The sequence below is a fragment of the Xyrauchen texanus genome, chromosome 38 (assembly GCF_025860055.1).
Source record: "Xyrauchen texanus isolate HMW12.3.18 chromosome 38, RBS_HiC_50CHRs, whole genome shotgun sequence".
In the NCBI taxonomy this organism is placed as follows: domain Eukaryota; kingdom Metazoa; phylum Chordata; class Actinopteri; order Cypriniformes; family Catostomidae; genus Xyrauchen; species Xyrauchen texanus.
The window spans coordinates 26,251,168-26,373,223 of NC_068313.1; the positions used below are offsets into that span (position 1 = coordinate 26,251,168).

Genomic DNA, 122,056 nt, shown 5'->3' on the forward strand with positions numbered 1-122,056 from the left:
GAGGAACGTTCCAGCAAGGTTAAGGTGGCTGCATCCACCAAAGAGGACTCCTGGACCTTGTTCAAGCCTCCTCCTGTCTTTCCTGTGGACAATAGTAGCGCTAAGATTGTGCCTAAGATCAGTTATGCAAGCAAAGTGAAGGAGAACCTCAATAAGACCCAAGCTGGCGGGGAGTCTCTCAATCCAGATCCCCAGTTGTCTGTGAGACCTCCACAGGTCCCGATGTCTGCAGTGAAAACCATCACCTCAGCTAGCTTTACAAATGGTCCCCTGATGGGGGATGGGAATGGCTGTCCCCTGCCTGGACTCCATTTCAGCTCAACAGCAAGCACTGGTCCTCTTCTGGTGCCCCCAGCTGTTGCTACTGATAATGTAGCATCTCCCGCTGGCAGTGGCACTACAGCAATTGGAAGTTCCACCAACTCTTTGGCTGAGCCTAGGAAGTCCAGTCTGTTTGTTTACCCCGTTAACCCCTCCAATATGCAACTTTCACTCCCAAGTGGTCGCCAAGCCGATCCTCCTGCTGCTTCGACAAATCAGAAGTCTCTGGGGGACATTTTTCAGAATCAGTGGGGCTTGTCCTTTATCAATGAGCCGAATGCTGGACCAGAGGGAGTGGCTTGTCGCTCAAACGGAAAGGACATGCCGGTGGAAATTATCTTTCAGGGAGGCTGTCCTGACACAGTGGCCACTCAAACTTCCTGTACTTCTCAGAGAGTGGAACAGCCACCCTTCCCCAAGGCTCACAAGCCAGACAAACGGACTAATGCTCAGAATCTGAGTAAAGGTGTGAATAGCGGTGCCCCTATGGCAAGTGGATCCGTACCCGAGACTTCTTTCCTCAGCCTGGTTGCCCAGAGAGATGAGGCGGAGGTTCATGGTGCAATAGTGTTTTGTTCTTCCTTTAAGGACATTTGTGCCGAGCTGCCTCCCACCTCCCCATCTGCACCTAAGGTGGCTTTGGCCAAGGACCAGGGCCATACTAAGGGCTTTGACAGGAGGTCTAGTTGGGGGTCGTTTGATCTAAAAGCTGCTGTAATTTATCACACTAAAGGTAACTCTTGTTTCAAATGACCTTTTCATTGATTTTATGCATATTCACTAGTATTCAAGTGATCAGTTAAGGCTTCATTTTTGTATGTGCCATTCGTACCAAACATGGTTGAGCACTTAGCCTTTCAAAGTGTAATCTTTTAACCGTGTGCTCTGCTCCGACAAATGCATTTGATGCATGCGCACTTTGACTGCTTTGTGATTCACTTAGCACAGTAAATGACAAGCACATGCATGATGACACAAGAACATGGACTGCACTAAAAACTAGGCTGCATGTGGAGAGTCACGCTGTGCGTGAGATGTACCGGCATGCGGAACACCATAGTATACTTTGGCCTTTAGTGTGCTGTAGATAAATATTTTACTCTAGATCTTAAGAGTGGGTTTAATTTCCTTTTATTCTTTGCAAATTAGCAATTGAAGAATGTTACCCTTGCATGCAAGAAATCATATCGTAGGAATTTATATAAAGAAGTTAAAAATGGCAGTATTTGAAGCTTTTTATTTTTGAGTTGAAACAAATCAGTCTTTTGGCTGTACTACTTTCAAGTCAAACAGAAACAGCAGAGACAGAAAGGTACTGACAAATCATTGCTTTATTTTGATATTTGAACTTTCCCTGAACTTCCCTTTTGCTCTTTTTACAGAAATGGAATATATTTTGAATTTGCAAAAACAAGGTAAGCTTCCATTTAACTCTGTTGTGCAAGTGTTATTGAAATCTTAACTTCCTTGCTTGTTGTTTTTAGAGTTTGCTTTTTACCAAGCAGCTTTTTTTTTTTTTTTAAATCACACCTGCATTCACCTTTCCTTTTTAGATCCAAATCGAGTTGTCCTCTACAGCGAGTCATGGGACGGACCTGCTCAGTGAGGCTGTGTCTAGAAACTATATCTCAGCTGAACTCTGCTGCAAAAGATGTGCTTGAGGAACATGGCTGCTGCCTTTGAACATCCTGATTCAGAACTAATCCAATCTTAAGATGGTTAGAAAGGACCTTGTTACCAGTCAGCAGTCAAGGCTACATGCAAAGGACAAGAATACGCTTACAAAAACGGGTTAGCTGGTTTTAGAATATTAGAATGGACGTGCCGGAGCTTTTGAACTTAACTAATGCGGACTAGTGGATATGTTGCTGAAGACAATTCAAATGAATTTGGGGACATGTAACTCATGTCAAACACTCATGATAGCCCTGTCATGACATTTGTTTGGGCAGGAACTTCTCCTTTAAGTACTTGTGGACCTAAAGAGAGCTGTCTTCATCTCCAACCTCCTGGGAAAGATGATGTGTCATACTCAAAATGGTCTTGTGTGCATACACATTGAAATAATTTTGGCACAGAACAGAAGGCATAAACCTCGAGTGTTGCTCTCCAGTGAAATGACATACTGTGGCCAGAGGAACTACATTGCTTTTTTGTCATTCAAGGGATTAAAGCTCCATATACGTCTGGGGGGGGGGGGGGTTCAAGGCTTTGGTATTAATAATTGTTTTTAATTTAATTTCGGGACAAGATTGGGTCAGTCTTGTTAGTGACGCATCTTTTTTGTTTTTTCTTTTCATTTTTATTGAAATACTTCAAAACTCCCAGGGCAGGTTAAGAGGTACACTTCGATTAGGAAACCGTACGCCCTGTAGTATGCATGTGCAGTATGCTGCTCTGTGCATCCTCTTTTGGAAGAATTCAAAGTGCTATCATTCAGTAGTCTTATCGTCGTCTCTTCACGCCTCTGTCACCTGACAGCCGTTCCAGTCTCATTGTGTGAGAGTGTGTAAACAGGACAGAGAGTGTGATTTAAAATCTTTTATCTTGAGTATTTTATGTTTTTAATTTTAAATAGTAATAAGAACCCAGAGAACTAATCGCTAAGGTGTGCCACAAGTTACAGTTGCTTTAGCTACAACGCTAGTAGGTACATCGCAGATATTTTAGTTTCGAGAGGGATTCTGCTCTTCCTTCAGTTTAGCTTGATAAAGGTGCTCTTCTAGTTAGGGTTTTATTTTTGCCCAGAAAGGCAGTAGTAACTACTGGGCTGTGGAGGGGATTCCTTTTGGACTAACCACAATTAAGTAGAACCCAGAGAGCAGTTGCTGGTGAAAGATCCAGCCTTTATTTTTTACTCCAGAGACCAGAAGTCCTAGCATCTATGCTTAGCTTTTTACTGGGCACCACAATCATCCAGTCACACTTAATGGAGTTTGGTTTATGGATTGATTTATTTTCTTGTATTTTTTTATTTTTTTCTCTTGTGCTTTTTTTTTTTACTACCTGGTTTCCAGCATATTGGTTAAACGCTTGCTAAATCACATGTGAGCCTCATCAATAGAACCGTTGTTGACCGGAATTCTGCCATCTTGTATATGTTCTCTATCTAATGTCAGAAAATGCATTCTAACCTTAAAGGGATAGTTCACACAAAAATGAGAATTCTCATGATTTACTGACTCTCCTTGCATCTCAGATGTGTGTGACTTTCTTCTGTAGATTTTAAGGAATATTTCAGCTCTGTATGTCCTCACAATGGAAGTGAGGTGGTGGTGCCACATTTTTAAAGCTCCAAAATCCACATAAAGGGAGCATTAAAGCGATCCATACGTCTCCAGTGGTTAAATCATTGTGCTCAGACACAATCTGATAGGTGTGGTTTAGTCATTTTTATCATATTCTCAGCCCTTATGTAGATTTTGGAGCTTAAAAGTTTTGGCACCCATTTAATTGCATTGTATGAAACTCCATAGCTGAGATATTCTACTAAAAATCTTAATTTGTGTTCAGCAGAAGAAATTAAAATCATACATATCTGGGATGGCATTAGATGATATGAGAATTTTCATTTTTGGGTGAACTATTCCTTTATGTCTATCCTGTTTTGTCATTTCACAAATAATTGATTTCTACATAAAAATCAGTAGCACTTTATGTTTGTTCTTGAATTGTATTTCCTTAAACATTGGCATATCAGTACATATTTAACAATTAATCATAGGCTACTAACTTTAACCTCTACCTAAGGACTGCCAGTCCAAAAGAAAATAAATATACAAAACAAAAAAGTGGAGAAAAAAAAAAAGTAAAAACAAAGAAAATAAAAAGACACTCAGGTAGAATTAGGGCAGTGTTCTAACAAAAATGCACCAACAGTGTTATTGCCAAAAATGTAAAGAACATCCCATGTTTGTACCAGCTGTTTGTTTTTAACCTTTGAGGGAGCTGAATCAAGTTTTGACTGAATGCCAAGCTTGCATAACTTTACAGGCATCATTTGGTATCAATGTTTTCTGTACATAACCATGAGACACTGCCAAGTGAAAAGATGTATGCACCCGTGGGAAAACAAACCACACTACGTATCTGTATGTCATTCCCTTGCAAGGTGTGTGTTTTTTTTTTTTTTTTTTTTTTTTTTTGGTTCAGGTTTCAAAAAGTGCATGCAAAGGTTTCCAGTGTGGTCAAAATTTGCTTCTAATGATGAAACCTGGGAGGTGGTGTTATAGTTTGGTGCGTCGGTTCAAAAGATACTTCAAAAGCTTCAGTGTCATCGGTCTGATGTAAAAGGAAAAGTTTACCCAAAAGTGAAACTTGTCACCGTTTACTCTTTTCTATAGAACACACAGATGCATGTTAAAATTATGTCAGTCTCTGTCTCCATCACTTTCATTGCAGCTTTTTTTTTTTTTTTTTCATACAGTGAAAGTGAATGGTGACAGACTAACATGCTGCCTTTCATTTCATGTTCCACAGTGTAAAAAAGTCATACGTGTTTGGAACAATGATGACAGTTTTCATATTTGGGTGAACTTTCCCTTTAAAACTTTGCTGAAACACAAGTATGTAAGGTTTTAACATTTTGCTTCATCTTCTCTAATTCCGTTTGGATTCCACTTAAAGTAGTTTTGTGCAATGTAGAGAAATCTGCAATGATAATTTGCTTATTTCTTGGCTTTTTAGATGCACATCTCTTTGTGGCTTCTCTTGAGTTTTTATTTTAGTTATCTTAATTGTCTTTTAAACAGTTCATATAGAGCGTGGATATAATTTAATTAAAACATTTTATCCAAGGGATTTGCTTAAGGCGTTACTGATGTAGGTATAATTTATAACAATCTGTTATTACATTAATTTAATTATGAAATACCTCTGTGAAAATGATGCAATGTTCCGGTATCCCTATTTCCTTATCTCTCAGTCATGACCCATTGTACACCCTGTCAACAGAACTGTACCAGGGCTTTGTTCAACACTAAACTCCATGGGTCAGATGCACATATAGAGGTTCTATGCACAGAATGCTAATAGAACTAAGTTTATATTTTGGGGGGTTGCACACTAGCTTAATTTTCCTCAATTCAAATAAGCACTTACTACCCCACAAATTATATAATTGCAATATAAATTATTTACATCAATCTTAAAATATATCATTCAGCTCCCCTTGTCTAGTATATAAAGCAATGAGAGCACGTACAGGTGAGAGAACAGTATAGATTAAATTATATGTTTTATTGTGGAACCTGTACCAAGAAAATGCATTGTTGGTATATTCAAATTTCATGTGTTTTATTGACGTGTGAATGAGGTTTCTTGTCCTGTCCTGACAATTTAATACTGTTTTTGCGTGTGGATGCATATGTGTTGTGTGCATGTGTATCTGTCTTCATCCATACGCTCGATTATATGCAAAGTTAATATTGCGAACTTTTCAAGTTCAGGGTGCCTGTGTTAAGTGATATATTAAACGGAATCACATCAGAACATAAATAACTTGCTTTTCCTTTACCCTTCCACACCCCCCAATCTTCCCCAACAATCTTCAGTTGTGCCATGTTTTGACTGTTAAAAGTTTGAATTAATATTTCATTTTTATGTTGCTCTCTCTGAATTTCCAACAGTGGACATGAAGAGGGGGTTACATGCTGTCTCAAGAATCTTTGTCACTGCTAATAAACTTGTTCAAAAATATCCGGTTTACTTTGTGTTTTTGTTTTGCCAACCTCTATTAATCTTTAAATGCATGGGTGTTTCACCAAACACCTCGTTCATGTATATCTATCACAAATGGATCTACAAAATGCCCAGATATTGTCACATTTTCAAGACAAGTTGAAAATAAAAGAATAGAATACTGCATAGTCACATATATTTATTTTTCATACATCAAAGAGATTATGCAACGGATATATGGCAGAATTCATTACTTCCACACTGAAATTTCAAGAGATGGAGCTGGCTACACATAACATAAGCTACACACATGTATTTTCTCAGGCACTTTTTGAGTCTAAATAGACCCACAACATTCATAATTTCAGTAGTAAACCCACATTACAATATCCAAATCCTACTGTTCATTTGCTTAAATTGCTCAGCGCCACCTTGAGTAAGAAATAGGATGTATTATATGTATGTGTGCACACAAATGGAATACTGATAACTCGCACAGATAATGAATGTGATGCACACTATCTGAGCACTAGGTCCTGAGCACCATCCGCCTCAAGGTTCGACGTGTTGTGCTTTCTGAGACGCTGTTCTGCTCACTACAATTGTACAAAGTGGTTATCTGAGTTACCGTAGCCTTTTTGTCAGCTCAAACCAGTCTGGCCATTCTCCGCTGATCTCTCTCATCAACAAGGCCTTTCCGTCTTCAGAACTGCTGCTCCTTGTTTTATTGTTTTTGGCACCATTCTGAGCAGACTGTTGCGTGTGAAAATTCCAGTAGAATTTTCCCCATTCTGATGGTTGATGTGAACATTAATTGAAGCTCCTGACCCGTAGCTGAATGATTTTATGAATTGCACACCTGCCACACGATTGGCTGATAAGACAATGTTCCTAATGAAGTGCTCATTTGTATAAATATAACAAAATATAAAATAGTAAAATATTTGAATAAATATCATATGTCTTGTAATGAACAAAGAAATATACATCCTGTGATAGTAAACTTGAAACTTAAAATTGCAAGCAATTTGCAGAAGAATAACAGTTTGCAAGAATATTGTCTTCCATTTGAATGCTGCATATGATCTCAGACCATCTCAGGATGCAACAACATATCGACTTCAGGTGAATTGTCATTTAAGTCATAATAACCTCAGAAAAGGTTCTTGAACAAGAAGTTTCTCTTCTCTGCTTGTCTATTTTTCAGCCACCATTTATACAGTATATAGTGATACAATCAAAGTGGCTTTTAAAAAATGTAAGTGGCTGGTAAAATTAGGCATTCCACTGTGGCTGGTGGGCAAAAAAATGATGTTAATTTCATACCCTGTCCTAAGCACTTTCGTCTGCCATTATATTGAAATCAACGAATGGGAAATTCTTTAACATTTCTTCATTTGTGTTTCATGGAAAAGAAAGCCGTTTTGGTATTGAATGGCATGAGGATGAATAAATGATGACATCATTGTAATTTTGGGAGTGAGCTATTCCTTTAAGTTGAATTTTAGATTGGGTCTAAAACCGACTTCCTGGCTGGAGCCTACCCCCTTATGCACATAGTAAGGCTTCCTCTAGCTGGCGAATCATGTTTTACCTGTAGATGGCACCATAGACTCAGAACTTAAACTCAATGGATTTCAAACCTTCTCGTTTCAAACGTCTTTGCCAAACGTGCATATAACCACAGTTATATTGCTGTTTCTACACAACTCATGTCATTTAACACCTTGATGGATCATTCGAGGTCATTTTCTTGGTCCGAGTAGATTTTCTTGGTCCGTATAGATTGTCATATACCAGAATAATATCTGTTATGGGCACAGTCATTTTCAGCACCTATCTAGATTCTAACTCTCTCATTCTTATGTCTGGATGCTCAGATAGTCATAAGAAACAGGGTAGGTGAATTAACACAGGCAGCACTATAAGACAAATTAAAGATTTGACTCTTTTGACATAAATAGCCTCTTTATTCAGGGCGTAATAGCTGGGCAGGGGAATTTTAACCTGGATTCTAGCTCCTTCATTCTTCTGGCTGGATGCTCAAATAGTCATAAAAATATGTTTGGTGGATTGATTAATGCAACACTATACAGTATGTCCCATAAAGTATTTGTTTGTACTGAAATAGACAATCATTATTCAGGGGTTTTATAACTGGGCAGAGTCATTTTTACCCACCTGGCTGGATTGTACCTCCATCAGTCCTCTAGCTGGTGCTCAGATAGTCTTCAAAATGGATTTGGTGGATTTACACAAGCAACACTATTTCCTATAGAGCATTTGACTAATTTGACATAAAATACTTCAATATTCAGGGGGTAGTAACTGGGCAGTCATTTTAACCTACCTGCCTGGATTCTACCAGACTCATTCTACTATCTGGGTGCTCAAACAGCCTTCAAAATGGATTTGATGGATTTACACAAACAATGCTGGATGTCCCATAACACATTTGATTCTATTGACAAAGACAGTCTTATTATTCAGGGGGGTAAAAATGGGGCGGGATCATTTTTACCCACCTGCCTGGATTCTACCTCCCTCATTCTTCTGGCTGGAGGCTCAGATAGTCATAAAAATGGGAGGGCTCCAAAACAAGTCAAGAAAATGAAGAGAAGCTTGTTATTAAAACAGGTGCGACATCTCTGGTGTACGTTCACAAGCCGGTGACATGCATGATCTTACACCGATTATAAACCGACAACGTGTACGGTCATGTACTGCAAACAAATTAAATCGCCGTGCCTTTTTCGAAGCAGGCTAAGGTTTAAGCTAAAACCGATCGACAAAGGCCTATGGTACGTTTTTTGTCCATTACTCTGATGTTGCTTGAAGCGTGGATGTTTTTGCGTTGTCTGATTTTTGGAAAAGATGATTCTTGGTACCTGTCACGAACACCGACGAGGGCGTCTCTCTCCCTGGTCCCCGGAGATCGCACTCGCCCGAATACTAACTGCCCTGATTGTTCCCAGCTGTTTCTCATTACCTCTGTCTATTTTTACCATGCCTGTGAACTCCTTCCTCGCGAAGTCTTGTTAGCCCCGGCCACATTTCTGAGCGTGTTTACTTCTACTTTTGATTATTCAGTGTACCTACCTAGCCTGTTTACCCTGACCTTCGTAGTTAGCCGCCAGCCTAGTTTTTCTCTGCCTGTTTACTTACCTCGATTTCTCGCCGCCTGCCCTGACCCTCCGCCTGTTCCAGTTACGAGTCTGCCTGTCCTTCTTGTATTGTTTGATCTGCTGAATAAACGCATATGGATCCCAACCAGCCTGAGTCTGCATCATAGAAGACTTCGCCGCTTATCAATCCAGCGATAATTGCCCGCATGTCAGAGGAACTCTCAACCCAAGCGAACCAATTGGCCGCCCAACAACACCAGCTCGGGCGGCTCACAGCGGCTATAGAGGAGATCGTACGCACCTTCCAGGCGGCGCGCCAACCCCCACCGGTATCCGCTCCCGCAGCCGCTGCACCGCCCACAGTCGACGCGCCTCCGCCCAGCCCAGCGTCCGCCAGCCCGCGCCTGGCGCTCCCGGAGAAATTCGACGGCATGCCCTCAAAATGCAGGGGCTTCATTATGCAGTGCAACAACCGGCGCTGTACCCAACCGATGAAAGTATCGGTTGGGTACCTGGTACCTGGTACCAGGTACCCAACCTGGTACCAGGTTCTTACTGACCACCGCAACCTCGAGTACCTCCGCTCAGCCAAGCGCCTGAACCCCAGGCAAGCCCGATGGGCCCTATTCTTCACCCGGTTCGAGTTCACCATTACCTACCTCCCTGGGTCCAAGAACACCAAGGCTGACTCACTCTCCCGACAGTACGAAGTCGAACCACTGAAACCTATGGCTGAGCCCATCGTGCCCCCCACGCTCATCCTAGCCCCCGTCCAGTGGGACATCATGGCCGACATCACCCAGGCCAATGCCACCGCTCCGCCACCTCCCGAGTGTCCACCGGACCGGACATTCGTGCCCCTTTGCCTCCGTGAAAGAATACTCCACTGGGTACATGACGCTCCGCACTCCGGTCACCCTGGCATCACGGCCACCACGCGCCTTCTGAGTAACCGCTTTTGGTGGGGGACACTTCACACGGACACCGCTGACTTCATCAAGAGGTGTCGCCCGTGCAACTTGGCAAAGGTCCTGAAACAGCCACCGGCCGGACTTCTTCTACCCCTACCGACACCCCGGCGCCCCTGGTCCCACATAGCGGTGGACTTTGTTACCGACTTACCCAACTCCCGAGGTAACACAACCATACTCACGGTCGTGGACCGTTTCTCTAAGGCATGTCGCCTCATCCCTCTGCCCAAGCTGCCCACCGCCCTGGAAACCGCCGAGCACCTCTTTCAGTATGTGTTCCGTCTCTACGGACTACCGGAAGACATCGTCTCGGATCGGGGGTCCCAGTTCACCTCCAGGGTTTGGAAGGCCTTCTTCCGCCTCCTTAACGTGAACCTCAGTCTCTCGTCAGGGTACCATCCCCAATCCAATGGCCAGGCAGAGCGCCTTAACCAGGAAATCACCAGGTTTCTGCGCACCTACTGTCATCAAAACCAAGCGGACTGGAGCCGGTTCCTCCCATGGGCGGAGTACGCCCAGAATTCCCTGCTCAAGCCCTCCACCAACCTGACCCCCTTCCAATGCGTCCTGGGGTATCAGCCCCCACTCTTCCCCTGGTCCGGCGAGCCCACGGAGGTTCCCGCGGTCAACGACTGGGCCCAACGCAGCGAGGCAGTATGGGACCAGGCCCACGTTCACCTACAACGGGCCATGAACCGCTCCAAAGTCCAGGCAGACCGTCACCGTCGACCCGGCCCCGACTACGCTCCGGGCCAGTGGGTTTGGCTATCCACCCGGGACCTCCGCCTCCGCCTTCCCTGCAAAAAACTAAGCCCAAGGTACGTAGGACCTTTTAAAATCCTCAGAAAGATAAATCCAGTCACCGTTCGTTTACAACTCCCCACTGATATCCGTATCTCTCCTACCTTCCATGTCTCCCTACTTAAACCGGCCGACCCCCCGAGGGCCTACGAGGAGGAAACCCACGGTCCCCCTCCCTTGATCATAGGCGGTGAGGAGGCGTTCCAGGTGCGAGGGCTGCTTAACTCCAGGCGGCGCCGAGGGCGTATCCAGTACATGGTAGACTGGGAGGGGTACGGCCCGGAGGAAAGATCTTGGGTGGACGCGGAAGACATCCTCGACCCCAACCTCGTCACCGAGTTCCACCAAGTCAACCCAGGGAGACCGGCCCCCCGACCCCGGGGAAGACCTCGGCGCAGGTTGCGTCCTCACGTCAGGAGCCGCTCGCAGGGGGGGGGGCTCTGTCACGAACACCGACAAGGGCGTCCCCGGAGATTGCACCGACAAGGGCGTCCTCCCTGGTCCCCGGAGATTGCACTCGCCCGAATACTAACTGCCCTGATTGTTCCCAGCTGTTTCTCATTACCTCTGTCTATTTTTACCATGCCTGTGAACTCCTTCCTCGCGAAGTCTTGTTAGCCCCGGCCACATTTCTGAGCGTGTTTACTTCTACTTTTGATTATTCAGTGTACCTACCTAGCCTGTTTACCCCGACCTTCGTAGTTAGCCGCCAGCCTAGTTTATCTCTGCCTGTTTACTTACCTCGATTTCTCGCCGCCTGCCCTGACCCTCCGCCTGTTCCAGTTACGAGTCTGCCTGTCCTTCTTGTATTGTTTGATCTGCTGAATAAACGCATATGGATCCCAACCAGCCTGAGTCTGCATCACAGTACCAGAGTAATCATGTGCATGTAAACGCACTCATTGGAAGTTATTTGGTTATTAACTTATCTACTTATGTTTAAGTCTTAAGTTTTAAGTTTAAATTATCTTAGCTATCAACTTAGAAACCTGTCATAATTTAAATTAGAGCCTCACCTTAAATGTATTTGGTGTACATCAAACTGAGAGGAATGCTCCCCCACAGTTTGGTTGAGAATTGTGCCACTAGATGTCACCGTTGTCTAAACTGGGTAGACTACTGGTTAGTAGCAGAAGTCAACCAATCAAGGGTCAAAAGCAAGGACGGATTACCGACAGGGCCAATGGGGCCAGTGTCCAGGGGCCCTTGACATCCAGAGAGCCATTTACTGCCCGGGGGTGCCCTGGACTTTAAGGCTGCGTGATCTAGTTTGGTGATCTCCCCTGCTTGAAAACTGTTTTGGGCAAGAACAACGAATAATAACATAATTTTGTATGTATTACCACTGTGGTAATAGACTTAAACATCCTTAAATGTATTGAAAGGTAGGATGAAAGAAAATGTCAGTTTGAGAGTTAATGTGTTGTTATAATTGTATAAGACTTTTGTAGCAGGATCAACATTAGAAATGGATTCAAGATGCTAATAAATGGTGAAGACATTTCATCAAGTAGATTATACATTCTCGGAGTGATAGACCTACTGATATGGTCATCCTCCATGTGTGGGTTTTTTCCGCACTTAAGTATGCATAGTCATCTAATATGCAGAACATTTAGATGCCTGTGTAGAGGAGAATACAGTGTGATCGTGATTCTACTGCCTATAGGGAAAATTGACAATGAAACACATTAATGATGAATGGATGAATCCCCCCGGGTCCAAACGGATCCCAGAATCTACAGTGAAGATCTGCAGGAGATAAATGTGGAACAGCACATAATGCTTTACAATCTATATTTGGTTTTAATAATACCACTGAATTTCAAATTTCACACAAACCTACTTACATCAAATCCACTTTCCATTTTTGGCCTGTGGTTGACACATCTAATAAAAGCAATTCATGCATTCTCCAAAGTGATAGAATTGTCACAAACGGCAGTCATTTCAGTCCCATATGCCACATCCCCCCTCAGAAATGTGCCCAATACAGAAATGTAAAAATAGACTGCAGAAAGATTCCTTGAGCTTGAAATAGAACTGACTCTCAAAGCATGAGGTCAGTGTCACTAAATCTCTTTAGGCTCTATTCTATACTTCTGTGACTAAACCCATGCAGATACTACACTCTTTCTTTCTAACACAGCCTACAGATCAACAATGCCTCAGTCTCTCATCAGTGTAACATTCATAGTCTTAGTCACTGTGTACACAGTACCAGCACAGCACCAACAGCTGTGTGACAGTCTGAACTGAAAAGAGGCCTGAAGGATTTCGTGACTGTAGCTGCATTTTTTATTTTTTCATTATACAACCTGATTTTGCAATTAAAAGTTTCAACCAGAGTATTGGACTCATTAAATCCAGTTGTGAATAATTGACAAACACATAATTTTGAAAATCAATTACATGCTACCGTGACATTTCTCATGTGGTTTTTTTAATTTCTTAGAGACATGTATGAATTATGTTCTTTCCTTCTCCTTTGTAATCTGTACTATATGTTATGTTTGAATGACTTACATTGTATTTGCATGTAGCTTGGGACAAAGTATACTAGAGAGAATATGTACTATCAGTCCTGGACAGTGTCGGAAATCTTTTTAATTGATCTTTTTTTATATTTGCCCCCAAGAATTGATTTGAGCAGCATTTTGCACCTTTATAAAAGCATTTGTTTCCAACCATATAAAAACACACAGTTTTCCACCCTTTTATGTCAAATACTTCAACCGAATCAATTAAATTAAATGAAATCTCAATCTGGACAATTGTGGCTGCTACCTGTACCTACTCTAAATCAAATTCAAATCAAAAACATATTTTTTTAATGTTATAACATCTAAATTACCTGGTTTGACCCATGTAAAAAATATTATTTAACATTAACCTGAATTAATCTGAATATATTGTGATACACCAACAAAACTAATTTGATCAGGAACTAACTTCTTAAGGTAGCAATTGCAGGTTTTTTAGGCTTAAATAGAACATTATGAAATACATTAAATGTTAAATAATCAAACAGGGGAATTCACTACAGGAGCATTTTTGCCACTTTTATCAAAACACTGGTTCATTTCTGATCCTGGCTCTGGAATAATTTTATGCATTGGCTAACCATGCAATTCATAAATACTTTTTCCCCATATGTGAATATTTGATCATATCAGCTGAGCGATGGTGTTGGACCATCATGAACTAGTCAAGCACATATCTGGGACCCATCGTTGTGATGCATCACCACTGCTTTTGATGCATCACCACTGCTTTTGATGTGCATTTCCAATGGGCTGCTCTCCGTTTTTATGTGCTTTCTATTCCATGCTCTGGACCATCTGTTTTCTGCTCTACTTACATACTATGGTCAGCCTGGAGTTACTCAGTAAAGCATTCCTGCTGCTTCCCCTCCAAAGTGCCCCAAGCAGTACTCACTGTCAATGCCAGGGCCTAATTAGGACACTGATTCTCTGTGCAGTTCCATAGGCCTGGGTCATCCTTAACAATTCAGCAAATCCTTGTAGCAAGAGAATAACGCTATGTCATTGTCCGCCATTAGATTTATGAGCTGCAAGCATAGAATAGAATATTATGGTGACCAATGCGATGGCCTTTTCTTTGTCCTTTCTTTAATTCTTTAGAATGTGATTTGAATCTATTTTTGGGTCCGAGTTTCTGGTCAAACTGAATGAGCAATGAAAAATAAATGTTATTGAATTATTGATGCTGCTCTGATGTATGGTGCAGCAAATTATGGCCCATATTGATAACATCAGCACCCACTGCTTTGTGCTCTTGTTGTACATCTCAACCAGTATGTCAGACCTTGTAAAGTTTCTGCTTTTACAAGGTGGAGGATGGACAATCTATTCAGAGTACAATAGAAAACAACTTCATTCTGCCTGATGTGGTTTTTTGCAACGAACTTGTGCTCACACACACACACACACACACACACACACACACACACACACACACACACACACACACACACACACACACACACACACATGTTGTGTTTCCATGTTTTATGGGGACTTTCCATAGACATAATGTTTTTTATACTGTACAAACTTTATATTCTATCCCCTAAACCAAACCCTACCCCTAAACCTAACCCTCACAGAAAACTTTCTGCATTTTTACATTTTCAAAAAACATAATTTAGTATGATTTATAAGCTGTTTTCTTCATGGGGACCGACAAAATGTCCACACAAGGTCAAAAATTTCGGGTTTTACTATCCTTATGGGGACATTTGGTCCCCACAAAGTGATAAATACACGCTCACACACACACACACACACACACACACACACACACACACACACACACACACACACACACACACACACAGATGCATACAATTAAGTGTAATTGAAGACAATTTCTTGGCATATGCAACATCAAATGGATATGCTATGCATACAGAATGTCCAAAATGGGTTACATTACCTCTGATTCTTTTGATCAAAACCCCTGGACACATAGGCTTTTGTTTTGTAATCCACTTCTATTTTTTTATAAACCTCAATTGAAACAAAATTATACATTTTCTCAGTGAGCACACAAACATCCTTCCCCAAAGGTTTGTGTAAGATTTCATCATCTGGAAAGCATCACATTATAAATATAAATATTGTGTGCAAACATCTAATAAACATATCTGAAAAAGTTTCACATACATTATAAATCATAAATTAAACTTCAAATGTTTTGAGCAAGTAATGCTGATCTGCAAATTCCATCTTTCAGATGAAAGCACACTTATTAAATAGACATCTGGGCTATGAAATTGTGCTACTTCTGTATATACAGTACTACAACTTTTAAATTGCTTCTGAAGATATGGATTACTTTTATTTATATGTGATTTTTGGAGCTACAAAGGTCTGATCACCATTCACTTCCACTGTATTGACCCACAGAGCTGAAGATCTTTGTTTGTGTTCTGCTGAAGAAAGAAAGTCATATATGTATGGGATGGTGTGAGGGTGAGTAAATGATGAGAGAAGATTCGTTTTGGGGTTCCTTGATTTTCTGTCAGTGTACAGTATCTTTCATTATGTTTAAAAATGAACATGAAATACCAAAATAAATAAATACATAAAATAGCCTACTTAATTTGCAATGTGGTGACATAATTAACATGATTAAAAAAATCAGATAATTTCAGACCCGTGGATATACTGTAAAGATTTGTCTGCCAACCTCAACATGTGGTTCATGTGGTAACATCTGAATGATCTGGCTATATTCAAGTCAAATATCGATTAATATGTCTGAATCAACTTCATTCATTAGGTACTGTATTTGTGAACAGATGGTGTTGGTACAGAGAGTCTTTATTTTTATGTGTAAAATATGATTGTGGCAGGGCGGAGGGCAGGGCCTGGTCGTGATCACACCCGGTCCCGTATTAGGCTAATCAAGCCTCTGAGGTTTAAAGGTCGACTGCAGAGTATCGTCGGTCATGTGTGTTTATGTTGTCTTTTAAGTTTTTCATTAAAATATTATTTATATTGAAAAGCCGGTTCTCGCCTCTTCCTTTCCATTGAATACGTTACACTGGTGCCGAATCCCGGGAAGGAGGAGGGATACGCCTTAGTAGAGTTCTCCCCACTACCGTCCACCCCAACGGAGCAGCCGCGGCCATCTGCCGGGGGACGAGGAGCCCAGCCGCCGACCGCGAGGGGAGAAGGGGCTCCTAGCCGACTGCCTGGAGCGGTCAGGGCCGCTGCCAGGGGCGGAGGAATCGCCTACCGGCCGCTGAAACGCAGCGGGGTTTAAGACCGCCAACCGCGAGCGGGGAGGGGCTCACTGCCGACCGCCTGGAGCGAGAGAACCGCTGCCAGGGGCGGGGGAGACCCCTTCTGTTCCCCGAGAACGCGGCGGGGTGTTCCGTCCGCCAGGGGCTGGAGGACTGCCTCGGATCCGCCCGGAGAGGCACGGCTGTCGTCCGATAGAGGGTGGAGGAGTGGCCGAGGAACAAGCTGCGGTGTATCCGAGAACCGGCTTTTCAATCTAAATAATAGTTTAATGAAAAACTTAAAAGACAACATAAACACACACGACGGACATGTCCGCTAATGATTTCTCTCTCCCGCACGATACTCTGCAGTTGACCTTTAAACCTCAGAGGCTTGATTAGCCTAATACGGGACCGGGTGTGTATGATCATAACCCGGCCCCGCCCTCCACCCTGCCACAATGATGTTGTGGCCAAGCATGTACAGAATCTCTGGAAGTTTTTATCTTCCATATGAAAAGCTTCAGAAAAGATGAAATGCTGATAAAGACAATAAGACAAGATGGCAGAATCTGGGACATCATTGATAAACTCTCAGTTAAGTCTTACATTAATAAGATCAAGAGGACCCATTAAATATGAACAACCAAGTCCTAGCCAAAATGCAAAGGGCTCTAACAACATACTAATTGGTCCAATACTAATTGTTGTTGCAGTGATTTGTTGGTTTACATATAAGACATGCAAGTTTTCTGGACATGAATAGCCATGCTCTGTACGTACAGTATATGCATATTTATCATAGTAATCTGACCTGAAGAGATGCAAAGACACTGTAGATGATATTGCAATTATTAAATTAGATAATATGTCTATATGTATGAAAATGGGACAGCCCCCTCCCAGCAAAATTGAAATGGACGTATCCTTACCTAGGCGCAGATCAATGCGAAGGAGAGGGTGCATCCACATCTGTAACTGTTGTCACCTTGTACTTTTTACTGGCAGCAATTTTTGTCAGTGTGCACTTTATCATAAAATGCAGAGCAGTCCAGTCCAAAATAAAGTCGAGATTTATCCGCTGTCCATGCTGCGTTCATTATTGAGAACACACGCTCCACAGATGTCCCAGGCAGGCATAAAACAAACTCCACGACCTTGGCTAAGACTCCAATGTTGATGACCTTGCTCTCTAGCTTACGAAAAACATCTGTCCATCTCTCAGACACGGCCGTCTTGTTCATGTTCCACTCAGTGATGTGACGAGTGACAATGTTTTTCACGCAAGCCTTCTCATCTAAGAGTGTGGTTTCGTCAATCAAACTGAGATTCTGAAGTGGAAGTGTTCGAGGCTGCTCGGAATGTCTTTTCACTCTGGGATGTCTCTAAGTAGGGCCCACTCAATTTTTTCGGTATTCTCCAATGAATTCTGAACTTTGCGTCACAATAACTCTCTAACACTTGGTGAGGAACACTTACACTTACATGCTTTTTGTATAAACATGTAGGTGCGGCCTCCATGGGCAGTGGAAAAGCGAGCTCCACAAATCTCACATCTCACTTTATCATTTTGAAGATCCTCATTAAATGTACATGCACGCTTCCTTGACATTTTTCCAGCCACAGTTTCATCTGTGTGCTCTGTCAAACTGACTCTTCAATCAGTTCTAGTCTACTAATATTGATAGGGGATTGTGATTAGATAGTTGAATCCAATCATGTACTTCAAATAACATGGTGTGATTTTATTGGTTTTACAAGCCGTATCCTTGGCTACCTTTGATAAGAATACTCACGTGACTGAACGCATAGGAATAGAGACATTTTAGGAGAGGGGAAATATGGGACAAAACTTTTTTTTTTTTTTTAAATAAGTTGGGACACTAGAAAAAGGGCTTAAATACAGGACTGTGCTGAGAAAAACAGGAAGTCTGGAAGTTCACCCTTCATATTCATGCAGATTCAATGTGGAACGTGTCCCACACAACCAGAAGAACTAATCTTAAAGGAGGACACCAGTTTATTTTAGACCTGGGCAGAAGTTAATTAGACATGTACAGAAGTCACTCTTTCTGGATGTTTCTGCAATGGATCATCACTTTGGTTTAGTCTAGGATGTTAATGCACTAGATGTTTAATTCAAGGAAATTACAGAACTTATGTAAAAGTAGATCTGATTGATTTGTGGTTCTAAAAAAAAGTATGAAACACTTGTTGACTTTTCTGTTTTTTAAGGCCATAAAATGAAAGTAGATTATTGAAGATCTATAACCACTATTTGATGTAATCAAATAGTTTTGGATTAATTAACCACAAATTTGCATTCAAGTGGACCCAGAGCAAAGTTAACTCGTAAACAGAGCTTTAAGTTACATCACAAACAAACATCCCCTGCATGCTTCAGCATGCTGTCGCTGATGTGAGAGCCTGCTAAGATCAAGCATTTATTCTTCAGCAAACACATATGTGTTGGGGTCAAAGGTGTGGAATGGTCAGCTGTGGACTCTTACCAGTATGATTTATTTTTCCAGTCTCATAAGCAACACCACTATAAAATAGAAAGGAAAAATGCATATGAAGCTTTAAATTATTCACTCCATATCAAATTCTGTCATAACCCAATGTTTAATATTTGATATTAAATAATTTTCTCATTTGGATGTAGCTTCAAAAAGCACATAAAGGCAGCATAAAAGCAATCCATATGACTCCAGTTATTAAATCTATATCTTCAAAAGCTATATAATAGGCGTAGGTGAGAAACAGATCAATAATGCAGTCATTTTTTTCTATAAGTTATTATCCTCCCTGCCCAGTAGGTGGCGATTATGCATGAAGAATGCAAATGGCCAAAAACAGAAGAAGAATGTTAAAGTGAATATTAATAGTAAAAAAAAAGGAATACAAAATTATCTGTTTCTCATTATCACCTATCATATCTCTTCTAAATACATGGATTTAACCACTGGTTCTTATGGATTACTTTTATGCTGCCTTTATGTGCTTTTGGAGCTTCAAAATTTTTATACCAATTCACTTGCATTGTGAGAACCAACAAAGCTGAGATATTCTTCTAAAACTATTTTTTTGTGTTCAGTAGAAGAAAGAAATTCATACACATCTGGGATGGCCAGAGGGTGAGTAATGATGAGATAACTTTCATTTTTGGGTGAAGTATTCCTTTAAATATACCAAAAGTATCACTTAAAAAGATAGCAATGGATTTCTGTGATCCCGACTGAATGATTGTGAACAAATCATTAATTATTTATTATTTACTCTTTCCATTGTTCATTAGACAATTAATTTAAACCTTATCTTTTAAATTGTAATGTTCTGTAACAACAAATAATAAATGTGTATGTTGTATAATAGCCTATATTTCTAAAACATCTCGTTGTATAATATTAATTTGACTGCATTTGTTGTCACTGTACTTTTTTCTGCTGTTTAAAAGAATTAATGGACAGCGAATCATGGCTCTTCTTTCAGACAAGGGACTCACTTCAATGTCAGGTGCTAATTGGATGGCATGTCTCGCGTAATAGCTTTGGGTAAGTGGGCTCCCTCGCTCGCCATTTCGGCTCAAGGTCCCCATAGACTTTCACAGTCTTGTACAGTATCTCATAGCCGTAATGGCGCTTGGTTTCACTTGCAACAAGGGCTTGTTTATTATGGTGGGACGTCCGTCCCTTTCTCTTACCCGCTGATTGGCTACGCTACTTCAGAATCAGAACATGATTGGTTCAAGTATATTTCAGTCATTCGAAGCATACACGGGTACCCAAGACGGCAGGGTTGCGCGTGTGCCTTTCCAGGTCCTGGCAGCACCATCCAGCTGGGGGTGAGGACGCTGGCTGCTGTTTTTATGACTGCAAGGAACACTGGATGTTTTTATTTTGATTTCTTCTTCACTGGATTTTATATGCACACGCTATTAAAAGCGCGAAGACTGCACGCGGTTGAACGCGCGCAACAAGATCGATGGGGAAAACAAGTTGATCGCCTTCGTGAGAATGTTTTCCTCGTTCCAGGAAAAGGGATTGCTCAATTGATCATTGTGATGGGTGTTTCGAGAATAGAGGGGCTACGGGGATTTTGACATTTGGAGAAGATCTGGAGATAACCATCTACCGCTTGGGCTTTTCGAGCGCAACATATAGCTGCAACAATTGCACAGAGCGCCATACTGTAAATACAAGCGCTTCTCGGATCGATACAGTGTAGCAATCTCCTGCGCGAGTTTTTTTTTTTTGTTTGTTTTTTTTTTTTTTTTTTGTGCTAATTTTGAATTCACATTTAAGAGTCATTTGAAACTGAAACAAGTAAGCTAGAATCAAGCTACGGTGGCCTTACGGAGATCCACGTAACTTCTGCAAACTGCATGCAGATGGAAACAGGGCTGGGAATCAGCCCAAAATGGCAAATATGAAGAAATCTAAAAGATGAATGTTGCATTTCCCACGTAACTTGTACTATTCGCTGATTTCCCTTTGCCATACAAGCCCCTGGTTTCGAGTAAAGCAAGGTGATCCCTGATACCTAGCTCAACATGGGGGAGATTTAAGGCCGAGTAGAATTTATTTATTATGGGGGGAGCGGGCTTTCTTTTCGGTCGCTTAAACATTTTGTTTTAACCCCTCTCTACTTTTTACTTTTGTTTTGTTTACTTCTCCACGAGAGGCTACTTGTATGCGTGCGATTTGTATTTATTTGCTAGTCTTAAAAAAAAAGAAAGATCCGATCGGAAGTAGGTCAGATCAAAGAAAAAGATCAAGCCAGAGAGTTTTCTGAATTATCTTTCCCATGCTAGTATGACACATTTTCACACTCATTGTGCTATATGCCGGACATTTCTGCTCTGATTTACACGTCGTTTGGCTACATGACAGCCAAATGAGAGTTTGACCACCACTGCCGCTTATCTTGACAGCCTTGTTGGTGTCCCATTTTCGCTACCCGTCCCTCTTTGTTTTGTTTTTGTTTTCCAACCTCTCATTTTCGGGTTGTTGAGTGAGTGAATGGCTTTGTGCGGAACGACGGCTTCCAGTGCCGCGAAAATGATGGCCGCGTACAACGGCGGAGGCACCACGGCAGTGGCAGCGCATCACCCGCACCACCACCATCAGCTAGCCCATCTCCCGCCACCCGCCCACCTCCACCACCATCACCACCCGGGCCAGCATCATCTCCAGCACCCCGGCTCGGCCGCCGCCGTGCACCCCGTACAGCAGCACGCTTCCACGGCCGCGGCCGCTGCTGCTGCCGCCGCGGCGGCGGTGATGTTAAACCCGAGCCAGCAGCAGCCGTACTTCCCCTCGCCCGCTCCTGGACAAGCTCCGGGGCCGGCGGCAGCCGCGGCTCCGGCACAAGTTCAAGCGGCCGCTGTGAAGGCGCATCATCATCACCACCACCAACGCTCGCATCACTTGCAACAACAGCTGGATATTGAGCCGGACAGACCTATTGGATACGGAGCTTTTGGTGTGGTTTGGTAAGTGTTGTTTGGAATATTTACACAACAAACAAGAAACATTGTAACAACTGCTATAAGTGAAGATTCTAAAGTTCTAAAATTCCCAAATGTTGCTTCTGTAAGCTTATACCATCTGTTGATGCTGAAGAATTTCTTACAAAAAATTAAGGCATTCCAAGGGACTTTAAAGTGTTTCACCTGCCAAGCTTGCCAGGAAGGAAAGGCACTTTATTTTTAGAGACCTGTTTGATAGTTCAGGGGGAATGAGGAACCGATTTGAGGAAATATTTTAAGATGTGCTCTAAGGAAACATCGCTCTGCTTAAGGGATAAGCTGACTTAAATGCTCAGGATTCAGTTCATGTCTTTTTGAGAGTTGTGACAATAGCTCCAACCCCAGGTGTTTACTATGGTCTATGTTCAAACCCATTGAACTTGAACTAAAGAGTGTCTGTCGGTTAGACTTCTGATGTTTGGCTGAGCACGTGGTTAGATGTGGTTGAATCCTGCAGACATTATACCTTCTATTTTTATGCATGTATATGGTCTAATCTTCTATAACTTTAATAAATAACAGCTCTCCTATTAAAAGGTCTCTGCAAGACACAACAAGATTAGATCAAAACAGTGTTTCATCATAAATGGACTATAGACAAAATATGGAAAGTTGAGTAATATGTGTAATACTTAAAGTAAGGAGGATATAGCTTCTCAGAATTAGTTCCTAACTCGGAGGAAATGCAATATCCTTTCAAGCACACCCTCCTTTCATGTAGAAGATTCAGCCTTGACTATTGTTCAAAGGTTAATCTTGAGGTTTCAGGAATGAATAAGATTCTTGGGACATGCAATATATTTAAACTCAAAAGACAATTAGGTGACATTTATTTTCTCTGACTGGTTAGCTCTGTATTAAGTTTCATTAAGCTTTTATGATTTATGTTAGCAAACATCGTCATTTTTTAATTAAAAAGAAGAAAGCGGTTGCAGGTTGTCATCAGATAAATAACATTGATACAGGTTTCCCGATTTCACAAGCTCTCAATTGATTTCGATATGATTTCATTCGATTCTGATTCATTTGGTTATATTTTAGTTATAATGTTCATTTTGCTTACATATGAAAGAAGCACTGTCAGCTAAAGCTGTACATTATATAGGGAACCTTCTACTATAACTTGGTACATAACAAAATATGCTGTACAATTGCTATTTATTTAACAGATATAATAATGAACACAAACACATTTTTGTATAATCTGTATAATTTGAAGTTTATAATTTCTTTGCAACAAGTGGCACCAAATTATATAAAAATAAAAAATGTTAAGCTGGTCTCGAAAACACAACACCTGTCTTCCATTGATCAAACATACAATTAGTCCTGTCCCGAACATTATGAAAATATATTAAATAAAAAATGTAACAATAGGGCCCAAACTATTCAGTTCAATTGCTATGTATTTAACAGATAATAAACTGAAATAAACTTTAAAGGGGACCTATTATGCAAAATTCACTTTCACATGGTGTTTGTACATAAATGTGAGTCGGCAGTGTGTGTACACAACCATCCTACAATGTTAAAAGTCCACCCACTCCTCTTTCTTTTATTTCTATTAATCAAAAACAATGTGTCAAAATGAACGGTTTTTGTTTCTGCTCTAAAGTTACGTCACTTTTTGAAAAACACAATTCTACATAAAAAAATGTCAGATGTTTGGTTGTGCACGTGGTTGAATTGTTTTTTAAGAAGAAAGCTTGTACCACAGCAACACAAATTTTGTGTTGTTTTTGTTGTGAACAACCCCAGAGTTTTTGATGTACTGCAGCATTGAGACCTGAGTTTATAACAGTGGTCATTATTCCCAATAGTCTGTTTCAAGTGAGATAAAGGGGAGGGTGGCATGAGTTGCCAGAGAGTCAAGGAACACCCACCCATGGCTCAGACACAATCTCTAGTAAAATATTGTAAGTTTGGTGTTTTACTCAGTTCATATATCCAAACTTTGCTGGGTGACAGTGGTCAAAGACCTAAAGAAAATGGTTTAAAAGAGGATTATGGTGAGCTTTGTCCTTGTGTTATTTATTGAGTGCGCTTTTCTGATGGTGTTCTTCAGTGTAGTTAGTGCCCTTTCCACCACACAGCTGTGAAAGTTTAGATAAGTTGGCTTTGGCCCTGCCACAGTGAGCCTACGTGACACTTGCTTGGCTCTGTTGGATGCAGATGCAGCTGGAATTTAATTCTCTTAGATTCAATCTTAAAGTGTTTCCATTGTATGGAAAAAAATATGCAATGAAAGTGAATGGTGACTGAGGCTGTCATTCTGCCTAACATCTAGTTTTGTGTTCCACAGAAGTCAGAAAGTCTTAGTCTTAGGAGTCTTATTTTTCTCTCCCCTTTTCTCCCCAATTTGGAATGCCCAATTCCACTGTAAGTCCTTGTGGTGGCGTAGTGACTCGCTTCAATCCGGGTGGCGGAGGATGAATCTGTGAAGTTGCCTCCGCGTCTGAGATCGTCAATCCACGCATCTTATCATGTGTCTTGTTGAGCGCGTTACTGCGGAGACGTAGCACGTTTGGAGGCCCACGCTATTCTCCATGGCATCCACGCACATGCCCCAGAGCGAGAACCACTCTTTGCGGCCAATTTGGTTGCTTGCCCCCTAGTCTTAGGAGTCTTAGGAAAGTCATGGAACAACATTAGGAAGAATAAATGATGACATAATTTTCATTTTGAGGTCTATCACTTTAGATTTTACTTTCCACTAAAAAAAAAAAACAATTCAATGAACTTTTTAATAATAATAAAAATAAATAAAATGTATTAATACTGTATGAGAAGTAATACAACTGTAGATCATCATTCATCAATAGTAGTAGTCACGTGGCACAACAAACTCCAAGCAGATTGTGTACTTTTTTTAATATTACCTCTAAAATCGTCATGGTTACTGTTGTAACCTCCATTCCCCGAGGGAAGGAACGAGACGTTGTGTTGAATGAAGTGACACAAGAGGTCTGCCTGGGACGCCAAATGTACCCCTGAACCTGAGAAAAGGCCGATGTCAAGTTGGCAGACAGAATTTGCATGCCCCGCCCCGGACATACGGGTATAAAGGGAAGCGGGGCAGCGAGTGCCAGTCAGGATTTTGTACTGAGGTGCCGAAAATAAGGTACGACCGTTTACAGTGGTAGGTCTAGTGCTGTGGCAGGAGGGACAAAACATCTTTACAACAGTAACCATGATGTTCCCCTTCTGTCACTCACTCGACGTTGTGTCGAATGAAGTGACACAAGGGGTCCCATTTTAAAACGCCACGCACTGACCGTGTTATGTGAACTGTCGAGACAGGTGCAAGCAGGCTACTGCGTGTTAGAGGCAACTGTGTCGGCTGCATGTAGCCCTCCCCAACACCCCCAAAGAGGTGTCACATACAAACCTTAGGTTCCCCACACCCCTGAGGGGGGAACAGGTGCTACATGACTAGCATGGGAGCAAGCCCGGCAGCCACGGCCTTCTCTCTCAATAGGACGTGAAGCGGCTGGGGCTATCTTAATGCTATGAAATGTTTCGGGGAAGGCGGTCTTTCCCGGTCCTAATCTTTCAGGGGGAAAAGACCCTGCGGAGGCCACATCCTGCCCAGTCTAGGGGGAGGTAACATGTGGTAAATACACCACAAGGGTTGTGAAGCCATGCGTGGGAAATGGCGCGGTGGTAGGTCCAGCCTAATGATGGGGGACTCTACAAGCACGGAGCGGGGCTGCCCAAGGGAAACGCGCGTCCGCCGACAGAGGTACCGTACCGTGGGAAATACATCATGGGGAGTTTGTCTGAAAAGGGAACTAAGCCCATAGAGCCCGACCCCAGTACAGAGCACCTGTGACTCGTAGTGGGTCTGGACGCAAATTGCTCCACTGAATTCGCAGGCCAGAAGGCTAGGGAGGAGAACATCCAGGGAGCAACACTTAGTGGCTAACCTGGGATAGAAGGCACACTGGATCAACTTGGTGAAGGGCGCTGTGTGCAAGCAGAACACCCGATCGGTTGTGCCACATTACCGAGTTCTACCGGCTCGGACCTGACGAGACCAACTCAACCCTGAGTTGGCAAAGGTATTGGGTGTTGCCCAGCCCGCTGCTCTGCAGCTGTCTGCTAAGGAGGTACCATGGGCCAGTGCCACGAGAATGCCACACTTCTCGTAGAGTGTGCTCGAATCTGCAAGGGGCGGGCACGGCCTGGGTGTGATAAGCTAAAGAAATAGCATCAACAACCCAGTGAAGCAGACAAAGAGCTGCTCAGAACATCTAAAGCTCTGCATGCCTGAGAAAGAAGGTTCTTCCTCAGGGGAATTTTCCAGGGAGATGCTGTCACGAGGAGCGTAAGATCTGACCTGTTCCTCATCCTCCCTGATCTTGCACAGCACAGGTGCAAGAAGTCTCACTGGGGGAAATGCTTACTTGCGCAGCCCCCGGGGCAAGCTGTGTGCCAGCGCGTCTGTCCCGAGAGGAGCTCCTGTTCGGTAGTACCACAGCGGGCAGTGGAAGTTGTCTTGGGAAGCAAAGAGATCTATATGTGCCTTGCCAAATTGGTCCCATATCAGCTGAACAACCTGGGGGTGGAGCCTCCACTCTCCACTGGGCAAAACCTGCCTCAACAGCACGTCTACCGTCGTGTTACGGTTGTCAGGGATGTGAGTGGTGTGCAGCGACCTGAGTCACGGCTGACTCCAAAGGAGGATATGGCAAGCGAGTTGTGACATATGACGAGAGCGCACACCGCCTTGGCGATTTATGTACGCTACCGTCGCGGTGCTATCTGAACGGATAGCTCGCCCCGGAGACGTGCTCGCCCCGGATTAGTGGGAGAAACCTCCGTAGGGCAAGCGATACTACCAACAACTCTAGGCAATTCAGGTCTTGTCCAGGGGCTAGCTGCAGCGTGCCCGTTGCACACGGCTCCCCAACCCTGTCGAGAGGCGTCTGTGGTCACCTCAATCCCGTAGTAAGAAGGAGCGACGCGGGTGGCGGCTGAAGTGGCATTCACCTTGAGGAAGGAGAGCCGCGACCGTAACGCTGCCATGGTCATGTTCTCGCAATGAGTACACGAGCCATCCACGAACGCCGCCTCAGTGTGATCGCTGCCCAGGCACACGAGGCAGCGTCTGTGGCCTGGAAAGGACGTTTAACGCCGCTGTGTATTGCTCTTTTGTGAGTGGAAAACTCAAACTCTTTTAGAGAAATCAAAACTCTTTTAGGAGGAGAACACTCTTTTAACAGTGAAAGCGCTGTTGAAGTGCCCAGGGGCATAGACTGCACAGTGTGCAGAGATAGAGAATGCCAGCTGGAAACACGGCGTAGATCCAACAGCAATGCTTCTTACTGACAGAGGTGAGTGAAAAAGTGGTGAACTTCAACTTGCTGTTGCACAACCATTCGGCACTCGCTGCCCTGCTTCCCTTTATACCTGTATGTCCGGGGCGGGGCATGCAAATTCTGTCTGCCTTTTCTCAGGTTCAGAGGTACGTTTGGTGTCCCAGGAAGACCTCTTGTGTTACTTCATTCGACACAACGTCGAGTGAGTGACAGAAGGGGAACTGCTGTTATATATAGAGTTCTAACTGTAGAATCATCCAGTGCTGGAAGAGAGGGTAAAATAATAATAATATTAATAACAATAAACTGTGTGCACTGATTTTTGCCAATAACCAATAGTTCTATAAAGTGCTGATAAATCAGTCAACCACAAATATACAGTATGCAGCTTTTGAAGTGATCTGCCTAATATCAAGTGGCCTCAAATCCCAAATGATGCCCCATTAAATTAAACATATTGTCCAGTGAATTTGGAAACAGTTGTACAAGCTTAGATTACATACTGTCTTCAGAATGAAAATGAAAGCAAATTGAAATTGAAAATAATGAATGCTTTGTGCAAAAGAGACTAAGCTTAGTTTTATTTATTTAGTCTGCAGGAAATGAAGTGGCAAACAGCTTGCCTGATGCTTTCTGGGAAAAACCCATATCTGCCATTCATAACTGTCACCCTTATAAATGTAGTATGACTTACAGAGTCTAGAGTATTTATGTAGATGTCATAATGATGGTATAAACGTATTTGCCCTTGTACCCAGGCAAAAGTTTATTTTGAAACCTATTGGACAACATTTACAGTTTACGCATGTAGTTTGAGCTTGACTCAGGCAGGTGAACAAAGTTACAAGAAACAGGAGCGTTAAATGCTAAACCGCAGTAATTTTAGAAGCCTTCGGTTGAAGGTGATGCCTCTTTTATGCGTTCTGGGAAATCCAGTTGTTTCCTGTATTGTGTTTTGCGTGCCTTATTATTAATGTGACATATTAACAGTGGGTAGAATCAGAGGAAGAAACTTTCAAATGTCAAAATTGAAATGATTTGCTTGCTATTCAAACTCACAGTTGCCAACAGTTTGGTCTTATGTGTAAGAATACAAATTTCAAAAACAGATTTGATCTGTTCAACCTACGTCCCACAGCCCTGCTGCTGCTGAACAGATCCAAAAACAGAGACCTATGAGATAACAATATCTCTGTCTCCATCTCTTAATCACAGCCCTCATGACTTTCTTATATTTACACGTGTTCAGCCTCCATTCATGAGCTGTTTGAGCAATAAGCATCAATATTTGCTGTGGGGAATGGATTTTCTGGGGCATCTTTATTACTTTTTTAAATGCATTTTATTTCCCTGACCATATAAATGTCAAAGACATCAATTAAGTGCATTACATTTTTAACCTGAATAATTATGGTGGTTAATTCTAAAATGAAATCAGCAGCAAACACAAAAGTAGGTGTCAGTAATACACAAGACATCATAGCACATTAAATACTCTATTGATAAGAATCTCATGAAAGTTTGACTTTTTACGTTTTGTTTCACAGGTTGGGGTTTGGATAAAATTCACTTTGGGCATATTTTTCCCCCTTATTTGAAAGATCTTGGGTGTTTTGTTCACTCAATTCACTGCTTATTGTTTGTTCGCCGCTGGTGTTAGCCCTGTGTGGCCAGCTGAAGGAGCAATGGTTTGAGCTGAGGTTCCAAATGCCCCTTTTGACCCCTGTCTCTCTGGGTAGAGGCATGGTTCTGCACAGGAATGTAACGCAGCCCATTTAAGAGTCAGCCTGTCTGTCGGATTGATCAGTACAGGCAGTGTAAGCATGATTATGGACAGCTTGACTTTAGCGTGATGTTCTTAATATCTCATCTGGCATATTGGTGCTTGGTTTGCAAAGAGAAATGCTGTTTGTTCTTGTCGTGGCCTGATGATGTTGATGATCTGAACGCTCCAAACTTTTCAAATCATTGACCTTTATTTGTTTGCAGACTGCATTTGTAGACAGTTCAAATCCACCTCTGAAAATCACACTTAATTTTTCTAGAAACATATTGATCAATTTTACACTTACATTACATTTATTCCTTTGTGTTTTACCTGGGATTCAAACCTGCAGGAAACTGCAGTAGCTGCTATTGATGTAATAACTAATTAATTCCTGTCTCCACTGTAAATGTAAAATTTAAATGAAATGTGGATTATAAAATTTTGATGTGCTTTCTTTTTTGAGAGAGGAACCTGATATCCTCTTTTGTCTTCCTAAAATGAGTCATTGAATCATCAAAGTCATTTATCGGTTGAGCAAACACACTGTAAAAAAGTTATGATATTTAAGGGGTCATGACAAAAGGAATCAAATTATCCTTGATCTTTTGACATATAAGAGGTAATTGTGCTTTAAAAACATACTTCAAGTTTCAGTTCTCAATACGTCCTCCTCACAAAACAAAAAAATTTGTTGAAACCAAGCTGCCAAAATAACTCAACAGGGCGGAGTGCGGGGCCGGGTTGTGATTATACACACTCGGTCCCTTATCAGGCTTATTAAGCCTCTGAGAGGGATAAAGGCTGACTGCGGAAGGTGGTGCGATGAGAGAGAGATCGTTTACGGTCAGCTGACCGTCATGTGTGTGTTTGTATCTTGTTTAAGTTTCTCATTAAAGTATTATTTATATTGCCAAGCCAGTTCTCGCCTCCTTCTTTACCGTATATCCCTTTACACTGGTTTTGAAGACCCGGAAAGGAGGGATACACCGTAGTAGAGTTCTCGCTACTACCGTCCACCCCAACGGAGCAGCGGAAAGGCCAACGTGGAGCGGCAGTGAGAGGGAGATAGAGAGAGGAGAGAGAGATTAAAAAAAAAACACTTACTCGTCAGTTCTCCGATACACTGTACCTTGGTCCTCGGCCACTCCTCCACACTCTTAACAGATTCTGTGATATATCGGCATTGTATCGGCCTATTGGCCACCCTGCTTTCTAGATATCAGCATCGGCCATTAAAAAAAAACATATCGGTCAACCACTAATTAAGACATCAGATTTTAGATAAGATTACACTCTAATAAAAGGAACCATTTAATCAAGAGAGGATTGATTTCAAACTGTCATAACATTTTATTATTGTAGTATCTTCCTTGAGGTTCACTTAATATAATATTAGTAAAGTTTTTGCAACAAAAAAAAAAGTCAAATATTTGTAAAACATGACCATTTTCCACCATCATTCTTACACGCTGTCAGAAACACTCGGTTTTGGTGCTACTTCTTTAAAACTTGTTACTCTGGTCTTGACTGACCTGCTTTCTCCTTGCCATCTCACTGCTGATTACGTTAGTAATAAGGTAAAGTAGGATGTGATGTGTTATTGTGAAGGCAGTCAGGTCTGTTCATGAGGTAGATGGCCTGAGGGAAAAACTGTTCCTGTGCCTGGCTGTTCTGGTGCTCATTGGTCTGTTGCAACGGGCAGAGGGCAACAGTTCGAAGAGGAAGTGTGCTGGGTGAATAGGATCAAGAGTGATTTTAACAGCCCTTTTCATCACTCTGGATGTGTACAGTTCTAGCAGGGTGGGTAGGGGGTAATAATCCTCTCAGCTGTCCGAACCATCCTTTTGAAGTCTTCTGATGTCTGACTTGGTAGCTGAAACAAACCAGACAGTTATAGAAGTGTAGAGGACAGACTCAATGACTTCTGAGTGGAACTGTATCAGGAATGCCTGTGGCAGGTTGAGCTTCCTCAGCTGGCGAAGGCAGTACAACCTCTGCTGGGCCTTTTTCAAAATTGAGTCTATGTGGGTCTCCCACTTCAGGTCCTGTGGGATGGTAGTGCCCAGGAACCTGAATGACTCCACTGATGCCACAGTGCTGTTCAGAATGGTGAGTGGGGTTAATGTTGGGGTGTTCGACCTTAAGTCCGCTATCATCTCCACGTTTTTGAGTGTGTTCAGCTCCAGGTAGTTTTGACTCCACCAGACGTATAGCTGTTCAACTTCCCTTCTGTATGCTCACTCATCATCATCTTGGATTTATCAGCCTCTGAGATATATCAGTTGACCACTAGTCTTAATTACTTAGATGTGATCATTTATTATCAAACATGTTTGAACAAACATCTCATAAATTGAGGCAGCCATTACATGATTGTAAAATAGATTTGTACCTCTTTTCATCATTCTGTTGTAATGCTGCAGCTTTGTGTTGTTTTTGTTTTTTAAGGAGCTTTATAATGGCACAGACAGTGCTTTTAGTATGCTGAACTTGAAAGGCTCACAGACGGGACTTTTTTTTTAACAACCACAACAGTGAAATGCTGCTCTTATGAGGCCCTGGGTTTGGCAGATGAACAGGCCAAGTCGAGAAACAGCTTACCTTTGAAGTGTGGGGGTGAAAGCGTGCAGCATTGTGTCTGTTAACCCTTTAGTCACATGCCTCTCTCAGGCTATTCTGGGCACGGTAGTACTCGTGTTGTGGTCTTGACAGCACTGTAGAGGATGAGCTGACTTCTGTTCGCCTTTCTTTCCAACTCTCTGTTCTACATTCTCTCACTTCCTGTATAAATTTCAATGTCATATTTTTCTCATTTCTATCTTTTTCTTCCTTTATGGATTAATTGTGATGAAACCTGTCAAGAACATTTCCTGGTCATGTTTCACCCAAATGTTAAATTGAAAACTAAGCATATCTTTGGGGAATATATGATTTACAGAATGCAGTTTGATATTATTTCCATGACAATTAAGCCAATCAATTCATCAAGTTTGTTTAAATGAAAACTTTAAAAAGGTTTAATTTTTTTCATTTTCATTCTCTTTGTAATTTTTTATTAATTTTTTGTCCTTGTGATTTTGGGGTGTAATGTGTCCTAGACGTGTTTTTAGTAGATTTACAATTCTCCTCTGTACTCATTAAAGCTGTGAATGTTTGTGGTGATGTTTCAGAATTTATTGAGATTTCAATAGAGTTTGTTACACAAACAAAAGCAAGGTAACAATATTATTACAATTTTTTTTTTTTTTGGTGGAAAGTGGATTTGTAATGTGTCTGATGTGTGGAGTAGAGGTCTGACTTCTTTCGCTCTAATACAGTGAAAGCATCTCTTCCTTGGAGGACAGAACTGTTAATTAAAAACCCCTTTGCTCTGAACCATTCCATTTAGAGCCCTGACACTCTTTGTGCTTATTTATAGATGCCCTATTAGGTGCCTGCCCTCAATTATGTATAGAAACTACCTGAATTTCTCTGACAGTATATGATAATAGTTGAATGTTACATATCTCCTTCAGTCAGAACATGCAGATTTGAATATAGAGACAGTATCCACCAACTGAAAGTCATTTGAATGTGTCTCTGGTCCTATGCTTGGCATGTTTGCCATCCATTCAAAACAGAAATGTGAAACACACCCTGAGGTAGACCAACCAAGCATTCATACCTTTCAAAATTTAGCATCTCGCACAATGACTTTGAATGCTCAGTTTTCTTCCACTTGAAAGGAATGTAAAATACCCTTGGCCCCATAGTATTTCGTAGGGTTCATACGGTCATGGAAAACCTGAAAATGTCAGGGAATTAAAGAATTCTCATTTCCAGTTATGGTGATTTCATAGAATAGAATCTTAAAATTGTTTTAAATCTTGGAAAATGTAGGATTATTTCTGTTGTGAATATAAATGTTTCAAGTTAGGCTCAGCTTTAGGATACTTGATCAAAAATAGCTAAAATTAGCTTTTTGTGTTTACAATATCTGTAAAATCTTGTAGAAGTAACTTAATGATGAAAAGGTGTGAGGTCCCTGATTTTGCAGTTTGTGGTGGTTTTAGTTTATAGTTTTATAGACCCAATAAAATTACTTGATGGGCACAGATGTCTTTCCTGTGTTGAGACATTTTCTTTTACTAAACGTAAGTTGGGGCAGGACATTTCGAAGGGCTCATCCTTTTTTTTGCATAGTTAATAGCATTTTGTTTAGGTCACAGCCGTAGCTATTGAAGCAAGTTGATATAAGGGGGAGGTGAATTTTCCTTCATTCTTAATAATTTAATTGGATGGATATTTTCTTAGTGCAAGATGTGTCATCAATATTTTTGGGCTGTTTAGGAAGAAAAAAACTGTAAATTTAAAATGTGTAAATCTGCTAACAGACTGATCTCACAGTGAAATAGCAAGATTGACAATTCTTTAACTAAAATCAGTCTGTGCTTATCATAATTCAAAACACTAAACAACGTGATCTCATGTGAATTCGTATGTATTCTTTGACAGCAGTTACAGAAATACTCAAAACAGCCCATATGGCACCAACAATCATCCATGTGATTATCTAATCAGCCAATCGTGTGGCAGCAGTGCATATAATTATGCAGATATGGGTCAGGAGCTTCAGTTAATGTTCACATCAACTATCAGAATTGTGGAAAAATTTGATCTCAGTGATTTGGAGCATGGCATGATTGTTGGTGCCAGATGGGCTGGTATAAGAATTTTTCTAACTGCTGATCTCCTGGGATTTTCACACACAACAGTCCCTAGAATATACCAAGAATGGTGCCAAAAGCAAAAAACATGCAGTGAGTGGCAGTTCTGTGGAAGGAAATGCCTTGTTGGTGAGAGAGGTCAGCAGAGAATGGCCAGAATGGTTCGAACTGACAAAGTCTATGGCAGGGGTCAGGAACATATGGCTTGCGAGACACAAGTGGCTCTTTGTTTAAAATCAATTGGCTCATTGGGTGTATCACCATTCACTATAACATGATCTTTAAAACGTTCTAGAAATAATTTTCCTGCAGAAAGTGTGGGTGCGATTTCAAAGCTTGACGTCAATGACACTGTTTTGATTTTCTTTCTCCTGAATTTGCTGTACAGCCTAGTCCTGGTGAACAAGGTTTGAAATGAACATCTGCCAAATGTGGATTTTTCATGTGAAGTATTTTGCTGATGTACCAGCCACTGTGGAATGCAACCTGTAAGACTTCTCGGAGTGATATATTACAAGAAATTAGACACAAAGACAGGCATTTGATGAAACATGATTATATTTTGAAGAACAGATGAAAGAAAAGCCGCTAATGTGTGTCTGATTTGATATGTGTATGAAATGAAAAGTGCAATGAAATTTCATGCAATGAAAGTGCTTCTCCAAGACATGCACATTCATAGAGTTCTGGGCCTCGTTTCCAAATAACTATTGAGCATTTTCTATGAGCGATTTTATGAACGTCATTATTATTTATGTGCGTCCAGGGTGTAAATTAACACTCCAAATGCGACGAGGCTCAATCCAGTTCATGAGCTCCTCATTCAAATGCAGGTGTTTCATGCGCGAGTAATTTTGCTCATCTACCCGCAACAGGTGGGTGACCTGTAAGACATCTCAGAGTGACACATGATAAGAAATGCTGTCAGTCAAAAAAACACCTGCTTGAAGAAATACTTTATTATATTTTTAAGAACAGACAAAAGAAAAGCTGTCAATGCTCGTGTCTGATTCACTGTTTGTTCAGAGGCGTGCAACAGGACTCTCGTGGAACAAGCGCATGTAAAGCGTTATCACTCCTGTTTGTTTCATTCGACTGAAAACTGTTTGCAAGAATAATGTATTCTATGAGAATGCTGCAAATAACCTCTTATCATCTTGTGAGGTCAGGGGTGAAAATTTCATCAAAATGTTGGGGGGACAATAAACATAACAATTCTCAAGAGCAATTTTTGAAGGTTTTTTTTGTTGTTGCCCCGTTTGCATTTGTATTCTTTTATTTCTTAAACAATTATTTTAAGAATATATCATTATATTATTTACAATACACAAATCTTGGGGCCGTTGGAGATGGTAAATGATTGGTTATATACAAGACTTTTTAATCACTTTGTTATTTTAATTGCCTTTTTCTTTAATTTAAAGTGCAATTTGAATTTAGAAATGTCTTAAGTTTTTCATGTTTCAATAAATGTATTCAATTTTAAAAGAAAAATCAATAAAGCAAAAATATTCACCGACCTTTGGCGGGGGGGGTTGACCATATAATCAGATATTGCAATATTTTAAAGGCGATTATCGTTAAAATATTTTTTACATGTCGCCCAGTCCAAAAGGGAATTTGAACATGAACAATTGTAAAATTAAGTAATTTTATGGAGACCCGCACAAATACGCGTACTCAATTCCATATTGCATCATGGTACCTATACATTTTTGCTTATTTGTTTGTTTTTGAGTAGTCTATGGGCAATATTAACATTTTATTTGATTGAAAAACGTATAGTTTAATAATTTGTTTGTACTATGGCTCTTTTGAAAAAAATGCATCAACCAAAAATTTCAAAACTGGCTCCTTAGTGAAAAAAGGTTCCAGACTCCTGGTCTACGGTAACTAAGATAACTGCTCTGTACAATTGTTGCGAGAAGAATAACATCTCACAATGCTATTCTGAGATGCGGGCTGGTGCTGTTTTGGTGGCATGATGGGGACCTACACAATATAAGGCAGGTGGTTTTAATGTTGTGGCTGATCGGTGTATAGATGACCTGAAAGCTAATATAAATGGTCGAAAAACCACAAAACTTCTAACTGAAAACATCTCCTCAGCGGTTCATTTACAATTCAGAAAGTTCATCTCAGAAATATTTTATATTTGCAGTGGTAGGGCTGACCTGTAAACTAGTTTTAGGAAGCTACACCACACTGTGGTCTTTGCTCACGACATGAAGCGCAGTGGTTTGAGTCAGAATTGAGTTAGTCAGTGTTTTCCTTGACACTCTTTCTGAGTGTAGTGGGCGAGAGACCAGGAATGCCCCCACACTGTGTGGAGTGGGCCGCTCGAACATGACTATCCTCAGGGCATCGGCAAGGTTTTTTCAAGATCCTCAGGCTTCTGGCTCCAAATCCCAGAGATGCTCCAGGGAAAGCAGGAACTTCAGCTGATGCTGGAGAGAATAACCTCAGGAAGTGTCCTCAACACTGATTAGAAGGGATGAGGGACCAAAGGAAATCAGAGAACGGATGAGTGGGAGTAGCCATTTTGTCATAATTATCTATTCATCCCATTTCCTCAGTACAACAAACAACACCCTGTTTTTGGTCCTGTCAGACTACAGTTGGATGTTTGATTAGAAACTGCTAAACTGTTGCCTTAGCTTGACTAAGTGTGATTGGTTCCCATGTGACCTCATGAAATTTTTTTTGAGTTTTGTGCCTTTTAGTCATCTATTTGGTAGTTTATTTCTAGATGATGACTAAAGTAACTTTTAACAGATAAACACATTTCAAATGTACAGTCTTTCTCTCTTGGGAAAACAGACTAAAAAGAGATGACGATGACTCATCTTCCACCACAAAGATTTTTGTCCAATAAAATTCTCCCTATAATGAGAATGTCCCTCAAACCTAATACCACTAGCAACCGACTAGCAAGTAGGGAACCATGGTTCACGGCTGTGATGCAAATAAAGCTTTGATTCGTTTTCCAAAATTATTGTTTCAATAAGAATTATGTTAACACAGGAAAGAAAACTATGCTTGTCAAGCCATTTCATGGGGTCTTTAACAAAAGAGGGAGGAAGTGGCCTCACCGTTTTCCATTACTGGAACTATCTCCAAGAAATCTTCCTGGATAATAGTCTAAAGCATTTGTCTAAAGCATGTTTTGAGCTTTCTAAGTGGCTTTAAAGGGTGATTGAGAAAATTTGTATTATCTGGATGTATTTTTCTTCCACATCCCACACAATTGAATTTGCCATAAAATTACTTCCACATCAGGGGCGAAAATTTCATCAAAATGTTGGGGGGGACAATAAACACCAAGGGTTTTTTTGTTGTTGCCTGTTTGCATTTGTATCATTTTATGTCTTAAACAATTATTTTAAGAATTATATTATTTACAATACACATATTTTAGTGATATTTTAGGGGGGACAACCCTCAGATAGGGGGGTCCTGACCCCCCCGTGGTTTCCGCCTATGTTCCACATATTACTGCAAAATATGACCACATCTAGGGCTGGGTGGAATGATGGTAAATACTTTATGATGGTACAAATGTGTCAACTAATAAACATTCTGATACAGCACGGTAGATATATCCATATGACCATATACCGTTGGAACTATCTGTTTTATTATATTAGCTTTATTGTTTTGAATCTATGGTTTTGGTTTAGTTTTTGATGTTTTGGTGTAATGTGAGAGGTAGCATTCATTTGTAATGGATACTCTTAAACAAATCTTTTTGGTTTGTATAGATCAAGTTCAAAATTAAAAGAGAATATAATCAAATAGAGTACCTTTTTATTTATAAAGTATTTCATTCATTATAGAAAAATAGGAATTACCAAATGGTAATTTAATTTATAAAGCATTTTTTTGCGTTGAAATTCGAACAAATACTATCATTGTATGCTGTACATTTACTATGATCTAAAATCTAAAAATCGTACTGTGATATTTTGGTCATACTGCCCAACCCTAACCACATTCTTAAGAGTGAGTTTTGCATAACCCCTCTAGAATACTAAGCAGTTAGTGTCCAGTCTTCTGTGTAGTTAGAATTCCTAGTATCTTTTGGCCACATTTACCAACAGTTGGTCTACACTCTTGCATCAGTGTAAAGAATATATACAAAATTACAAAAATGGCTTAGGAAATTTGTGGTAAATTAGTCAACCTCATTAATTGACATGTTGGTTTTTGTATGAGTAGTCCACCATCTTGAACCATTAACAGTTTAGTGGTGTATTGAAGCCCTGACATGACATAAGTTATGTGAATCGCACTTAAAGTGTGAGAGTGATAAAATGACTGGGCTCGTCACCTCAGGGTGTGACTCTGTGCTAGCTCTGCCTCCGTTATCATTATTTAACACCTTTGCCTTTCCCGTCACTCACAGTTGCCACACAAACACACCCACTTAGAGTGTGGACAGAACTAGTACCAGAGCCCAAGTCTTCACTGGCATTGGATCTTACGAGTGCTCGAGGGCTTCAGCCAGGATATGAACCATGCAGTTTCCCATCCAAACAAGCCACAATCAGCCTCTGATGATAACTCTTCTTTTATCCATGTCTCTTTTGCTTTGCTTTCACCCTTTTCCATATTCTAAAATGTTCCAACAGTGCCGAGTGCCTGCTACAGCATGAACGCTTTCCCTCTTTTCTAAGAAGCCAATTTCAACAAAACACATTGTGCTTCTTTAACAACACATTGCCTTATCAACAACCATCTAGTAATTACTCTGATTTAAGGTTCACAAGCCTTTAAGTGCACAAAAAACAGTAACTTCTTGGTTCATTTTGAGTTGGACATCACGTGTGAATGACTTGCAGTTCAGTTTGAAATTTTTGATTTACTAAAATTAACCGGCTGATAAGAGTCTTTCATCTGGAATTACCACTGTACATTTTGCAGTGTAGTTTCAAAAGAACCGCCTCTCAAGAGGCATTAGTTTTGGAATCAGAGTGCACTGAACATGCTGCTGATTCAACAGTGGTGTTGCAGAACCCCTACATGGAAGTGCAAGAAACTCTGTTAGGGTATTTTAGAACATTGTTCTGTGCGCATCGGCAAACTTTTAATATAACTGATTATCTTTAACATAATTTGGTTGAAATCAGTTCTAAATAAGAAACCGGTTTTGGTTCTCAACGTTATTCTTTCTAGCATTTTAATTGTTTAATTATTTTCATGATGTGTCTTTTTCAGCTTGTCTTTGTTATATTTGGCAAAATAGAAAACATTCAAATTAATTTTACGATTTTTGACCAGTAATATTGATGACAAGATTAGCACTGCTTTTCTGTGCATGTAGTGTGTCCTCCACCTTAACCCCCAGCCCCCACCCTTATTTTCCGCTGTTGTTAGGCTACCATATGTTCATCCTTCTGATCCTATTTGCATGGGTTTACCTAAGGGGTTGAGTGCGGTTAGGATAATGATAGGTGGGTGGGGGCAGGGTTGCGTCAAATGTTAGAGAGTTTTAATGCATGCTTGGGGGAGGGAGGGATCAGATGTAGGGCTTGCCCTTGGCACACAAGTGTCCCATCCATCCAGATCACAACACAGCGGTGCCGCTGGTTATACTGCAGCTTGACCCCTGGGATATTCATCTGCACACAGAAAAACTCAATGTATATGTAGCAGGACTACAAAGCCAGAGGAACCTGTAATTCCAAATCTGTCCAGTTCCACTAATGGGCTCATAGTAGTTTTGAGTTTCCTGCTGACTAGGGGAAAATGTGTGGTTTGCTGGAGAACAGTTTTGATGAGAAAATTGAGTAATAGGTTAATTATTATGACTTATAATTAGGAAAAAAAGAGCAATTTACTCAAAATGTTCTCAATTACTCACCTTCCTGTCTTTTTAAACCTGTCGGACTTTCTTTAGGAAGCAATTGTTTTTCAGATGTTTCTCAGAATGTTCATGGTACTATATTTCTGACAGTAAAAGTGATAATGACAGGAAAAATGTGACAGATACTGTCGAGCTTTAAAATGACCAAAAAATAAATAAAATAAAAGTAATCAAACCTCATTGGGATTGATGTTATTGATATAGAAGCCATATTTTATTAAAACTCTTTATTAATATGATTTGATTTAAGAGTCGGTAACATAGAGTAGGGCAAAATTGATAATTAAAATAATGAGTATTTATAACTTGTTCTTCCTTTTGCATTTACAAAACTGTCACATTTTAAGTAACCTGCATCGTTTTATTTTTTGAGTTTAATTAAATATTCTCTTTAAATGTACAGTAACTTAAATTTATCTGAAACAGGGCAGGGGATTTGTATTTCCTAGCATGCTTTGCATGGCATTCGAAATGGAGAGCAAAGTGAAAATTAAGTGTTACATAAAGTGTCTTTGTGCAAGATGAATGAAAAGGAAGAGACTTATTAGTGTTTATTGTGCTGTGTTAATTAGAATTTCTGTTATGTTGAAGTTTTTGAAGGGGTTACCATTATGGTGATTAGTGGAGCTTGAGCTTAGGTTGAGAACATGTACAAGTGTGCAAATATCACTTTACACATTAAGCAGTTGCTATGCTAATCAAAGCATGGTCTTGCAAATTAACATGCATTTAGTATACTAGCATTCATTGTGCTAGCTAGTACTTATTAGCTAGTTACAGTAGGTTCCCTGTAATTGAAGAATTTACATGGTAATTTTAAGTTCAGCCAAAGAGTTAAATATCAAGTTAAACGCCAGCATAATGTTTGACATTTTTCAAGTTAAGAACATTTACATGTAGGTGTTCTATATGTGTATGTGTTCTATTATCAGATAGTTATATTAACATGGCAGTTTATAAAATTTATGTAACCGATTGCCTTATTAGGGTTTACAGTGCACAGAGTGATTGTATCGCTTCAGAAGACTTAATATAGTGCAAGAGATTATTTTATTTTTTTTTTATTTTTTTTTTTTTTACTTTTTGGAGCATAATAGACCACAATTCATCAATATGAGTCACTATTTAATTATAGGGATGGGTCAATCGAATTTCGATATATCGTGAACCAAAAAAGTGACAAACCATATTGAGGAAAAATTTGATATTTCAAAATTTGCAACATTGTTTTCTGTCCATGTGATCATAAATTTATTTACCTGTCAAACATCATAATCTCTTTATTGCTTGATTTTACCCCTACTGCAGTTTTTTTTACACTGTTTACAGGGTTTGCACAAGGTCAAACAATTTTTAAGCCTTTTTGTTGAAAAGTGCTTGAGATTAAAACAGAACATTTCTTCTGTGTAATGTGTATCCATCAAAGATGAGATCCCGCACCCCACTTTCATTGAATAATGTGTATTTTAATATATTTTCTGTTCTTTACAGGCAAATAAAAACATACTAATTTTAATCACACATAGCACAGAACCGAGAAACCAAGAAACTTCTCGCTCATAAAAAAAACGGAACACTGTGTGAGTCTGTAAAATGCCCGTTGAACTCTTAATGTGACAGTACCATTTAATTGATATACAAATTAATGTAAACTCGATGTGAAACTTGAAAATTGTACACATTATTTCAAACATTGACAGCTCATATCATTATTATATATACAATTTCATGATATCATATTATTTGATAGAATGTAGAATTTTTGGATTTTTAAAAAGTTTAAATTTGATGAACTAATGATGACAAACAAATTATTACAAAAATATAATATACTGTCATATACTTTTTCAGGAAAGGATCTGTTTTCTATATCTTGTTCTGCACCTGATCAGTCTGAATGTAGCCCACTTTTTTGAAGGCTCATTTATTGTGATTTTCTTATAGAGAACGTTATATGAGAAATTCTTATTTAAACTTTGAGCATTTAGTATATTGTGTATGAAAGAAATTTTATTTTGATGAGGAATTACAATATGCTATTCGCTCAAGCATTTCTTTTTTTAAATAAAACATTTTCTGTCATACTTTGTCATTAAAGTGTTATTATATAGAATCGAGATGATATCAAATCATGAACCTCATCATATATCAATATGAATCATGAGATAACCATATCATCCCATCCTTTTTCAATGACATTATGGCAAATAAACCCTGTGAAAACATTTATTTATTTATTTATTTACAGGTTTAAAGTGACATTTGTATTATAAGATAAAGTTATTTAGATTATAATATACTCATACTTTCTTAATATCCTAGGACACATTATACAACCGACACCCAGGTACACAACAGTACACAAACAGGTACACAACAATTGTGTAAGATCTGACTAAGGTCTGAGAGCAAACTAAGATTTTGTGATGAGCAATATAGTTTCCAAGTCACATTCTGCTAGTTTGTTATATTGTAGCATGCAGCACATGCTAAAAGCTCAACCGGTGTGCTTTAATAGCTTTTCTGGGTGATGATGGGAAGGTGGTTAAGTCATAACAGCAGCAGTTACACTACAGGGAACAGTGAAAGAGCCTCACATGTAGTGCTTTGGATTTAATGTCCTCAGACAGCCACTTGTCCTCAGGGGGGCTTTGAAGAGAGATGAAATAAAATATTTGATTCTGGTTGGAAGGAACAAAACAGATAACACATAGTATGGATTAGAGAAGCACTTTCATGTCTCCCTTACTGTTAATACCCCCACTAAATTAATACTTCCCCTAAATTTTTCAAATGGCACCAAGCCCTCCCATTGTCTGCCTGTGTTTTTCAGTGCCTGAGCCACAGGGAACACAAAAGAGTTGCACTATATAATCCATTATCTGCCATTTTCCCCTGGGCCTCCACCGTCTCCTTATGATTGATTCTGACAGTGCCACTGGACTGTGCGCATTTGACTGAGTGTTTTTTATTTGTTCATTTTACATACTTAAGTTAAACATTTGTTCAATCTATTTGTAATGTAAATCCAAAACTTCAGAGGAAAATTTGAATTGGGTACCTTTGACTAAACAAACAAGGAAATCGCTTGCCTTTTTAGCATTAAATGTCAGGTCAGAGAATTACTTCTTTACCTCCATGTAATTGGAAATTTGAAAGAAGGATGTCAGCTAAGGAAGTGTGAAATACATGTTGTGCTCCACTTCTTTCTTTCAGAGCAGATGCACAATGACGAGGCCAATTGTGGTCCGGTTAATCCCTACATGCTTGAATAATCCGAGATACAATCGCATTATCTTGGTCTTGGTCCAAATCCAAATGGTACAATTTCAGTCAGACTAAAGCGTTTACATTTTTTAAAGGACAAATTATTGTTTTAGTCTGACTAAAATCAAACTTTTAATGTGCATGTAAGTGTACTGACTGTATTTATAAGGTGTTTATTAATTTGACCTCATAAAGGTATAAAATACCTCTGAAAATCAAGTACAGAGGGCAAATATTACCCCTTAATACAAAAGTAATATATATCTATATGTACACACCGATCAGTCACAATATTAAAACCACCTGCCTAAAATTCTAGAGAGTTTTGTGTGTGAAAATCCCAGGAGATCAGCAGTTACAGAAATACTCAAACTAGCCCGTCTGATTTTCACACAACAGTCTCTAGAATTTACTCAGAATGGTGCCAGAAACAAAAAACATCCAGTGAGCGGCAGTTCTGTGGATGGAAATGCCTTGTTGATCAGAGAGGTCAACACAGAATGGCCAGACTGTTTCAAACTGACAAAGTCTACAGTAACTCAGATAACCACTCTGTACAATTGTGGTGAGAAGAATATAATCTCAGAATGCTGTTCTGAGATGCAGGTTGGTGCTGTTTTGGCGGCACAAGGGGGACCTACACAATATAAGGCAGGTGGTTTTAATGTTGTGGCTGATCGGTGTTTACATTGTAATATCTGACACTGCTACAGTATGCTTATATTACATATTCCACTTCCTCATTATGTCAGTTTGCATTTTCATGGTTGCAGAAAATGAACAGAATCGACCACTTGATCATGCTGTTCACTTCAGTGCTGCATAATCCCCTTGAGAGTGTTAATTGCTTTAAGAGGCTTGCCAAGTTTTATCTTCCTCTGTCTGGGTTAAAATAACAGGGCTATATTAAAAAGGGGCATTTTTGTATTCTTGACTCTTCATAGAATTTACCGTCTCAGGTTTACTTGTTTTTGTAGCATGAGTTAAATATACCTGGAAGCACCATTTTGTTGATTAACTACAATAGCCATTTAGCAGGTAGCAACACGCTGGAAGCCAAGTGTAATTTCAAGAATATCCCCCTGGATTTCCACTTATTTTGAATCATATTCTGAAGAGAACCTACAGGAACAATGACAAGCAATTAAACTATATTTCTGTGAGAATGATTCTCTCACTAATAGCTCCTCTGAGCTGTAGGTCATAATAGCTCATGGGGAGACCATACAGTATCATTTTCTGTATTGTCTGCACCCACGCAGATATCTGTGACCATGAACAGCTAGATGTCCATATGTACTGCCTCTTCCTTACCATTTCCCTCTTTCCCTTAAAGGGATAGTTTACCAAAAAAGAAAAATCCTGTTATTTACTAACCCTCAAGTAATTTAAAACATGTACTCTACTGTTAATTTGACTGGCCGTTCTTGCAGTATAGTGACAGTTCATAGTGACCACAGAAAAACAGCATACTGGTTTAGTTTTATTAGTCTGAGTAAATTATGACAGTATTATCATTTTGGTGTGAGTTATCAATTTAAAGGGAGTGATTCTGTGTTTGTTAAGAGGGATCCAGTTAATAGTATCACTGATTACAAATTTAAAACTATTTGTTTTTCTCTCTTTTTTTTTTAATTCTCTTCCTCCTTTTGTTTGATTGTTTCACTAATATTCACAGCTCTAATACCATTTCTTAGTTTGTGTGCAATCTTTCTCTTTGTACAGTGGTTGACCAAGCCCCTTGAACAACTGAAGGAGCAAAGATGAATCAAGATGGCGATCAGAGGCTTTTTCTACAGGCTGGGTGCTTCTTGTTGCCCCACAGGCTTCTATTCATTTACATTTACATTTACATTTATTCATTTGGCAGACGCTTTTATCCAAAGCGACTTACAAAAGAGGAAAACCATAAGCAAATCATCTTAAGGAGACATTTGTACAAAAAGTGCCATACTACAAAGTTTTACTAGCATCAGAATAGCATTCAAAACAGTATAAGTGCAACACATATTTTTTTCCTTTTTTTTTGTTTTGTGACTGGTTAAGTGCTCTTGGAAAAGATGTGTTTTTAGCCATTTTTTTGAAGAAAGAGAGTGAGTCAGCTTCACGGATAGAGTTGGGAAGGTCATTCCACCAACGTGGTATGATGAAACCGAGAGTCCGGGAAAGTGTTTTGGTGCATCTTTGTGTTGGTACAACAAGGCGACGTTCCTTAGCCGACCACAGGTTTCTGGCAGGAGTGTAGATCGGCATAAATGATTTTAGGTATGTTGGAGCAGACCCAGTGACTGTTTTGTATGCCAGCATCAGAGCCTTGAGTTTAATGCATGCATCAACTGGCAGACAGTGGAGAGAGACAAAGAGTGGTGTAATATGCGCTCTCTTTGGTTCATTAAAGACCAGACGTGCTGCTGCATTCTGGATCATTTGGAGAGGTCTAATAGCACATGCAGGAAGGCCTGCAATGAGAGAGTTACAGTAGTCCAGTCTATTTATGACAAGTGACTGAACGAGCAGTTGTGTGGCATGTTCAGTGAGGAAAGGTCTTATTTTCCTGATATTGTAGAGTGTAAATCTACATGATCTTGCAGTCTTTTAGATGCGGTCTGTGAAATTTAGCTTGTTATCGATGGTTACCCCTAGATTTCTGACCATTTTGGAAGGCGATACTGTAGTTGAACCCAACTGCATGGTGATGTTGTGTTCAACAGCAGGGTTGGCTGGAAAGACAAGGAGTTCGGTCTTGGCTGGGTTGAGTTGCAGTTGGTGTTCTTTTATCCAGGCCGAGATGTCTGCCAAACTGGCAGAGATTCGAGCAGGCACTGTGGTGTTGTTGGTCTGAAAAGACAAGTAGAGTTGCGTGTCATCGGCGTAGCTGAGCAGCGTAGTAGTGATAATGCAGAGGCCTAGAGAAGCCAGAGCAGTGAAAAGCTCCCTACATATGAAGCTAAAGATAAAAGTATTTTGAATAATAAAAAAAATATGAATATATAAAAAGCCTTCACAGGCAACCAGTTTCTTGCAAGATGGACAGTATTCTTCAGAGTACACACGCCCTCTTGACATTTTGTCGCTCTATGGTGAAATTGAGGCAAATTGGTGCTCTTTTGGAACTAGCAGTTGAATAATGAAAGGTGTCAATGTATTCTAAACGGGTTGTGCAAAAAGCTCAGTGTTAGAGCTGTGTGCTTCATGTTGTATATGTTGAGCCTTGGTGCTCATGTGGCATGACCTAATACCCCTCTTTTCCCTGTTGAAACAAACAAACGAACAAACAAATAAATAGCTAGGTCTTAGCTGGTCTCCCAACACGGGCAGGCTGGTCAGTTGACTGGTTTTAGAGGGGGTTTGGGCACTTTTTTGATGGTCAGTCTGGGAGACCAGTTTAATCCAACTATGACCTTCTTAAGACTGGTTTTAGTTGTTATTTTAACAGGGTCTCCAATAAGTTATTGCCTTCTTTTTACTGTCTCAATCAATAAAAGTGCCATAAAGCCCAAAATTTAATGAATGAATTAAACTGGAAGCAATATTGGAAACCTGTTACAGGATGATTTTGGCTCTTGTAGAACCTTTGATTAGAGTTTGTTTCAAAGGTTTAAATTAATGAGTTAAAAATAAAATTTGGCTTTGATGTCGCCTGACACTTCTATTTCATATTCTTTAGCTGTCTCTCTAACAGTTTTAATTCCCCAAATAACTAGGTCAATGGCCTAAATCTACTGCCAGCTAGAAAACGATGATTGGACAAAGCCACTAGCTGCATTCTAAAACCCCGGACTAGCTGCGGATTGTGGGACTGATGCATTGACGTGTGTGATCTAGCCCGCCTCTGTTATCACACATCTGTGTGCAGGTCCTCTGATGTCATACTGACATTTGAAAGGCTGGCATTATGTAAGGATATTGGGATACAGTTAGTAAGTATTTTATGCAACAACAAAAAAAGAAAAAAAAAGATACACATACTTGCTATATATTATACTTTTTTTGTTATTGTTTTTTAGGCCTTTATGACCTTAGCTTAATTGAAAGACAATTACTTTTTTTTCTCTCTCACAATGGACTATTGCAAAAAAGTAAGTTTGGAATAATGTACAGATTTTGCTGTTTCAGAAGGAAATTGGTTCTTTAATTCACCAAAGTGGCATTCATCTGATCACAAAGTATAGTCAGAACATTACTGATGTAAAAATAAAAACAGCACCATCACTCCAACACTCCAATATCCTTGAGTAATCATGCTAAATTGCTAATTTGGTACTAGAAAATCACTTGCCATTATATCAAATACAGTTGAAAGCTATTTGGTTTGTTAAATTAAGCTTAACATTGTTTGTGTGTTTGTTTTTAAGTTGCCACACTATGCAATAGACTGACATGTCTTAAGGTGAATATTAGATAAAGAAAATTCATAAGATTTCATACAAAGGTGTACACCACAGTCTTCAAAGACAAAGAACAAGTGACTCTAACAAGGACAGAAAGAGATCTGGAAGGCCAGATGTACAACTAAACAAGTGGATAACTACATCAGAGTCTCTAGTTTGAGAAATAACAGCTTCATTGAATTCTACCTGCTCAACACCAGTTTCATGTACAACAGTAATGATGGATGATGGAGGGAACGAGACGTTGTGTCGAATGAAGCGACACTAGGGGACTTTCTTGAAGGCCTCGGTTACTTGAGAAAAGGCCAATGAGAATTTGGCAGACAGAATTTGCATATCCCTCCCTCGGACATACAGGTATAAAAGGAAGGAATCGTGCATCTGTTCATTCAGGTTTTGCACTGAGGAGCCGAGAATAAGGTTCGGCCGTTACAGTGGCTCGGTTCAGCGTAGTGGCCGGGGGGACACAACGTCTCGTTCCCTCCATCAGGGAACGGAGGTTACAACAGTAACCTAGACGTATTCTTTGCATTTCTTCCCATAAGGACTGTACCCCTGAGTCTTCTCTTACGAGATGTTACTCTACTCTTTACATTCCCCATCTGTCGCACACTTGACCTAGTGTCGAATGAAGTGACACTAGGGGTCCCTATTCAATCATGCCATGCGCGGAACCGTGTACGTGAGCTGCTGACGCAGGTGCGAGCAGGCAGTTGCGTGCCAAAGCAACAGGCTGCATCAGACTGCACGTACCCTTCCCCAACGCCCCATAAAAATCATCATAAACATTTTAGGTTCCTGGCATCCCTGGCAGGGAACTTTTTTGGGATCAGCTAGACTGTAATGTGTGTGAGAAGTGCCCTACAAGACAGCCACATCTATGGCAAGTTCTACAGGAAGCGTGGGGTGAAATATCACCTGAGTATCTGGACAAACTGACAACTAGAATGCCAAGAATCTGCAAAGCTGTCATTGCTGCAAGTGGAGTATTTTAAGAAGTTCAGATTTTTTTTTCAAATTGTAATAATAATGTTATTAATGTCCTGACTATACATTGTGATCAGTTAAATGCCACTTTGGTGAATAAAAGTACCAATTTCTTTTCATAAGAGAAAAATCTGTACATTATTCCAAACTTTTGTCTACAAAACTAATTTCAAGCATTTTAGCTTAAGTCTGTAGATTTATTTATTCATTTATTTGTCCAAATAAATAATACAAAATAAAATTGTATTAAAGAAATGTGTATGTAATTGCAACTTATTATTATCTACATAACTAATTTCAAGCATTTTAGCTTAAGCCTTAAGATTTATCTATGTATTAATTAATATATTATGTGCAAATAAATGCATGAAAATAGTTTTAATAAATAATTTTGTGTAATTACATCTTATTGTTTCTACAAAACTAATTTCAAACATTTTAGCCTAAGCCTTTAGATCAAAAGATTCTTCATTAGAAAAAAAGATTTGTGATCGGCTACCTTCCTTTTTTGAGCCAAAAGCTCTTTTGTTGTTTACTATGTCAGAAAGGTGAAGCTTTACACTGGCTCCTTGTTCTGATCTCTAGTGGAAGTGTGTCACATGAAGCGTGCTGAGACTTCTGATCATCTGACACGATCTGCTGCCTGTTTGATTCATTATGCAGGCATATGCTAATCCTTGCTAGTATATTTCAAACACAACCTTCAGACCCCCCTCCTCAAGGGGACCGGAGTGTTAAACAGTCAGTGTGTGTAACGACTCTGACGCAAACACTGACTGACGTGCTGGCTTTAACTCGGGCCCTCAGCTCCTCTCTTCACCGCTCTGACAGGAAGTGTACATCACCGGATCAGATGCTGCATGTTATTTGAGCTGGTGTGGAAAGATTGCAGGCAGAAGGCTGGAAAAGAGGCAAGGCTCTGTAGATTAATTAGGAAAGTCAAACTGGCTGGGGACAGAGTGCTGTGTGGCACTGCCAAAAATCCTACAATCACTATATCCTCTCATGACTCTGAATGCAACAGCCTTTTTCTCATAAAGACTCTATGAAACCAAAATGCGATTCATTTATTTATTTATTTTTTGTGGCTTTTAGTCCATGTGTGTAATTTTTGATTCCATCTACAGTAGTTGTGCACCGATCAGGAAATTTGAGGCCGATACCGATTTTTTGTTTTTGTTTTTTTGTTTGTTTGTTTAAGCACCCTTTGCCACACTTTTGCAAGTTATGTTGTGCAGTTATATGTTTATGCCTCACACTGTACAATTAGGCTAAAACTTTACAAAAAGGTTCCATTTGTTAACATTATTTAACAACATTAGTGTAGTTAACATGAAGTTAACATGAACTAATTACCTTAATTATAGTTACAACTATAATTAACATGAACTAACAATGAACAATTATATTTTTATTAACTAACATTATGATTAATAAATGCTGTAAAACATATATTGTTCATTGTTTGTTCATGATACCTAATGCATTAACTAATGTTAAAGAAATGAACCCTTTTTATAAAGTTTTACCAAAATGACATTAATTGTGAATTGCTAACTTTTAATTTTATTGAAAACAGTTTTTTGTATAGTTCTATTGTCAATATCAAAAGGTCATTGTGACATACTGGCAACCAGTAAAAACCATGAGAGCATCACACACAGCAGAGATACTTGCAAATATTAATAATTTCTCACTGGAGCAATTTTAGAGCTTGAAATGGATATATCTATGATTTGTTTACTGTCTTTGGTATTTTGATGTAACACAAATCACTAATTATTAAGCAAATGCATGAAGATGTGGTGCCGACATTGAAGGTTAAACAGTTATATCTGTCAATAGTGGTATTGTGACCAACATTATCTGATTTAAATTGGGGTCCTCACAGAATAGCACTGGTATGGGTGACTGATGATGAGATATTGAGAGCACCTGGAGAGCATGCAGGTTTGATTGACACCAAGAGCACTCATGTTATAGAGAGTAAAGCTAAAAGCGCACATGATCGCTCAAACAATCTCTATCGCTCCACACAGTGTCTGATTGTCACGACTCATGTTACATCACGTGTACACAGATTTGTATTTGCCTGTTTAATTGTTGTTTTTAACAAATGTTTATACCTGTTAGCAGCCTCTTTATCCTCTTCCTGCTCACTGTGCAGTGAGTTAGTAAACTACCATAATGACTCTAGAAAATGGGCAACTTAATTTTCATACACGTGTAATCCTTACACATTTTTAAAAACATAACAGCATATTCATATGAATTACATCATGTCTGAAAGTTTAAATTCATGAATGCTTAGAATTGCCAACAACTCACCATACAAAGGCAATTCTGTCATACTTCAAGGGCTGAGCAAGTGTTCATTAGAGGAGCAGTGTATGTGTGATTCCCTGTGTGCTGCAAAAAAGATCGGCCTTAAATCGAGGTACGATTGGCCGATCACAGATAAGACAAAGATCGGACGATTTCGATCGGTGGCCGATTGATCGGTGCACCCCTAATGTACTGTATATGTTAGTGTACTTGTGAAAGTGCACAATATGTCGGCCACTGATATTTGATTGGCAGATAACCTAGAATAATAATAATCGATAATTTGTAAATTGTAAAGGGATTGTATTTAGCTGTAAAGGATGCAATACAGGAAAGTGGAATTCATATTTTATCAACTCCACCCACAAACCCCAACCCTAAACCTAACTGTCAATGGAGGAAAAATGTAATCTAAGAGGGGAAATAGAACCTCCTGAACTCATCATCGATTATGCAAATGCAATTACTTCCCCGTTCAACATGGGATGAGAATCCAGGTCTCCCACTGGCTGACCTAATGCCAAGTTAAACATGCATGAACTGATGCAAAAATGTCTAATGGGAGATGGTGCTTGTTAGTATCTCGGCATAAAGGGGGCCGATGTTATTATACTGGAAAATTTGCCCATGTGATCATGTTGCCGAAAGAAAAGAAAATGGATTATGGGTATGATGTAACTTAATACATTTGGCCATATATAGTTTGCCCCACCAAAACGCACTTCAATTGGTTTCAATTGGAAATATGTCAACACAGGAAAGAAAACTGCGCTCGTCAAGCGAATTCTCTGGGTCTTTAAAGGTTCTGTAAGCGATGTTAGCTAATACACAAAGCGAATTGCATTCCCACAAGGCAAACTAACAACTGCTTTTGAAGCTGAATACCTCTTAAACTTGAATTGTCTACTTCAAATACCCTGCTCTCAGCTTTCGGCTTACTATAAATGGGCTAACCTGGCAACGTGCTAAATGATTGATGCAAAACGAGGCAGAAAATGTCTCAACATTTTTTGATTTGCTCAACAAATATTATGAAATTTCAGGACACAGAATTTAGTGATATATTTCAGGTAATAGGGACATTTTAAAACAAATTGGGATTTTGGAATATTTGTGCCTGCTTGAAAGCCTATCTGTCATCTCTTGACGCTCAAGAGCACATTAAGTATTTATGGTGTTAAATAAGCAGTAAATTGTCAAGCTTCTCTGCATGTGTTGCATCCCAGACTGCTTGTAGAGCTATGCTTTCACTGTTGAATTGCTGGTCATCAGTGTATGTTGTTTTGAAACCCATCAGGCTACTTTACTAGCTAGGAAAGTCTTCCTTGGTCAACCTGCTTTACCAGAGTCCATGGATGTCCAGCTTTTGTTTGGTGGTGATAATTATGGCTATGCTGGTTCACCAGCTAGACCAGCACTAAAGCAATAACAACCAGCCTGAACCAGCATGGGAATTTATGATGATCTTTTCAGCAGGTTTGAGCGAGACCTTGTTCAGCAGTTTTGAGTTTGTGAAACAAAATAAAAAGGGATGTACAGAGCCAATACCTGGATCAGTATCGGCTCCGATTCTGAAGCTTTTAGATGGATTGGGTATTGATCCGACGAGCCCAATCCAAATCCGATACTGTGTGTTAGTCATGTTTGTTACTGTCAAGCTCCAAAAATGGCATAAAAGAACCATAAAAACACCATTAAAGCAGTTCATATGACTCGTTTATTTTATTCAAAGCCACTTGAAGACTTGTGATAGCTCTGTGAATCACAAAAGGCTGTGTTTAATAAGTTAATATATAGTATAGCACCATCACTTTAGTGAATGGTGCTGCTCTGTTGACACAAACTCACGCACAGGCTGGTGATGCACTCGCGACTATTTTTAGCCTTCACAGCGGTGCGCAATATTTGAGCGCTACTCAAGAACAGCATCTCAGATGTAGATGCTCAATAGTTCATTTCACTTATAATATGTGTGAAGAATGGCATGTGGAGCATTTTACCAGAATTTTAATAAGAACCGAATTAAACTACGTTGAACTTGCCTAAAAACAGACACATACAGGACTTCCTGGAGAGTTTAGAATGTTAAAAATAAAAGTGAGAGGGTTTAAAAAGTGCACGATTTAAATATATTACTGTTGTGTTTAAAATTACAATTAAAAGTCATTAATAATATTAATAACAAATTATTATTATTATTATTATTGTCAGCATTAGTATTTGTTTACAATTTATAACAATATTTAAGTTGAATGGGTTCCAAAAAATAACTGTGAATAAAAAGTGGACTGATGTCTTACAACTAAATAAAAAAATTAAAAAAGTCCAGAAGCAAGAAAAAAAAAAAAAAAGGAGGCAAAAATAAAACTGGTTTCTTTTCAACTGATGACTTATACTGGAATTATTGTTAATTTTGCTGCTACATTATCCAGTATACTAGATAATAAAGTGTTTCTTAATAAGCTATACATTTATATTGAAATAATGTGTAGTTAGAGGTTTGTGTTTCTTTACATATTAAAGAGTACACCCAATTAGTTCCACACAATAATGTAAAGATATTCTAAACTTATTATGCCAAAACAACAACATTGGTATCGGCTTGGGATCAGTATCGGCAGATATCGGATCGGGAAAAAGTGGTATCGGTGAATCCTTAAAAATAAATGATCCTTTAGGCTGTAGATCATTACTGACTTTAGCCTAAGCAAACTTGTTTCAGTACTGCATTTCTTTAAATTGCCCTTGAAATGTGTTTCTTTTACTGGACGACTTCTTTAATATATGGTATTTAGAAACCTTCTATATATATATATATATATATATAATGTACTATTTTCTGAAGAGCTCTGATTTTGTTAACAATGCTAAACAATTTACAGTCGCAGTGTAGACTGTTAAACTGTCTGCAGTTTGCATAATGGGCTTTTATTCTTTTATAAAACACAAATTGGCAATTTACCAAACACTGAGACAGGAATTTCTTTAGCAACAGTGAAAACACTAGGACTGGTATTGGGTATTGATACAGATTTCTTTCATACATTTGTCAAACAAACAGCTACTCAAAGAGACTTTTCAAGCACATAATATGTTTATTTTATGTAACAAACAGCCAAATTGTCACCAAAAGTACCACAATAACATTTTACAGCTTGAATAAGCACAGCCATCATATATAAACATGATCTTCCCATGCACCAGCCATGTCTATTTATGAGGTGTAGATGAGGTTCATTCACACAAACAGCAACTCAAACAGACTTTTCAGGCATATAATACGTTTGTTTTCTGTAAGAGACTCACGTATACTCACAGATGCTGATCGAGCACAATTATCAATGCACGCAGCCAAGTCTGTTTACATTAGCGCTTGTCACACACACACACACACACACACACACACAGTCTGAGATGTCAAACAGTGCAGAAAACCGGACTGCTGATATTATATGTTAATTTATTTTTTACAGCTATAAAAATGAAATAAATAAAATAAAATACAGTACAGCAGACATAACCCATTTGTTCACATGTTTACTATATTATGTACAGTATTTTTATTATGACAAGAACTCACTATAATAATAAAAAACTCATCTACACTCTGCCCACCTCTACCGGCTGTGCAGTGACACGTGCAAAAATAACTCACCCAGGGGGCACTGCAGAGGAATTTAGACCTACTCATGAAAAGGTTAATTATACAGTTACCTTTTAACTAGGTTAATTAGGAAAATATAAATTTTACCAATTATATTTTATTACTTTTTCATCATTTTGGTCACTTTCTGGCTTTTTAAAAATGTACAAGTAAATGCATTCAATCAATAAATAAGATTATATTTCATATATTATTTTTGTTACGCATGTATTTTTAAATTGCATAACTTGTACTATTTACATTGATTTGTTGAACACATGCTAAAATCGGTACTGTGAATTTACTTGGAAGTAAATTCATGTCTAAAGTTTTTGAAGCATAAAATTATGTTGAATTGCTCATGACTGCATTTTACAACTATCACCGATCGTGCTGATTCTGACGTTAAGTTTGAGTTTTAGGGAGAAATGTCAGTGCACCGCTCTGAAGGGAAGGAAGTTGTACTAGACAGAATGCGGCTTATGTATAAATATTCTTTTTATAATCTTTGGAAGGCGAAATCTAAAATAAAATCAGACTAATATCACAGATCTAGACCAGGCTACGTTTGAATGTTTAGTTCTGTCCTCTGTCGTCACTCATTAAGCAGGGCTCGTTTTGTGCTCGCTGTGGCACCGCGTGGATCTCTCTCTCTCTCTCTCTCTGACTGCGAATAGCTAAATTGCATCACAGACAAATGGTTTCAAATTATTATACATAGAAATGGCTGGCGAGATAAAATAACTTTCTCTTTATAGCAATAATAAATGTATTTTCTTAATTTCTCCAGTACTGACAGCAGAACCGATAACATCCGAGCTTACCAAAGCCAGTCCTTCAATAGCCTATAGTGCCCACAGATGGGCCTGCCTAATAATCGGGTTGATATACTTGGATATTGGTCGATGCTGATGAAAAAATCGGCCGATTAATCGGTCAACCTCTAGAAAAATGTATTAGGCCTAAATCAACAAACAATGATATTGCATTAAATTCAGAAGAAATGACGTCGATGTTATACTGTATTTACGTGGAAAATTGTCTATCTTGGCGCATCTTCCCACATTCCTTCTCTTTACAATCTGCTCATTGTCTTCTCTAACACTGAATGGTGCTGTCATTTGCACATTGTGATGCATTGATGTCACCAGTATCAGTTTGAGCGGAAAGCGCAAATCGCGCAAATCTCTGCTCTTAATCAGTTAATGTTTGTACATTTACCCTATGTTAGTGATTCCACCGCCCTATTGTGCACATGAAATAGGCCTTCACAGACCGTAGAAGCTTGCACCCTGATGGTCGACCCACAGATGATAAATGAAACATTGCACAAACGCACATTTGATGAACAAAGCAGTGATTGTGTAAAAACAGTAGATCGTAGCCTCCAGCACAAAAATAAATAAAAAACCATGTATTTAATTATGTAGTAATTATTTAAGAAAACAACTTTAAACATTTCTCAGCTAGGTAAATTACAAGTATTTATAAAGTTATGCACAAATCTATGAATGAGCAACACTATACGGTCAGATTTCAGCACTTCACAATGGACAGCAACTCTTAAGAAGCACTTAAATGTGCGTTGCACATTCGTGTTAAGTGCAGGTTTGGGAAACGCACATGAAAAAGGAAAGAACGTTCTCAACTTTGCATGTAGAGAACACCGAGACCCATAGTTATCAGAAAAGCATGCAGCCTTTCAGTGGCCAGGCCAGCAATTTTCAAGTGGGTGGACCTTGGTGAAACAGGGTGGACCTCTATACACCTTTGCTCAGCCGTTGTGAGTCAATATTTTCTCATTTACACAGCTTAATACTTAGATGCCTATACTGATACAATAACAATACTTTTGTTGTTTTTAAATGGTTAATATTAGTAATTTACCTTAATATGTCAAATATATGCCATAGAATAAAATACATTAATATAAAATTTAAGATAGAATAAACATCATTATTAGAAACGAGTCTGGTGAATTATGTATCTGCAATCTTTTAATAAACATTTTTAAAGGCCAATGCTGTAACATACTGGTCTACGTTTCACTACAACGTAAATGCATCCGCTCCGTGCGGTCCAGAGGGTCGCACTGTACGCAGCTTCGCCATACCTTTTGATTGAGATTTTGATAGCTGACAGCTAAATAAAACAGGCTGTGTGACTAAGAAGTAATTTTGCGTGCAGATGCGAGGGTCTCAGTAGGCTATTTCTAAAACAGACAACTAATATTTCACTGGCACGCATAGGTTGCAGAACCCATGCTTATGCAGAAGAAAGTTGGCATGAAGCCCTGTCTAGACCCTTCCCTGACTAGTATGGTTTGTGTCACAGGCTTAGTCCAGTTGTTTGCTGAGAGAGAGATACTATGTAGATGCAATAAAAGTTGAACAGCAGTGGATAATGATTCTGTTGCATGGCATTAAGGAACAGATGATGAGCTGAGTTGACCAATTAGTGGAAAGGTGCGTTTCATGCACACCCACATGTGCAAATCAAATATTTATCTATTTCCTACCCATGAACAATTTTGAATAACAAAATATCTAAATATACATGGCAGTTTTCTCTACCTGTAGCTTTGGTCTTCAGCAGTCAACACCCGATTGCATTGCACCACCTACTGGTGAGAACTAATGGCATCAGGTGGCGATTGTGCATCTGTACTCTGCTGCTTTTCCTGCAGTTCCCGGATGTAGAAGGTTGAATATCCAACAGAATTTTAACCACTGAATTTGAGGAAGCAAATTTTGTTTAGTGAAATAGAACGGCAAAATTTTACCTGTCGAAAAATCTAGATGGTATTTTCAAATGAACTAAATATTTTTCGGAAGGAATATTTATTGTTTTTTTATTGTTTTTAATATGAACTAATCAAATTAGTAGTGAAATGTTTCCAAATGAAATATTTACTGCTTAAAAATACTACAATGTTAAATTTCAGTATGCAAGCACTGTAAATTCAACACAAAGCAAGCACTGATAATACAATGCATTTTTAGATTAGAGCAATTCAACATGCTTTTATACTTCAAAGATTTAGAAATTAATTTACTTCCATACTCTTTAAAAAAAAACTGTACTTCTATAAACAGTGCCTTTAAATGAGCGCATGCCAAACATATTCACTTCAGTCGCATAGTATGAAATTTGGTTGCAAATACAAGTGATTTCCTCTCATTGCAGTTAAGGGTTGCATATTGAGTGAAAGATCAATCTTGGGATTTAAGAATCGATATCGAGATCGTTCAATTGAAGTTTGCGATGCATCGGAAAAACAATATTTTTACCCACCCCTAGTTAACACACAGCCTTTTTTTCTCTTTTGCTTAAAGGACTATAATTGTTGTTTTAAAACCCCTGCTTTTAACTAAGTGTTTAAAAAGCCTTTACAAAAATACTTCCCCTTTTCAGTAAACTTGCCCGTGCCCTAAAATCTTACTGAGTTTCTAAAAATAAAGTTTTCTTCAAACAGCCATTGTCCCTCTGTACCAATGTGAAAATGGTCAATGTTGAATTATTAACGTCTGAGGGAAAACTGCTGGCCTCAGATTACCTGGTGATCTCTATACATTTTTCTCTGTTCTGCAATTATGGGTGCCCAGCCAAAAGAAAAACGCTTGATCACAAGAGAGGCTTTTAATCATGAGATACGCTTCAGCAGGAATTGGCCCGAGCTGTTTAAGCTGTCTACTTGCAACATGGCTTCCCTTCCCCTGTTTTGAGTCAGATTTTCATCAGCCCATTGTTGTATCCACTAACTGGTATTACACTGATACAAAACAGGGCAATCTGCCTGTGACCTGCATGGGTTAGCCAAGCAAAATCAATAGCATTTGAGACAAGAAAATATATCCTTTGAGCAGCAAGACTCTGCCAAAGAAAGTGGATTTGGTGTTTGTAGTATTCCAGAGATGTTCTGCTCAATCAAGACATTCCACAGTACAGATGTGTTATGATGGTCAACTAGTCGGTCAATAGTTAAGTTGATAAGTGAGCTTGACTAGTTTTAGATTTTTTGTTTTGTTTGGATATTTTATCAAAATCTATTTATTTTACCAGCAGTGCTTTAAATGGTGTGCTGTGCTTCAGCTGTCAGGTGCTGTTCACAAAGTTCTTTTGCATCTCGTGCCATTCTGCATCTCTTCCCACTCCAAGTTCCATTCTGTTTTGGTGGATCTAGCTGTTTTTGAAAACAAGAATATGATCTATGAATATACCCTCTAAGAAACATGTCTGACTGGAGTGAGGTGAACCTGAAACCAGCCAGTTTATACAGGAATTTCTTAAGGGAGATTAATTGTCTAGTTTGTTCAAGCAACCCACTGAATAGTGTTTTTTGAAGATATACTTTTTTAGGGCTCAAGCACTGAAAGTGCGGAGGCCCTATTGTTGTTGTTTTTGTTGTTCTTGTTCTTCTTTTTCTTCTTCTCCCCCTCCTCCTCCTGCTCCTCCTCAAGGTTTTTGGTACTTTTGGGGTACATAACATGTGTTAAAACTCTTTACACACACATCAGAGTCCTCGGCCGTTAGGGCTGGTTAAAGTTGCTGGTGGGGTCATGTAGGGTGGACTCTGTAGCACCACCTAGAAGATGGGCATGTTCGGGGGGGCTCTGCTTCACATCCCTTTTGAGCTACAGTCACCAACATTTGTACATATATAGATCTTATCAAGCCAGACAACTTTCATGCTGATCAATATTATGCCAAGACATTGAAGATGCTAAATTGCAAACTGATTTTTGATACATTAAATGGTCTTGCCATGGCATATGTTGTCTATGAAAGATAGTTGCCACTTGGAGTTTTGTTCTGAAGAGGGGACAAGCTTGGACCGAACCAGGATTTTGAAAATGGCTATTGCTCTTCTTCAGCGTATGGTCTTAAGATAAAGAGATGAACACAGGTGAAATGCTGTGACAAGATTGAGACCTTGAGTTGTCAACATTGGTGGCTGATTTTGATAAGAAAGGCAATGGCAATTCGTTTGAGGTAGGAAAGAATTGGCAAGTGAGTTCAAAGATTTATTTAGCATAGAGAACCACAAATCTAGCATATATCCAATATTTTGCACCGCAACTTACGCGAAAATGTCTCTCTTGATTTACTTTGTAATAACATGCACATGATTGTGATGTCACAATCAGCTCCCTATCTTCCTATGTCTCAAATCAGTATTTTGTGAACACTAATTCGGGTACTGGCAAGGATGTTCATCCACTGTACATTGGGACACTTATGATTAAATCACCTGCAACATGTTAACAAGCTTGCGCATTGAAGCACAGCTGTTATTGATCAGACCATTGTTGTATAAATAAAGCTATCGTTAATTTTCATTAAAGACATTCAAATGTACAGTGTTATTATAATGGATAAATTACATTAATAAAGAAAGAAACATATATAGGAGTGCATTTTATACTTTTAACAACTAAAAAATTTTAAATATGGTTTCACTTTCAGGGTCATTATGAATGAAAGACATTACAAACAACATCTCTTTTAAAGAGAAAATAACAAATAAGGCTTGGTCTTAGTTTTACACTTCTGGTCCTCATCTAATGACTTTAAAAGACATGACAACATTTCCAGTAAGGGAACACAGCAAGCAACGATGCTCCACAGGGCGGCTGTGGCTCAGATGGTAGAGTGGGTCGGCTACCAATCGCAGGGTTCGTGGTTTGAATCCCGGCCCACACGGCTCCACATGCCGAAGTGTCCTTGGGCAAGACACTGAACCCCGAGTTGCTCCCAATGGCAGGCTAGTGCCTTGCATGGCAGCTCTGCCGCCATTGGTGTGTGAATGTGAGTGTGGATGGGTGATTGGGACACAGTGTAAAGCGCTTTGGTAACCTCTAAGGTTAATAAAAAAGCGCTATATAAGTGCAGACCATTTACCATCCCTGGTTACAGTGCATTGTGGGATTTTTGAGGGAGCAAACTTTTCAGTGCACTGGAAAGATTTTGTGATTGAGACCTAAAAATGGCAGAATCCCTGATTAGTGCCCTGATTACTGAACTAGAGAACTGATTGAGATGCACCAATGGATCCTGCTGCAGAAAAACTGCTAAATGGTTAAGTATTTTGCCTTATAGGTAGATCTATGATCAATTCTGCGCTTTACTCTCAAAGGAACCACATTTTTACCTATCATATTATTTTATTAAATTTTTTTTAAGTAAAACAAGATGTTAAAAAAGGCATATTTTCTGAGGACATGTTCATGTGCTTTTCAAGAAGGAAAAAAAAATATTTGAAGTACTTGGATAATCGTTTCCCTTTCAGTAAAGCTTTTACATCTTTGAATAGCCAGTGATTAAAAGTGGAGGGGATTGAAGGAACGAGATAAAGAAAGATAGAGGAAGAGTGAGATAGATCTTTCTGTTTTAGAGGGTTTGTTCAGGAAGTAGGACCAGTATGTATGTATGTATGTATGTGTGTCGTGCAGTGTGCTTGGGGAGCTTGTGTCCAGGCATCAGTTGAGCTCACATGGCAATGTGTTGTCGTTTTGTTTGGCACCTGGAGACAGTAGGGAAGGGAGTTTGCAGCAGTGCTGCTGACATGGCTCTAATGAGTTAAATTACATGGCTCCCCCTCATGTACTTCACTCCTGTTGCTCTGTTAAACTAAGATTGGTAAGACTTACTGTGCAAATCTATTGCATTGTGTCTCATGTTTTAATCCAGTGTGTTTATCACCTATATATTTCTTATAGTGTTTACAGCAGGTCTAAAAGACTGATATCACAAGTGAAAGTGCTTCTATTTTACATTCTTTTCTAAATTCATAAATAAATTCAGTTCTAATGTTATTATCAGCATAGCAATCTGAATCTTTTTTTTGCATAATCAGTTAAGAATATCTTTACATTATTGTGTGGAACTAATTGGGTTTACTCTTTAATATGTATAGCTTATTAAGAGACACTTTATTATCTAGTATACTGGATAATGTAGCAGCAAAATTAACTAATTCCAGTATAAGTAATCAGTAGAAAAGAAACCAGTTTTAGTTTTGCCTCAAGACAAAGTCCACTTTTTATTCACAGTTATTTTTTGGATCCCATTCAACTTAAATATTGTTATAAATTGTAAACAAATACTAATGCTGACAATAATAATAATAATTTGTTATTAATATTATTAATGACTTTTAATTGTAATTTTAAACCCAACAGTAATATATTTAAATCGTGCACTTTTTAAACCCTCTCGCTTTTATTTTTAACATTCTAAACTCTCCAGGAAGTCCTGTATGTGTCTGTTTGTAGGCAAGTTCACAGAATTTAATTAGCTTCTTATTAAAATTCTGGTAAAATGCTCCTCAGGCCGTTCTAAATGCATATTATAAGTGAAATGAACTATTGAGCATCTACATCTGAGATGCTGTTCTTAAGTAGCGCTCAAATATTACATTTGTAGCTAGCGCCTAACTCTATATTAGCAATTGGCTTGCTATCCAGAAAAAAAATATGCATACTATTGTTGTAGCCAAATTGCTGGCTCAATAAAATTAGTCTAGCCTTACTTTAACATTAGCCTCAATAAGACGAGGTCTGTACTGATCTGTAATGATCAGTGGCCCTGTGGAATAATTACCAATTAAATATTAATTCATCACTTTGTTATATTTGTTATATATAAGACTCTGAAGTCTTGCTCTCCAGCTCACGAAAACGTCTGTCCATCTCTCAGACACGGCCGTCTTGTTCATGTTCCACTCAGTAATGCGACGAGTGACAACATTTATTCTGCAAGCCCTCTCATCAAAGAGCGTGGTTTCGTCAATCAAACTGAGAGTGGGGTTTCTGGATTAGAAGTTTTGGAGGCTGCTCTGAATGGCTTTCCACTCTGGGTTGTCTCTCTCAGTAGGGCCCACTCAAGTGTTTCTCTGTTCTCCAATGAGTGGCTCCAATTTTGGTGGTAATCCACCAATGCTGAATACAAGTTTCACACTGCACAAAAGAAATCATCTGCTCGCATGTCACCAGCTTCAACCAGGGCATCCAACAGCTTTTTAATGTCAGAGGGTATGAATGATACTTCCAGCCTGGCCTGCAATACATTTCTCAGGTCATGAATGTACAAAGCTATGGCCGTGCACAACGGTATAAGCAAAAAGTCCTTCACTTGCGTGCACCTTGTCAGATTCTGAACTTTGCTTGACAAAAATATCTCTAACACTTGGTTTGGCACTCTTACTTTTAGCAGCATCCACATGCTTTTTTGTATGAACATGCTGCGTAATGTCAGTGTGGCCTCCGTGGTCGATGGAAAAGTGAGCTCCACAAATCTCATACCTCACTTTACTAGACTCTGTCTGTGGCTCCTTTTTACGAAATGTAAACTCTTTTTGAAGATCCTCATTAAATGTGCATGCACGCTTCCTTGTAATTTTTATCTGTGTGCTCTGTCAAACTGACTCTTTAATCAGTTCAATAACTGGATGTCTGTTGATAAGGGATTGTGATTATCATGTCCAATCACCTTGTCAGGTTGGATTTCTGTCTGACCGTGGTATTATCGTCCCCGTCTGTCTCGTGTTTCATGTTCATTCTCTGTGTGAGTGCACGGGTTCGGTTGTTAGTTACCGCAGTACGCAAATTACCACCGTGCGTTCCCCGGTGATGTCACGGTCCTGTAAACCTTGTCAGGTTGTGTTTCGTCTGACGTGGACCATGGCATCATCGTTCTCTGTTTGTTTTCTTCCAAGCGTGTTGAAGTTTTTGCCCTCATGTGTTTCAGGTGCTGCTGGCATGCAGAATCAGCGTTTCCATGGGAACCTGATTGCATCCATGGGAATGCCGTTCATGCCAACTTTCAGCTGCAAGCGACACCTGACCCTTGTTTGTTCATGCTTAAATTAATCCCCTCGTGTGTCCTGTCCTTTGACTACCACGAGTATACAACCGAAGTCACAACCGGATTCTAACACCTGTAACTATATTTACATTGGATACCTTAGGATATCAGTCCACTTTTCTATCACATAGTTGTTATTTGGAAATTAAATATTTTTTATAATTTGTTAAATTAATAAATTATACAGTAGTGATATGTTTCTGTTGTAATTTCTTTGGTCTTTTATTTTGACGCACCACTCCAGGAAGAGATTTTTCGTAGGCTAGTTCACAGTAGTTTAATCCACTTCTCATTCAACATCTTGTGAAGTGCGCATCTGTGCAATTCTCAATGCATGTAATAGGCGGACCAAACTATTGATCATCTTCATCTGAGATGAAATTTGTATGGAGTGGCCACATATTGCACGCCGCTATATGGCTAATCCCAGATTATCAAAGTGGTCTCTAATATATGGATCCCACTGTATATCTTTCTTCATAGCTAATTTGTTTCAAGAAACTTGTCCTTATTTCTTGCTTTTGGCTCTTGTTTTGATACTGAGGAGAGATGGCAGTGTTTTAGCTATAACATTTTTATCAAAGAAACCTCTCTCTCTCTCTCTCTCTCTCTCTCTCTCTCTCTCTGCTCCCTCGTGCTATTGTCTAATCCAGTTTGTGAATCACATGCCGTGACCAGACTGTGTTAGTGCGTGTCATGGTGCAGGCCCAAGAGACATTCCCCTCTGTTAATCATTCAGTTTGCGGATCACTGTTTTCTTCATACACTGAATAAACACCTCAGTCGTTATTTAATCCATAATATATTTCAACTACCACTCCATTTCACTACATCCCTGCTTGGTTTACTTTTCCTCATATACACTTCCCATATACACAACAAAATAAAAATGATATATCCAGCACAGTCTTGTGTCTTTTGACATAAGATGTGCCCCATTTACAGACTTTTCTCTGGCTTTTCCATTGTGGGTTTAGTTTTTAAGCATGTTACCTCACTGCACTTAGTATTAACATGTCATACCTCTTTCCTCCCCGTCAGATCACTCAAATAAACAAATGATAAATAAAGGTGTCATCTCAAAGAATCCCTTGGCCTAGTGTGACCTGACAGTGCATTCGATTTTGCAAACCTATTATTGGTTTAACCTATTAGTTTAACCTATTGCTTTGAGGGTTCCCACAGTCATGGAAAACTAGAAAATATCAGGGAATTTTAAAATTGGGATTTGCAGACTTGGCAAAGTCATGGGGGTCTCATAGGGCTGCACGATAAATTGAAATTAAATCGAAATCGCGATATGACCTTGTTCCTCAAAGGGTTGTGATTTCATTAAATAAATAAATAAATAGTCTTCGCGCACTGCTTTTCAAAGCGTATATACCCTGCTCTGTCCTGTTTGTGTTGCATTATTACAGTGTTTTCAGAGCAGTTCTGTGCTCTACAACTCGTGCTCAGAACAACATATGTGCTACGAATTTGGTTCCTTTCGCTATGTGCAGTGAGCACATTATATTTAGACAAAGGGAAACTGATGCATCCTGCGTGAAGCAAGCAGTCTTTTATCCAACCACGGCAGCAGCCTCTCAGTCTCCACCAGGCACAGGTATCATAATAACACAGGATACAGATGAGGTTTAATTCAAGCATCTTTATTAATGCAAACTGCATTAATAGTATGTATGTGTATATATATCTTTTTATTATTGTTAAAACATTTTTAGTAACTAACATTAACTAAGATTGATAAATGCTTTAAAATATTGTTGATTGTTTGTTCATGATAGCTAATGCATTATCTAATGATAATGACTGGAACCTTATTGTAAAGTGTTACCAACAATTCTGTCATCATTACTCGCCTTTTATGTTGTACCTGTCTGACTTTCTATTTTCCGTGGAACTCAAAAGGAGATGTTAAGGAGAATGTGTTTTAGTCTCAATTCAATTTTAAAGAGGTCTCAAGTGTGATCCCTCAGTAGCCCAAGTCTTTTATTGGTACTAGTACATGTGCAAAAAATTATAAAATTTTGATCAAAATGAATCACTTACTAGTTTTTTGTTTATTATATTGCAGTTCAAATCACATTTGCAATATTTGAAAAAAAAATTGCTAAATTTGATTTTTCGTTCAAATCGTGTAGCCCTATGGTCTCATTCATGAAACACAGAATGCAGAACAAATGTCTGTGTAATTTGTCCATAAATTGTTTTTAAATGCATAAAATCTAATAAGAAAGCTCTGACAGAGGATAGGAATGTGTAAAGGGCGTGAAAAGAGCCATGTCGGTTTGAAATCAAGCAGGAATACAGCCAAATTAATTTCCTCTTATCTGACATTCCTATTGGTCAATGGATGCCTAGCACTAAATGTGTTATGAATTCATTTGCATGGTTTATTAATTGTTTACCTATGTTAACATCAGCTAGACTGACGTCTTTGACCATTGCGCTGTGTCTCGCTGTTCTTGTATATGAATGCTGCTTTTTATGTGTTAAATTAAAAAGATGGACTGGTTTGAGAATTTCTGTAGCTGCTGATCTCCTGGGATTTTCACACACAACAGTCTCTAGAATCTACTCCGAATGGTGTCAAAACAAATAACATCCAGTGAGCGGCAGTTCTGTGGACAGAAATGTCTTGTTGAAGAGAAAGATCAACAGAGAATGGCCAGACTGGTTCGAACTGACAAAGTCTACAGTAACTCAGATAGCAGCTCTGTAAAATTGTTGTTGCTGATCGGTGTATAGCTATTGGTTTGAAACTGCTTATGCAGTTTGTGTTTATGATAAACACACAAAAGCTTTCTTTCAGAATCATGACTAATATCCAATCGAGGAAAAGTTCCGAAAATAGTCGGTGCATAAAAACGAACCGGCAAACAGACGAAACGTTCCACAGAGGTGCATTTAAATGACTCCATATGCTCAGAAATGATAGCTGCATTCATGTGATGTTAAAAAATTTTTGTGGAAAATGTGTTGTTGTCATGGAAAGAAGGAGAGGCACTGTGACAAAAGATGTCCACAAACTGGCAACATTCATGGCCATGACTCAAGACCCTTCAGCGTTTGCCTTTTTATCAACTCTCATGCTTTTGCTGTTCCTTTTTTATCGTAATTCACAAAAATGTGATTCAGTTAGGGATCTCAATAAGGATGCTTTGATCGATCAGCCACCTCATAATTTGGCCGATCACATTAACCGATCACCCAAGACGCAAAAGACAAGCAGCTCCTTTCAATCTTCAGCATTGCTATGATGACATCAGGGGAGTGTGGGGAACATTGGCCCTAATGTTGTAAGACAACAAACTTGTTTCGGCATTTAAGAATGATGCATTGTGACTGGTATGATGAATTTGAAAAGCGCTTGTGTATATGGTGTTTCATATGCAACAGGGCAAAGGGAAACAGGCACGTCCTGTAAAACAATCTTAATTTTTGTCATCAGCGGCCTCTCAGTCTCCTCTGGTATCATAATAATAACGTGGGCTACAAGTTGATATTTAATTCAAACATCTTTATTAAATAACTCCCAAGCAAACAGCATTAAGAGTAGCACCTGTTCAGTCCACAATCTTGCACTCTTCTATCAGCTTTTTTGTCACGAGAGACAATGTTCCAATCATAAAACTGCAGTGGGAACAAGTGAAAGCAGAACTAATATTACCAACACCCTACAATGTGAAATGGGAAGGATTGTAGTTATAAACAACAAAGACTGTTAAAAGTCAAATTATTGGAGATACTATATTATGATGCATGGGAAAGTACAATTTAAATAAATAAAATAATTAATAAAAATTATTGAATGAAATGGTGGCAAAAAATAACCAAAACATATTGTTTAATTACACCAATGGGTTATCAACTTAAGCTTGTTATTTACAGGCCTATATATCCTAATATGGAGAATATTTTGTGTAAGCCTATTTGTTTTTAAGGCCTATAAAAAAATGGACAGAATTTTAAAGCAACAGCATTGGTATTACCTACAGGGAAATTGATTTATCAGTGACAGTGAGCAGAAAGCTTACATATAACTGGTTAAGACAGAGCTCCTGATAAAAAGGTTAAATGATCCCAATTGGTACCGGCCGTTGGCTGATCGGATTAAAAAAAAAATGGTAATCAGTATTGGCTGTAAAAATCCTGATCATAACATCCCTAACACTCAATTTAAAATGAAGAATTGATACAATTATAAAAAAAGATGTTGTCTAACACATACATAGACATAGATATAGTACATAGACATGCAATGAAAAAATATCCCTGATGGAATGGAAGAAAGTGTCTTGTATGAACATCCCCTCAAGTCTTCCTCCGATCTATCAACAAACGTGATTGCATAATGTACTGTATTGCTGTAGGCCAGTGATAGGCTTATGTTCAATGATATGGAAATAAAACCAACTATTGACCTCTTAAGCCACTTTTCGTAATGTCTGTTCAATGCATTACTTGTCTACTACAATAATCTCATCGAATCTTAACATGGGGGCTTTTCTCAGCAAATATTGATACATTTGATTATTTGAAATTATTTTGAATTAATCAACATATCATGTAATTAACTGGGTTATTTTCCACAGTTATGGAAAACCTGAAAATATGAGGGAATTTAAAGATTGTGAATTACTGTCTTGGAAAAGTCATTGGTATAAATAAAATCGTAAAATAACATGGAAATTATAATAGAAAATTGCTGTTTGTGAGTTTATTTTGTAAAATATATATATTTTGTACTCCTTATTTGAGAGTAAATCCTTAATCCAGAGTAACTGGAAAAAGTTGAATTGATTTTCATTTGAAATTCATTGATCAGAAAGTGTGGGAACCCTGAATTCATTTGATTAATTTTGTTAATCAGTTGATATCCCTGTATTTTGTTGTTCACTGATCTCTAATCTTTTTCTCCTCAGGTCGGTGACGGACCCCAGGGATGGCAAACGAGTGGCCCTCAAAAAGATGCCCAATGTCTTCCAAAACCTTGTGTCCTGCAAAAGGGTTTTCCGTGAGCTGAAGATGCTCTGCTTCTTCAAGCATGACAATGTGAGCTCAATAACCCATCTTCCCCTCCCTCATCCCTCATAACTCTTTTTTTATCAGTTAGAATTAGCTAACTCGTGCTATCTACGTGCCATCCCCATGGTGCCAACAGTAGGCTCTCATGGGCTCTCTCTGGGCTGACAGTGTCTGAGAAACAAATGTCATGTGATGGCTGGTGTCAGTGCCCACGATCTGTGGCGTCAGAGTTGACCTCTGGCGCTCTGTTTTTGTTTCTCCACAGGTGCTGTCAGCTCTGGATATTCTACAACCTCCACATATCGACTACTTTGAGGAAATGTATCCTAAACAGAAACTGCTCTGCAAGCTGCTGTCAAAAGAAATAAACTCATTGCATGAATGGTGTTTAGGTAATGCTGTGAAAACTGAATGGGGTCATGCAGAGGGATGCACTGATTTACCATTTTTTTAGACTTAAGCTTCAATCTAGTATTTTAGATGCTGCAAGTGAAATCGGTCATCAATACATTTTAATGTACAGTAGAAAACATTTTGAAATATCTTGGCATACACAGAGTGTGCTGTCTGTTTTTTAAAATTAAGCTTCAATATGATCTACTTCTGATATCAACCAGTGCAGACAAATGCGAAAAATACATTTTTCCTATGGTGAAATAGTAATCTCATACAAGTAAGCTATTTATTGGTTGATTTCCCTGAAAAGTGTAATTGAATGGCTCTGTGACGTTTTCCAAATGTTTCTAATTATATAATAATTAATGATTATATTTCTTTCATATGTAAATAAAATGAACATTATAACTGAAATATACCCAAATAAATCAGAATGTAATCAAATCGTATCAGAATCAAATCGAGAGCTTGTGAATTTAATCAAATCGTATCATCTGTATCGTCTGTATCGTTATTCAGTCCTACTGTTAATATCAAGGAAAAATAAATAATTTCAAGTCAAGTCAAGTCAAGTGGTTCAAGTCAAGATAAACTCATTGCATGAATGGTATTTAGGTAATGCTGTGAAAACAGAAATAGGATAACAGAAAGCAGAATATCATTAAAGTCATCATCCTGAGACAGGTGTAAAAACAAATACTAAAAACTGGCCAATATCGTTAAGTCATGGATATGTAAGCGCAACGTAGTTCTAGCCGGAAGACTAGCAGCTGTACATCATTGCACCATTAGCTAGTGTGCTAACACAGCAACCTCCCCCATCCCACTACCACCAGTTGAGTCCTGTCCTGCACAGGGTTAGGCTGCTCGCCCATGCATCCTATCTCTGGCAGGATATGATGGTTCCGAGTACAACTTCTTTGGAACGCCAGACTGGGCTTATGCCAAAGAGAGACATTACATTTCTGTTTTATATTCATCAAATAAATGTCATCTTAAATTTCACTCAAGTCTGCGAGTCTTCCTGATAGAAATACCATGCTTCTCTAATCATTTATGTTTTATTTTAGCTTGTTTGGCACGTTAAGTATTTTTTGTGTCCTCCTTGTCTCTGTGCCTGTACATACTTGTATAATCCTTTTACACCTGTCTCAGGATGATGACTTTAATGATATTCTGCTTTCTGTTATCCTGATCTGTCTTATTTATGCTCATTAGTGGCTTAGAGCACTGCTAAACTACTAAAACCATTTAAAAAATGTTTGTCTGCCCATGGCCATAGATTGTAGACAGATTTGTTCCCAGCGTGAGAATGGTTTGTAAATTGCAAGTGGCAGACTGAAACAATAGCTCAATATATTACCAAGCCCCAGCATGGAAAGGGCATTTGAGGTCTTGGTTTAAGGCTTGTTTTAAGTTACTGCACATATGGTTTTCTTTAGCCTTTTTGTGTTGTTGCTAAAGTAGGATCAAGCTGAACATGATGTTTAGAGAGTTGATGGTATGCCTCGTGCTCTGGTTGTGTATATTTGTGGTAAGGGATAATCCAAAAGGCTTGTAGGAGCAAGTATGCAGACTGGCCCCTCCAACTAGTGTGCAGGCAAAACGGCCAAGCTGAAAAGTCCAGCATGAATTTCCATGATGGCCCAAGCTGGTTTGTGCTGGTTTGGTGCTGGCTTATTTGGTGGACTAGCAAAGGCATGTTGTTCACCAATAAAAATGCTGGTCAGCTACATAAAACACCATCTGTATGCCACTTTTCTTGTGAATACTTTCAAGTATTTCAAGAAATCAGGAACTTTCAAATACCAACTGTGCTTTCTTGGATTCCGAGCTGCATTTTTATTTGTTAAATTAGCTGGAATTTGTGGCTCTTCAAAATCAGGAACAAAAATAATTTGTGTTAATTAGCTGGGAGATTTATCCTGCGCTTTGTATTTTTAGACATTTCTCATGCAGCGTGACCGCTGACTGTGGTTTGGATTGGACTTCGTTTTGCCATATTTGGAATCACATTAAATAAATGTAGAATTAACAAATAACACTGTGCTTGAGTAAATCCAGAAAAAGAATGTGTGTACATGCCGAGCAACATACATTTATAATTTTAAGCTCTCCACAATTATTTATTTTTTTGGCTTTGAGAGTGCTTAGAGATGTAATGCTCTGTCAATCATAGTGTGGTTGCATTTTTCCATGTGCCACCATATTTAAAGGAGACATGTCACGGAAAAGGATATTTTGCTTGCTTTCTTTAAAACAAGAGTTGGATGTACTACGTAGACATTTACATTTATTCACTTGGCTGAAGCTTTTATCCAAAGCAACTTGTGTGTCCTGTAAATAGAACCCATCGTTTTAAATAGTTCTGATATTTTCATAATGCTTTCAGCTACCAATTAAAGTGCAGTACTCTAGGCACTGTTTAACACCTTTTAACATATTTCAATCCATTTAGTTGATTTCCACATATTTACCCCCAGAATCAGAGCAGAAAAGTGTAATTAATGTCTGCCATTTCCTTCTGGGCCAGCTTATGACTCCTTTAGGCTATTTTTCAAAGGTTTAAATTCTAAAAAGTATAGAATATGACCCTTTAAGTGTTTTCGTAGGACAGACAGAGAGAAATATGTAAAGAAAGTGTAGATATACAATTTTCAAAGCTTTACAGTTGTAAAATATTCGTAATTCCTCACATTGCCATAGCGACTGTTGCTCTCATGTTTGTTTTCATTAGCTTTCCAAGCAGCTGACATCTACCAAACCAGCATAATTAATGATTGCAAGCACTTGTAAGTACACACAGGAACTTTCATATTCTGTGTGATAATCTTCCCACTCGTTACCACTATCTTTGTTCAGCATAACGTATTATTTGCTCAACGGATTGAAAAAAGACTCGTATCCTTTCTGCTTTCTTACAGCACATGTGAGAACCTTAGTGCACTTATTTAAATGGATTAAGAAGAAAATCATCAGTCCATTCTTTGCAGTCACAGATTGTATAATCTAAGCCAGATTGTTTCTCTTTGTGTAGACCTGCAAATATTTGTGGACATATGTTTTGGTTAAAATCTCTATATTTGTATGAAGGAAGGTGTATGTTTTTACAGTAGATGCTTTAAGTTCTTACTACAGCTGTGGCCAAAAGTATTGGCAGTGACATACATTTTTTGTTTCGCAAAGTTTCTGCTTCAGTTGTTGTGGTGTTGATTCACATCGTTTCTAGATTATTGTGCAGAGTGATCAGATGCATTTTAAATAATTGCAAAAAGCTTGCAAAAAGCACTATTTTGTTTTTTGGCCCTGTCACAAAATGAGCAGCTAACATCATTTCACTAATCATATCAGCAGCACCTGGGAAAGTGTGAACGAGTACTAGTCAGGTGAAATCACTCAGACTGATTGCTATAAAAGGAGGGAAGAAGTGCTTCTAATCATTGTGTTCTTGTTCGCAATGGTTACCTCTAAAGAAAGACGTGCAGCCATCATCGCTTTGCCTCAAAATGGCCTCACATGCAATTGCTGCAAAGAATATTGCACCTGAAAAACCATTTACTGGATCATCAAGAACTTCAAGGAGAGAGGTTCAACTGCAGTGAAGATGGCTTCAGGTCTTCAGGCCAGGCCAGGACTGTCTCCTCCTGAGGAGTCAGCTATGGAATCGTGTCACCACCAGTGCAGAGCTTGCTCAATATTGGCAGCTGGTTGGTGTGAGTGCATCTGCATGGACAATGGCCTAGTGTCAAGAAGGGCAGCAAAGAAGCCAAGAAAAACATCAAGGACAGACTGAAATTCTGCAGGAATTACAAGGATTGGACAGCAGAAGACTGGTGCAAAGTTATTTTCTCTAATGAAGCCCCCTTCTGACTGTTTGGGACATCTGGAAAATTGATAGTCCGGAGATGAAAAGGTGAACGCTACCATGAGTCCTGTGTCATGCCAACAGTAAAGCATCCTGAGACCATCCATGTGTGGGGGTTGATTTTCATCCAAGGGAGTGGGGGCTCTCACAATTCTGCCCAGACACACTGCCATGAATAAAGAATGGTATCAAAACTTCCTGCAAGAGCAACTTCTCCCAATGACCCAGGAGCAATTTGGTGATGATCCGTGCATTTTCCAGCATGATGGAGCACCATGTCACAAGGCAAGAGTGATAATTAAGTTGCTCGGAGATCATTACATTGAGATTTTGGATCTGTGGCCAGGCAACTCCCCGGATCTTAATCCCATAGATAATCTGTGGTCAATCCTTAAAAGGCGAGTGGACAAGCAGATGCCCACATTTTTGAGTGATCAACTCCGAGCAATAATAAGGCAAGAATGGATCGCTATCAGTAAGAATTTGGCCCAGAAGCTGATATCCAGCATGCCAGAACGTTGCAGAAGTTATGAAGAACAAGGGCTAACACTGTAAATATTGACTCTTTGCATATATTGAATGTTTTTGCCAATAAAAGGCTTTAAAACTCATTAAATGCTTATCATTGTTTTCCAGTGTATCATAGAAACTTGTGAAAAAAAATTATTAGTAGCAAACTTTGCAAAACACAATGTATGTTACTACCAATCCTTTTGGCCACGGCTGTGCTATTTACCACTTTTAATAAACTTTTTGCCTTTACTAGCTTTTCTCAATGGTCCTGTGACAGAAAAAGTATAAAAGTGTACATTTCACATAGTTTCTCGCAATTAACACGAGGTCATAAAAACAGCATGTACAGTAATTATAATGCAATTAGGAAAATGTTATTAAAAACACTTTTAGATGGAGTGAAGCATGTCACACTGCAATATTTCTTTTTAACAGTTGACCACCATATGCTAGCATCATCACACATGTGAAAGCATTAACTTCTTTTATGCTTAATAATGCTAAAAATCTCTTTCTGACATGAATAGGCGTCACACTGGAGGACTAAATAAATGGACTTGAAAGTAGTACCACATAAATATTATTAAATTAATTATCAGTTTTCTTTTCTGTCCAGCCAAATTATTAAAATAAAAGCAAAAACAAATCAGTGGGCATTTTTTAGGGCATTAAAATTAAAACAGCACATTCACTGTACATCCACATTTACACACAAGTGTAATAATATGGCAGTGCCCTGGGGTCTCGGTGGCCCTCAGCAGATTTCTTTGGAAAGGTTATTTCACAAGCAGTGCTGCTGTGATTCCAGTCTAATTATAACTTTTGCTGAATTGTGTCTTTCTGAGTGACTGATGTGTGGATTGTGGTTGATACTGCTTGTCATAATGGCTATTATTTCTTCATCTGACTGCTCAACTGCTGTTTCAAATATATTGCATTTTACTAGCCACCTGCTGTGAAAGCGTTTCAGTTAATTAGTCATTGTTTGTGTTATAAACCGATTTCCTGCCGTTTCAGGAATGCATTTTGAGCCTATTTGGGCCCCTCGTGTTTATATGGTATTACAGGACTTTCTAAAGAAGTTTATTTTCTATTTTGTCATATTTATGTTTGCATCTTACAGTTAAACTTGGTTTAGCTTAGATTTAAACTGTGTCTGTGGTTAATGGAATAGTTCACCCAAAAAATTTTAATTCTTTAGATTTTTCTGCAGCTTTTAACATACAGCTAAATGGTCTGGAACAACCGACGGTTCATTTTTGGCTATGTGAACTCGTTTCACACTTCTCTAATGAGCTTTAACTATGTATATGAGAGCAAAGTTCCCTGTTTTTTACTCTTAAGTTACAGTATGCTATATAAGTAGTATTTTTTAGTACATTTGTAGGTACACTTCTTATGTACTTGTGTCATAACAGTATTCTTTGGGATGAGACTTGCTAGCTTTCCTTCGATGGAGCCTGCATTTGCTTTTCTGGAACACGGTCCTATAGCACATAGTTAAAAGCACACACACATTCATATACACTACACACACAATCATACATGAAGTATACCCCTTATCTCAACCATGGCTGCTGAAAACTTACCTCTAGTTTCCCACTAGTTATCTCTAAAAGATTGCCGTATTTGATGCTATGAGCAGTGAAGAATCCATACTTTTAAGCAGTGTCCACTGTGACCTCTTTTTACACAGAGTGGCAGTGTGATTGTGAATGAAAACTAAAACAAAACATAAATGAAAGCATTTTCCTTAACTGAAATAAAAGCTATCCTAAACTGAACTAAAATGAATTTTGTGACTCCATAACTATCAACAGTAAAATAAAAAAATCACAAATTTATATCTACTTAAACAATATTATTTTAAAATATAACATATAGCCTAATTGTGGGCTTTTATTATCATAATGATCATTTTGCAACATTCAAATGTGTAAATAAAGTGTAGTCAAGTACAGAAGGAAACGTCTTGTTCAGGTTGTACTGAATTATGACAGATGACAGTTCACCTGTGGGAGACATTCATAAATGCTTAACGTGGCTTAATGTACCAAGACAGTGATATTGGAAGAACAAATTCAGAATGCACCTTATTGATGATGTATACAGGCAAGCAGATGAGACCAGAATCTGAATGCAGTGTGCAAAGAGATCATATGCAGTATTATTATAGATGACACAATTCTTGCTAATTGTAAATAGATGACTAACAGAGAAGAAATAGTGAGAATTCATCATGCTCGCGTGTTTAGCGAGATACGAACGGTAAAGTGCCAATAAACCTCTGAAAACACAGTGAAACACACACGTGCATCACCGGCTTTTCTTTCAAGTGTTCTTCTTTAAATGCGCATCTTTGTGTCTAGTGGCATTTATTGTAATTTGTTACAAGTCGCCTACCACAGTGGCAGATAGATGAGCAAAATAACCAAAATAACTAATTTCATACCCTGTTTACAACCCGCCTCCATTAAACATGAAAATGCCTCTAGATAGCAATTAGTTATTGCGTGGACATGCAAGCCATTTTGAACATGTAAGGATGCCAACATTTTCTCTGAAAATTGACTTTTGGGATTTTTGTTTGTTTCTCACCAAAACCCATCATATTTCTTCGGAAGACTTGGAATGTGGAGCTTGAATAACATAGACTAATTTATGATTATGTGGGCGGCTGTGGCTCAGGTAATCGCAGGGTTGGCAGTTCGATTCCTAGCCCACACGACTCCACATGCCGAAGTGTCCTTGGGCAAGACACTGAACCCCAAGTTGCTCCCAATGGCAGGCTAGCGCCTTGCATGGCGGCTCTGCCACCATTGGTGTGTGAATGTGAGTGTGGATGGGTGATTGCGACACAGTGTAAAGCGCTTTGGTAACCTCTAAGGTTCAAAAAAGTGCTATATAAGTGCAGACCACTTACCATTTACCGTGATTAATGGTCGACCGATATGGGTTTTTTAATGGCCAATGCCGATATCCAGAGATATCGGCTGATAGGTGTTGATATATCACACAATTGAATATAGTAAATAACAAACATAAAATTGCTAAAACAAATAATAATAATAATAATAAACTTTTATTTAGCACTATATACTGTATACTCAATATCACACAAAACTGATAAATGTTGTATTTTAAATGGTAGATTCAGATTTCTATGTAGTCATCAAATGTTAGTAATTTATTTGCACATTAAGAAATTGTTAATATATTAGGAAGGAGGAAATAAGGGTACACACAATAATTCAGCAACCATGTTGCATGTCCACATTAGCAATTGTATTTACTAAAAAAAAAAAAAAATATTAAACCAATTGTACATATAGTACACAGTGAATAAGAAATTTTCTTATAGCATTTACCTTGGGCTGCATCTGAAAACATAGGCAGCTGACTTGCTACCTTGCTGCCTAAGCAGTTAACTCTTTCCCCGCCAGCGTTTTTAAAAAAAGTTGCCAGCCACCGCCAGGGTTTTTGACGATTTTCGCTAAAATTTAATGGCCCACAGAATATTTTCTTCCATGAATATATGAAGATGCTATATATCACAATAAAGACCTGAGCCTCTGCTTTTAGGCAAAAAAGACGATTTTATTTTATCTTCATTTGTTCTTTTTTTATTGCCACTTGAACAGAGGTAGGTTTTGTCAAAAACAACATTTCGGACAAAAAGCTGAGAAAAAGGCATTTTTATCAAACAAGTGCTTTAGTATTAGTATGGTGTTCCACTTCTTCACGTTTGAGACGATCGCAGTCTGTTTCTTTGATCAAAGAGTTGCGTACTCTTTCAAAACATGCGTGCGGGTCTTCCTTACCGTATACCACCTAAAACACGGATACCCGGAAAATTCTGTGTTTGGCGGGGAAGCGTTTTTTCATAAAACCCGGAAAATTCCGTGTTTGGCGGGGAAAGAGTTAATGGCTTAACTGGCATTGTTTTGAATGAATAGAACTCTTTAAGGAAACTGGTCTCCGAACAGTTTGAAAAGCACCTTATTTTTATCATACCTGATCCTTATGTTTTTAATTCTGGCTGATAGAATACGCGCTTCAGAGAAAGATATTAGATGACCGCTCAATGGGAAGAAAACATGAATTACATCTTTTTAAACTAGATATTTGCATATTGGCAGATGGTATATAATAAAGTTTTATTGATATTTGCCTTTTATCATTAGAAAAGTTATATGGAAGTGTTGAGGAGAGACTGTTAGAATACATGCTTCCACAGGATGTTGGATCTGCTGAAGTTGTGTGAGGTTGGTTTATTATATCTGCTTAAATGAGATATGCGCATATTTGCAGATGGTATATGATATCAGTTTTATTGATATTTGCATTTTTATCATTAGAAAAGACAGTTAAAAGTTACAGTGAACTGTTGAGGAGAGAGAGGGCGAATGAAACAGACAAGCACTTTAAAATTATGAGCTAAAATGTCACGGCTCTGATATGTTGATCATTTAAATTAAACTGTGTTGCACTCCGGTAGGGATGTCCCAATCAGCTTTTTTGGCCCCCGATCCAATATTTAAATATTAAATATATGCCGATACCGAGTCCTGATCCAATACATGTATTTGCCTAGATAGAGCTGCAGACTTTTTTTTTTTTTTTCTTTGTTTACAAAAATAAATATGTAAACAAAGTAACTAAAACATGTCTTCAGCTTAATGCATTTAACTTAGTGCAGCTAGCATTTTTATAAAACTCACAAAATCAACTTCTACTTAGAATAGTGTAATAGCTTATTTTATCAAAAATAAAACATAAATTCACTGAGTTCTGTATGGATGAATAGAATCCTACATACACTTACAAATGGTGTAAACAGCTTGACTTGAATAGTCACAACAAAAAATGAATTGTATAAAAACTCATTCAAAACTTCACAATTGCACTTAAAAGTGGCGTAAACAGTTACACTTGAACAGGCCCAAGTTCAACAATAATGAAACAGTTATTAATGGTTCTGTTGTCAATATCAAAATGCCATTGTGAGATACTGACAACCAGTAAAAACCATGAAATCATCACACACTGCAGAGATACATTCAAAAATAAGATAAAAATATATTCATAACAAGCCCTAAAACTGCTCCAGTGAGAAATATGTTTTTTGAAGTGCAGTATATGTGGTTTTATGCCCTGCAAACAGAATAAAATTTGTGACGTATTTAAAATTGTTGTTGCGAATTCTGCTCATTTACTTTCAAGCTGGCTAACATAGATCTAAGTTTTGTCATTATCGTAATGATTTGTGATTTGAAGCATCAGTTAGAATGGGTTGAAAATGATAAACAAATAACTACTGTATATTCTGATGTTTTCAAGCAAAAATGTGTTTATGAATTTACAGCTGTCATAGAGTAAAAAAGGCCCTGGCCATCACACTCACTGTGAAGTTCATCGTTCTTCGTTGAGAGCTAAAATTACGTTCAAAAAGCTGTGTAATGGCAAACTCTTTGTGACCATTCAGACACCAGCCACACTGCTGTGGGAGGTGTTGAGAGGTAGATTAGAATAAGAGGGCACTTAAGACTTCATGTAAAACAGAAAAAAATCACAATTAAATTCATACCTTATTCAATGACAAACATTTACACAAAATCTGTAAAAAAAAAAAGCTGTTTTAACCACTCGATGATGATGATTCAAAGTATATATATGCAGTAGATAATGTGTAATTTGTAATGTTTACCTTGTGCATTCATGTCGCTAATGCGCCAATACGCTATATGCAGCCATAATATGTGTTGATAACACTGTTATTGTAATTATGATGACACTGATACTACTGCAAAGATGCGGTATATAAAAGTGTCAATGGACCAAATACGGACAAAAGAATGATAATAGGCATGTCTTACTTTGGGCATGAGATGTTATTTTGACTGCAGACGTCACATAAGTGAAGCAGCATACCAAACAACAGAGTAAATGGGCACTTAAGAGTATTTGAGTAGATTTGAATCCTTTCGTAGTCTAATATAACAACAACAACAAAAATGCATGAGATGTTTATGGAAAATGTCTCTACGTGAATGATCGTTCAGATGTAGGTAAGTTTGCCGCTTACAAATAATCTGGAGTGCTGCAAACTTTCTGCTAATTTGCTACTCATTATTTTCACATCCAAATGAGCATGTCATTCACCACAAATGTTTGCCAGATGTTTGCAACTCTTCATCGGAAGTGGTGAGCATGCAACAAAACTTTGGTTACAATGAAGTTTACCGCAAAGCTCATTTGCATGTGAAAATTAATGGCAACTTTTTGGCAAGTTTGTGGCAACTCCATATTTTTTTGTAAGGGGCACCAGCTTGCAAAAACTGCATGCTGGTGGATTCATGTAGACTGAGCTTAACTGGAATCAGCTGCCAGCCTCAAAGTGGGTGAAGCTCCTGGTAACACATACCATTGATGTGGACCAATGGCAGTAAGAAGCTTTTAGCTGCTAGTAAGAAATTTTCTTGAAAGTTCGCCCTGGCCGCTGATACGAACAACCAAAACAACTTCAAAACACCTTCTTTTTGGCCATATTTTCAAAATCACATCCTACCCCCAATTCAGTAGGAAGTCTATAGGGGCCTTTACACTGTATAATCCAGCTGCAAATCTAAAACCTAATAAGACCTCAAATAAAAAAAATCTTTTTTTTAAATCAAAACATAGTGATCGTTCACTAAAAAGGAAAATTCAGTCATCAGTTTGACTTTCGTTGTTCTGTAGAACAAAAAAGGAGATGTTGACAGATGTCACTTTCATTTTAAGAAAAAAAAAGATGCAATGAATATGTATGGTGGTTGAAACTGTCGTTCTGCATATGGCTGGCTGTGGAACAACTTGAGGATGAGAGAATGATGACCATTTTTATTTTATAATGGAAATGTCACTTAATGAAAATATGAAATAAGTACAAATCGGAACTACTGGCCAACAGAAAAAGTCCTCATTGTTAAGCCCTGCCCAGTTTGTTATTCAGTGCCAACATTGTTCTGAATGACTCTTTAGAACCCTGAGATGTGATTTTATTTACAGAACTAGTGCTGTTTCTCTGTGACTGTTGCTGAGGTAGGAAGTTCAGGATGTGGAAGATTAAAGGCTACAATGACCAATGGGCTGACAGAAGCAAGGTGCGCTGGGTTTAATTACCAAAAAGACTGTAGCAGCAGAATTAGCAGATTGCCGCCTCCAGGTCTCTGAGCAGGTCAATTAGCACCTAGCAAATCTGTGAAATGCACCTCCCCCATCTGCATCTGGCGGCGATTACACTTTGCTATTATGTGAGGGGACTTTGTGAAAGCTGTGTTTAAGTCTCACTCATGGCTTAGCCCCCCTTTCTGTTTGAGACTGTGTGTGTGTTTGTATGAATTCACAAATCTTTGAGTGTGTAGGCTAAGTGTGAGTTGCATGTGTGTTTGCATGTGTAGAGTGATTTAGAGTGATTGTGGGTAGGCTTGTGTGTGTGAAGACTACCATAGAATGTGTCTTATTAACTGAGGTGTTTCTGAGGAAATAGGAAACTGTAATCACCCCTTCTGTTTTGTTAAAATTAGATAGAGAGACATTTGAACAATTAGAAATCGTTCGAGGGACCAGATTCTACCTTTTTGTAGCATTCAATTTTTTTTCCTTGATGTCCATTGACCCCTATAATTAAATAGACTGTTTTTTAAGTGCTACTGTACCTTTAAGACTTGTTATAAGACTAAATGTAAATGCTACTATGATGATTAGCTAACCTCATAAGGCCGAAAATTGCTCTACGCAAAAACGAGAATGCAGACACAAGCCCAATTTTGTGCACAGTTACGTTTCAGAATGTGTCAGACAACAGTTGATAAAATGACGCATTGCATTCTCAAAGTTTCCACAAGGGGCAATTTAAATGACATAGTCTGAACTCTACCTCTACGGTGAGTCATCTCACACAAGTCATCTACTGTCATGGCGGGCAACAGATTACTTAGCATGTCCTGCCATTGTGAACAAAGATTTAACACTGATTTACTTTGTCAATCTGTGGGGCTCCAAAACTATTGGTTTGATGGACGGTGAAATGCTGAGAAAGTATGATGCAAAGGACATCAAGCACTATTATATCAAAAGAGCAAGAAAAATCCTGTTTCCATATTTCCCTTTTAAAGGAAAATGTAACTGTTTGTACTTGAATACAACTTTATTCAGTCATTTGTTTATCCTGTGATTTGTTAGACAAGGTGTGTACACAATATTCTATATGTGCAGGTGTATTTTAGTTTTCTGCTGCTTGTCACCATGGGAATGGTTTAATATTAATATTGACTTCCTCTTGTAACTCTCAGCTGTCAGTTAGTCATTCCGGCAGGTAGAGGAGAGGGAGCTCCAGCTTCAGTTTTTGCATTCCATGTAGTCCTCATTGAAGTTAATGATAATAACATTGCCACTCACTTTAGTCCCTTAAGTTCCCATTAAGATTGCCTGAACTTTATGTGTGTTTTTGCATCAGTTCTAACGCTCTGTGGAGAACTGAGTTTGGAGGATGTGTAAATTACATTTCAGGGAAGCAATCAAGCATAGCCATCATATGCATGAGGCTTATTAAGCACGTGACAAAAGCCCTCTGTGTGGAGGTCTGCTTTGAGATCTCGACAGGTCTGCTTCTGAGACACTGAGTCCTGTTTAAAAAGTCTCACGTGTGTGATATTAACAGTGAATGATTTTTTTCCCTGTAGCCCTTCAGTAAAACAGTAACACGTTTTCTTAGCATGATAAAATATTGGCTTGACTTGGCAGGTTAACTCCTAGTTAATGTTGTGGTTGTTGTGTTACACTTTTGAACAATAATCGGGTTCAAGTCTGGTGAGTGTAATATGGTATGTCCATCCTGAAAATACACAGTCAGGATTCTAAGCCTTATATGTTACTAAATATTCTGTCAAATCCACTTTGTGTAGTAATTCTAAAAGTATTTTTCATCAAAATCATAGCCCTGCCTTTGCCCTTCATTCATGTTATGCTTTATTACCCTGTTAAATAGATATTGCTGTTGTAGATAGAGGGAGTGCATGTGGAAATCTAGGAGAGAAAAGGGGGGGGAGGATTCAGTTTTGATTGGTAAGCTGTCAATTGATAGTGTCAGAACAATATTTTTTAAATTTTCTGAAGAAAATGTGAGTGGTGCTTGCCCATGCAATTGTACCTAGATGATGCTAAGGGATTGTGGGTTGTTGCCATGACATTTCCATGCAGTTTAGCATGCTGATATGCGGTTGTTATGGTGTTCGGGGTTGTTGCTGTATCACTGCTAGGTGGTTGCTAAGGTATTTTAAGTGTTTTTTCTGGTGTTGGTTACTTACTACCCAAATCAAAAGAGCCCAATCCTAAGTTTCTACTCTGGTCCCTAGATGCGACTCAGTTTGAGTTCATGGGAATTTTCTATCTGTTTTATCATCTACCAAGTAAAATCGCTTAGAAAATTAATAGCACATCTCCCCAACAAATGAATTGAGATCATATTCATGTCTGTAGCACAAATGTGGGATAGGTTTTGTTCCAAAGCTACATTTTTAAAAAAAAACGTAATAAAGATGCCATAGCAAGCATTACTAAATAACTTACCGAACAGTCACAGAAAATGAGAACAGAGAAACTTCTCTGACTGAAAAAAGAAGTCAGTGTCAATTTGTAGAGACACTGTGAAAGATGGCATGAAAAAACTTGTGACACTCTTAGAGCTGAGAAAATCATGGCAAGTTTTTCCATCCCAAACCCTAGTGAAAGATGATTGCATGTAAAATATGGGGGGTGTTAGTAGGTTGACCCGGCAGACTGTCAATCAAGCAATCCCACACATGCTCATCTGTTATTCCCTTACACACACACATGTACACACACTGCACTGACACAATCACAGTGTAGATGACTGGTTCTATCTACAGTTTGTTCCACCACAGTTTTGGTCCCCACTGTACATCTTTCTTACTCATGGGTGCCATAAGGATTTTTGGGCCCCCTGGCAACTTTGCACTCTGGGCCCACTAACTTATCGCAACCTGTACAATTTTATTAGAATTTGTATTTATTTTTTTCATTAAAATTTATCATAAATAAGAAATGTGAACTTAATCACGATTGCACATTCAATAAGAGATATGATTTTGAAAAGTTAAATAACAATCATTTAAGTCATTAAAATAACAATGCATTTAGTATAAATAACTATTCAATAAATGAATATCATTTTAGTGAGTTGGGAATGCTGTATGTGTTTGTGTGAGCAGAGTTGTTTAGACCTTTAATTTTTTACCACCAAAGATGGAAATTGCCCATACTGTATTTCTGTTATACCAGCTTTTTTTTTTAGAGTCTCACCCAAAATTGTATACTTTGTTTTCAATGTACCTGCAAGTCTTCAGAATTTAATAAAATATATATATACTATATAAAAATATAGAATTACCATTAGAGTTAATTTACCTTGAAAATATAAGTAGTTTTATAAAAAAAAATAAGCATTTAGATTTCACCTGGGTCTTTTTTGATCCACTGTATTAAAGTTACAGATGAGTTCTACAGATCCTGTTACTACAGTTGAATTTACTACAGTAATTGTACACACTTTTCCTCATCAACACTGTTTATAATGTTGGGTCTGTCTGGCCTAATAAGATGTATTGAACTCTCCAAAGTGCTTCAAAGTAGAAAATTATCGATTCCACTTTTGTGGTCTGTATCGTTCTTGTAAACTTGTATACCATCCTATGTACCTCTCCCTGCCAGTGACTGCCAACACTTGAATGGACCGAGTGTCAGAGAGCAGTTTCTATTTGTGTGTTTATAAATGGAAGATCACAGGCAATTTGTCTTTGCCAGGAAGTCCTCCCACGTGTTCTCGCTCGCTCGTAGTTACTGACAGGAGACGCTTTGACTGTTGAGTCTCTGCTCGTATGTGTTGTTTGCTAAAGTTGGTGTTTGTTTTGACAGACTGATAGTGCTGGAGCAGATAATTGCTCCTTGTCTGTTCTTTAGAACATGAATGAGTCATAATCCGGTCACCAGGTGAAGATTCTACAACATAATGTTCTTCTTCACGAATGTCAAATCTAGTTGTTTGAAAGGGACAGTTCCCTGGTTTGTGTTTTTGAGCTGGACCGAGTGTCAAAGACCAGCTAATGTGTGTGTGAAAATAAAAAAATAAAATAATAATTATAAATTTTTTATCAGATAGACCTTGTGTAGCATAATATATTACACGTCGGCTTGTTTTTTCACATCAAAATTGTAAAATAAATCAAATAAATAAATGTCATCAACAATGTGAACGGTTGCTGCACGTGTCAAGTTGAAGGCTCTGATGCTGGCATACAGAACAGTCACTGGATCTGCTCCAGCTTATCTACAGTCATTCTTGCAGAGCTAATGGGCAGCCTCTTGTTGTACCAACACATAGATGCACCAAATCACTTTCCTGGACTTTAAACTTTTTTCCGGCTTCACTGTACCACGGTGGTGGAATGATCTTTCCGACTCCATCCGTGAAGCTAATTCTCTCTCGGTCTTCAAAAGACGGCTAAAGTCCATGTTCCATGAGCACTTGACCATACACTCATAAAAAATAAATAGTAATAATAATAATATTGTTAGAATCTGTCTTTGATAGTATTTTTCTGAAGCAATTTAAACTTTGTAATGCAGCACTTTTCGTACTGCTGTCTCCTTTTAAATGTATCACATATGCTGTATTATTTCTCTTTTGTAAGTCGTTTTGGATAAAAGTGTCTGCCAAATAAATAAATGTAAATTTAAATGAATTTTCTGTGTTTAAAAAAAAAAAAAAGAAAGAAACTACATAAGGTCTGCATTAGCAACTTAGCACAGCGGCTTCAAAATCCACAATTTTGATGTGAAGACAAAAATCACATTTCGATAAAAGTAGCTGTTGTTATTTTAAAACAAAGATGCAATGTTAAGGCAGCACTAAAAATTGTCATTTTTAAAAACACAGGCTTCAAAATCATGTTTTGAAAATAATTACTGTGGCTAACATAAACTTAAAGATAGTTTTTTTTTTTTTAATGCAGTGTTTATGTAGCAACGTGTTAGCAACTATGATTCAAAAAGAAAACATGACTGCTTCAAAATTTGTGTTATGACTGTGTGTAAACGTTGTAGAACAAAATATTAAAACCTTTTCGTGTTGTAACCACAGACATTATTTTACTTACAAATTGAAAACCGCTGTTCTAAAAGCCTATTAAGAATTAGCTTTCTGGTTTGGCCTATAAATTGATGTCACAACTGAATAGCCATTAACATTAAATTTGTGCTTATGTCCTTAGAGCCAGACACAGCATCATTCATTCAGTCTGATGGTCACGTTGTAATGAAGTGATTTATGGTGATAGTTGTTGTGCTGATTGGATTACATTCCCTCTAGGATTCAGCTCTCTTGATGACTGTTGTAACACTTTCCATGCGTGTCTTCATCTTCATTCTTCTCTAAGTAATGTCCATATTATCACACCCTGTTTCTGTCAAACCTCCCAAACCTGCAATTCCATGGGTGCGGTAAACACACAGCAGGTGCCAGGATCTAGTCCTCTACTGCTTTAGAATGTAAAGACTCTGTTATTGTAATTTCAAGTATACCGTAACAGTTACCGATGGCATGCATGATAATGCAACCAAAAGCATTGTTTGCTGTAGATTTTAAGGTTTTGGTTTTGTAGAAACCAAACTGTTGTTTGATGAGCTGTAAGCTACTCAAAATTAATTCAAGCTGTGCTTTTGAAAAAGTACAGAAACTAGCTACACTACAAGTTACTAGCAAAATTTGCTAACTAAATTGAAGCTATTTCTTGGGTGGCATTCCGAAACTTATTGTTGTCATTTCTTGAGTTTTAGAAAGTTTAACTTAAGTAAATTATCAGTGCAAATCTTTTTGTCCGTTGTGTGTTCATATGTGTTTTGATAGAAGCTCATTCACAGTTCAGAGAACCTGTTTGGTGCTAAAATCAATGCAGGTTCTAGCATTAACATGAACAAGAATAAGAAAAAGCATTACTGTAAATGAGTTTGAAACGACACAAGGGCGAATAAATTGTGACAGAATTTTTATTTTTGGGTGAATTATTGGTACATTCGTGTCTTGTTGGAATTACTGTAATTACGAGATGGGAAACTCGTAAATTCTACTCAGACCTTTTCGTTTTTATGGCAACACTTACTGTATATAGACAAAACAGCTTTGTTGTTGATAACAGGAAAATGTTTATCACTACATTCATTTATGAATTCTATATGTTCTTGCAAAATGTTAAACCTTGTGTGATCCCGCCTCCACATGTGTGGACATTGTATGTTGGCTTTGCCATCTGCAACACATAATTGTAATTAATTTAATCTGAATGAATACTTTTCACAACACTCTAATCTGTCGTTTAAGGGTTAAAAGTCTGCCTCCCCGATTCACGTGACACAACAGCATGGCTTCGATTTCTGTGAAGCGCTTCTATGAGCCCAGAGCCAAAAATAGTGCCTCTGGTTGGAAACCTCTTTTAGTTTTTCATTGAAACCTGTTTGGGTGTAAAGAGTAGCGTCTCAAGTTTGGCTTGATATACCGCTTAAAAAATGTATTCATTTTTTGTGCATCAGCGCGCAGATAGACTTCATGTCCACATTTGTGGATTTTGGGACATTTATTCCCTCAACAGTTGAAAAAACATGTTTGCTATGTTGCAAAACTTTCAACTTAAACACATCTGTGGGTCATTTCATAATGCTACATTTTATTTTAACATGGTTGGCAGTGATTTGATGATGCTGGACATTACTTTGAATAAGAATTATTTATTCAGTTTTTCAGAAAATCAGCTTTAATATCTGTAAAATCTAAAAATCATGAATAACCAACTCTCCTGGAAACATAGTAAACAATTAAGTGTCTCAGGAGGTCAAGAACAAAAATGCTCCAGGCATCAATGGCATAATAAAATGGCATATCAAGCAGAAATATGTGTTCACTTCCTTCAACCGTTGTTTTTTTTTTTTTAACTGACTTCACACGACTGTCAAGTCGGAGCTTTTATAGAATTCCGAGCTTACAACATTTAATGACAAGTTCTATGAAAATGTGAATGCTTTTTACAAGTCACGTAACGTAAACATGGTAATAACGACATGATATGAACGCACCATAATCTTTTCAAATTAAAGTTGCAAATGCTGTTCTTATGTAGTAACTTGTGTTTAAGTTAGCAGCACTGCCACATTTACTTTACTAGCTTTAATTACTGTCCAAATCTGTAACAAAAGTCTAAAAAAAACAGCTCTAGTGTGATTGTAACAAAATGAGTAAAAAAGAAAACCCATTTTGGGCAGGATATCATAATATTTTACATCTGTAAAATTAGTCATAAAGGAATAATGAATAATGGTTATACTCTAGACTTCATTGTGCTCTAGTTTTGGAGTGCCGCTTTAGACAAACGCTAGTCCTCTTCAGCGTTCACCCTCTCCACTTCCCTGTGACCTCTCCAACGGCACTGTTTCTAGTTAAGTGCTAATACTGCCCCTTATTTGGACTGTTCCTGTTGTGTAGCATGTCTGTGAACTTCCTGCTGGTATTCTTGGCATGAATGTTTCCCTTGACACACTCTCACTGCAGTTATGTGGTGACAGAGCTGATGCAGAGTGACCTCCATAAGATCATCGTGTCTCCACAGCCCCTGAGCTCTGACCATGTCAAAGTATTTCTCTACCAGATTCTCCGAGGTGAGATACTAACACACACACACACACGCACTCATAGACAGACTTCTCCCTCTGCCCTTAATTTCAAAATCTATCTTTACCACATCCTCAGAGGTCAGACACACACACACACATTCTACTAACTTAGCCAAAATCTCATTAACACACACACACACACACACATTTGTTTTTCTATCATGGTGGGGACTTTCCATTGACTTCTATTGTTTTTACTGTCTATTGCAGCTAATGATATTTTATATCGCCTAAACTTAACTCACACAAACCTTTTCAATACATTATTTAGTGTTATGATTTTTATTAAGCTGTTTTCCCTCAATGGTCCCTGAGCTTGTTGGCTTGTCTTAACTGGTGTTAAGCTGGTTGTAGCGGGTTTAAGCTGGTCCCTCAGACTAGCCAACCATCTTAGGCTGATTTTGGCTTTTTTATTCTGCAGGGAATGTAGGCAAAACCTGACGCAATCACATATTTATCTAAATTGGGACATTAACATTCAACAATTGTTTTTCTAAAAAGACTATTATTATTACTACAGACTATACAAATTGTACCCCTAAGGATGGCCCTGGATGTCCCCAAAGGGTTTTTTAACATATTTAGCTAACTTCTAAATACAATTTTGTCCCCACTGTATAGACAAGTAAACCCACACGCAAATCTCTCCACCTCTTATTCCTTTAATCGTGGCATTAAGTTTCTTTTCTATTCAGTTCTCAAAGGAAATGCAGTTATACACCATGTACTTGTTTTGTTATGGTTTGACATTAATAGCCATCTTCCTAATGTGTGTAGCAAACAGTAAACACATAACACTTCAGAGTTTAAAAGTGACACAAAGCTCCATTACATCCTAGATTGAAAATGGCACCCTTGTTCTAAAGTCTGTTTATGTGTATACTGGATTCGATTTCAAACTAATCAGAAGTGATTTAAATCAATACAGTTTTGTGTTCGGAAAATGTCTCCAATTCTGTGGCTGATGTGTATATGTTGTGTTCACAGGATTGAAGTATCTACACTCAGCTGGTATTTTACACAGAGACATTAAACCTGGCAACCTATTGGTCAACAGCAACTGTGTACTTAAGGTTAGTAAAACAATAGTCAATATTCTGATGTGTTGTTATGTTATGTTCAAAGTCTTCACTTTTTATTTACCTTAGCTTTTAGATGCTGGGTTTATAGATTTACTTTCATTCATATTATTCTGTTAATGGGTAGTTGACAAATAGCAACATATGCATAAAATAAACATAACTCACCCATTTTTCCATATTATTTGTATATGTATGAATAGGATATCCATCTGAAAACCAACCACTTTTATTATTATTATTATTATTATTATTATTATTATTATAGTGTAGTGATAATAAAAAATATATCCATTAAACGTTTTTTTATTATACATCCAAATTTTAGGGTAAAATGTATATTTATATTTTAGGTGTATATTTCAAGTGTTATACTGTAACTAGTGACCATTTCTTTAAAGTTTCCCACCATTTTAATCACATTTTAGCTTTTTTGTAGTTTTCTTAAATAGTCCTGTGGTCTGACAAATTAATTTAAGTGCAAATATGGGATGTAGTCAATTAATATGAGGTCATAAAACTGTATTATTAGTTTTCCTCGTTAATTATTAATAAGATTATTATAAGTAATAATAATGAAAATGTTTTGTTAAAAATGGTTTTAACTCAAGTAAAATGTAACACTGCACATGAAGATTATTGTATTTATTTATTTGTTTGTTTGTTTATTCGTCTTTAAGCTCTATTATACTGGCTTTATTGTCTTTGTCTAGCCCTGCAATTTTTTTTATATATATTTTTTTTTTATCCCCTTTTCTCCCAATTTGGAATGCCCAATTCCCACTACTTAGTAGGTCTTTGTGGTGGTGTGGTTACTCTCCTCAATCCGGGAGGCAGAGGACATGTCTCAGTTGCCTCCATTCTGAGACCGTCAATCTGCGTATCTTATCATGTGGCTCATTTTGCATGACACCACGGAGACTCCACACGTGGATGCTCATGCTACAGTCCGCGATCCACGCACAACTTGCCACACTCCCCATTGAGAGCGAGAACCATTAATCGTGACCATGAGGAGGTTACCCCATGTGAATCTACCCTCCCTAACAGCCGGGTCGATTTGGTTGCTTGGGAGACCTGGCTGGAGTCACTCAACACACCCTGGATTCGCACTCGCGACTCCAGGGGTGGTAGTCAGCATCAATACTCGCTGAGCTACCCAGGCCCCCCTAGCCCTGCTATTTAAAAAAAAAATTGTCCAGCCTATGAGCCTTGAATTTTGTTTGTGTTTTCAAGCTTTATAACTCATTTCATTCTTCAGAGGGGCAATGCCGCCAGGCCAGGTCTACAACTCAAGCGTATACTCGTACCGGCACGCATACACAATCTGTGGCTACAGGGGGTCAGGGACCACTTGGGATTGATTCATCTGCTCAGTTACTGACATGAATCTTCATTTTGGATCCCAGAGAGAGAGAGAGAGAGAGAGAGTGAGAGAGAGCTTAGCTGCAATAGAAAAAGCATGAGAGATATGGGAGACATAGGGAAAGAGAGAGATTTTGTGTGCATGCGTGAGCAAAATTTCCCAGGCAGAAAGAGAAATGTGCTTTAGGGGCAAACAGGAATAGATCATGCTTTTGGACCGAAGAGGAGGAGTGGTTTAGCATGCACTGCTTCATTTAGTCCTTAATCCCCATTTTCCAAAAAAGACAAATGTTTAATTTTAGCTCTGACATTATTTTATGGTCTTGCCCTGCAATCAAATACATTTGTGTCTGATTAAATTGATGGATCACTTTAAAAATGTAAAATTCTGTCATCCTTTACTCACCAGCATGTTGTTCCAAATCCTTTTGACATTCTTTCTTATGCAGAACACAAAAAGTGTTGTTAGGCAGAACGACAGACTCAGTCACCATTCACTTTCATTGTGTGGAATAAAGATGCAATAGAAGTGAATTGTGATTGAGACCAGGTATTGGAAATTCATGAGGGTTAATAATTGATTTCAGAATTTTCATTTTTGGGTGAAATCTCTTTAAGAGAATCTAGATTAACTCACTAGTCAGTTTTACTAATAGACTAAGTCGGCTGTTGGACATCTTGTTGACTAGTCAACCATCCTTACACATCCCTAATTGTGAGGTTTTTGCATATACAGCTGAATTTTCATTCTTTTGTTTAGTTTGCTGGCTCTCTAGCTTGTTAAGCTGTAATTCTCTGGCTCATAATTATGGTGAGTGATGTCTTTCTAAAATAATAGAGCTGTTCATGTTGAGTAGACTATTGTTATCCTGCGCTAATTTGCCACCCTCAACTCTGAATCTGCCTGTCACTCTTTCCAAATGTATTTTTTTATTTTTTCCAGGCCAGGATTGAACAGAATTCACAAGTCCTTTCATAGAGGTGTACGTTTTGGCTGTACTTGCAGGATTTTAATTTGTCTTTAGGGGGAGCGTAAAGTTAAGCCATTGGGATGAACTGGGTGGGGCTATGTGGATAAATTGTTAGTAATGCATAAAGAGTCTTTTAGTGTCTCCATCCTTCTAAAAGATAGAGGAGAGAATATCAGGGATATGTTTTAGTTATTAATTTCCCAGGAGCACTTTCAAGTCAAGATCATTGGATATTGGGCTTTGGGTTTACAGCACTTCATTTTTTATCTGGTTGGTTAAAGTGTAAATATATCTATCCACATACAGTAATTTCCGTTGTATTGCCTAATGTTTGCTAAATGGTTTTCAATTTAAACAGTTTTCATTCTGCACAGATTTGTGACTTTGGCTTGGCGAGAGTGGAGGAGCTGGACGAGTCCCGTCACATGACCCAGGAGGTGGTGACGCAGTACTACAGAGCGCCAGAGATCCTGATGGGGAGCAGGCATTATTCCAATGCCATCGACATCTGGTCTGTGGGCTGCATCTTTGCCGAGCTGCTTGGCCGACGCATCCTCTTCCAGGCCCAGAGTCCTATCCAACAGGTATTCACATGCGCTGATGCACAACACTAGTTAGTTACACAGTGCTTAATGTGATTTACGAAAGTACAACATGTTCCTACATCAACATTGTTTGTTGTTCTTGGAACAACATTTTTATCAACCACTCAGTGTCCTCTGATTTCAAGGGGTAATTTAAAGGTCAGGATTAAGGGATCTTGATTGGTTGATTAACAAACAATGTTGATCCAAGATTATGTACTAAGCATGTAACTTAAAGGGGTAGTTCAGTTCACCCAAAAATACAAATTGTGTTATCATTTACCATATGCCTTTCTTTTTGCTGTGGAACACAAAAGAAGATGTTTGGCTGAATGCCTCCATCACAATTCACTTTCATTGTGTAGGAGAAAAAAAGATGCAATGAAAGTTAATGGTGGCAGAGGCTGTCAGTGTTTAACATTCTGTCTAACATCTCCACAACAGCAGAATCAGATTAAATTAATTAATATAGAATATTGCAAGAAAAGTTTCAAGTCTTGTGACCTACTGTACAACATTATTGGCAAATGTTGCTTAACCATGCTAATGTGTGACAGAGAGAGAGAGAGAGAGGGGGGGACAGCTCAAGGCTCTGTTGTACTGAAGCCCTTGTATATCCTTGACCCAACGGCCCTACATGTCCTCCATGGCTCTGTGTTTGCAGTGAGCAGTTCTAGCTCTAGCATTCAGATATGCAGAGAGGCCTCTGGTATTGCTTTGTCCATACATTTCCAGAATCTCATAAACATGACATATGATGCAATAACTTTATACATTCAGCCACAGTAATTATGTTCAATGTGCACCAGCCAACACTCATCAAATGCTGGGGTAATTTGGAAGGCCGATATCACCTATAAAAGAGTCACTATGGGCTTGGTGTATAAACAAGAGTTGTTCATAATAGTGGTCGACCACTAAGGGTTTTTCAGTGGCCAATGTAGCAGATGCAGATGATTGATGGGGTGGATGTGTGGATAGAGTATATGTTTATATGTTTTTAGTTTTATGTATTTCATACAGAAAATTATTAGCCATTGCCCCTACAGTGAATCAGAGGCTATGGAACTGGCTGTTCTTCTTCTTCTTCTCTCTCTCTCTCTCTGCTCTCTCTCTCTCTCTCTCTCTCTCTCTCTCTCTCTGTGTGTGTGTGTGTGTGTGTGTGTGTGTGCGTGTATTTATCACTTTGTGGGGACCAAATGTCCCCATAAGGATAGTAAAACCCGAAATTTTTGACCTTGTGGGGACATTTTGTCAGTCCCCATGAGGAAAACAGCTTATAAATCATACTAAATTATGTTTTTTGAAAATCTAAAAATGCAGAAAGTTTTCTGTGAGGGTTAGGTTTAGGGGTAGGGTTAGGGTCATGGGATAGAATATAAAGTTTGTACAGTATAAAAACCATTATATCTATGGAAAGTCCCCATAAAACATGGAAACACAACTGTGTGTGTGTGTGTGTGTGTGTGCGTCCGTGCGTGTGCGCATGCACAATTCCTGTCCACACAGCCCTGAATGTACACAGAACTCACATCGACATTCTCTTTAAGGGTCATTAAATTCTCTCCAGTAAAGAAAAAGCATTTGGACGACTAAATGATGACACAATTTTTATTTTTGGGTGAACTGTCCCTTTAAATTTCCATATATATTAAGAGAAAGTGTACATTTTGGTAGGTTGGACTATCATTTTACCGACCAATGGAAGACATGGGACAGTGTTCTGGAAACCTGTTTGAAAACATTCATTATTTTGCAATTTGATTTGGTGTTGCATGTGTTGCATAAATAAAAAAATAAAAATAAAAAAAACATATATTGTAACAATTCATACGATGTGCATGGAGGTGGAGGGAACTGGCTTGACAAAACACAGATATTTTATTGTTGCACTTTTCAGTTGCACACAATAACACACTGCTTTACACGAACACATCAACAAACACACAGCTTCAGGCATCTCTCTCTCCCCGTCTGCCGCTGTCTCCTCCCCTTAAATACTCCCACCACTCCTCACTGGAACGTGAGAATGTTGTGGCACGGGTGGAACTCATTCACCACTTATCTTCCTGGCCTCGCTCTGCCCAGGCGCTGCTCAGCCCGCTCTGCTCGTTACATACCCTCATCGCCAAACTCAGGCCGGGGAATTCTCTGGGCTGTGACCTACTCCCTCCTCCCCCCATTTCTAGGGAGGGAGCATTGATTCATGAGTATGGTCTCCCGGTCCAAAAAGAACTGAACATAACATAAAATACACACACAGCGGCTCTCTCGAACTAGCGCCCCAGGCTCGTATTTATCCCCCTCCTGGCTGATTAGGTGACTCAGCACGTGCTGTGCACCCTCCTCAACACACATATGTATCTTACAGTGGATAAAATGTATGATCGTGTACATGTACAGTATTTACATAGAGAGCTTGTTTCTGCTTGGAGTGACATGGGGTAACCACCTCTTGGTCACTATAATGTGTGGTTCTTGCTCTCGGTCGGGTATGTGGTGAGTTGTGCATGGATGCCATGGAGAATAGTGTGGACCTCCACATGCGATATGTCTCCGCGGTAACGTGCTCAACAATCCACGTGATAACATGTGCGGATTGACGGTATCAGACACGGAGGCAACTCAGATTCATCCTCCGCCATCAGGATTCAGGCGAGTCACTACGCCACCACGAGGACTTAGAGCGCATTGGGAATTGAGCATTCCAAATTGGGGAGAAAAGGGGAGGGAAAAAAAGAATGCTTATCTTTATTCATTCAAACTCATATGCTCATTCTTTTCTCATTGTATAACAGCTGGACTTGATCACAGATCTATTGGGGACGCCATCTCTGGAGGCCATGAGGACTGCGTGTGAGGGGGCTAGAGCTCACATCCTGAGAGGCCCTCACAAACAGGTGAGTCTAAAATCTGATTATATAATTTAATAAAAAATAATCCTAACCCAAAACATGCAAATGGTATTCTAAAACCACAGAATGAGCAACATGAAAGACAATGTGTCTTGAGTGGATTATGTACAAAGGCTCCCATGCAGTGATATTTTTGGTTCCCGGAAGCCTGATTATAAACAGCTCCAGTGGCGCTACCATGGTGACTGGCTGTTCCTGCTGAGTGACGACACCTATTGACCAATCGTGCACCTTGTTTATGGAATCGAGACACTTCTCCTGCCCCCAGAGTGCAGAAATCTCCTATCACCCACTGTTGCAGGACTCCCGACGCTCTGCTCGCTCTGGGCTGCTCTTGCTGTTTCTCCCTCCCGCATTCTCTTCATTTCCTGCCCTCCATCATATCCACTGACAGACTGATTGATCAGTTGATGAGAGCAGAGAGAGAGAGAGAGTCATGATGGCTATTATTGGCTATTCATGTACAGCAGTTCAGTATATAGGCTACTTTGTCTCTCCATATTAAAGCAGTAATACAAAGCAGTGAAATTAACACTTGGCATTAAGACTGAAGTGTGTAATTATTTAAATGTTAAAATTATTTCCTGAGCTTTCCTGATATTAATATGCAGTCAACTACAAGAAACCATTCGTAGGTTAATTTCTCTAAAAAGTTAAATTACTGTGGCATAACTCATCCATGTTGGAGAGCTTTTAGTGCACATTTTATACATTAAAATGCTCTTGGTTTTGAGTATGTAGAAAGCAGTGCTCCGTGTTAGTGTGAGAGTGAAAATGTGTGTGTTTGTATGTGTGACTGGCTCTGGGTGTTGGCTCTGTGGCTCTAGACAGCTACGCTGAGAAGGCGATACCCTGCAGAGAACAGGAACTGCAAAGCAAGGGCTGTGGACCTCTGCTTCCTGCTTCGCATCGACCTGATGCCTGGCTGCCCACCAAGAAACACGCCTCCACACACACACAGATATGCAGACATGCACCTGCTAGACTAGAGAAAGTATTTACCATTAAGGCCTAAACATTGAATGGATGGTTTAATAAAACAAATTTATAATGGTCATCATTTAGTCACCCTCATCGCCATTCCAAACATATATGACATTCTTTCTTCCGTGGATCACAAAAGGAGAAGTTAAGCAGAATGTCTGAAATGCTCTCTTGCTTTTAATGAAAGTGGTTTGTGACCAGGGGCTGTCAAATAAGCTAAAAAAAAAGGTTGCATAGAAGATATTTCAGCTGTGTCGGTCCATACAATGCAAGTGAATGGTTCAAAAATTTTGAAGCTCCAAAAATCACATAAGTCAGAAAAATACTTTTTGAACACATTTTTTTGATTTTTGAAGCTTCCAAATGTTTGCACCCATTCACTTGCATTGTATGGACCTACAGAGCTGAGATATTCTTCTAAAAATCTTAATTTGTGTTCTGCGGAAAAAAGAAAGTCATACACATCTGGTATGGCATGAGGATGAGTAAATGATGATTGCATTTTCATTTTTGGGTGAACTATCCCATTAAGTCTTTATTCACAGAGAAACTTGCTTGACAGCCATGGTCACCATTCAACTTCATTATCTGGAAAAACTTACAGCTTGGACATTCTGCTAGAAATAGCTTCTTTTGTTTTCTATGGAAGAAAGTTATGCAGTTTTCGAAAGTAAATAATTCAATTAAGAGGTACTCTGTCTCTATGGTCACCATTCTCCACCCTATATCTCAGCCAGCAACTCACACACAAATGTTCTCTCACTAACTCATACTGACATTTGGCTGACCTTGTCACTCGACACTGCCTCCTGTGTGTGGTCGACAAGCCTTAGAGCAGGATGTTTTAATCATGTAGATCAGCTGAGCTTCCCGTTACATGGAGCAGGTTTAGCAGGGGTCCCTGTTGGGTCAGGAGGGTGTAGCCGTGGCCACCCATCTTCATACGTCTAAAGATCTCATCTAATCCTGGTCTGATCTACAAAAAAACGAAATATGCTCTCAGATTGAAGATTGGCTGTGCAAAGGCTCTTAGATTTAAAATAATCAATGGCAGATTCACTAAAAAGTAGCAGTGCAGTACAGCATACAGTATTTCATTCATCTTAAGGCTAGGGTATAATTGCTTTTTCCACGTACTGATACATTTCACACACAGTCGGGGGTTCTATCCTTTTAAAGTATACTTTTTTGATTGCAAAACAATGGATTAAACCGCTCGAGTCGTATGGAATATCTTATGCTGCCTTTACATCCTTTTTGGAGCTTGAAAGTTTTGCATCCCTTTGAGTTACATTGTATGGACAAAAACACATCATTCATGCTTAAAAATATCTTTGTTTGTGTTCCGCATTATAAAGAAAGTAATACGAGTTTGAGATGGCATGAGAGCAAGTAATCAGGATCTAAAGAAGACCTAATTTGTTCTCTTAATGATTAAACAATGCCCTTTGACCACCATTTCATGTGAGAAGGTTGGATGAATCAAGGCATTGAAGAGTGTTTAGATGGGTCAAGTTGGCTTTATGAGATAAATCAGCACTGGAGTCTTTATAACTGCAGTAAATATGGTACACTAGATCTCCACCTCTACTTTTGAAAAGGAGAGTAGCTAATCAAGAAGGATTCTGAGTGGAAAAAATGGCAGTGAGGGGAACGGGTCTCCTGAGAGTCTGGTAGATGGATTTCAAGAGGCATTTCAGCGTAGCACTCTACAGCAGTGTTGGAAGATGTGGTATGCTTTAATGCCTATGCTTAAGATGGAGCCAGTCATTCAGGATTCGGCTAAGTGGATGGGTGGGAGGTAGAAATAGGTCTATGAGAGAGAGAGAACGTCCTAGAGTTCTAAAAAGAGGTCGGACTCTTAAGATCAACTCTGCTGCCTCCACAGGGGAGCTCATTAGTTCTATTAATTTTGCAATTGCTCTTACCATCACTAGAAAGAGAGGAAGCTTTTAGTCTCCTCAGTAGTGGATGGATAAAAAGAGACTTTACCTTAGTCAGCTGTCATTCACAGACTAAGAGAAAGCGAGAAGTTATGGTCTATTCGTGCTTTCCCATAGAGGGGGACATTCACAAATGAGATCTCTTTTATATCTTAATTGTTTATCTTCAACAACAATGGGGTTTAATTGAGACTTAAAAGGGAACATTTCACCCAAAGATAAAAATTCTGTTGTCATTTTCTCACCCTCATGTCATTCCAAGTCTGTATGACTTTCTTTCTTATGCAGAACACAAAAGGAGATGTTTCAATTAATATCACAGATCATCATTTCAATACAAAGGCGTTGGATATTGCCCCACTTTAAAGCTTAATAAAGCATCATAAATGTAGTCAATGCAACTCTTGTGACTTTCCAAGTTTCCAAAGGCATACAACAGGATTTTAGAGAGAAACACAGCGACATGCTAGCTGTTGTGAACGTGCATCTCTCGTAGCGCTATTGAACACTCAACGGACGTCAAGATTTTATCTGAAAAGATCTTAAATGTTAGGTTTATTTTGTGATAACGACCAAATTCTGTGCATTATGACGTACTTTTTACACTGCTCTCTGGAGTACTCATCAATCACACCATCCAGAAGTCTGACATTTCTGAATAATTACCACACATCCAGGGATAAAGTGATATTTGACCAGTCTTCCAGGTATTGCGATTCACCTTTCCTACTTCTCGTATAACTCTGCGAAGTATTTTAACTCATCAATATTTCATGTCCATTTATTAATTTATTTGGCAAGTAGGCTTGTAATAAGCAGGATTACCAACAGAGCTCAGATGAAAACCAGATGTTGAATTCAGCTGTTTCTAGAGACTCCACTGTCTCTTTCTTCTCACAAAATTATGTAATTTCAACTCAAAACATTATTTAATGTCCATTTAATTACTTATTTGGTAAGTAGCTTTGAGATAAGCAGGATGATCTGCAGTCAGCCGGTCATTATCACAAAATAAACAGAAAGGGACGTGGATATTATACCGTACTAATTTTATAAACCTATACTCTTAAAGCCAGAGTGGAACAGGCCTCCCAGCTGATCCTGTTTTCTCCAAAGTTTTTTTTCTCCATAAACATCAAAATTTTATGAAGGTTTGGTTCCTTTCCACAGTTGCCTTTGGCTTGCTCACTGGGGGCCTAAAGACAATTTTTTTAGACATGATTTAATTGCGCTATTCATTGAAACCTCACAATGAGGACTTTAAAACATCACAGCATCATTTTTTGATACTTCATAGTTTTCTGTGAAGCTGCTTTGAAACTAAATTGATTTTGATTGACAACTCTTACTGCATGAAGTTTTAAAAAACATTTAAGACAAAGTTGGTACTTCAATAAAATAAAAGTAATACATTAATTAAGTCCCCTGAATGGTGAAAAAGCAACATCTGAGCAATAAAACTGGATCATAGTTCAGATTCACCTAAATGTGGTTACACCACCTGTCTATAGTGTATGTAAGAGCCAGCAGGCAGCCCTTAGAAACAGATGTATGCAAGTGTCCATGCTGATTCTTCCGCCTTAGCAAAGAGGCAACATGATAAGATCAGATTTCTGCCTACACACTCTCTCACAGGACACGCACACACTCAGGTCAGAAAGTGATGACCCCAGTGCTGGTTTGGCATACAGTAAGGGCTTTTAGAATGAGAGGGGGTGTTTTACGCAGGCCATGTGCAGAACAGCAACATATGTGCCCCACGTCACTGAGGTCTGTGTAGTCTGACAATCTGCCCCAATCTGAACTCCACGACACCTGCTAACAGATGGTTGATGTTTTATTTTCCCCACTCTGTGCGACAATGCCACGTAACCACTGGTGTTTGGTTATTGAAGTAGGTACAGAGGGGGTTTAGAAGATTAGTACTATTGTACTGATGACTCCAAATTCATAAAATTAATCCAAAAAGTGGAAACATCAAATGGTTAGTAGGATGCTGCTTTATAAACCTCTATAGTCACAAATATCCTGTTCTGCTTATAATATACTTTAGTGCTGAATGCAATTTGCATTTTGCAATTCCTAGTCTTGCAATTCGGTTCTGAGATTTTTATTTTATTTTGCAGAGAATGCAGCGATCTGGCTTACTTTACTGAGATTGTACAGCATTCACGTTCAATTCAATTTCAATTCAATATGCAAATGTCTCTTTAAAAAACGTTTACTGCCTGCTTTCTGTTGGAGGCAATAGTCTGACATTAGCGTAATTGTGGCACAGTTTTCTACATTGGTGCAATCTACAGTATATTACAACCAATTTACATAGAAGGGAGGCGTTTATATAAATATAGCGCAGCCTGGTTTTGTTGGATTGTAGGTGGTTTGTGAATAAGGGCCATTCAATAGTTTTTCAATGTATACTGTACATGCACAAGATGGACATCTTTAACCACTGTGCTGTGTTTCGCGTAGGAGCGTGTTTTTGTTACAAGACACCTGAGTACTTTTATTGTCGTTGTCCTGTGTCTAGCCTCTTAGCGCAAGAACGCATTTGGTCTGAACACCTCTTAAGATTTGTTTTTTTGTGCTGAGATACTGTGAACAAAAGTAGCACGACTATAGTATAGTGAACTCGCCCTTGCGTGTCCTAGACCTCAGTAGAGAATCACTGTGGCTTGAACGATTCTTTTCATCATAGCCTCTGAAGCCTGACTCTCTTACTGAAGATCCAGACTAAGTTTTGACAACTTGGTGACCTTTTTACAGCTCCCAGTTTCCATTTTAAAAGGCCAGCCAATAAAGTCTTCATCCATGTGGGAGGCCTTGCACACTTTGTACACAGTGTCCTGTTCTTATTTTATAAATAGAGAAGATCTGATTTTGGCTGTTTTGAAATCAGATCCATCTGGGGCTTTAGAGATCTTCATCCTCACCATCTCGGCTCTAACACTTAGCCAGATTAGTTTGGGCATTTAAGTGCATCTAAAGAGATATGCTGTTCAGCACTGTCTCTTTTCCCACTCTCAAATGAGCACTAAGTGCTACCATTCGAACTGGAACCGGAAACAAATATGCTTTCACACTGCCTGACTTTCTGTTTAAAGAGGGAAAGAGTTACAATCCTGCCCCGAGTGAATGTTATTCTATCTCAGTGTGGCACTCTGCTTTAAAACGCCACTCTTCTCTTGGTTGTTTTCTTTCTCTTTTACTCTCTTCCTCTGTCTTTCTCGTAATCTCTTTTTCTCACAGTGTGTCTTACACACACACACAAATCATGTGATAGTTTCCTGCACCGCTAGCACTCTGCTGCTGAAAAGACCACCTTACACCAACTTGCATTTACTGAACATGCTGAACCAGACTGTTTTTTTTTTAGGCATACTGCCATATTGTTTCTATTCTGTCATCTTTGCTAGCTAAAACAAAAAACAAACACACAGCATGACCAGTGTTGTCCAGTTCAAACATTTTTATATGCTTAAAAAGACTCAAAAACTCAGTTTAACGAATCCTCCTGCACAAAATAAACTCACTGAATCCATCAAAGCAGTTAATAAATTAATAAGTAACCCACTTACTAAACCTTTAGTCTTTACTTTTAGTCATGTTCGAGTCATGTTGTACTTAAGGTTTATGATATTTAAATCAGTAGCACTACTGACTGATTGTTTATATGACAACATGCAGTTTAAGCATAATAAGGTATTAGCAGTTTTTCTAATATAATAAATATAGTAATGGTATTTATGAGTTCTTAAAGTATTTTTGTCTGGCTTTCTAGTAAAATTCTTTACTAAATTCACCTTTAACATTTAAGTTCAACTGATAAGCAAAAATGCATAAGATCTTAAGGATTATTTTCAGAAAATGTATTTGTTTAATTTAAAGGAATATTCCGGGTTCAACATAAGTTCAGCTCAGTCGACAGCATTTGTAGCATAATGTTGATTACCAAAAAATTGATTTAGATTTAAAAATTGAATTGATTTAAAAAATTAAATAAATAAAAAGAACAAAAATCGAGGTTACAGGGAGGCACTTACAATGGAATTGAATGGGGCCCATTTTTGGAGTGTTTAAAGGGAGAAATGTGAAGATTATCATTTTATAAAAGCTCTTACAGAAATTCCTCTGTTTAAACTAATGAATTATTTGAACTGTAATGTCATTTTCACAGTCATTTTAGGGTTTACTGACATTACATCGTCATGGATATAAAGATGTAAAATTGGCTATACCTGTATACAGAAAAGGTTAGTAAGTGATTTTATCATATTCAAATCATGTTTACACTCATAATGTTTATGCCTTGTGACTATATTTTTGAAACTGTGAGAAATTGTCCCCCATTTACTTCTATTGTAAGAGCCTCACTGGAACTGGAACGTTTTTAAGAAAAGGAGGGGAGAAATGTTTGTAGTAATCAATATTATGCCACAAATGCTGCCGATTGAGCTTAACTTGTATTGAACACGGTATATTCATTTAAATGTATTTCTTTTAATTAAGTTTAGATATGATTTACTAGAAAATAAGACAGAGGCTCGTTAAAAATGGTATTTATTTATTTGCTATAAGGAAACCTGCTCAAATTCTGGCTGTCGGAACATACAGGAAGACTTCTTTTAACACTGTTTCTGCTCAGCATTCTGTGCAACCCCCCTTTTTGTGCCTGTTGGAAACAAACGCTGCTTCTTTTTTTTTTACATGTTAACTGCAAAACAAACAAACAGACAAGTCCTATCCACCTGTCTGTCCTCACTTGGCCCTCTCCCAGGTGCAGCGGGGTCGGCTCTCCCTGCAGTCTCGGGTCTGAATGGTTTTGTGTTGTTTTGCTGCCAGGATGATCAATGGCTTGTTTGTGATACTGGGGCGAGATGGCCCAGCCCACACAGCCGCAGAGAGCGGGGGGAGAGATTTAGAAGGGAGAAATGGTTGAAGCTGCAGTCTGCACCTGTTGCTGAGAGTTGCTGGGCCAGGCGGGCAGTAGGAGGTCACGTGTGCACTGCCTTATCCACGTTATTTTGCAACATAGATGTAAGCAGCGGCTGCTTTTCTGGCGAATGTGGCAAAGTTCCGCTGGCATTGACCGCAGTGTAAATAACTAGAAGGTTACAAGGCACAATTTAGTGATATGGGCTAATAAACTGTCTCACAATGATGCCTTTATTTGTTTATTTCTAAAGGCGATGTTTCATAAGCCATACTGAAAGCGAGATCTGCATATCTGTTCACCGCTTGGAAAGAGTGAATGCTCTCTATTTTACGGAATAGAGTTATTTACAGGCCTGGAAATGTCATGGAAAACTAATAAAACATAAAAAAGTCAGAGATTTTCTAGAGTTTATAAAGCGTTCTAGTTTTCTTTCTGTTATGTTATTTTAAACAAAATCCTTATCCACGAACGTCTGGAAAGTCGTGGAGATGTGTTGGTCAAAAGGTCTGGGTACTAGGTATCGGCTAGGCCAATTATTCACGCGAGCGCCATCTTTGATTTTAAAAGGGAATGACAACGAGGCTGTGAAGGATAGACTTGCAGTCTCTTCAATGGGCTGTACTGCAGTTTAAATTGTTTTTGATCGTTCTGCAGACAAACTTTTTATGAAATATCTGTCCATGAACGCTCCGTATACAAAGAACTCCAGACAACATGAGTTATGGAAAATCAGATGTGACCTAGGAGCTCTCTACAGCTTCATACTGTGCCATTGAAGAGATGGTAAGTCTATCCTTCACAGCCTCGTTGTCATTCCCATTAATTATCAAAATGGCCTATATTTGACCATTTTATAATTATTGTCATTAGGCAATACAGTAACTTTACCCACTTGACTGAACAATAAATGTTAGTTCCCCTTTTTGTGTCAGTTTCAGAATAACCAACAGATTTTCATTAACATTATGTCCTAGCCAAGGGCGATATGATAAAATGATGTCCATGTAAATCTTAGTTTTTGTCCTAACTAGCTGTGTGCGGTGAGGGACATGACATTTTGTCTGACATTTGGTTTCTATTTCTGCGGCGTTGTGCTGAGTAGGCCCACTCTCAGTTAAATCTCATTGGTCCAGAATCCCACTCAACATAACTGTATATTAAATATAAACTATGTTCTGATTGGCTGTGATTGTCACATCGCACAGATTTGTTTTGCCTTTGCATGCACAGACAAATAATTTGTTGATGGAAACTTGACACACTGAACATGTTTAGTGTTCGAGATAACTACTTAAGTACAACTCACAATACCTGTCATTATGAACTGAGCCTCAAATTACTAATATTGGCTAATACAGTTTTAATCAAATCTTCAAAACTTGGGACTCCCCTGGTTCCCTGTGCAACGTTTAAACATGTAATTAGATTAGCACCACTAGCCTATCCATGATATGAAATAGCAAATTGACTCACTCCATTACTCCCTGTCAGAAATGTGAGGGCAGAACATTTTTGAGCTGCCTGCATGCCAGGGATGACTGAAAGCCTGCACTGATGATGTCATGTGTCTACCCTCCTGACTCATCATTTGTCTAATTGAGACTCGAATCATGGGACAGGGAGAGGCCCTCTCCCTCCTTTATCCACATTCCCCTGTAATCCTTAACTAATACCGCCTAATGCTACTGCACACGATCACACCACCCCAGAGGACACGAGCACCAACATGCACACAATCAGACAAATAGTATACACACACCACCAGTGTTGGGCGTAACGCGATAAAAGTAACTTGTGTTGCGTAATCAGATTACTTTTTTGAGTAACGTGTACAGTAATGCAATATTTTCTATTTTAGACAATAATATCTAAGTTACTTTTTAAATAAAATAACGTGTTGCTTTTGTACTCGTCTACTGTTCCTGTGTTGTGAGAAATCAGGATTAAAAGTGTGAAACTTCAGGGAGGAGTTGTAGCGCATTATTGGTATTGTATTTCTATAGAGTGTGTGGCCAGAGACTGTTTAGCAGAAAGAGATGAGACACTTCTATTTAAATGAATGGGAGAAATCGGAACACCCAACCAAAGAAGTTCTAGCACCCAACAGTCAATGAATGTAAAAAGGAAGTCCCACCATTGCAGATAAAAGAGCCTTCCACCTTTTTAGATACAGACATCACCAGTCAATCAACTCGCTAATGTGCATGCGTATTTTGTGTTTTTAGCGTGATATGAGGTCAACATTATTCGGTTGAGTGAAACACGATTGATTCTCGTGTTAATACACACTGCATTAAAAACAAAATCAGTAAACACGTTTCCACTGGACACGACATGACACACAGGGTGAAATACTCGCTCAGTTCACAGACTTATGCAGCTGAACTGCTCTGTGATACAGCTCCTGTAACTGGGAGAATGGGGTAAGAATTGCTGACTCTGGATCAGTGGCTCCGAGCAACGTTCTACATCTATTGTGTATGCAGAGAAAATGTCTTGGTTTCTAAAAATATTCTACTTTTTTGTTTTTATATTAAACAAGTAGTTTGATTCATGAAACAAACCGTTTTTATGAAATTTTGGTAGCATAAAAATATTTCCATTCGAGTTGTATCAACATGTGCCTTTGAAGCTGTGGCATCTGTACATAAAAAATATTCATTTATTCATCAGACTTATTCATTGAACATGTTAGGCTGGTATTTCCCACTGAATTTTATCCTGACTTTTGTAAGTTGATTCTGATATTGTCGATGGACACAGCATATGATGACAGATATGATGCAGGTTCAAGTGTTAGTCTTTGCTGCTTTAGGTAAGACAGTGGTTATTCTTCATTATTAATATTGTCTGCCATGTTGATGGAAAAACAACTCCTGCATATTCATATTATTGATTCATTATTATAAATATGATGTGAAGACCTACTTTCTAAATATCTGTTTGTTTACTATGTTGTTTTGACATGAGCGTTGTACAGTAGCTAGCATATCCTGTAAAGTCTCTTGTATGCAATGCATGGCTTATTTATTTGGAATGCATAGCATAGCAGAAGAGAAAGTGGCTGTGAGAAAGAAATTGTGCAAAGCAACACTTTACTTTCCATAAAAAAATAATTTTTAATTAAGTTACTTATTTAAGAAATAACGCAATATTCTAATGAGTTACTTTTAAAAGTAACGTTACCCAACACTGCACAGCACACTGCCAACTACTCACCAAATATTCTAATGTGCCCAAGATGCATCCTTAACCACATACTCTCAGCTTGTATACTCAAGACACAAAACTTTGCAAAACAACCACATTTGTACACCAAGGTGACATGTCTAAAATCCTCACATAATCACAAACGCACAGACAGAATTATGCAAAAGGCTCGTCAGATTTGCACATCCTCACCACTTGCATGTTTTTTTTTTATATTTTGGCCTATTTGATAGTGATTTCAAAAAACATTTCAGAGCTATGGCCTAGCGTTTGTGCACATTAATTCTCCTTAATTGGTTTTTATTATTATTTTATGCTTTATGCATTTTATTTTCTTAATTTACACTATTTGTCACTATCTTTGCTAGGGTGTTCTGTGTGTTTTTACTAGGGCTGCACGATTTGGGGAAAATGTCATAATGCGATTATTGAGGTTAATATTGCGAAATGCCATTGTGATATAATAAACAAATGGTAACATGAGTCAACTTACCCACTTGACTGAACAATGACTGAACAATGAGTCTGGGCGGTTATCAAGGAAAATATACAAATAGATAACTGATAATGCTGAAATATGTATTTCTCAACTCAAACATACAAACTAGCAACAGCAACAACTATAAATGCACAGTGTTTTCAAATAAAAATAATATTTGTACAAAATTAAAATAATATATTTGTATTACTGCAAACGTGTTATTATCTCAATATCACACCTACCGGTAAATAAAATAGAACAATAAATAAGAACATACACATTTTCATGAAAATAAGATTGTCCAAACAAACAGGGGCATTTAATCAGGATGTAACATGTACTTTCTATAAACTCTTTTGAAAAGGAAACTGGATATAAAAGTGTGGTTCACTCAAACAACTAAAACTGTTGTTGATGTGTTTTTTTTATTATTTTTATTTGTTTTAAATAACCAACTGGTATTTCCAAATCCTATTTCTAAAAAGTTCTACTTCTCGCTGGTACCTCTTGTCCAGTGTGTGGATCATTTTCTTAATCCCACTTTGCTAACGGTGCATCATGTCTCTATATCTCTGTGAAGACTTGTCATATGGTGTGACACTCGCAAACACATCTGTAATTGTGCTTTGTTTTGTTTGGCTTACTGGGCTTTTTAATGTAGTTTTAGTCAATGAAAACTGTTAAGATTTTAGTAACATTTAGTCATATTGGCATTTTAGTCAGTGAACACTGTAAACATTTTAGCCATAAGAGTATTATTGATAAGCATTTGTTAAGCTTGTCTATCCAAAACCAATATATATATATATATATATATATATATATATATATATATATATATATATATATATATATATATATATATAGGGCTGTCGATTTAACGCGTTAATTCAGTGTCATTAATTTGACAATAAATAACGCGTTAAAAAAATGAACGCAATTAATCGCACCATAATAAGGAAGATTCCTGAGAAATGCAAGCTTGTAGTACCATCTGTTTACTCCAGAGAAATTTCAGCTGTATGAGCAACGCTTAGTTTATACAGTGAAGAAAACACTTCAGTAGGCAGAACAACGCAAACATACCTTACATTCTTGCGTTCAAAACACTTGAAGGAGTGCAAATGCGAACTAAGGGATCTCAAGATGTGTTTAAAGATTGAGCATTAAACTATATTTAACTTGAAACAGTGACCTAAATATTTTATGTTTATGATGCAACGCACCCGAGACGCTACACAAGCATGTCTGACGCAGGTGTAGAATTGACAGGTCCTTAAACAAGCCCTCATAAAATAAATATATATATATATATATATGTATAATCTTTTTATATCGAATTATTGTTATATGAGGGGCTTTCTCAGCAAATATTTGTATATGTGATTAATCGCGATTAATTAATCGGGACACCATGTAATTAATTCGATTAAAATTTTTAAATATATATACACACAAACACACACATTTTATTGTTGTTGTCATTTTATTGTTATTTTTCACATAAGATTGATCTCAATGATGCAACACGTTGCGCGGCTGCAGACAGTGGGGGTGAGAGACGAGCGTCTCTGTGTTAGAGTGCGCATCACCCGGCAGAACTTTAAATCTCTCCTGGTCTCGACTCCCGCTCAAATTGGGTCTCTTCCACGACTGGTTGAAGCAGCTCTGACCGCACAGAGAATGACAGTTTTGGAGTTTGTGCTTGTTTACATGTCACGCTCCCATATTATATGAACTTTAATTAAGGATGAAATAAAGATATATCGCCAAGCTGTGATCTGTGTTATTTTTTCTGGCCACCAGTTCAGTAACGATCTGCTCGGCGTCCATCTTCACCTGATTTCCATGCTGAACACCGGAAACTCACATGACATGACCGCAAGTGCCACTCCCTAAACTGAGACTGATTGGTCATCTTTTTATTAGCGGTGTAGAAAATGGGCAAACAGCTCTCAGAGAGAATGGGCTGTCACATCCACACATGCACTTATTTATTTAATAAAATCACAGCTTTTTGCCGTCATATAATCGCACAGGTTGACATCAGAATTGTGATATTATTAATCGTGCAGCACTAGTTTTTAACATGTTGCTATGCATTTCTAGGGCGTTTTGAGTCTTTTTAGCACATTTCTATGCTTTGCTAAGGTGTTTTTGGTGGTTGCTCACAGGCCCAAGTCTCTGTATTTCAGTCCCTAGACATAGCTCGGGTTCCTCCTTCAGTGGAAATCTTTGGGTTTTTCTTCACCTGTTTTATTGTCCACCAGGCAAAAACTTATGGCTGATTGCTTAGAAAAGTAATAGCACACCTCTCCTAAGAAAACACCATGATTTGAGGTATAATTCTTGTTTGTAACACAAATAGTGCAGTACAGAAGTTATGCAAAGTGGTTGAGTATTTAGGATTAGGGGTCTGTTCAAATCACTAATCATAATTATGAGCAATAGTAAACTAAGTGATGCTTGTCTAGTTTATCTGAAGCTTCTGACTTCATTTCACAAAGCTCTTACTGCCGCATTTGTCCATTTCCCAAATTCTTCCTTCATCTCTTGCCCTCTGCCTTCACCTCAAGCATCTATACACTCATCCCTGACAATACGTCATCCCTTTTTAGCCAGTGTCCATATCTGTTCTCTGCTCAAAGAACCTAACCAGGGGAACTAGCAATTAACGGTGGGCTTTTTCAATCAACTCTTTGGCAAGTCGACTGGGGGGGATAATTAGACATGGTTAAAAATAAAACAGCTCATCATCTCTGCTGTCCCATATCCTCAGATTAGTGTGTGTGGTTATTGCAGAATGGATTATGTGGTGCTGTTAGGAATGATCTGCATACTTGAGATGGTTGGGTGCAGCTGATCATTCACTGGGTCTCTACCGTTGATCACATGTCAGGGTCCAACATACTTGTACAAGAAGCTGCTTATATGTTTGTATTTTTTTAATGTTCTTCAAAACAGGACAGTAATGTTTTGATGTGACTGTGTTTCTTAAGTCAAGTTCGTTGAGTCCCTTTACATCTACGATCACTAAGCTTAATAACGTGTCAATGTGTAAGGTAAAGGTCAAAACCAGTCATTTTATTGGGTAATAAACAGTTAACGACAACCAGATTAGAACGCATGCCTTTTTGCCTTTTACCCCATTTCGCTCTTTATGTTAACACCTTTATTGGTGTTCTGGTTTATTAAATATTAAATATTTATAATGTGCTAATATTTTGAAATTCAGCCTGTTATTGTACTCACATTTTGCTCTGCTTTAATTTTCACAAACAACGATGCACAATGAATGAAATAAGAAATACAATAATTTTAAATCAGTGTTTGAATTTTTTTGTGTCCATATTTATGTGTGTTTGTGTGTGTGTGCAGAATTTCTTTAGTGATTCTTTTTGTGTTTAGGGTGTGTATTTATAGTCCTGGTCATGAATAATTTGTTTAATATGGAAATATAATTTTATTTTCTGTCTGCTCTATATCATTGCATCTGATCCCAATGTATATCCCAATGTGAATGTATAAGATCGGACAAGATACCCAGAGACATAACAACTGATCATTGTTGCCATTTCCTGTCTTTGCAGCCCTCACTTCCTGTCCTGTATACCCTGTCAAGTCAAGCAACCCATGAGGCTGTTCACCTCCTTTGCAGGATGCTGGTCTTTAATCCAGTGAGTATTCTATTACTCTACCACCTACCTTGCCATCAAAATCTCGAACATTGTAATCTTTGCCAACTAAAATAGATACTCCAATGCTCATGGCACAAGACACTGAAAAAAGCAAGATGTGACACAAAAAGCAAGGATTTTTTAAAAACATAGCTGTAAAATAGATAACAATAACAATTTGAATACATGTTATAAGAGTAAAGTTCAAGCCAAAATCTCTTTCCCCCACACAGTCGAAGCGGATCTCTGCAAAGGATGCCCTGGCACACCCGTATTTGGATGAGGGACGTCTGCGCTACCACACATGCATGTGCAAATGCTGCTACACAACGTCTTCTGGCCGTGTCTACACCAGTGACTTTGAGCCCGTCACCAACCCTAAGTTTGATGATGGCTTTGAGAAAAATCTGACGTCAGTACGGCAGGTCAAAGGTGTGTCCACCATCTGCCGCGAACAAGCGCTCCTCTGTTCTGTCAATAATGATTAATTCAATTATTGTTTATATTTAAAGGGATAGTTTACACAAAACAGTACCTTATGTTGTTCCAAATCCAATACTTTTTTTATTATTACTTTTGTTGAATACAAATGGAGATTTTAGGTAGAATGACAGCTTTAGTCAACATTCATTTTCATTGTATGTAGAGTAAAAAACAAAGATGCAATGAAAGTGAATGGTGACTGAGAGTAACAAACTGCCTAACATCTCCTTTTGTGTTCCATGGAAGAAAGTCATTCGGGTGTTGAATAACATGAGGATGAGTATATGATGACCGATTACATTTTTGGGTGAACAATCTCTAAAAGAGATCCAAAGGTCTTAATTGAATTGGACCTATTTGAGAGAATGTGCTCGTTATGCCACTGCGTGTTAATTAGAAGTCTTGTTGGGCCCCTCCTGCTCCTGTAGCCCTGCTGCTCCTGTTGTTTTTGTCCCTTGTTTTCACCCTTCATTTGGGGCCCCTGGATCTCAGTTTGCCTTCCACTGTCAGCGGGTATTAGTGAGAGTCTGTCACTAAAAGCAGGCTTACTGTGCTGTGGGCTGAAAATAACCATGCCCTTTACCCTCCCTCCTCTTCCTCCACCGTGTGTGCAACGTGTCTCCACTGGAGGATTAGTCAGTGCGGGTGGAGCCAACCGCCTGGAGACTTAAAGTGCTTTAGGGTAGGCAGTCATGTTTCAAACGCGAGGGGAAACCCTCTCACTTCGACACACACGAGGAGCTTCCACGTTGCCCGAGCAACTCTTGTTGAAGAGTTTTAGAAGATCACAGTCTGCCTGCAGGATATTTTATTATCTATCCAGCAAAAGCCTGTAAGGTTACTTCTAGAATAAAACTGCCCTAATCTTTATTGAGCCATTCTTTGATTCATTCATAATGCAGATTTGCCCTTAAAAGAAAATGTATGGATTCTAGACCAAAGTTCGGAAAGGTACATATATCTAATCTTGCCAATGACATCAGTAAAGATTGCTATAAATGGCTTCTTACCTCAATCTTGCAACAAAACCCCTGGCATGTCTCCACCACCCACACTCCACCTTTATTCTGTAGTCTAATTAAAAGTGAAGGGTCATTTTTGTGCCACTAGTGGCACCATGTGGAATTACACAAATAATGAGGACTTTCAAAAAAGTTTTTCAAACACTCACATTGGTCAGACAAACTGGTAGTCCCACCCTAAACTTACACTATTGATTCAACTAATGTTGTTGTGTCAGGCTGGTCAAGATGCTTAAACAAAAGAGTAATGTTCTGATTGCACCACAGAGCCACACAGTTTAGATATTTCAAGGAAATCAACCTACAAATGGCTTACTTATAGTTAAGTGGTGTTGGCGTAGTGGACTAAAAAACATAGCCGGTAATCAGAATGTCACTTGTTCGAACCCCACAGCCACTACCATTGTATCCTTGAGCAAGGCACTTAACTCCAGGTTGCACCGGGGGTATTATCCCTGTAATAAGTGCACTGTAAGTCGCTTTGGATAAAAGTGTCTGCCAAATGCATAAATGTAAACGTAAATGTTAAGTTGGGATGGGATGGGATGGGATGCAATAAAAAATTACATGCACCTCCTTTAAGTTCAAGACGGGGAATTTGAATTTGAGTTTCAAAAGCCCCTCCATAGTGATTTGCAAAACATCCCTCATCAAGGTAACATGAACATCTAAACTGTTATGTCTTTTTTCTCAACATCCCTTTTTATTTGCACAGAGATCATTCATCAGTTTATCCTGGAGCAGCAGAAGGGGAATCGGGTACCACTCTGTATCAACCCCCAGTCTGCTGCCTTCAAAAGCTTTATCAGGTGAGGGAAATACAATTTGTATTTATGCATGAATAAAATGAAGAAAAATCAAAGCTAAGCCTGTTTCAGGAAAGTTAAGAAAGTTAAGATTTTTTGGATCATGACATCATTTTATGAGATGTAAGCACTGCACACTCTAAAAAATAAAGATCATTGTAACATGTTTTTGAAATGTATCTTGTTTGGACAAATTTTGTATTTATAAAAAAAAAAAATTCTGTACTAGCACTGACAGATTTTCTATTGTTTGAAAGTGGCACTTATATTTAAGATACATTCTCTAAAATCAAACTTTAATTATACTGTATTATGCCATTTTACTTCTCATGTCAATGTATCTTGTTTTGAGGATGTTTAGATATTTTTTTCTGTAAAAATGCTTTAAAGGAATGTTCCAGATTAAAGTTACAAGTTGAATCAACAACAATTGTTTCATAATGTTAATTATCAAACATGTTAACATGATTTTAGTGTGAAGTTATATCCAATGCTACAACTTAATTTCCAAGAATTTAATCCCCCAAGAAATGTTATCTTACTAAATCATGTTAATATGCATCATGTTTACGTATTGTGGCTATTGTGTTTTTTAATGTTTATGGACTAACCCCAATAACTTCCATTGTAAGTTCCTGACTGTTACTGCAATTTTACTTTTTTCTAAACTAATGAGGGGCGAATCAAAAATATTGTCTCTAATAATCAACATTATGCTAATAATGCCACCGATTTAGCTTCACTTGTATTGAATCTTGAGTGTTCCTTCTAAAGATGCATTGCACTTTGCTATGGTAATAGTAATTAATATCAAGAATTATCTTATTTCACTGATATTGGTATCACTAATTCATTACATTTTGGTACTGTGATAAACCTAGTGGTGACAGTTGTTGATCCTGCATTATATTGCTCAGTTGCAACACCTCAACACTAGATGGAGACATCTGCTTATCCTTAAAGCAGGCCATAACAGTCCTCTCTTTATCTCTGTTTCTCCACAGCTCTACAGTAGCTCAGCCTTCTGAGATGCCTCCATCTCCTCTGGTTTGGGAGTAGCTGAGCATGGCCATAAAGATGATGTCAATAATAACAGTGGTGGTGAACACCTCTCCCGCGGTCCGTCCCGCGCCCACCCCTCACAGCCACTGGACTACTGACCCCCAGGCCTCCCCAAACCTGCGTAGCATTTCACTGGAGTCTAGGACTAGCAATGTCGCTGATGTGTGTGTTTGTACTGTAAATGGAGTTTTATCAAAGAAACCACTGCTTATCGAATACAAAGCGGGACACGGGAAGGGTGGGGGTGGTCTCGGGGTGTTAGTTTGTACGTACAGAAGAAGCATACCCACTGCTCTGTAGTTGTATACTGAAGGTTTGTTTAGATGCACTCTTGCAAACCCGTACCCTAAGCAGACGAAGTCGATCCCTGTGGACTTGAATGTATTTTGAACACCAGGGCGGCAACCTCTGCACGGGATTCCTGAAGGAAAACACAGATATTGTGTGCTCACGTGTGCACGTGTGTGCGTGCGTGTGAGCGCAAGTAGGCATGTTTATTTATTCATGGAAAGAGGAAGCAGCGTGCAGTGCTTAATTTAGAATGGAAAAGAAGGCAACTTCCCACTTCTCTCTCTCTGTTTCACTCACGCTAGCACCTTACTAAAAACTGTGACCACTCGTTCGGGTGAGCTCATTACATACATTTCCTTTAACAGTAGTATGAATGTTGATTTTAGGACTTCTTTCCATTTTCGCTGTCGTCTATGCTTTATCTTTCTCTATCCACATATCTTTGTTTGTTTGTATCTCTCATAATCAACTTTTCATCGTAAAAGTCAGTATTCCTTAGTGCAACACTTAGCTGAGATACTGATAAGTAGGCGTCTTGAAGTACTCCTGAACATGGATGTGTTGTGTCAGTATTTAGTTCTTTGGGGTAACTGAACGGTACAGCAATTCTAAAGCATCATGGATCCAAATCATGCGGGATTGGCCCAAGGCAAAATTCACGACTGGCGGTCTGCCTAAAAGGGGTTTATCTGAAGTGTAGGAGTGCCACAGGTATAGATACTCCAACATCAGTGATGTTCAGAAGTCTGTTTTCCTGTCCAGCCCATAGGCGGTCCCTAGACGCAAAGAGCATGTGGAAAAATCTCGTAAGCATTTGTCTCCTACAGACAGGCTATCCTTGCCAGAGTACCAAGAACATACAGCATGCGAGTAATTGAAACCAAATTAAAAACAAAGCAAAACAAAGACTAAAAAGCAAAGATTATTAAAGGACAGAAGGGAAAAAAATCGGTTGAACCTTTGGATGGTCAACTAAATCATTCCATATTAACAATGGTTATATTACCAAACCTTGACCTTTAAAGGGATAGTCCCCCCAAAAAAGATAATTCTGTCATTTGATCCCCCTAATGTTGTTCCAAACCTGTATAGCTGACTTTTTTCCGTGGAACAAAAAAGACGTTAGGCAGAATGTTGCCATTCACATTCATTGCATGAAACAAGATACAATGAAAGCAAAACATTTGTATTCCACTGCGGATAAGAAATCATATGGGATTACAAGGACATGAGTATGGGTAAATGATGAAAGAATTACAATTTCTTGGTTGAACTATCCCTTTAAGACAAGTGAAGAACAGCATTGTGTGAGTGCATGTATGGACCCTGTGCATGTTTTTAACTGACTATGACTGTCACAATAGTGATCCTGTTTATGTCAGTTCAGTGTCTTCTTCTTTGACCCCAAAGCCCTTTTCTGTTGGAGAGCTCATGCAGATTATGGATCTGAAAAGGAATGATGGTGTATGTTGTGGTTCTGAGAGCAATTGGAGTAGTTTCACTGTAACGTGCACATATTTCCCACAATGCTTTCTGTACTCTTTCAAACTTAAAAAAAAAATCTAAATGAAAAGACGTAATATATTTTTAGATAATTATTTGTATTTCTTCCTCAATGTGCTATGGCATGCTTTCCCACAATCCACTTGAGTATTGTATGTAAATAAGTGTGTAGCAGGTAGATTTCAACAGAAATGTAAAATCTACGCTAAAAAGCTCGTACAAAACTCACCCCAAAACAACAACAACAACAAAAACAATGTAATACTGCTGTATAGAAGTTAAATTAGCCTGCAAATTTTTTAGGGCTGTGAAATATAATTTTATTTTTGAGACTTGCATATAATTGTACATATTTTTTTTCTCTCTTTGCTTCTTTTTATTTTCCCCTGCACTAGACAAAGAAATAATCCAAATCAGTATAAATGAAAAAAAATTAAAAATATATATATATATATATATATATATATATATATATATATATATATATATATATATATATATATATATATATATAAATAAAAACATAACCAATTATGTTAATTGTGTCTTGTTTGCTGCAGAGCTGTGGATATGAGTATTGAAGTTTAGCCCTTTTTTAATTATTATTATTATTAATTTCCTTTAACGAAACACTGAACTGTTTGTGTATATGTATATAATGAATTCACATTGTTGGTCTCTACCTCTTGAGCTCAATTACTTGGTTGTTTACCTCCACGCTTTTATTTTTATGTGGAGAATTAAAACTTGAATGTCCCTTCTGACTTTTATATTCCAATCAAACCCTGTATAAAGAAATCAAAGTCATTAAAATCGCGACTGGTTGGAGGTGATTCCCATCATCATATCCTTGTATAAACTACCATGTTTTCACCCCAGTGTTTTCTGACTGTTAGATCACAAAGCATATTTGTCCTTCGAGACAAGTCAAGTCACGATTATAAAAATGGTATACTTCACCAAGAAAAGTTGGATGACAGAAAAGTTCAACATGGCAATGTTAGAACAGAAGAAGTGGGCGTGTCCAAGTTAATGCGCAGATTCAAAGAGAGCAACTTGATTGGGCCAAACCAGAAACTAGTTTAGCTGTCGAGTTTTTATAAGAAGTTTGAAGTTTATACTCCGAGTTAATGGCATTTGAATACATTTTATGACATATATGACTATAATATAAAGTTTGTATTCGATTACCTGAAAGCAGAGGAGGGGATTCTTAGGGACCGGAAAGGATTCTGTGGATGTGTTCTGTGTCTCTTTTCAGAGTGTAGATTTGAAGTACAGTGGTGAAGCTCATTAAATGTTGACATTTAAAAAAGAAATGTGTCTGCTTCTGTCCTTATTTTACTCACAAATTCAGCAATGTGTAGATTTATTTGTACAGAATTGTAAAATGTTTCTGCATTTCATCTTGGAAGTGATAAAGTCATGACCGAGCACCAAATTGCAAACATTAAATTAGAAGTGTTTATGTGCTGTATGGTCCGTGTCAGTTATCTGGAAAGTTACAGTTATATTAAGAATATTGGAAACTCCTGGAATGTTTCTTAGTAAATTGCCAGTTACCAAATGGCAACATCCACACAAACCACAGTGACATTATAGTAAAAAATATTCAAACTTTCCCCTATGCTCACTTAATTGTGATCTTATGATAAAAGAAAGCTAACTAAAATGTATTTAATCTTTAAAATGGAATGATCTATCCATTAAGACATGATATTGGAGTATGTACTGCATAGCAGAAATCCTGTTTTTGTTCGTACTTTAAATTAATTTCACACAAATTAAACAAAGCAAATATGCATGTTTATTGGATGATATAGATTTTGTTTTATCCATTCAGGTTTCTTTTTAGCTTGGAACTAGTGTTAATACAAGAAAGTCAACATGTTCCTCTGTGGCTGCAAATAAACATGAGCACTGAGATCTAATTAAGATGTCTGCATGTGACAGCAGAAGAGCACAACAGATTTAGGAAAGCCCTGGCAAATCCCTTTGCCAATAGTGGGAACTTTCCTGAAAGTTCAGCTAATTGCATGTGGTTTAAAATATGTGGATCTTACCTTATTTGTTGTTTGAAAGACATGTCATTAGAACAACTACCAACAAAAACAATGTTTCTTTATATGATTTTTATCTTTGTTTACACTTCAAGGAGTGAGATAATAAAAGATCATGATACAGATCTGCTATTTTATTAGGCACAACTATAATTATCATTATTATTTACCTCACCCTCATGTCATCTAAGAGCACCACTAAAGGATCACAATGTTGTTTATTTGACTCATGTGCTGTATTACAAATCGTCTAAAGCCATGTGACAGGTTTGTTTGTGTGTGTGTGTGTGTGTGTGTGTGCGTGTTTTTGTGATTTACGAGGACAATTTTGTAAGTTACAAACTGGTAATTACAAGGTTATTATGCTATAAATGTGATTTATGAGGACATTTATAGTGTCCCCATAATTCAAATCGCTTACAAATCATACTAAACAATGTTTTATTGAAAATGTAAAAATGCAGAAGGTTTTCTGTGATGATTAGGTTTAGGGGTTGTGTTAGGTTTAGAGGACAGAATCTATAGTTTATACAGTATAAAAGTCATTATGTCTATGGAAAGTCCTCATAATGATAGGTAGACCAACGTGTGTGTGTGTGTGTGTGTGTGTGTGTGTGTGTGTGTGTGTGTGTGTGTGTGTGTGTGTGTGTGTGTGTGTGTGTGTGTGTGTGATTTTGACAGACGTCGTCTCAATGACCTGTTGTTGTAGGGCAAGAGCTGTGTGAAAATTCTTGAAAATGTTCCACAGAAAAATATCTACATATAGGTTTTGAATGACATAACTAATTTATGACTCATTAATTAGTAATAATTAATAATTTTTTTCAACTATTCTTTTTATGACAATAGTGTGAGATATACCTTTTTGTCAAGGAAATCTTGAAATACCACAAGTTTTTGGAGTAATTCTTATGAAGGCCAAAACTAAAACGGACATAATTTTGTAGGTTGCAGTTATACAGTAAAGGCACAGTATAAAGATGCCACAGCAAATGTTGTTTGTGTGGAAATCATAGATGAAGTCTCATATGTTATTACATTTGAAATTACATAATGGAATAAAAAATTTTTTTTAGAATATTTGACCTTGTTTTTTTAATATTACATATCAGTCTGCATACCATAAAAAAGAAGTCTAACAGAGCTATCTTTTGTTAAAAGGTCAGGTGTTTAGATTCTTTTTGCCCTGCCAGATTTAGGCTATGTGCTTGATATTTATTAATTTCACGAAAGCACTTGAAATGTTATCGCTGATGCATGGGGAATTCTTCGTGTGTGCACGTACGCATTATGTGCGCACATCAAGAATGTCTTTGATGCTGTTGGGGCTTTTCCTTCTTAAACAATGGGTGCTTTCACTGGTCTCCAGGTAAAAGGAGGGATTGTAGGCTGCCATCTGGACTCTGCAGTGACTCAGTGTAAACCTGTGAGGACAACTGGTCTTCGGCACCTCTCATTTGAGTCAAAGTTCACAGGACAATATAAAGGACAAAAATACACAATAACTATACAAAGTTTACACAACATTAATACAGATGTATGGTGGTGAAATACAAAATAACTACACAAAATTTACACAAACCTTTTGAAATAATAGATATGCGTTGCTTCATATTTATAACCCCTAAAAGGTTTCAAATAAACCCTTTGGTATAAATGTATATAACCTATAATTTAGGGTTCTTTGTGGGCAGGTAAAACATTCTGTACACCTTTTAGAGGTTCTGAACATGGGATCATAAAATGTTATGAATTTACAGTATTTTTTGTTTTATTGCCACATTTCATTACAATGTGAATTAAACTGTTCAGATCAATAACCACTTTATCACTTGTAGAAATTGAGTTAATCATTGCCATAAGATATTTAAGTATTATTTAGAGTCTAAGTATGTCTGTAAAAAAAAAAGGGTCTTTTTGCCATACATTTTCTGTGGACCCTAATAAAGAACACTCAGGAACCTTTTTTTGCAGTGTACTGTAGGTGCATGTTACTGTAGGTAAAGAGTCCTTGTGTTACTCAATGTTGGGTCTTTGGAAGTGACTCATGAGTTAAGAAGACTCATGGCAATTGTACCAATGAGGAACCTTCAGCTCCAATTTTATGAATCATGTACAGTTAAATAGACAGTGAGCTTCTGTCACATTTGGTTGCATGAGTTTCCAGGCTCTTGCCCTAAAATGGAAAACTAACTTACATATGAGAAGTTAGTAAGTCATGAATTTAAAATAAATGAGAGCATGTGTTTCAAACACACTCACGTTGTGAAATAGCAAGGATTCCTATGACTTCTCTAAATTTGGCAAATTATATCATATGATTGCACTCGTATGATATCGTATGACTGCACTTGTATCAACTTTCACCATTGCCAATGATGTCGCTTGACATCGTTTCCATCTCATACGGGACAATTACTTACTTCTGTCACACATAACAGCTTCCTATCATGTTTACACACTCTACTGATCGGTTAGGTTTAGATAAGGGGTTTGGGTAAGGGCATAATAGTAATATAAGCATGTCCTTAATGCCTCATACATGAAACTTGCGGTTACTTTTACATTACACATCCAAGCATTTGCACGTAATGAAATTGTACAAATTTATACAAACAAACTCTTACAAAATCATACGAAATAACCAATTGTAAAATATGTACAATTTTCATGAGATTGGGTTGGTTTCAACAGTTGCTGTTCTTATAGTAGAGAGATGAATCAAGCAAATTAAGAAAATATATTTTTGAAGACCATTTTAGGGACATAAAGTTTATTTGCATTGTGACACTTTCAAAGAGAAAATTTCTTTCAAATTCTCGGAAAATGCATCTACAGAATATATTTCTCTAATTCACAAATAATGATTCTCATTAGATTTGAATTACTGTGATACAGCTATTCTTAATTGACATGAATAATGTCATAATTATTGCATTAATGAAAAAATGACTTTTTCCTTATTATCTTCATTTTCTTTATGCAAATTATAGTTTTTTTTCCTTAAGGTGAAATATGACCAAGATGTTCTTGACAAACCAATAGTCAGTCACATCGTTGAAGGAATAGTTTACCCCAAAATGAAAATTCTCTCATCATTTACTCACACTCATGCATCCCAGATGTATATGACTTTATTTCTTTTGCTGAACACAAAAAAAGATTTTTAAAAGAATGTCTCATCTTTGTTGGTCCATTCAATGCAAGTTAAAGGTGACACAAATTTAAAGCTCCAAAAAGCATAAAAGTAATTTATAAGACCCCAGTGGTTAAATCCAAATTTTCTGAAGCAATATGATAAGCATGGGTGAGAAACAATATTACTATAAATTCTCCTCCCTACCTAGTAGGTGACAATATGCATGGAGAATGTGAATTGGCAAAAACAAAAGAAAACATTTGAAAGTGAAAGTGGGGATTTATGGTATATAAAAAAAAAAAGGCCTGGTCACCATTCAATAGCATTGTATGGACCTACAGAGCTGAGATACTCTTCTAAAAAAAAAGTCATTCATATGGGATAGCATGAGGGTGAGTAAATGATAAGAGAATTTTCATTTTTGGATGAACTTTCTTTTTTAAACTGCATATACATACATGCAGTTTAAAAGAAAAGTATATATATATATATAAAACACAATCTAACTTGTGCAGGTGCAATAATATCAACCCCTCTGCGTAAATCTTTATGAAACTGAAAAACTGCTTTAAGGGATTTTTTTTGTTCAGTTTACTCTTGAAAGGAATTGGGACTTTTAAAATGAAAAGATGGGAGCAGGAAGTAATTCCACTGTCACCATTACATTTTAAAAAGTGTGTATTTGACAAGATTGTAAGTATCTCACATATTTTTATGGTTCTACAGCTCTAAATAAGTAACGTTTGGTTACGTATGTAACCTCCGTTCCCCGAGGGAGGGAACGACACGTTGTGCCGGAGAAGCGACACTAGGGGTCTCTCTTGAGCGCCGATATCCACCTCTGATCTATGAAAAAAGGCCAATGAGAGTTGGCAGCCAGTATTTGCATGTCCCGCCCCCGCACATACGGGTATTTAAGTGGCGCAAATACGGGAGTTCATTCAGGATTTTTCTGAGGAGTCGGAAATGGTCCGGCCACAACAGTGGCTCGGTTCAGCGACATGGCGGAGGAAAGACACAAAGTGTCGTTCCCTCCCTCGGGGAATGGAGGTTACATACGTAACCAAACGTTCCCCTTCTGTCGCTCTCTCCATGTTGTGTCGGAGAAGCGACATTAGGGGACCCATTCCAATCTTGCCAATGGCTGAACCGTGTACGTGAACCGCCTATACAGAGGCGGGCAGGGATTTCATCCAGTGCCGCGCATCGTCTGTACCTGGCTGCACGTACCCTTCCCAAATGCCCCATAAGAACATCGGAATCCTTCTAGTTACCCTTGGAGGGGAACAAGGCGATGTTTGCCAACATGGGAACGGGCCAGCCTGGCTGGGCCTCTTTTCTCTCTATGTTTCTCGCATAGAGCAATCACGGCCGGGGCCCTTACACTCATATAGGGAAGGGGGTCTTACCCAGACCCTGTGGAAACCACACCTGCCCTTTTTCTTGGGGAGGAAAAGTGGTAGACACGTCACACGGCCGTCTTAGGGCTCGTGTGGAAAGTATGGTGCGGTGGTAGATCCAGCCTCGAAAGGGGGGAGTTGCTACAGCACGGCGACCGGGGCAGCTGTAACTGCCTAAGGGAGACACGGGGGTCCGCTCGTAAGGGGACAGAACCGTGGAATTACACACAGGGGGAGTCCGCGC

The 122,056-nt window shown here is 38.4% G+C and overlaps 2 protein-coding genes across 3 annotated transcripts in view; both read left to right on the forward strand.

Annotated features, from left to right (window-relative positions):
- LOC127632092 (FMR1-interacting protein NUFIP2-like) overlaps positions 1-6,009 on the forward strand; it is a 10,007-nt gene extending 3,998 nt beyond the window's left edge. For both annotated transcript variants that reach the window (XM_052110575.1, XM_052110576.1), the window contains exons 2-4: positions 1-1,054; positions 1,704-1,736; positions 1,875-6,009. The exon at positions 1-1,054 is cut by the window's left edge and continues 671 nt beyond it. In XM_052110575.1, the coding sequence (XP_051966535.1) occupies positions 1-1,054; positions 1,704-1,736; positions 1,875-1,927 (1,140 nt within the window). In that variant the 3' untranslated portion in view covers positions 1,928-6,009. The remainder of the gene's footprint in view (positions 1,055-1,703; positions 1,737-1,874) is intronic.
- A 14,423-nt stretch (positions 6,010-20,432) lies between these two features.
- On the forward strand, positions 20,433-115,631 carry LOC127632096 (serine/threonine-protein kinase NLK). The gene is made up of 11 exons (XM_052110580.1): positions 20,433-22,143; positions 68,247-68,376; positions 68,615-68,670; positions 87,780-87,886; positions 88,889-88,974; positions 91,691-91,900; positions 94,699-94,800; positions 109,960-110,046; positions 110,280-110,478; positions 112,267-112,360; positions 113,362-115,631. The coding sequence occupies exons 1-11, from the start codon at positions 21,671-21,673 to the stop codon at positions 113,414-113,416; spliced, it is 1,599 nt and encodes a 532-aa protein (XP_051966540.1). The 5' UTR covers positions 20,433-21,670; the 3' UTR covers positions 113,417-115,631.
- Positions 115,632-122,056: the final 6,425 nt, after the last annotated feature.

Coding starts and splice junctions, on each gene's coding strand:
- LOC127632096 (XM_052110580.1), top strand. CDS start 21,671: ATGGCTTTGTGCGGAACGACGGCTTCCAGTGCCGCGAAAATGATGGCC. Junction 94,801..109,959: donor TGAGAGGCCCTCACAAACAG/GTGAGTCTAAAA, acceptor CTGTCTTTGCAG/CCCTCACTTCCTGTCCTGTA. Junction 110,479..112,266: donor GTCAGTACGGCAGGTCAAAG/GTGTGTCCACCA, acceptor TTATTTGCACAG/AGATCATTCATCAGTTTATC.